The sequence below is a fragment of the Talpa occidentalis genome, unplaced genomic scaffold (assembly GCF_014898055.3).
Source record: "Talpa occidentalis isolate TD23 unplaced genomic scaffold, MPIMG_talOcc4v2.1 talOcc4.16, whole genome shotgun sequence".
NCBI lineage: Eukaryota > Metazoa > Chordata > Mammalia > Eulipotyphla > Talpidae > Talpa > Talpa occidentalis.
The window spans coordinates 5,732,261-5,866,952 of NW_023601653.1; the positions used below are offsets into that span (position 1 = coordinate 5,732,261).

Here is a 134,692-nt window from a genome sequence, read left to right on the forward strand (position 1 = left end):
TAGGGCAGAGGTCCAGCTGTCACGGCCCGAGCAGACACCATGCTGGACACCCAACCCAGCTCAGCCTTGATAACCCGGCCTGGGCACCACTGGACTCAGGAACTGCCCAGGGGAGCCCCATCAATCCACAGGTGTGTGAGTGACAATAAAAACCCACGTTCTGAGCCCTTGCCTTTGTGAGCTGGTTACACAGCAACAGAGCGTTGGGACAGTTGGTGATTTAATACCCGAGCAGCCCTCCATGGGGGACCTCACTGTGACTATTTCACCGAGATGGACTTGGTGAGGCTCATGTAGTCGGTGGCTGTCTGAGGTGAGAGACCAGACCTCACCTGTGTGCTCTGGCCAGATTCCCTGGGTGAGGTTATGGGGTTTCCCCAGATGGCTCACCTGGGCACCCGCTGGAACCCTGGTTTTTGTTTTTTTTGGATGTCATTCATACCCAGTCACATGCACAAATCCTATGTGCAAAGCGTGATGCATTTTTCCACAGGTATGCACCCACGTGACCACAACCTAGATCAAGCCATGGAAAGTCTCTGCACCTCAGAAAGTTCCCTGTGCTCACTTAGTAATAAGCCCCCCAGCCCAGAAGGGCCCACTGTCTGGATGACCATCACCCTAGTGGTGGCTCTGCCTGTTCTTGAACTTCATATAAATCACGGGCTCCTTCGTGGCTGCCTTCTTTCAGCCAACATTATGACTGAATAGCCGCGCATCTGCATGTGAAGTAATTCCTTTGTAGTGCTACACAGTATTCTAATTACGAATACACCACAACTATGCGTCCTACAGCCACGGGCATCTGTGTGTCTGTAGATCCACAAGACCATGACTAAGGCTGATGTGACTGTACTAGTCATTTTGTGGACTTGACTCTCTGGAGACTAGGATTGCCAGGGCCAGGCCTCCCATTTCTCAGGGGCTGGAGGACGCTCCTTAATTCGGGAGATAGTCTTGAAGCAGGGCGGGTGATTTGATGGCTTCACCCTGGTTCTCCCCACTTTCTGCTCTGCACAAAATTGGCGGCAACCTGGGACTTCACCCTACACTGCCCGAAGGCCAGGAGAGGCCACTCTTCCTTATGTCCCTTTTAAAGAGCAAAGACCTTCCCTGATGACCCTGCAGTCCCCCGCCAGGCTCCCCTGGCAGCTGATTGGCTGGCATGGCACCCCATGCCCATTTCGAAACCCATGGCTGGCAAGAGGATGGCACGTTCACCCCAGCACCCCACCAGGCCACTCCCCTGCAGTCCTCCCCTGAACACACCACGGATATTCATGTGGAGGAACGAGGGTCTCAACTTGCCCGCAGAAGCCCTGTGCTGCCTCCTCAGGAGGACGGTGTGTAGCCGGTGTGGGCCATGAAGCCAATATTTTCTATTTTAAGAAACCCTGATGTGGGCCTCCTCTGGTGACGCAGCGGTTGAGCGCTGGGTTGAGAAGCTGCCCGCAGCCTCTGCAGCACCGGTTCGATCCCCGGCCGCCAGCGAGGGTCCCACATGGCGCGCAGACCTCTCCTGGCTCACCCACTGCTCCCCTCAGCAGTGTGCTTCGGTCCTTCTGCCTGTTCTGTTCCCCGCTCTGGCTCTGGTGAATTCTCTCACCCTCCCGCGCTTCTGACTGTGCCCAGTGCTTGTATAAATAAATACATAAACCTTAAAAAAAAAAAAAAGAAAGAAACCCTGATGTCCACGCGGGGCCCTGCCCCTCACCCAGGACACTAGAGCTGAGGAAACACTTTATTAAGTTAAGAAGTTTCATGGAGCTGAAGAGAAACAACCTTCATGGGTAGCTCCGGGGCCCCACCCCAGCACCCTATCAGAGGAGATAGAGCAGCTGGTTCCCTCTGTCCAGTCATTCCTCCGCCCAGAGTCTCCTGGCATGGGCCCCCCCACCCCAGGCAGGAAGCAGTTAGTAGGAGGTAGGGTGGAAAGAGGGGGGCTGGGTCCCTGCCTCCCCACCAGAGCCAGCCCTGAAGGGCTGCCAGCCTGGGGCAGGCCCAGGGGCCCAAGCAGGTGGCAGGAGCTGGGGAGCCGGTGTGGGAGGCCACGGCCATGAGGAATTGCTTTCTAAAAAGCATAAAGTGTATGGAAAAAAAAAGGAAAAATTCTATATAAAAATCTCTTCACATATAAAATCCTGAAGAAGGTGCAAAGTAAGACCCAGTGCGAGGGGCGCGCTCAGATACGCAGTGTGTGTGTCTGTGTATGTGCCTGTGTGTGGTGTGTGTGTGTGCCTGTGTGTGGTGTGTGTGTGTTTGTGTGTGTGTGTGGTGGGTGTGCGTGCACATGCGGCCCACAGAGAGTGGGGAGAAAGCTTGGCTTCTGACTTCCGTCCAGCAGGGAAGGAGGCGACTGGTCCCTTGGCCCGGGGTCTGGACCTTGAAGACCTGGAAGGCAAGAGTGGGGAGCTGCGGCTGGGGACCTCGACTCTGGCGCCGGCCCCAGCCTGGTACGGGCCAGCCAAGGGCGGCCAGTGGTCCCACCACTGCTCAGACCCAGGGGCTGTGAAGACCTGGTCCTCCAGGCTTCTCCCTAAAGGGTCTGGCCACAGACGAAGGGTGTGCACAGGGACTTGTCGGAAAGGGGACGTTCCAGGTAAACATGGCGTGAAGACAGGCATGATGAAAACATCTTGAACCCACAGAATCAGGCTAAGACTAAGCGGGCAGAGTGCTGGTCTCAGCCGGTGGTGTCGATGCTGGGACTGGGTGGACGTGATGCTGGGGCTGAACACACACTGGTGCCAGCCGCCTGATCTACAGGTGGAGTGGGCACGCTGGGCTAGCTGCCGTGCCCAGGCAGACCAGCCAGAGCCACCGTCGGCACTGGGGGGCACGGAGCATCAGCTGCCGCGTGGGGCAGTGCTAGGAGATGCCTGCTGGCACGTGAGGGCACATGCACTACAGCAGCCCCCCTTCCTCACAGGGGGTGACCCCCTGGATGCCTGAGCTACAGAGAGTACCCGACCTATATCTGGTTTCCCCCACACATACATACGAGAAAGCCAAACTTTTCGATTAGGCACAGTAAGAGATTAGTAACTCGGGTAATAAAACAGGACAATCACAACGTACTGTCATACAGGTTAAGTGAAGGCAGTCTCTCAAAACGTCTTGATGTCTGTCATTCTGGGGACCCAGTTGAACCTGGCAACTGAACCCACAGAAGAGGGGGGACCGCTGTCATTAGATCCTGAACTGACTCCCCACCTCTAAAGGAGCGCTGCAAGTTTTCCAAGCCATCTACGGCCACACCTGACCCCTGGCCGCTGTGCCCTTCTTGTCACTGTCCCCACTTACAGACAGGGTGCCGGTGCCCACCGGTGCCCCCCACCCCTGTGGTGCCCACCTCTACTCGGCCAGGCTGTTGTGCAGGGCCTCCTTCTCCTGCAGCGCAGCCATGGCGAGGCGCAGGTGCTCCTTTAGCTGCTCAATCTCCCGCTCCGACCGCGTCTTGATGTGGTTCAGCTCCACGTACACGTCCTGGTACTTTCCTGAGGCGAAGCGCTGGTCCTGAGGGACAGGGCCAGCTATGAGGGTGTGCAGTCCTGCCCGCCCTGCCCAGGCCCTGTCACGTGGCAGGCGCCCACCATGCTCCCCTCGGCAGCCCCCAGCCCAGGGCCTGCCCCTCCCAGCACCACGCAGGGCCGGGTTTCAGCGCTGACGCTGGCGGGGGAGGAGCTGCTGCCCATGAACATGCAGCAGTGAGAGCCGAGTCAGCCTGGCCAGGGCTTGGGCCCTCCATGTGTCTGGCTCACTCATGCCACACAGGCACGTTAAAAGCTGGGGACACCGTGCTCGGGTGGGTAGGGCAGGCCGCACATTCACGACCCCCTCTATGGCTGGAATGTGGCTAATTCCTCACCAGGAACATGCCCAAGGAGCAGGGACTTCTGTCTGCTGTGTCCACAACATGTCCCTGGCACCCAGCACAGTGCCTGGCAGACTATCTGCTCATAAATATTTGCGGATTAGATGAGCACAAGTGTGGCCTTGGGCACGTCACTCACCCTTTCTTAGCCTCAATTTCTCTGTAAAAGGGTGTCATGACCCCCATGGGGGAGAGGCAGGAGGAAGCCCCATGAGATGAAGCGGCCAGGACACAGCGGGTGCCCGCAGGATGGGGGTCCGCTGATGCAGAGGCTCCCCCATCCCCCGACACCCACCTGGCCAGCCGGCACCCACCTTTTGCATCATCTGGAGCTCTTCCCGCAGGCACTGCACCTCCTTCTTCAGGTACTGAAGCTCCTTCTCCTTTACTCTCAGCAGCACCTGGGGTCATGGGGTCAGGCTGACCCAGGGCTACAGGCTGGGGTTACCCTGGCCCACAGGGCCCTGCAGCCTGACTCCCCTCTGCTCAGGGCTCTAAAATGCAGCTGCTGAGAACAATCATGTTCTCGGGACAGACTCCTCCATGAAGCCCCTCCGACTTCTCTGGCTCCCCACCACGTCAGGGAGCATCTCCCCATCCCTCTGCTGCGGTCCCAGCATGGCTCGGGGCCTTCGGCTTGAGGCAAAGAGGATGAAAAGAGGCCACAGTGTGACCCTCCTGTGAACCACAGCTGGGCAGGTCACCCCAGGGACTCCTTCGTTAACCCCTCTCCACTCCCTGAGACCAGATGCTGCTGTCCTGATCAGACCGAGGAGGAGACTGGCTCAGGCAGGACTTGGGGGTTTTGCCTAAAAGCCAGACTGCCTGGTTCAAATTTCAGCCCCTGCATTGAGGAGCCAGCATATGTTGGCAAGGTACTTGACTGCCCTGGGCCTCAGCGCCCTCATCTGTAAACTAGGGATAGAAACAGTATTTGTTGGGGGCCTCCCTGCTGGCACAGGGGTTGTATCTCAGCACCATGAAGCTATCCACAGCCACTGAAGCACGAGTTCGATCCCCGAACAGGGAGCTGGCCACATGGCGCAACAGACCTCTCTTGTCTCTCTGCTGCTCCCCTCAGCAGTGTATTTCAGTAGATCTGCCTGTTCTGTTCCCCACTCTGTCTCTGGTGAGTCCTCTTATCCCCTAGACCTCTGGCCTACACCCCAGTTCTTACATGCATAAATAAAATCTTAAAAAAAAAACAAAACAGCATTTGCCTGGTAGGACTGTGGGGAAGAATCAATGTCAGCAGATGCAAGGGGTCACAGAAGTTCCAGGCACAGGGCGGGGCTATATACGAATTGTTATAATGAAATAAAACAACAAATAAAAATAAAATACTGGGGTCACACTATATTTTTCACTCCAACTTCACTCAGCGAGGAGGTGTGAGCCCCATTTACAGAGGAGCTACCGGAGCTCACAGGGTCACACGGTCACGTGGCAGGCAGGAGGCAGGACCTGGCTAGGAAGACTGGGCTCTGGCTGCAGGGCACACCCAGCCTCTTGGGGCACTCTCTCCATGCTCCAGGCCCCGAAACCCTGCGGGGCCGCCTGGCGCAGGGGCAGGCACTCACCTCCAACTCACAGGAGCTCCGCTTGTTGCTGCGCCCGCAGCCTGAGCCCTGTGAGGCGATGAAGCTACGCAGCCGGTCAATCTCCTCAGACAGGCAGGCGTGCAGCTCCTGGAGGGCGGGAGGGTCAGAGCTGGGACGCCGGGCAGCCGGCGCCCCGTGCCCACAAGAGGGCCTGGCCCACCTGGTTGTGGCACAGCAGCTCCTGGCTCTCCTGCTGGCAGCGCCACAGCGTGTGCTCGCGCTCCTCCGCCTGCCGCGTCAGGGCCCCGATCTCCAGGCACTTCTGCGAGTACTGCTCCGACAGCACCTGCAGCTCCCGCTTGAGCGCCTCCACATCCGACCTGCCGGGCGAGGATGGGGGCGGGTGGGCTCACCTGGCTCCTCCAGGCCTGGAGTCACAGCAGATTCAGAGCAGGTCAGGACCCCGGGTTCCTGCTCAGTTTTGCCTTCAGCTTGCTAGGGGGCTGTGAACCAGCGATGGCCCCCGGGGCTGCTGGTACCTCCTCACTGAGGGGTTGGGAAGCCCATCCTAAGCCTCCACTGTGCCAACATTCCAGAACTGAGGGACACCTACTGGCTGAGGCTGGCACTGCAGCCCAGCTCTAAGGGATGCGAGAGCAAGGAAGAGGGTGGAGGCTGAGACCAGTTAGAGAAGAATTGGCTGAAGAACCGTCTGGACTGGACTGGTGAGGAGCTGTGGCTGTGGCCCTGCTGCTTCTGTTCACTATGCCACATGGCAGGAAGGGCCATGTCAATGAGGGGCAAATGGACTGTCTTCCGCCCAGGGGACTCTGCACATAACCACCCTGGGAGGCGGCTGGGCCTCAGACCCCACAGCCCAGCTGTTATCTTACTGGTGCTGCTTCTGGAGGCCATCCGGGCCCTGCTGGAGACTCCGTGTCTTGCTCAGCTCTCGGCTCAGCTCCTCCTCAAAGGCCTTCCTCATGGCTTCAATGGCTGGAAGCAGAGGGAAGACTGATGAGGAGTCAGCCGCACGAGGCCCTCCCTGGAGACTCAATGTGTACCCACACACACGGGAGCAGAGTGGCATGCAAAGAGCACTGGGCCAAACTGAGTGACCATGGGTAAGCTGCTTGACCTCTCTTGAGCCTGTCTAGCAAAAGTGGAAAATAGTTCCTATCTGATGGACTCTGCTGGGAAGACTCCTGAGTCTGACCACTGGTATCTCTTGCTGTTAGTGATTTCTAAGATCCACAGTCCGCCTACTCTGCAGAGTCTGGAAGAATCTTCCAGCATCTGGAAGATTCTTTAACAGGGCCCATTTGCATTGCCGAGCCTAGTGGTTAACAGCACAGACTCTGCAGTCAGGACACACCTATGTGACTGCAGGGAACATAATCTCTCAGGTCTCTTATCTGGAAAAGGGGGATGATGAGAGCACCTTCTCTCACATTAACAAATGTAGATGGAACATTTAGAACAATGCATCACACAGAACAGAAGCCCAGTCATGAATTCTTGTGGTTTATTTCCAGACTGTGAGCTCCTAAGGACTGAGTGGTTTTTCACTCACATTGGGAGGCTGTGAGGATTAAAGAAACCCTCATCCATAGGCTTATCCTTAATTCCAAAATCTGAAAGTTCTGAACACTGAAACTTTATGCAAGTTTTTGGTGGTAACCCCGATCTGAATGGACATGAGGCTATTGTGGTCATTACTGCCCCACTTAAGCAAGACTGAGAAATTTCACGGTGAAAACCTTAGTGCTAGAAGCCAGTCCCTGCTGAGGGCAGGGGCGGGAAAGGGATCCTCCACTAATGCACTGGGTTATCTTTCTAAAATGCTGAACACACTGGCCCAGGGGAGCACGGTCACAGGCCAAGTGCATGAGCACTGGCACAGCACCGGCAGGGGTCAGTTCCTGATGTGTGACCTCTCTTGTCATTTTTATTATCCTGCAAACCGCATGCAGGTGCCCAAGTTGTGTCAGGCACGCACAGCAGGTGTGCAGTGGACAGAGGGGGAGAGCTGTCCAGTGTCTCGGGCACTTGTTTCTAGCTTGGCAAGCAGCGGGTGCAGGTCAGAGCATGGCTTCACAGCAGGATGCTCTGGGCTCCAGTTTCTGTCACTTCCAAGCCGTGCCATCGAAGACAAGTCACTTACCTCTCTGAGCCCCAGTTTCCTCATCTGTGAAATGGACTCATTCCCAGTCCTAAGGGTGCACACGTGGGTAACGGGTTCCCACCCAATTCTCCCCAGAGTCTAGCCAATGCACCCCATGAGATAGCATTTCTATGAGAACAGAGTTGGGGGCTGGGCAGTCCGTCCCCCAGCACATGGCTCAGGTGTGGGCGTGGAGCTGGAGTTCAGTGTGTGTGTGGCCTCAGGTGGACCTTCCAATGGCTGCAGGCCCTTCGGGAGAGGGGTGACCAGCCAAGGGTTTCTCCTTTTTGGCTGGGGTCAGAATCCAGTTCTGGGGGCTCCCAACCCCTCCTGAACCCTTACTTTACCAAGTTTGGCACTGAGATTCTTGCCTCTTATTCAAAGGCCTTCCCAATTCGGTTGGAGGCGGGGGGCCTCACTGGAGGTTGAGGAGGCCAGCTTGCATGATGCTCCTTCCGGGAGCCTCACCTGAAGCCGTGGCTGCCGTCTCCTCAGCCAGAAGCGACTCCTTCTCCTGCTGTAGTCGCTGTAGCTCCCGCTCGTGGTGCCGCTGCAGCTCCTCCATCACCTGCTGGTGCAAGGACTCCATCTCTGCCAGGCTGCGCTCACACACCTCCTGCAAGTGGGAGCCCAGGGGGTCATGGTGCTGCCCCCATGGCCCTTTCCCAGCCTGAGATATGAAGCCTCAGGGGCAGCTTGTCCTGATCCAGCTTCACTCCTCTCCCTCGACCCTGGCACCATCAGCCTTCACCCATCCCCCATCCCCCTTTCTTCTCCCACCCACAAACTTCCCAATCACGCTCCCATTTTAAACCCTTCCAAGCTCCCCATCCCACAGGGTCAAGATCCAGCGCCCCTGTCTGATCTTGGGGCTTCTCCCTCAGCCCTTCTTCACCAAGATACCCCATAGTTATAAAAACAACTCAGCATGTTCACCTGCGCTTTAGCTCATGCTATTACCACTGCCTGGAACGTTCTTTTACAACTTTCCCTTCCTGGCTTGTAATTTAGCTTAAGTGTCCTCCTAGCTCTGTCCCGACAGACTCTTCCTGCCTCACAGGCTCTGCTCTTGCCAGATGGAGCAGTCTCTGGAGACAGGGAAAACCTGATTCAGTGCAGAGTCCCCACGGCCCTGCCTGACAGTGGCAGGTGCTGAGTAAGTGAGCGGAAGGTGATGACTTATCGCAAAACGGGGCAACGTAGACAAGACTGGCAGGTATTTAGAGACTGAGTCAGCTGTGACAGGGTGTGTGGAAGGCAGTTTGGTGGCATCAGAGCATTTTCAGTGACTCCTCCCTCCCCTGACCAAACAGGCCCACCACCCCCGGAAAGGACCCCACGGAGTCACATGTGCACAAAGACTCTGGGACCAGGGTATTCCCTATGGTGAGGCTGGTGACAGAGGAAAACTGGAAACAATCTAAATGCCTAGCAGGGGAACCCCTAAATTATGGCATCCAGACTTACGAAGGCCCCCAGACAGCTGTTAAGACAGAGCTGTCCATGTGGACCACTGTGGAAAGGTGTCCTGAGAGGAGGTAAAGAGATGGGGTCAGACCCCACCACGGTGAGGTGCCCCATGGCATGAGGGAGGATGTGGTCTCTAACCAGGCCCTTACCCCTCCCTCTGTAATACTGTTAAAAAATTTTTAAGGATATATCCTTATTTTCAAAAATAATTCAAGCAAATGGAAAGGTCGGAAATAAACATGCAGGGCTGGTTTCTGAGAGTGCGTATGCTGTGACCCCGCATGTGTAAAAAGACGTACAGATCCTGGACATCCAGGTAAATGGATGTGAAAACAAAGGTGGCAGGGGAGCGTGACCGGGAGGCAGAGTGGGCCCCACCAAAACACACCCACATCCTACATGGCAGACAGGGGCTGAGATTGCTTATCAACCGATCTGAAAACAGGGAGATTATTCCAGATCATCTACTGGGTCCCGTGTCATCACAGAGTGCTGAGCTGTGGGCCAGGTGGGAGACGAGAAGGACAAGAGGGACACACCTCCACGGGAGGAGGCAGAGCGATGTGTCATGAGAAGGACCCAGCTCTCCTTTCAGGCTTCGCAGACAGAGGAGGCCAGGCCAGGCGAGTGGGCAGCCACCAGACGCTGGAAAAGGCCAGAGCCTCCGAAGGGGAGCACAGTCCTGTGGGTGCCTGGATTTAAGCGTGGTGAACCCCCAGCTAGAGATCTCCCCCACAAAGCTGTGAGATGATAGATTAGTGATATTTAAGCCACTGTGTGGTAATTTGTTATAGCAGCAACAGGAAACTAAGCAATGTGATCAAATGGTAACCAAGGTGATGCCGGGGGAGCAGGCAGGGGCAGAGACCTCACGTTTACTTCCAGCCTTTTGATTTGCTTGAATTATTTTTTTTAATTCTCCTAACAAAATTTCTTACATAATTAAAATCATTTAATGCCACTACAGAGAGACGGGAAAGGGTCAGGCTAGAGGCGTTCTCCGCAGGCCACGGGGCAGGTCACCGCAACTGCCGTCTCTCCAAGTGGCCACATCTGTGGGCCAGTCCGGGGGAGGGCAAAGGGCCAGACCTGCCTGGTCCAGGTGTCCTGACTGGCTGCTGGGTCGCTGCATGTACCCTCTTTTTGCCCGCCAGTTAGGACAAGGGAACAAAGCTTTGGAGCCCCACAGACTGGGTCCTATGTTGGCTGCACCACGGAGTGACCTTGAACAAGTCCTTTCCCTCTCTGAGCCTTGGTCTCACTGGTGAAATAGCCCCTTAGGCCGAGCCGGTACCCACCTGTATCGCTGTTCTTTTTTTTTTTTTTTTAAAGATTTATTTATTTATTTATACAAGCACTGGGTACAGTCAGAAGCGCAGGAGGATGAGAGAATTCACCAGAGCCAGAGGGGAGAGCAGAGCAGGCAGACTGACGAAGTACACTGCTGAGGGGAGCAGCGGGCCGCAGGAGAGGTCTGCGCGCCATGTGGGACCCTCGCCCAGGGGCCGGGGATCGAACCAGCACTGCAGAGGCTGCGGGCAGCTTCGCAACCCAGCGCTCAACCGCTGCGCCGCAGGGGAGGCCCTGTGTCGCTGTTCTTAAAGGGCCAGACCCAGCAGCTGCACAGGGTTGGAGGCTGAAGTCAGGAGGTGGGAGCCAGGCCGGGATGGGCTCCTAGGTCAGGGGCTCCTCTCTCTGGCCTACCTCCCTGTGGGCCAAGGCATCCAGCTGTTCTCTAACATGGACCCAAGCAGACAAATCCTGTGGCCCTCACTGCAACGGTTGGTGGGGACTCCAGTGGCTAGAGGAGGCACTGAAGCCTCAGTGGGTGAAGCTCCAGACCCCCCACTGCTGTCCTGAAAGCCCCACAAGCTGAAAGAGGAGCTCCCACTGGGCCTGACATACCAGGCTTGGCGGCCCCTATGCCAAGCCAGGGAAGCCCTCGCAGCTGTGACTTCTCCAGATGGCCTCCTTCCTCCAGGGTTGAAAGCGACAGATGGCTCGGCTCCTCTCCTCTGGTGCCCTCCCCATCGGGGGCCCCTGTCCACCCTGTTATTCCCTTCTTTCCTCCCCTGCTGATTCCACCTGCTCCTCCTGCCCATCCCAGCCTAACACAAGAGGATGCTGCAGCCCGTGGAGAGCCCCTGTGCCCCGGCCCGCCGACCAGGAGGTCTGTTTCCCGCTCCAAGGTCACTCGCCTTTTCTGGGCCTCAGTTTCCCTGTCTGTAAGCTAGAAGTCAGAGCAGCATTCTCCTAACTCTATTTTCACAACAGAATCCTTTTTCCAAGGGAAAGCTAATGCCTGTTCCAATGGTAATGCGGCTAAACAGGTGGGTGCCCTAGGCCGGGAGACAGCCTCTGGGCACCCAAGGAGATGGTTTGAAGCCCTCTGGATTGGGCTCTCTGTGGTGCTGCCAGCTGCTCAGGCTGTGGTGCTGGGCTGCACCCCTGACAGCAAATGCCCCTCCCCACCAACCCCTTCCTCCGGCCTCCAGAGACCCTTTAATGCTGCTGATCCTTGCTGATACCCAAGTGAGCCCTCACATCAGGCCCGACTCCCCGAGGCCCTGGTCTCCCTTCAGCAGAATGTTCAACTCAGCCCAGAGGGTGCCCTGGTCTAGCATAGCGACTACCACCTCTGGGTACCTGTGGGCACCCCTCTGCCTCCCTCAGGCCCAGTCACCCATCTTTACCTCTCTCCCCTCCAAACACCCCCCCTTCCTACATCCCTCGGTCATTGTCCTGCTCCTCACACCTGGCCTTTCCCCCCGCCCAAGCCCCATCCTCTTTCCTGATGTCACTGCCAGGCCCAACCTCATCAGGTCTCTGGGATAGAACCCCAACCCCTTGGCTTGGAATCTACATGGCAGGCCACCGGTGCTCCCTCCAGCTCCTGCCACAGTCCAGGCCCCCAGCCCATGCTAGTGCCAGCTCAGCGCCCCACACAGCAGCAACCCTCCCTGGAACTTCCAGAAGTCCTCCCAGCCCAGGGCCTGGGGGCCCAGCATTCTTTTCTGTCTCGAGCCACGGTGTGCTGACTGGAGAGGGGGGACTGTCAAACTTTTAGGTGTCTTGTGACACAGCTGTTAAGCACAGTCATCATTAAAATTTAAATTATATCAACCAATAATTACATCACAAAGCTGATACTGGAAATTCACTTCCTAGTTATTTCACTACATTTTATTGTCACCCACGCCCTTGAGGTTGGCCGGCCCCTGTTGGTGTGAGGTGGGAAGGCAGCCACGTGGAGCACTTACAGCATGGAAATCGTGGGGCCCACAAGTCAGGGGTGGGCTTATCATTTTGCTGCGTGTGTAGCCGTAAGCAAGAGAGGAGAAAGGGCTCGTGACGCAGGCTGGAGTCACGTGTGGCGGGCCCAGGCCCACAACAGTGTAAACAGAACAAAATCTGTGGGAATATTCTGAGTAGGATGTTCTCAAAGTCTCCATCGAAAACTACGACCAATGCAGCCAAGAAGCTGCCCATGACAGTGACCGAGCATCGACATCTGTCTTCTCACCTTACGCATCACCAAACAAAAGCATCAACCAGCACCCACGTAAGGACGACACGGTTTGCAGTGAGCTGTGGGTACAGCATTTGGGGGGGGGGGTGCCACGGGAAGCATTCTTAGAAATGTCTGTGTGCTACACGGAATTCGCAATAAAAAGCATTACATATTTTTTATTTGCCAGTTGCATAAACACCCTTCCTGGCAGTAAAATCTGTAATAAACGCACAGCATTGCGTATGGGGATACACACGCCTGTGTGCTCTCTCTGGAGAGCCAGAAATATCCTAGTCACGAACAGTCAAAAGTGGTCAAATGTCCCTAGGAGAACAAATTCAGCCCCGCTGAGAGGTGCTGTCCTGGACCGGCCCCCAAGGGTTTCCGGAGGCATCCAGGCCCCTTGGACCTCCTTGTGCAGGGCCCAGCAGGCCCGGGCAGGAGCTCCCTGCTCAGGGAGCGACTCCAAGGGAGTGCCCTTTGGGGCTCCTGCTCTCCACTGGCTCCCACTTCCCCAGGATGTGTGGGGAAGGGGTGCAGGTGCTGTGTCACACAGGGGCTCACATACAGGCTCTGAAGTCAGCTGGACCCCAGTCACATCCCACCTCTGACATCTGCGGGTCGGCTGACCTCAGGGAAGTCCCATAACCATTCCCAGCTCAGCAGCCTTGTCTGTACAATGGGTGGGGTGATCACCCACCCGCTGGGGAGATGAAATGAGATGATGCCTGTCAAATGCCTCACACTGGAAGGACACCCGAACATTCGCTTTATTCTGAAACACGGCAGCCAGAAACCTGCCCCCATCCCTTGAGAAACTGCTCCTCAGCCTCACCTGGGAAATGTAGCCCGGCGGGGCGGGGCTGTCCTCCTGGGACTTGGGTGCCTCCTGCAGAGCCTCCCCTCGGAGACGCCAGGCCTCCAGCTGGGCACGAAGAGACTGGACCTGTGAGGGGAGGCGCGGTCAATGGGGGTCTGGAAGTGGGGGGAGGCTGTCGGGAGGCAGTGAGCTTTGGGTTTGAAAAGGAAGAGCAGGCCTGGTGTGGAGACGCGGCAAGGGGCACGTTCCAGCTGTTTCCCGGATGCTCGGTCAATGACCCCGACAGCTGTGGCCCAGGGGCTGGACAGGATAGGGAGCCCCACCTGGGCACAGGTATCTGCCACATTACCTAGGCGGTGGGGGGTAAGCTGAGCCCGTTTCCCATCAGTCCCCTCATTCCCAACTGCGCTGAGGTCGCCCCACCAGGCACAGGGCTGCGGGGAGGGTGACGCAAGCAGAACAGGGAAAGGGCCCAGGAAAGGCCTGGAAGAAGAAGCCACTCAGCCTCTCCCCCTCCTCTCCCCTCTGCCCTCCTCCGTGGTTGCTGAGGGCAGAAGCAGCGAGGAAATAATAAGCCAAAAGACCAAGGTCCAGGAAAGAAGATCCCAGTCCACCAAGTGTCTGAGGTGTTGGGCAGCGAGGGGTGAACTCGCCGTCACTGCAGGTATGCAAGGTCAATGCCATGGCGTGAGTGCGAGGATAGGCGGGGACTGGAGGGATGAAGGGGCACCCACAGGCCAGCCCTGAGGCCTACCTCCTTCTCCAGTGCCTCATGGCTATCACTCGGGGTCCCCCGGCGCTCCCCTCGGCTCTGGTTGAGCAGTGCAGAGAGGGGCACCCGCTTGTTCTCCCGCAGGGGCAGCTTCTCTAACTCCTGCCACTTCTTCTCGATCTCCTCACTGAGCCGGCTCTGCTGGTCTTCGGTCAGGGGGGCGCCCAGGCCCCGGCGGGGTGCCTCGCCAGCTGGTGTCTCTGGGACTCTACCGTCTGTGGCCTCGAACCACTTGCGACGCTCTTCAGAGCGCTGGGCCAGGTCCCGCTCCAGCTCCTCCTGCTTGGCTGGGCGGTCCAGAGTGCGGGTGGGGGCGCGAGCCCGCTGCGGGGAGCACTGCGTCATCGGAGAGAGCTCCACGTAGTCCAGGGATGGCCGCTGGCCATCAGCCTTCCGCGGGGCGCCCCGGCTGATGACCTCAGAGCCCGCCCGCTGCTCCCCCACCTTCAGGGAGCCCCTCTGGGTGCCATAGCCGTGAAGCGTGTTCTCCTTGTTGCAGTCCGAGAGCCTAGGGTGCCAGGAAAGAAGATCCCAGTCCACCAGGTGTCTGAGCATCAGGCGGGGCTGCGAACACTCAGCCCCATATAAACGCCGCTGAAGCCTTCTGTGCCAGGGGCTGGGGACACACCCCAGGAGGGAGCAGCCCAGCCTGGAGTCCAGACCCCAGATCCATCCCAGCTCCACCTCCTGTCAGCTGAGGGACGGGGCATCTGGCTCCCCTGGAGCTCTGTTACCTCAGCTGTGACACGGGCCAACAACAGCTCCCCCAGGAGGGACGTGAGGACTATGAGCCAGTGTGTGTACAGCAGCCAGGAAGCCCTTCAAAATGGCCATCAAGGCCATCACAGTGGAAGAGGGGACCTGCCCCGGTCACTGTGAGGCGCACAGTGACCTCTGGGTGCAGAGAACACAAACTGTGGTGGCTCAACCCTGGGGCCATTCTCATCTTCCACAGTGACAGCTGGGTACATGGTTCCCCCAGACCCGAAACGCCACTTCCCAGCGCCCTCTACAGCGACGTGTGGCCATGTGACTGCATTCTACCCAGTGGATGTGAGAGGTGGCACTCATTAAAGGACTAGGCATGCCCTGGCCTGGCTCCTGGCTGGCATCCGAGAGGACAGACACAGTCCTTGGCCCAAAGGCAAAGTCGTGAGTGTCCACCAGGTCTGGGTTATACACATCTGGACAGTTCTGGAGAGAAATAACTATCTCCCTTGTTTAAGCCACTGTGTTTGGGGTTTCTTTGTTAGAGCTGCTGAGATTATAAACTAAATACAGTCCAACTGCACAGTACAGGTCAACCTAAACAACTGGGGCTTGGGGCGATGATCCCTGCAAGGTGAAAATCCGTGCACAACTTTGTCAGCCCTCCCTATACACAACGCCGCCGCCAGGGATTTAGCCATCTGAAATCTGGTTAAGTGTGATGGGTTGACTCCATGAATGAGGATACCAGGAACCTCCAAAGTCCAAACTTTGGAGGTCAAGGGTCAACCCAGAGCCTCTGTGCAACTTCTCACATGAACAGACATGGGACAGGTGAGGAATCTGAAACTCATACTAGCTGCTGGCCTGAACAGGGGGCTCACACTCAGCCCCCCACACCACGCTCCGCAACATCAGAATAAGTCCCAGTCCCTATGGGCGTACAGGGAGGACACTCCGTGGGGGCTCTGCCACTAGGTAACTCGGTCATCAAGCTCCCCACCTACTTAGCCAACCCCTTCCTAACATAGGCTGAGACCATCAGGCCCCTCGCCTTTGACTCTCGGGCATCTTCTCCAAAGAGCAAGAGGGTTGCCATGCTTTCATGATGTGGAGGGGCCATGAAGGAGCAGCCGATCAAAACCAAAATCCTCAATGTATCTCTGAATGGCTGACGAGAATGTTCACTGCCTTCTCCCCATTTACTGATAGAGAAACTGAGGCCCACGAGGCACGGCCACAGGGCCCTTGGTGAGTGCCCCAGAAACCCATTCGGGGATGCAGGGCAAGTGTGTCCCCAGTGCTCTGGCCCAGCCTGGCACCTACTTGGTGACATCTGGGGCGGAGGTGGGACGCATAGTCTTCCGCAGAGCTTCGATCCAGTTGCGCCGGATTCCCGAGGTCATAGCCGATAGGGTATAGACAGCATCCTTGGTCTGCAAGTCCACCATGGGTGGGTTGCCACGTGGCCGGCCCCACTGCTCCCTGCCCATCTCAAACCCCAAGGAAGGCAGACTTTCCCTCCCACAAGAGAGTATGAGGCTTTGGGCCTGGAGGTGAGATCAGAGGCAACACCTCCCCTCCACAAGCCTTGAACGAGTCCCCGATTCCAAGGTCTCTTCAATGATTTTGGGGATCTCCCAGATATGCCAAGTGTGGCCCTAGAGATTCTGACTGGCTCTGAGGACAGGTCTCTGGGTCACAGACACCTCTGGGGAGGGTGCCAGCCCAACCACCCGCCCCAGAGGCGCCCGCCCCGGTGGTGCCCACCCCAGTGGCCCGGAGCCTCACGTGGATCTGGAAGCCATAGTTGCGCTGCACTGCGTACTCGGTGACGTCCGTGCAGGAGCGCAGGTCGATCTCACCGTCCAGCTGATCTGCCTGCAACAGGAAGAGGCCCGCGGTGAGTCCGAGTCCACTTACCCTTCCCAGGCGTCCCACCCGCTCTGGGAGTCCCCAGCACCCCGTGGTCTCACCTCCTCGGCGGTGGAGTCCCTGTAGTACTTGAGGCTGGAGTCTGTCAGCACAAACCAGTGCTTCTTCCACTGCGGGGGAAGAGCAGGGCAGTGAGCGTGAGGCCGGGCACAGGGAGGCTGTGGCCACTCCACAGGCGCCCACGCCTGGTCGACCGGGGACTGGCCACCCTTGTCTGCCCTGCTGCGGGTCTAGCAGTGCAGTCAGGAAACCCAGAGTGGAAGCCCGGCCCCTCATTTCCTCTCGGAGCCTCGGGGCAGCATCTGTGAAATGGGTGGGCTCCCCCTCAGCAAGCACACGCTCGCCTTCCTCCTGGGCACCGGGATGACCTCCACAGCCCCCCAGTCTTTTCCGACAGCCTGCAGCTCCAGCCAGCAAATCCCCCAGTGCTGACCAGGACGGTCGTGGTCGCCTAGCGGGTCGGGGGCCGGAAGTCTGCAAGTCTTTTTCACGTGCCCCTCTGGAGGGCCCCGTGTCAAGGACAGGCTCTCATGTAAGGATGGAGGGCGGCTGGGGAAGACACCTGAACGCTTCTTGGTCAGGCTGTTGCTCTCACGTGCGCTCAGCTTCCAGAATGCACAATGGGTACGTTTATAATTTGGGCCCCTCTCTGAGGTGCCCCTCTCTGCTCCAGCCTGGGTCAGGTTGGCAGGACACTCAGGAAAGGGTGGGGGCAACAGAACAGCTGGACAGCAAAGGCACCAAGCTCAGCCCACCTCTGGGCCTATGACCACTCGCCAGAATGCCGGTCAGGGGCCACCACCACCTGGGTAGCCCGTGTGATCAGCGCATGTGGACAGAGCCCCCCACGCTCACCCTAGCCGTAACCACATGCTTGTAAATTTAAGCACTTAGTTTTCTTTCTGCAAATAGACGGTAGGTTTTTCAGGCTACACTTGATGACTTTCTCTTCTTTTCCATACCACCTCCCCTGAAAATCCACCCAAGAGATGCAGATGACAAGTATGTTATCCCTTGGAACTGTGTGACTTGTGAGCGTCTCTACCTCTCTGAGCTTGTCTTCCGATGTGTGAAGTAGGACTCAGGAGCGTCCCCGCGCCGCCACACAAGGTGAGCACCAGGCCCTCCCTGATCTCTTGGGGCATCTGGCACAGGGCCGGGCCCCCATCTGCTGGGATTGCTCCAGGAGGCTGGGCCATACCCACCTTGCTCTCACTGAGTGGCCTGACTCACTGCTCAGATCTCAACTGTCCCCCTGTAGAGAGGAGCAGGGGTTCTGTGCAAATATCATCTCTGGCCCTTCCAGGCCTAGTTGACAACTGAGATGGGAGCTGATGGAGCTCTGTGGGGCCTCGGCCGCCCCGAGTTCTCAGGCTGGATCTGCCCAGGGCACTGCTAGGCCTGCAGGAGATCAAGCCCTTGTGGGCCTATCTGTGCTCCGAGGGGCTGGGCTGGCTGAACTCCCAAGGCCCTTTCAGCTCGGATGTTCCAAAAGCCTGTGCAAGAGGATGAGTAACAGCCAGTCCTGGGCGGGGCCCATAATCTCTGCCCTCTCGAGACCCTGGGTGGGGATGCCGAGAAGGGTCACTGGCAGGGTGCCAGGCCTTGTGCGCCTGCAGCACAGCCGCCAGAGGCCAGTCAGCGGGCAGCGGGTGTGCACGGCTGTGGGCTGAGGGAAACACAATGAGATTCCCTTTGGCTCCGAGCCCTCCCCAGCATGCGGACTGCACGCAGATCCGAGTCACAGGAGCATGCAGAATAGGGGCGGGGATGTCCCTCCCCGGCCAGGTGGGCAAGAAGCCAGCTCCAAGCAGGGAAAGGCCACTGTCCCCTCTGGTTCTAAGAATGGACACATGAGAGAAAGCATAGGGCCATCAGCTGAGGCCCTCCCAAGGGGCTTGGCCACACGACACCCTTTTCATGCTCTGTGACTTTGGTGTCTACCCTGGAAACAATCATTAGCATTAGGCCCATTTCAGACGTGGCTACGGAGCCCAGAGCTGCTGTAACCTGGCCAATGGAGACCAGGCTGGGAATCAGCACACAAGCCTCAGGCCACATGACCTACTGAAAGCCCTCCCACCCCAGACCCTGGGCGACCCTGCAGAGGGTCAAAGGACTCTTAGTGAGAGGAGGGGTTGGGGTGGAGGGCACATGGGGCTAGGAGGCCTCCATCCCCGATGACTTACAGGCTGCAGATGGCTAGAAGTCTCAATGTCCACCCCCCCAGCCCGCCGCCACTACCAGTATAAGGCCCGCTTTCTTATAAGAAACACGTCATTCTCAGGGCTCCCACTCTGGCCTCCTCCCTGCCAGAGCCAATGTTTCTAGAAGGCTCCACAGGCAGGGGAGCAGCTCACCCTACAGGGCTGCCCTCGGGAGCCCTACAAAGCACTATAGCTGCACAGGCCAACGCACGCCACAGCCCCTACCTCTTCAGGCTCATCCAAGATCGACATCCATCCCTTCTTGAAGTTGAGCAGATCGGGCTGTGGGGAGATGAAGGCAGATGTGTCAGGCCCAGCGGAGAACCCACTGGGTCTGGGGAGGATGGGGTGCTGCCCCCATCTTGTCCCCGAATCCTGTGAGACTGAGGACCTGGAAGCCAGGAGAGAGGGCTGTGGGCCTGGGTACCCAAATCCAGGCAGGCTCCCTAGTTGAGGTGGCCTCGCCCCTTCCCTGAGAGCCAGAGGGTGGACTGGCATTCCCACCACAGATGTCCAAGCTCCCTCGCCCCGGCCTGCTTCCTCGCCCACAGTGGGTCCTGAGGACGCTGCCTGTAGAGACCCCTGGGGAACTGAGACAAGAGGCCGCAACAGCGGGGCTGAGAAAGCCACCCAGGTCCTCTCGCTGACGGGGTCCAGGTGGCCCACCAGGAAAACGCCTTAATGCTCTCACCACCCCACCTGCTGCCCCTCCTGAGCTCCAACCAGCATCTCCTGGAGACCCTGAAAGACACAACCAGGTGCAAGCCGGGGCCCAACATTTTCTGGTCCCACTCCCAGATGTCAGGAAGGGCAGGGAAATGGCACCTCAGCCCTACCTGCCGTGTGCTGCCCAGGGGGGCACGGCCCCAGACTCTGGGGGTGCCCAGCTGCAGCATGGGCTACAGGAGCCCCTGAGCCAGGGACCCCAGCTGGGCCTAGAAGCAGCTGTTCACCCAGGCATTTTCTGTGACCGTATCTGCCTAGTGGGCGCCCGCCAGCCGCCAGAGCTCCCTGCCCGCTGGGGATGCCTCCCTCTAAATGGGTCCCTCAGCAGAGTCTCAGCTCCTGCCTCTTGGCAGGAAGCAGGGCAGGGCCGGCCAAGAGGAGGCAGCCACCTGTTGCCATGGCTCTGAGGCAACCAATCAGCGCCCACATCGCAGCCTCGCCAGGCCAAGGTGTCTGGTTGCGTGAAGGGAGCGGGTAGCAGGGCTCAGTGGGGTGGGAGGCAACGATGACAGCCGGAAAGCAGAGCCACCTGACCTGGCCACCTCCCCTGAGCCGCCTTCCTCCCCGGGAGCCCCCCTCCTCTTCCTCAGGTGGAGGGAGTGGCTGCAGAGGGGCTTGGGCCAGTGGCCTGCACAGTCGAGGCCATCCTGGACATGCGTGGTCGTGGGGCTGGGGCCTGCAGCCCCCTCTGTACCTGTCTGAGGGAGGGTCACAGGCTCTGCTTGGCTCTAGGGGACTCTGGGGCTATGCTCGCCCTGTCTGCTCTCCTTGTTTCCCACACGCATCCGTGCGCCCCCAGGCTGCTCTGAGCAGGGTGGCCCCAAGCTAAGACTGAAGACTGGCCGCTCACCCAGGGCTGCCACTTGCCTGCCGAGCCTGCTCACATGGGCCAAGTCACCTGGGTCCACCTGCATGCCGACTGGGACCTGCCCTGGCGTGCGGCCTGGCCACACAGGCCTCAGGAAAAACCTGCTGAATAAATATCCACCCTCTCCACCTCCCTGGTCTAACTGCCTGGGCTTTGGGGGTAGTGTTCACCCCTACCTCCTGGCCCTAGTGAACAGGCTTTCTAGAGTGACCGCGGAGTTGGCATGGGCTGTGGGACCCAGAGGACAGCCCCCACAAGGACAAGCAGATGTGGACTGCGTCAGGTTGGGACACGCGCCATGGCTTTCCAGACTGAGGAAGGGATCCTCAGCCAGATTGGCAGGCTGGGACCCTGAGCTGCTTGGGAAGTGGGGCCACTGTGGCTTCCCAAGTCACTCCCCTCCCATGTGGCAAACAATGGGGGAAGGAGCCCTGCCCTCCCCCCACAAGCTTTCTGAAACAACTGAATGCACCCCCCCCAGGGAGAAGCCCAGTGACCCCTGTCAGGCATGAGGCCACTGAGGTGCATTTTTAAACCTACTGGCAGGGAATGTCCTATGGCCACCTGGGGGGACCTCCCTGGGTCAAAAGGTCTGCTGGCCCAAATCGCACAATTCTCCTCGGGCCCAGCCTTCTTCCTCCACCTGCAGGTGTGGGGCAGGACAGCCTCTCGCAGCCCACCCTCCTCCCTCCGGACATAGCAACGGTCGTGGTCAGCACACCCTCTTCCACACACACCCTGCAGGGAAACCCTTGGGCCACCCAGGTCCTCTTGCTGACGAGACCCAGGTGGCCCACCAGGAAAATGCCTTAATGCTCTCAGCACCCCACCTGCTGCCCCTCCTGAGCTCCAACCAGCATCTCCTGAGGACCCTGAAAGACAAGGGTCCCTCCTTGTCACCCCATATGTGCCTCAAGCAGCCCTACCCCCCTTAAGCATGTACTTCCTCAAGAAAGGCAACTGCACACCTCTATCCACCAGGACAGACCTGGAGACAAATTCTGACTCAGCCAGGGCCCAGCTGTGTCTCCTGGCGCAGGTGGTCACCCACCTCACCTACACCTCTATCCACGTGTTAGGAGGGACTTTAGGGGTTTCCCTGGAAACCCCTGGGGTTCAAAGCAAGGCCCAACTGCTTACGAAGGACACCAAAGCTGCTGCCCACCCTCCAGCCTGGCCTCCCCCTCATTTGGGGAGCCCCACATTACACCACCACACAGCTTTCCCATTGCCAATATGTCAAGACTCCACACAGGCCCTGTCCTTTCCTGTTGACTGGGCAACCTCCTAGTCAGGCCTTCAGACCCAGTTTAATTGGCACCTCGGAGCCCGCTTTCCCGCACACAACACAGGGCGCGCCAGCTGCCCTCCCACGGCCCCTCAGAGGCCTTTGCTACATCCATGATGATGCCAAAGTCATTAACTTAGCCCCCCTGGCTAGACTACAAGAAACACAGTCAGGGACCTACATTGTTCACCCCCCAGGCCCCAGGGACTCAGGAAATGTTTGAATTTAAAAAAAAAAATTTTTTTTAAGCACCAGGCCCTGTCCTAGGCCAGGACATCAGCTGTGACTGAGATGTGGCCCCCACCCCAGTGGAACTTAGGAGAGAGACAGACAGTAGCAAGTGAACAAGTATATAATCTGATGCCAGGCAATGGCTGGGGAAAGAGGCTGGAGGCTAAGGCAAAGGGCAGAGTGGACACTGACTCCAGGTCCGGCTTCCTGAAGCCTCTCAACTGTTGCACATTCACCACACCTTTGCCATCTGCTCTGCTCCAAACCTTTTGCGGCTCCCTTGTGCTCCTGTCCCAAGCCCAAGCTGCTTTCCTGGCCTGTGACGCCTCCTTCTCAGGCCCCTTTTCTATGAAAAACATGACCACCAGCCTTTGTCCACACTGCTCCCTCCCACCAGACCTTCTGAAGCTGCAGCAGGTCTTCTGCCTCCTCTATCTTCTCAACATTGGCAGCAACAGGAAGTCCCTCCTGTCACCCCATAGTGCCTCAAGCAGCCCTACCCCTCCTTCGGCATGAGTTTCCTCAAGAAGGCAACTGCACACCTCTATCCACCAGGACAGACCTGGAGACAAATTCTGACTCAGCCGGGGCCCAGCTGTGTCCCCTGGCGCAGGTCACCCACCTCGGCTACCCCTCTGTCCACATGCGTTAGGAGGGACTTACCACCACCCTTAAAGGATCCAATCTGGTAACGTGCAAGCACCCAATCCAGAGCCTGGCAGGCACCCAGTGGGCAACCACCCTCCCTCTGGCCTAGGGAGTGGAGGGGGGCAGGGGGCCAGGACACTGACTCAGCTCCTCCCCCCACATCCCTCCCAGCTCCCTGACTGGGAAGGGGAGGCTACTGACGACAGGAAGGGCCAGCAGGGAGGTGGCAGGATGTGCGGAGGCCGAGGAAGTCCAGGCAGCAGCCAGGTCATCACACTCACAGGAGCAGGGGGCCCCAGAAGCAGCCCCGCCCGCGGGCAGCCCAGCCCCCTCCCCTCGGGGTCTCCGCGCACTTGAGCCGAGGGAACGCAGCGCGCATGCGCAGCCCGTCTCGGGTCCCGCTCTCCAGTCCCCGATCTCCAGTCCCGGCTCCCCACCCCCGGTCCCTGGCTCCCCACGCCAGACTGTCAGAGCCGCGGAAGGCACCCCCGAAGCCAGGGGCTGCCCGCTCGTTCTTCTCCAGAGCGCCGTGGCCGGGGCTAACCTGCCCTGGAGGAGCGTCTACTTCTCTGACCCTCGGCGCAACGCGGGCACCTCACCAACACCGAACCCCCAACCCCCAGCCCCGGCTTCCGAGACGACGGGGAGAGTGAGCTCCCCCGGCTCGGGCTCCCCCCGGGAGGAGGGCGCGTCCCCGCCGTCGGGTCCCCCACCCCGGCGCGGGCCGCCCCGCCCAGGCCCCCGCCCCGCGGCCGAGCGGCGAGCCCGGGGACTCGGGGCGCTGCAGCTTCGCAAGTCCCGGGACAGACGCCCCGCGAGGGCGGGCGGGGGGCCGCCCCCTTCTCGCTCCCCACCCGGCCGGGGCGCCCTCCAGCCCGGGCGGCCTCGGCCCCCCCACCCCGCGGCGCCCGCGAGGCCCGGGTCTGGCCGTCCGGGGAGTCGAGTCGGGTGTCCCCGGCCGGGAGAGGCGGGCACGGGCCCCGCGAGAACAGGCAGCGGTGCCGGGCCGGGGAGTCCCTCCTCGGGGCGGCCCGGCTTTCGGTCCCGGGAGGGAGAGGGCGTGGGGGCGGGGGGGCGGGGGGCCGGCGCCGGGGCGCCCCTCGCCTCGGGGCGCTGAGCCGGGGGCGCGGGCCGGGGCGCGGCTCCCCCTCCGCGGCGGGCGCGCGGGCGGCCCGGGGGCACTCACCGTCATGGCGGCGCCCGGGGCGGCGAGCAGGAGGCAGGAGGGTGAGAGGCGCTAGGGCCGGGCTCAGCGGCGCGGGAACCCGCCGCCGCCGCCCCTCGCCGCCGCCCGCCGCCGCTGCTCCGGCCCGTCCCCGCCCGGCGCTGCCCCGGCCCCTCGGCCGCCCGTAAAACTTTTTTTTTTCAAACTTCCTGGCGGGGGCCGCGCGCGGGCCAATGGGAGGCCGGGCCGGGCCGGGGGCGGGGCCGGGCGCGGCGGGCCGGGCCGGGCGCGAGGTGGGCGGATGGGGCGGGGCGGGGCGGGGGCGGGGCTGCGCGAGGGGCGGGGCTGCGCGAGTGGGGGCGGGGCGAGGGGCGGGGCCTCGCGAGGGGCGGGGCGGGCTCGCGTGCCCGGAGGAAGGAAGGGCCGGGCGTGCAGGTGACTCCGCCGGCCCAGGGGCTGGAGCCCGGAGCGGCCACAGCGGGGTGTGGTCCTGTCGCCGCCCGGGCTCCGGCTCCTCGCCCCAGCCCGGAACGCGGACCGAGCGAGGTGTCCACTCCTTCCGTCAGCAGGAGACGCGGGCGGAGCACCCTGGACTCGCTGTCCGCGGACTCAGCCTCCGAGTCCCGCTCTGCCTGTGTCATCGGCTTTTGTTCTCACCAGAGACCCGGCAGGGAGGGGTCCTTAGCCCAATTTAATAACGAGGACGCGGGGATTCAGAGGTGAGCCGCCCTGCCCAAGGTCACAGTAAGAGGAGGCGAGATTTCTGACACAGAATCTATGCACATCGAGAGTTCTGGAATAGTAGGGTCTCCCCCCAAAGTCCCCTCCTCACAAAGGGGTTCCCACTTAACCACCTCCTTTGGTGCTGTCTCTCATTCCCAGAACACGTGGAAGTTTGAAGGGACCTTGGCAGACTCTGGAGCTAAATGCATGCAGCATAGTGATTCTCTCCCACTGTCACCTTAAGCAAGTTACTTACCCTCTCAACTCAACCTGTAAAATGGGATACTACTCTTCCCGCGTGGGGTAGTCCTGAGGATTGAGTGGAAAGCACCCAGAACACCCTACCCCTTGCCCTAATGCATATCCTTAGGTAAGGGGCAGGTGAGTTTGGAGTAATTGCCATTTGAACTATTCTGCCCTCTTGGTTTGGGGTTCAAGAATTTTGCTATCGTAATTATAATTGTATTCCCTGCTTCCTGGGTAAAGAAATGCAGGCGCAAGAAGCTGAGGGACTTTTCCAGCACTTCCCACTGGGAAGTCTCACCTTCACCCTGAGAAATGAAGCCAAGCTGCATCCATCTTCTAGACATGGCCTTCTGGCTTCCCTCGCTGTTTTCCTGCCCTCTCCTGTACCTAACTCCGGGTTCAATCCTTGAGAGCATGAGTGAGCAAGACCTCACCCACCACCAGAGGCCTGGGCACCAGCCCCGCTGCTGGTTTCCTGGCCTCTAGGACCCCCCTTCGGGTTCCCCCAGTCCAGTAATCAGACCACTCCCCTGCTCAGACGCCTCCAGTGCTAACAGCGGTCCAGGCAGCCTGCCCCTGTCACCAGCTGGCCCCGGCCTGCTGCCCTGCATCACGATACACACGTTTTACATGCAAGGCATACACACGCTGGACAACCAGAAGCTCCCGGCATCAGCCAGGTCCTTTGTCCTCCCTGACTGCACATGCTGTTCTCTGTGCGGTGGGAACACTTCCCTTCCTGTCCTCCGTGTCCCAACCCAACTCGCTCAAGTCTCCGCTTTCCCTTTCTCTTTCTCACCCTCCCTCCCCTCCAAATGTTTGGGAACCCCCCTCCCCCTCTCAAGTCTCAGTCCAAAGGCTGCCAAAGTGCTCCCAGCACAGGGCTGGACTCTCCTTGCGTGGGGTTCCCTGCATTAGACTCCCAGCCTGGCGCTCCCTGCATCCTCAGTACGTTGCCCCACTAGAGCCGTAGCGCCGCTCTGACCAGCTGCGTGGCAGGTGCTCACCGAATTGTGAGCTTCTTGTGGGCAGGGGTGGAGTGTTCTTTGTCTCTATCTCAGAGGTCAGCACAAGGCCTTGGTGGAATAACTCCTAAGCAAATATTAGTCAATGAAGGCCTGCCCCTGGGGAGGAATGCCGCCCACCGCCCACCGCCCACCGCCCACCGCAGGCCCTGAGACTGGCAGAGCGAGCCCCGGCACCGGGAACGAGGGATTCAACTGAGCCGCCAAGCCCTGGGGTCGTCCAGCCTCAAACTATGACTCTACTGAGGATTACAAGGTGACACTCAGAGAAGGGAGACCAAGGCCCAAAGTCCCGAGAGCGAGGGGCAGAGACAGAGCTCAAGCCCAGGCTTCCTGGCTCTTGACCTTCGACTAATTTCACCATCCAACCGAGAAGTATTTGCATCTGCTCTAAGTAACTGGTAGGCTCTGCTGGTGTTTTGGCCTCTGGTTTGGCCCCTGGGCTCCCAGCTTCCTCCTTCCCAGGTGAGAGCATGGCTGCAAACTCACGGAGCCTCAGCTGCCAATCTGCCTAATGGGGGGGTCATGCAGACTCTCTGGGCTGCACGGAGGGCTCAGGGAGACCAGCATGCATGGGGATGTGGGGTTCTGAGTGCAGCCAGAGCAGGACTGGAATCTCAGCTCTGCCCCCTGCTCACCCAGTTCATTTCCTGCTGTGAGATGGGCGACTGAACTGCCCCTGGGCAGCTGGTGGCGAGGGTAAAACCAGCCAGGTGGCATGCATGGCATGGGCACGGAGCACATCTCGGCTCATAGTAATGCCAATCAGCCTCGCCCGTTCTAGAGCTCTTCCCCCATTTCCTGCCAGGACTCCTTCTCTGCCCAGGACTTACCTGCCCCCCCTCCTGCCCAGTGTGCATGTTGGTGACCTTTAGTTAGTCTGATAAGGTAATTCCCGCCCATGATTTTAAGGTAGCACCCTGCCAGATAACTGTGTTTGCCTGATCACCCTTAGCCTTAACCCCCAAAGCGAAGCGGAGGGGAAACTGAAGTGCACCGGAAGGGAAGTTCGTGTCCGGATACCCCCCTCACCACACCCCCGGCAGCCTGACTCCCTGAGCCCTCCTGCCACCCTGAGGCTTTTCCCGGTTGGAGAGATGTGGTGCTGAGACTGGGAGTGTGGCTGCAGCTGTTCTCCCATCCAGGAAGGAGGGGAATCGCAGGAGGCTGGCGCCTCTGAACCCTAGCTGCGGCCTCGGGCAAGTCCACGCACCAACCTGAGCCTCTCCCTGACCTGTCCAGCCTTGCTGGATCCAGAGAGTATGCGAGTCAGTCCCAGCAAAGAGACCTCGGCAGCCCTGTGCCCCTGGAGATAGACAGACCCCTTCCCTCTGGCTGTGAAGGGGGCAGGAGGGAACAAGTCACAGCACCTCCCCTCCCTGCCCTGGAGGAAACCCCAGAACCGGAGGCCGGAGTGTTTACAACCCTCTCTGGGCAGGGGATGGGTTACGTAATGCCAGATGTTTATGCAACTGGCTCAGGCCCAGGTCTGAGACACACTTTGCAATCCCAGAGCCCCTCCAGGCCCTCCCTTTCTGTCCCCCTCCCCCCAACCTGGCTCCCCGGCCCCCCTTGATGATGGGAGCTTTCAGCTGCGCAACTTATTCAATCGCCCCTCACTCTGAAAGCCAGAAACAGCCCTCAGCCCTGCCCTGCAGGTAGGCAATCCTGCTCACTGGCAGAAACCAAGGGTGCCTAGGACCCTTGCTGCCATCTCTCCTTTCTCGTGGGGGGGCCCTCAGCCCTCCCTCCCAACCCCACTCTCTTCTTTAACTAACACCAACTCCCCCCTCCCTCTTGCTGCCCATCCTCCCCTACCCCGTCCCCCAGCCCAGCTGGAGCCAGCCTACCCTTTGCCAAGTGAGGACCCCCAGAGACAGCAGGAACGGATTGAACAGCGTGGGACGGTCCCCGGGCATCCGCCACGAGCTCACCAGCCGGCTCTTGAGCGGGCGCCCAGCCTTGCCCTCCGCTGGCCTCTTGTCTGCCTGTCAAACAGGGTCCAGGTTGGCCCCCAGGTCCCTCTAGAGTGGGGTGGGGGAGTCCCTGACTACAGCCCCCCCACCCCCACCATCTGCCACGTCTCCCCCAAGGTCAGGGCTTCCCTCTTCCTCCTCTCCCAGGGCGGCTGCGCAAAGAGCTCGTGATGCCTGCAGGCTACGTGGGTTGGGCCGCCAGGGTCCCTGGACTCAGCACCCTTGGGGTCACCCCTTGAGTCTAGCCACAGGTGGCCAGTGGTGAGGCAGGGGGAGGGCAGACCTCAGCTGTGTGTTCACTCCATTTAGGGTTTTCAGACCATTTTGCTTTAAGTAACACCAAGAGGGTACCACCAAGAGGCTACGTGTATCTCGTGTCTCTGGAAATATCTACAGGTGTGGAATCTCTGCCTCCTCTTCCCCATGACAACAGCCTCACAGATGCTACAGCCCCCGCCCAAATGCACCCCCTTTGGAGTCAGGCTTATTGGGAAAACTGAGGCCCAGTGAGGCAGAGGCTTTGCCCCGCATCACGGAGCAGGTTAGCGGCAGAGGCAGCCCCAGCCCACGGGTCCCAGCTCCCTCAACGCAGACACTCTCCAGAGGTGGCACAGGCAGATCTCAGCAGTCCCAGAGGGCACCCCCCACCGGCTTTGACCACTGGGCCCCGGCTGGCCCATGCTGGCGCTCCAGTTCAAAGCAGCCCACAGCCAGGCGTGCGGAGGGCACCGCGCGTGTGAGTGGGAAGTGAATGAATGAAGGCGGCCATGATCAGTTCTGTCCAGGCAGCCTGGGGCGGGGCTGGGGGGAGGGCAGGATGGGGGTTTTCTGTGCTGCTGGGGTGGGCCCATTTTGTGGAGACCAGAAGGGGACCCCTGTATTGCTATTTCCTCTTTGTTCTCAAAGTCTGCCTCCAGGAAGTATGAGGAAATACCCCAGAAAGAGGAAGAGCAGTTGCCGGAGCGCCCATGAGAACTGGAAGCACCTTGGTGGCCTGTCCCCTCCCGCTCCACAGAGGGGAGGGCTGTGGCTCGAGGCCCAGCAGACCAGCCCAGAGCAGCGTGGGGGGGATCAGAGAGCACTGGGTGGGGATTCCCGAACCTGGGCTCTAGTTTGAGTCCAGCTGCCCATGAACTGTGCACCCTGGGATGGCTCCCTTACCCCCCAGGGAGGGACTGGGCGGAATCCCCCAGCTCTGACTACCCCAGCAGGGGCAGATGTCAGGGTTCCAGACCCCCAGATGCCCCCCCCCCACACACACACACCTGGCTTCTCAGAAGGCAGCACAGGGAACAGCTGGGGGAGGAAAGCACAGCCCCAACCAGCCAGTCTCCTCCCGCTGCCCCGAGGCCTCGGCTCTGACCTCACCTCTCTGGAGGCTGAGGGTGATGAGAACAGTGTGTCTGGCTGGTCTTGGGAGGGGTGGGGCAGAGTGCTATGTTCCAGCTGACGCCAGGCCTCTGGGCAGCCTCAGTGGGCCGCACACCTCTCTCCCGCCCCAGGAGGCTCTCCAGGCCCAGCTGGCTGTGCCATCTCCTCATCCCTCTTTGCTTCTTTGGCTCCAGCTCCTGGAAGCCCTACCTCTTCTCCCAGCCTAGCCGGCCCTTCAAAACCAAAGGATCTTTCCTTTTGAGACCATCGGGGCCAAATTGCCATTTGCCCAGGGAAAAGCAGAACCATTTTCAGGGCAGGCTAGCAAGTTAGAAGTAAAGGCCTGGGCTTCTGACCCCAACAGCATTCACCCACAGGCCCCCTAAGCCAGAAGGTGGCTCTTCTGCCCAGCTCCTCCAGAGACTCTCTTCTCAACCCCCTTCCCCACTGCCACCCACCCCACCCCACCCCCGCCCCTGCACACAGATGGCCCCATGGCAGAGATAACTGTGGCGTGGGTGATCCCAGAGCTTCTTTGAGGACCTCCACCCACCTCTGACCTGACTTCCCAGCCCTTCCCTTCCCCTCCCTACATGCCCACACCCATGACCCAGCTACCGAGTCTGCCAGCTTCTGATCCGTCAGTGAGTCTTGGCCTCTGCTGGGGTCTGACTCCTCAGGCGCCTCTGATTGGAACTGGAGATAAGAAAGAGCACAGCTTAGTCCAAGTTATTCCCCCGGGTCCATTCATCTATTTACCTTCTCATCCATCAATTCCGCGTCCTTTCATCCAGCCTCAATAGATTCATGTTATCCATCCTACCACCCAGCATCCGCAGGGCATTATCCACCCCCTCGTCTATCCATTAGACATCCATTTCCTATTTATTCATCATCCGTCCATCCTACATCCATGTATCCTTCCTCAATCCATCCAACACCCATCTGTCCATCCAACATTCATTCACAGTCCATCCCCCCTAGTCCACATTTGCCCATCCGTGTAACATCCACCCGTCCATATTCTACCCAACATTCATCCATGTGTTCGTCAAACCATCTAAGCAACATTCATCTATTGCACACTCATTATCTGTCGGTCATTCATCCACCCTTCTATCATTCATCCAACATCTACTTATCATTTGTCCAATATAGATGATTTATTTATAATCCATTCGCTCACACATCCGATGTCTGCCATTCAGCCATCATCTGCCCACTGACCCACCCATCCTGCATCTGTTCCCGGGGGCACTCAAGCATCCACGCATTCACTGTTCATCCATCCCCTGAACTGAGCTCCTCCTTGTCAAGTCCTGGGCCAGTGAGGGCAGGAGACGGAGATAAGTAGGCACAGCTCCTGCCCAGCGGAGCCCGCGTTTCTTATGGGGAAATGAGGACTGTGCCCACATGGAGGGGAGCAGGACCACCAAGCCCAGAAGAGGGACATCACCTGCCTGGGGAAAAGAATATTCAGGGATGATTCTCAGAACAGAGCATCTGCTTTAGGACTTGGACTTGGTGGGCAAAGAAGGAAGGGAAGAGCATCTTGGGCCATGGGAACAGCATGTGCAAAGGCAGGAAATGTGTGCGAGGGCTCTGCAGCCAGCTCAGCACAACTGGAGGGAAAATCTGGGGTGGAAGGAAAGGAGGCTTGCGAGGCAGGCCAAGGATTTTCATGCTGGGCGAGCAATTGGCACCCAGAGGTCCTGCCAATGCTATGTCTTCTGGGCATCCCTGATGGCGCAAGGGGTTAAGCACTGCACTATGAAGCAATCTGAAGCCTCTGCAGCATGAGTTCGATCCTCTGCTGGCCAGGGAGAGACCCACATGGCACAGCAGACCTCTCCTGCCTTGCCTGCTGCTCCCCTCAGCAGTGTATTTCAGTCAATCTGCCTGTTCTGCTCCCCACTCTGTCTCTGGTGGATCCTCTCACCCCCTGCATCTCTGGCCTGTACCCCAGCTCTTGTATGCATAAATAAATAAATCTTTAAGAAACCAATGCTATGTCTTTTGGGCCTCCATGGTGGTGCAGCGGGTTGAGCACATCCCGCTGTTCACAGCCTCTGCAGTGCAGGTTCAATTCCCTGCCAGCCAGGGAGAAACCCACATGGGGGAGCAGACCTCTCCTGCCTCGCCCACTGCTCCCCTCAGTAGTGTCATTGGTCCGTCTGCCTGTTCTGTTCCCTGCTCTGTCTCTGGTGAATTCTCTCACCCTCCCGCGCCTCTGACCTGTACTCCAGTTCTTGTATAAATAAATAAATCTTTAAAAAAACAAACCAAAAAAAACCAATGCTATGTCTTTTGCAGTGCCCCTGAAGCACCCAGTGCTCCCTCCCCACCCCCGTCACCCTATTTTAACTCCTCAGGGAGGAGCCTGGCCCCACTGTACTGGGCAAGACCAGGACCAAGAGAAGCTGGCGTCTCGAAGTGCGCAGGGCATCCCGGGTGCCCAGGCCCGGCAGCGGAGTCCTGGGCTCCTCTCACCCATCTGCAGATAGAGGCTCTAGGTGTGTGGCACCACAGCGCCACTGCCTCTGCGACCTGGCACCTGGGCCAAGGAGGCAGGGAAGGGGCTGGGCGAGCACCTACTAAGTGTCCAGCACCGGGCCTTTGTCCGTGAGACTCATGTGAGCAGCCGGTCTCAGCAGCCAGCTCGACCAAGTGAACAGTTATGGAGCCTCCTCCCTGTGTCTGAGGGGAGCTGGAGGGGCCCAAAAGGGGTAAGCAAGGCTGTCCTGGACCTTGAGGAACTTAGACTGCAGCAGGGGGAGGGGAGCCGGCCTATTGGCTGCAGGCCAGGCAGCGTCAGGGAGGAGCAACACGAACCAGGTGGGCGCTTCAAGGGGAAAAGGTCCAGGACCAGGGCCTTTACGTTCACCATGCCCCAGTCCTTAGGGGCTATGTGCACCCGGGCAAGTGGCTTCACCTCTCTGAGTCTCAATGTGTTTCTCATCAGATGGCTATGGACATTAAAGGGGGGAACGGAGGATAACCACAAAGTATTTCAGACCAGGACTCAGCACACAGTAAAAGCCCCAGAGAGTGCTGGCTGGTCACCTTCCTGCTGGTGGGGAAGGTTTGGGGCAAGGAGGGCGTTAGGGCCGAGTCTCAGCACACATGCAGGCGCTGAGGGGAGGCCTTTCCTAGGATGCTTATCTGCATCTGGCGGGGCTGACTTCCCCACTGCCTCTTAGAGGGAAGACTGACTTACCTTCCTCTCTGGAGAGCTGGGGCCCCCTGCAGGGCTCCTGCGTCCCAGCTGGCCGCTCTCTTCCAGACCAGGCAGAGTTGAGGTCTCAGGTCCGCTTGTCACTTTGGTCTTTGGCCACTGGGTGGAGGTGCAGGCAGATCTGGGAGGCTGGGCTGAGCTCTGAGGCCCCTGGCCCGGGCTGTGTCCATTGACTAGGGTGGCCTGGGCCCAGCCCTCAGGTTGGTGGTGTTGCTCTTGCTCCAAAGCACCACTTGGGCCCAGGGAATCCAGTTCTGGCCCTGAAACCATGGTCAGGCCACCCCAGTGTCCGGCTGGGTCCTTGCGGGGCCGTTGGGCCTGCAAGAGCTCCAGGAGGCCTTCCCAGTACTGCCTTGGGAGATGGGAGGCAAGCGTTTGCTCCCTGAGAAGGCCTGCCAGGTCCCTCCAGTCCAGCTCAGGTTGCCTCTTGGGACCCTGCAGGTGTGGGCCCTCTCCCTCGGCCCCCTGGTCCTCAGCAGTGGGTGTCTCAGGCTGCAGGGATTTTGAGAACCCCGCGAGGTGTATACTGGAGTTCTCTGTGGGGCTGTTGGGCTGGTGAGGACTAGACAGCTCCTGTAGGCTGCCCCACCCCCTCTGAGCGGGCCTGTTGGGAGACTCCCGCAGCCCGTTACTGGGGGGCTCCTCCCAGGGCTCTGACTGCCCCCCATGGCTGAGGGAGCCACACAGCTGCCCCCAGCTCTCCTCAGACTCCTTGGGAAGATCCCCCCAGGTGCCCTCCAGGGCTCTGGCAGCCCCCCGTATGGGTTTCTCCAGTCCTTGCCAGCCCCCCAGGCCGGGGCCCTCCTCCTGGCTGCTCCCACTTTTCTCCAGGTGTCTGTGAGGGCCCCGGGAGCCTGGGAGCTCCTCCTGACTCCGCCATCCTCCCAGAGACTGTCTTGGGCCTGCACGGCCTCTCTCCAGAGGTTTCTCCATCTGCTGCTCCCTCTCAGGGGTCCTGGCTGATGTCCTGGGGGGCTGAGAGGACGTTTGAAGCCGCTGGTTCCCCTCAGGCCGCCTCTCGGGGCTCCTGGAAGGAGGGGGATCTCCTTGGCTCCGTCGGGCTGGTGCTGCCTGCTTCACTGGGGTCTTGGTAACCTGAGGACAAGGCAAGGAAGTGAGTGAGTCTTCAGGTCTCCAGCAGGGTGGCCTCTGGAAGCTGGGGGCCGCGCCTAGGCCCCGGGAGGAACAATCTGTGTCCCAGAGCAGCCTGGATTAAAGCAGGTCAAAAAGCACCAGGATTGGGGGTTCCCTCCCTGTGGGCGGCAGCTCTTCCCCCTCACCCACTTTCTCAGCAAGACAAGGGCAGAGAGCTGCTAGCTTCCGGCCCAAGATGCTGATTCCAAGGTGGGCTGTCAGGTACTTCCCCCCCACACGCCATTCCACTGGGTGGGCCCAGCCTCCAAGAGGTTCTTTAAAAGAACAAATCCCCACCCCGGAAGAGAGAGCCCTTACAACGGGCCTGAGGTGTCCCAGGCTTTTCCAGGAAACTCCCTAAACGGCAGGTCCCTCCAGAAGGCGGGGGATGGCACAGAAGGGCTGTTTTCAAAAGACTAACTTGGAGTCCTTCTCAAATCTGCCAAGAGTTGCTGGTCTCTGGGAGAGGCGGATGCAGGATGCCCTCCTGTGCCTCCCACCCTTCATAAGGGCCTCCCTTTCTGGGACCCCTGCCTACCTTGGGTTGGGGAGAAGCAGTGGCTCCCCCTTAAGAGCACAGGGGCACAGGACAGGCTGGCAGTGCTCACCTCCCTGCTGAGGGCAGGGCTGGATTGTCTTCTGAGAAGTTGGCTCTGACCTTGGCTGGGCCGCTGTGACTGCCCCTCGTCCCGGGCCTGGAAGGCCCCCGGTGCCTCGGATTTCCTGTGAGCAAATGCAGTCGCCCCTCTGAGGGCCCTTGGGACTGTCCCACTCCCCAACTCCCAGCTCTCGACTCCCACCCCCGCAGGACATGTGGGAGATGCAGGGACCCGCCACAAGCTCAGTGGAGGATGCTAAGTGCATGATGATCCTCTTGGGGCCTCAGTTTCCCTTTCTGAAAAATGGAGGTTGTTGACACCATTCTAGTCTACCTGCCTCTTGGGGCTCTTGCAAAAATGAAATGAGAAAAGGGCCTCCCTGGTGGCGCAGCGGTTGAGCGCTGGGTTGCGAAGCTGCCCGCAGCCTCTGCAGCACCGGTTCGATCCCCGGCTGCTCCCCGGCCACCAGAGGAGGGTCCCACATGGCGCGCAGACCTCTCCTGCCACCCGCTGCTCCCCTCAGCAGTGTACTTCGGTCCTTCTGCCTGCTCTGCTCCCTGCTCTGGCTCTGGTGAATTCTCTCACCCTCCCGCGCTTCTGACTGTACCCAGTGCTTGTATAAATAAAAAAAGAAAAAAAAAAAAAGAAAAGAAATGAGAAAAGGGGTGACACAAGGTGGGGGGGGTGTAACCTTGCCCTGGCAGTCTCCTATTTCACCAGTATTTCCTGTTTCTGACCGCTGCCCCATCAGTCACCCACCAGTCACCCCCAGACAAAGGTTAGACTGGTCTTTGTGGGAATTGAGGTTTATTGAGCACCTACTGTGTGCTGAGCACCTAATGTGTGCCAGGCACTGCACACATTTATGGAGCGCTTTAGGTTCCTGCGGCCAGAGACTCACCCACCACATTTCACCTCATGGAACCCATGTGCAGAAGCGGCCTGTAATGTGCCCCCACTTCCTCTCCTGCCCTCTTCCTGTCCATACGGCAGGTTTGGGATTTTCTCGGCTCCCCTACTCCCCCTCAATACTCATAGGATTCCAGCCTGGAAACTCTAGCTCACCCCAGCTGTCCGTAAAAGAGCTCTGGGCAAGACCAGAAGGAAGAAAGAAACATCCTCTCTTCCTACACAACTCTAGAAAGGCCACTGTGCACTGTCCATGCAGATGATATCCCTAAGACCCCGGACTTCAGGCCTGGTGGCCACATCTGATAGACAGACCCTCTTAATTTAAAAAGTCTCTTGTTCCCATTGATTAAAAATGAGTAGTGATGGAGCCTCCCTGGTGGCTCAAGGAGTTAAGTCTTAGCACTATGAAGCTATCCACAGCTACTGCAGCATGAGTTTGATGCCCGGCCAGGGAGCTGACTCACTTGGCACAGCAGACCTCTCCTATCTCACCCACTGGTCCCTCAGCAGCGTGTTTCAGTCAATCTGCCTGTTCTGCACCCCACTCTGTCTCTGGTGAATCCTCTCACCACCCCCAGCACCTCTGGCCTGTACCCCAGCTCTTGTATGCATAAATAAATAAATCTTTTTTAAAAATCATCTTCAAAGGGGCCTCCCCTGGTGGCGCAGGCAGTTGAACGCAGCGCTGTGAAGCTGTCTGCAGCCTCTGCAGCGCCGGCGAGTGTCCCACATGGCATAGCAGACCTCTCCTGTTGTGCCTGTTGCTCCCCTCAGCAGTGTATTTCATCAGTCTGCCTGTTCTGTTCCCTGCTGTGTCTCTGGTGAATCCTCTCACCCTCCCGCACATCTGGCCTGTACCCCGGTTCTTGTGCAAATAAATAAATCTTTAAAAAAAAAATCATCTTCAAAGGATGAATTCTTAGTAGTGTTTCTACTCGGAAAAAAAGTGCCATAAAGAGGAAAAAATTCATTACTCAGTAGAATTATAAAATCTTGGTTAAAAGGAAAATAATCCACATCACCAAAATGTATACATCAAACATATACAATTTTTGGTGTATCAATTAAATGTCAGGAAAGCTTATAAAGAGGTAAATAACTTATTTTTTTAAAAAAAATTTTTGCCAATGGAGACAAAGAGTAAGACAAAATGAATAGATGTAATTGTGTAAATGCAATTAAATGCAGAAACCTGTCCCTTCTGTTATAAGCCCTTCTCAATTATCAGACAACGTCCAAGATATGCAAATCTATGCTACCAAAAATAATAATCATAATAAGGCTAAAAACAAAGGAATTTTTAGGGCAGTGAAACAATTCTCGGATACTATAATGGCGGATACATGGCATTACCCATTTATCCAAATCCACGGGGTGTACACCCCCAGGAGTCTACCCTAATGGAAACTAATGATAATCACATGGTAATGATCAACTAATGGTCAGTGTTGGTCCATGGCTTACAACACATGGACCACTGGGCAGGGGTGGGGGAAAGTTGATAGTAGGAGAAACTGTTGGAGATCAGGGGAGCAGGCAGCATATGGGAACCCTGTGTACTTCCCATTCAATATTTCTGTGAGTCACAAACTACTCTTTAAAAAATTAACTATATAGGGCCTCCCCGGTGGCGCAGCGGTTGAGCGCAGGGTTGCGAAGCTGCCCGCAGCCTCTGCAGCACCAGTTCGATCCCCGGCTGCTCCCTGGCCACCAGAGGAGGGTCCCACATGGCGCGCAGACCTCTCCTGCCGCCCGCTGCTCCCCTCAGCAGAGTACTTCGGTCCTTCTGCCTGCTCTGCTCCCCGCTCTGGCTCTGGTGAATTCTCTCACCCTCCCGCGCTTCTTACTGTACCCAGTGCTTGTATGTATAAATAAATAAATTAATTAACTATATATTTTTTTAAAAGGCTAAATAAAGAATTGAGTGAATGCTGGCGAACACAAGGTTGTCACCTGGACAGTATAGATGGATCGAATTTACTGGAAAAGGAAACTTGAAGAATAAGAGCTAAGGTTTCTCAGGCAGATTCAAATCTAAGAGAAAATGTTGCCTGAGGGGGCAACAAAGAGAGGAATTTGAGATGCAAACTATGAGGAGGCCTCTAGGGTGATGGGAATGTTCTGAAACTGGGTGGTGATGTAGCCACACCCTGCGCTCATGCAAGTCACGAAATTGTCCACTGAAAGTTTTGAGACTTTCAGACCTTTTTTAATGTTCTTTTGAACCTTGCTGGTGGAATTCCAGGCCTGATCCTTGAAAACTCTGAGGCTGGGGCTGCAGGAGAAAGAAATTCCAGGCAGATGAACAAAGTGTCCCCTTTCTGCAGCAGCTGAGAAGCAGATGTCCTGCTGGGTGGGGACACCTGCGCTGGGCCCGTGACAAGGACTGGGGATGCCCAGGGCACCTGACCTGCAGGTTGTCACCATGTCCTAGGAAAGTAACATTTAACCTCGAGAAAGTCTGAGTTTTCTTACTTAAAATACGTGCCTCTGGGCATACATTTTATTTTTTTTATTTTTTTTTTTTAATAGAGGCATGCTTATTTATTTATTTATTTGTTTGTTTGTTTTGTTTATACATGCACTGGGTACAGTCAGAAGCGCGGGAGGGTGAGAGAATTCACCAGAGCCAGAGCGGGGAGCAGAGCAGGCAGAAGGACCAAAGTACACTGCTGAGGGGAGCAGTGGGCGGCAGGAGAGGTCTGCGCGCCATGTGGGACCCTCCTCCAGTGGCCGGGGAGCAGCCGGGGATCGAACCGGCGCCACAGAGGCTGCGGGCAGCTTCGCAACCCAGCGCTCAACCGCTGCGCCACCGGGGAGGCCCTGGGCATACATTTTAAATCAACTGTTTCTGAAAGGCCTGGGACCTGTGCACTTTCTTTGTTAAGGCAGAAAAGATTCATGGGCACGTTCATCTTCCTGGTGTGAGGAGGAAAAACCAAAATAAACTGTGATTCTGGATCAAACAAAGGGTGTGAGAGTTAACCTCGCTCACGTTAATGTACTGACATGCTCCCCATTTTACAGATGAGGAAACTGAGGCTCCCGTATATTAAATCACTTTACCAGGTCACGCAGGTTGGGGATTTGAACCCCCTGCCTCTTAGTCATGAGGCAATGCACAAAATACACAGTGGTCAAAAAAATTCGTAATGTGGAAACAGAGAAGTGACTTGCCCACAGTCACACGGCCGGCAGGTGGCCGGCGAGGTCTGAACACTTTCTGTCTGACAGCCTAAGCCTGTGAACCGTGCACCTGTCCTGCTGCCCAGCCTCCTCCCCAGCCCACCTGGCTGACGGGCCCTGGGCTCACCTGCGCTCTTGCCCGAAGAGGCGCTCCACCTCTGCGCGGCCGGGGCTGCGGGTGCGGCCCCCATTGCTGCACTGGGGGCCTGGCTCCCTCTGCGCCAGCCTCCTGGGCGGGGGCAGGTCGGCCAGCATGGAGTACTCCTCCCTCTCCAAGTTGTGCCTGGTCTCCCCGGGGGGTACTGAGCCCCTGGAGCCCCCGGAGCTGCCTGGTGGTGGTGAGGATGCCAGGAATGCTAGGTCACTGGGTGGGTGGCGGGGTGGGGAGGAGGCTCGGGGGGCATCCCGGTGCCCGATGCACACTTGAGGGGGCAGCATGGTGGAGCCATGCAGAGAGTCGATGGAGGGGGCCAGGCTCTCCATGCTGGTCCCGGGATGGTCCTGGAAAAACAGGGAGGGCTCGGGGACCTGGCGTGGTGGGGACGAGAAGTAGGGTGCATCCCGGTGCCCGATGCACACAGGGGTGGGGATGTGGGGGGGCTCATGTAGAGAGTCTGTGGAGGGGGCAAGGCTCTCAGTACTAGCCCTGGGGAGATCCTGGAGTAAGAGGGAGGGCTCTGGGGTCTGGCGTGGTGGGGAGGAGGCCCGGGGTGCATCACGGTACCCAATACACACAGGTGGGGGGAACAGAGGAGGGTCATGCTGGGGGGGCTGGTCCTCAGCATCTGATGTGTCTGGGAGGAAGGGGAAGGGGTCAAACTGGGTGTGACGGGGTGGCGAGGAAGCCCGGGGGGCATCCCGGTGTCCAATGCACACAGCTGGGGGCATATAGGGAGGGTCATGGTGGGGCGATTCACTCTCTGACACGTGGGGGTCTGGGAAGAAGGGGAAGGGGTCATGTTGCAAATATCGTGGAGGCGAAGAGGCCCGGGGGGCATCCCTGTGCCCGATGCACACAGCACATGGGGCCTGAGCGGGCTCAGAAGAGGGCTGGGGAGCCCCGCGGAGGGTGGGGTATAGAGGTGAGGAAGTCCGGGAGGTGCCATGCTGGCCTGGGTTAAGGGAGGAGGAGGCGGTCCGGGATGGTGAGTTCTGCTGCGAAGGGCCGGAGGAGGGCGGGCCCACCCTAGTGGGAGATGAGGTCTGCGGTCTCTCCCCTTGGGTTGGCCGGAGGGCGATGGATGCCCAGGGGACCTCGCTTGGCTTGGAACGAGATGGGGAAGAGGATCGGGGGCCATCACTCTGGGTCGGCCGGAGGGGGAAGGAGGCCCAGGGGATGTCCTTGTTAGTGCGATGGGGAGAGGAATTCCTGGGATTGCCCCGCTGAGAACGGTGGGGAGAGGCTGTCCCAGGGTTGCTCTGTTGGGTGCAGCACTGAGGGGAGGAGGTCCCAGGCTTGTCCCGTCGAGAGGAAGCAGATCGAGGATTATCCTGTTGGGTACAGGAGGCTCTAAGTTTATCCCATTGGGTACAAGCAGCTTTAGGGTTTTCCCGTTGGGTGGATGAGCTTCTGGGGTTTTGTTGACTATAAGAAGTCCAGGGGTTATCCCGTTGGGTGGTTCTGTTGGGGGAGGAAGCTCTGGGGTTGTCCCGTGGGCCACAGGATGTTCTAGTGTTTTCCTTTTGGATGGTTCTGTTGGGAGAGGAGGCTCTGGGGTTGTCCCGTGGGCTGCAAGATGTTCTGGATTTTTCCCTTTGGGTGGTTCTGTTAGGGGAGGAAGCTCTGGAGTTGTCCCATTGGCCACAGGATGTTCTAGTGTTTTCCTTTTGGATGGTTCTGTTGGGGGAAGAGGCTCTGGGGTTGTCCCGTGGGCCACAGGATGTTCTGGAGTTTTCCCTTTGGATGGTTCTGTTGGGGGAGGAGGCTCTGGGGTTGTCCCGTGGGCCACAGGATGTTCTGGAGTTTTCCCTTTGGGTGGTTCTGTTAGGGGAGGAGGCTCTGGGGTTGTCCCGTGGGCCACAGGATGTTCTGGAGTTTTCCCTTTGGGTGGTTCTGTTAGGGGAGGAGGCTCTGGGGTTGTCCCGTGGGCCACAGGATGTTCTGGAGTTTTCCCTTTGGGTGGTTCTGTTAGGGGAGGAGGCTCTGGGGTTGTCCCGTGGGCCACAGGATGTTCTGGAGTTTTCCCTTTGGGTGGTTCTGTTAGGGGAGGAGGCTCTGGGGTTGTCCCGTGGGCCATAGGATGTTCTGGAGTTTTCCCTTTGGGTGGTTCTGTTAGGGGAGGAGGCTCTGGGGTTGTCCCATTGGCCACAAGATGTTCTAGTGTTTTCCTTTTGGATGGTTCTGTTGGGGGAGGAGGCTCTGGGGTTGTCCCATTGGCCACAAGATGTTCTAGTGTTTTCCTTTTGGATGGTTCTGTTGGGGGAGGAGGCTCTGGGACTGTCCCGTGGGCCATAGGATGTTCTAGTGTTTTCCTTTTGGATGGTTCTGTTGGGGGAGGAGGCTCTGGGGTTGTCCTGTGGGCTACAGGATGTTCTGGAGTTTTCCCTTTGGGTGGTTCTGTTGGGGGAAGAGGCTCTGGGGTTGTCCCGTGGGCCAGAGGTTCTGGGCTTGTCACACTGGTGCGCACGTGTGGGAAAAGAAGCCCGAGAGTCATCCTGTTGGGTAGACGAGGATCTGGAGCTGTCCTGTTGGATGGTTCTAGGGGGAGAAGGAAGTTGAGGATTGTTTCGTTGGGTGGACGAGGTTCTGGGGTTGTCCCTTTGGGTGATTCTTGAGGGAGAAGATGCTCTGGGGGTGTCCTGCCGTGTGGAAGAGGTCCTGGGAGTGTCCTGATGGGTGGACAAGGTCCTGGGCTTGTCCCGTTGGGCGTTTTGGGTGGGAGAGGTGACTCGGGGTGCATCAAGCTGTGTGAAAGCAGCCTGCGTGATGTCCCTCTGAGCAGCGTGGCAGAGAGAGGGAGTCTGGGGGGTGGCACTTCGAGGTCCACTTTGTGGAGTTGCTGAGGAAGCCTGGGACAGCGCTGACTGGTGCCGCTCCAAGAAGCACCCACCTTCTCCTCGGAGCTTCGCCAACTGCCGTCCGGGACTTCGGCTCCCGCAGCTGGTGTCTGGAGAGAAAAGAGGAAGTTCCCAGGGGAGGGGAGAGGCCCAAGCAGCTCTCACACCTTCCCTTTCTTTGTCCCCTGGGATAGACAATTGGGGAAAACCCCAAATCCTCTTCCTAGGGGACCCACCATCCATGCAAGTAATTGCACCCCTCTGATCAATGCAGTTTGTTGGGGCATAGCCGCCTCTCTCCAGCTGGGGTCAGGAACTTGACACTGAAACCCAGACTGCCTTGCGGACAGGGGTGGCCTCCGGAGCCAGCCGGTCATGTAGTCTGAGGTCCATGGGTAAGTCAGAGAAGAGCAAACTTGTGGGGGGCAAATTTGAAATTTGTGTGACCCCAGGGAGAAGGCGCACCATCTAGCCGACTTTCCACTTGCTACTTCCTGTCACTGACTTCGGAGAAATTCCCTGCTTAGCAAAGTGCTTCCACCCTGCACGTGCTCCCCCCCGCCCGCTTCCACTCCCACCTGCCTCAAGCACCCTTTTCAGCCTGGCCCAACCAGGGTCTAACTTCACTCCTGAGGTCCAAAAGGGAGCACAGGGCAGGTCTACAGACCCCCTCAGACTCCTCCAGGACCGTTGGGGTGCTGGCCCTCACCAGCTGGGCTCTGCAGACTGGACTTGCCAGAGGGGTGTCCAAGGGCCCTCACATCTTGGAGTTGGCTAATTCCTCCTGGGCCTTGAGCCCCTGCCTGCAATTTGGGGACCTGCCACCAGGCGGACAGTGGCAATTACGTTCGATCAAGCAGGTCACCTAGTGAAGCTCAGGCAGCCCAGGCCCCTGTGTTTATGAGCAAACGGCAGGTGTCAAGTACAAACGCGGCCGGTCCCCGCCACCAAGGCCGGAAGCCACTTGGTTCCCTGTGTTACTGCCTCTTCCCACACGGCCTCTCCCCAGGGCTGAGAGGGTAGGGCGGCCGGTGGGGGCAGTGACAAGACCTGATTCATATTTTGAAAGGAGGCTCCAGCTGCTGGGAGGAGGTAGGGAGGGGCCAGGCAGAAGCAGGACAGGGAGGCTCTGGCAGTAACCCCAGCACGGGGCAGCAGTGGCTGGGCCAGGGAGTTGGGGTGTGACAGATTTGGAGTGTGTTTTGGAGGTGTCAACCAAAACTGCTATTGGTTGGGTAAAATGGTTGAGGAAAAAGGGCTCCTGATAACTAGGATCTGAGCCACCAGCAGGACAGAGCAGACTGCAGGAGACCCAGGTTGGGGTGGGGGACTAGGGTGCTGGTGGCATCCCGCACCAGCCTCTCCTCCACTTCTATCCCACACTAGGAAGCTCCCGGCACCCCACCTTCCTTCTGCTCCTTGAAATTGCTGCCTCTGTGCATGCCTCAGGGCCTCCACACTGGCTGTTCCCTCTGCTTCGGAACTCAGATCTCAGCTGCCACGTCGCCTCGCCAACAAGCCCTGCCAGCCCACCCGGCCGCTTGCTCCACCGCCCCCACAGCACCACCTTCTGGGTGGGCACTGCCTTTGCGCTCGGGCTGCTGCTCCATGGGGGTGGGCCTGGCCCACCCTGTTCCCCTGGCTTCTCCAGCACAGAGCCCGGCTCAGAGCAGCTGCTCAGTAAATGCTAACCCAACGAGTGAGGGAGCTGTGTTGAGCGTGGGGTGCTGCCACACCCCATGGAGAGCGGTTTGTCCGGAGGGCCCGGGATGGTGCCGGGGCAGCCAGGGTATGAAGGTCAAGCAGAGGCAGAGGCATCAGCAAAGGAAGGTGAGGGTGACCAGTGAGGAGGGAGGAGGACCAGGAGAGGAGGGCCCAGGGGACCCCCGAGCTCACTATGGACTTCTGTTGGGGTGAAATCAGGGAAGCCGCACAAGGCACTACTCAGCACATGCCAGGCAGCCCCGGACAGGGCGGTGTTGCTGGTCCTTTCGCAGCCCAGCAACTTGTGGGCAACAGTAAATGTTTGCTGAGTTCTCCAGTGAACCTCACTTCTCCACGAAAGATGCCCAAATCTCTATCCTAGCCCCGACCTCTTGCTGGCACCCCCAGTCTCTAAACCTCTTCCTGGGGATGCTTCCCCAGCACAGTCAGGACTGCTTGTGTTCCCCCCACTCCCTGCCAGACACGCGGCACCTGCATCTGATCCCGATGAAGCGGACAAACTCAGATTGAGGGACTCCCCTCCCCACGGTCTCCCCCGCCATCCCAGTCCTTATTATCAGCAAAAGGACCCCAGGCACGAGAGCCCCAGGCCAGGAGCTGAGCCATGGGCCCTCCTGACCCCAGTCCCATCAAATCCACCTTCTCTTCTGGCCCCTCCTTGCCCCAGAGCCACGGTCCTAATTCAGACGGCCCCTTCTCTCACCTGGACAATCACAGGGAGCTACTGCGATTTTTCAGCAAGCTAGAAAAACAGGAATCAGTCACCCTGGCATCTATCCTTCACCCAGAGGCACCAGTTAAGTTCGTCTCATTTGCTTTGTTTACCTGACTTTATTCTTTCATCCATCGATCTTTCTATCGCTTTCTACTTCCCTCTCTCTCGTTGGGCCATATCACAGTTAGTCGACGTCAGACTCTTCACCCCAACCTTCTATGTGCTTCTCCTAAGAACAAGGCCAGTCTGCTCGCCTGCCCACGCCCAGGAGCCGCAGCCGGGCACGCAGCCCCTACTCCAAGCGCGGCTGTGCCAACCGTCGCACGCTCCAGCTTTCCCTTTGCCGGACCAGGCCAGGCTCACACAGGGCATTTCCCTTCCCGTAGCCTCTGTCATTGGAGACCAACCCCCTGCCCCAGGGTGGTTTGTCTGCGCTGTCAGGCGCTGCGTGCTCAGGTAAGTGGGGAAGCCGATGCCGCTGTGCTGGCGCTGGGACGCGGACGGCCACTTGGTCAAGGCCAGACCTCCCCTTCCTTGGGGTGCCTTCCCTCTCTGTAACTGATGTGTCATCTGAGGGGAGATCATGTTACTACCTGCTCCCCAACAACTTTCACCCAGGAATTTCACATCAGCCTGTGATCCAGGCCTGAGCCCTCAGTCCCTGCAGACCTGGCCCCACTGTGCGCCCCCATCTGTGTCAAGCTGTTCTTACCGGGATGCTCCCAGTTCTCAGCTCCAGCGCCAGGTTCGCTCCCCCCCCCCAGACCCCCCTCTTGCCTCCACCCTCACCCAGCCCTTTGCTCACAGGTGGGACATGTCCCGGCTCGTCCTCTGTCCTGTGTGCCCCCTCCTGTCCATTTGCTTTGTCGCTGATGGGCTTTCTGGGGCAAGGGTCACGTCTCACTCTTCCAGAAACCCCGGTGTTCAGGCTTTACTGTTAGCACCAGGCTTTACTGTTAGTGCTCGTGTTGGGGGACTGAACCCCGCTGCAGGAGCCAGGGCCCCACATTCCCCAATTTCAACACTGCTGAAGACACAGACAGGAGGCAGGAGTGAGGGAGGGCCCAGCAGGCTGGGCTCACACGCCAGCAAGATGCTGTCCTGGGCCGTGGGCACCTGCTGGCTCAGTCTGAACAGCAGTCTTCCTTTTCCCTGGGGACCTCATCGCCCTGGTCTCCTCTGGGCATGTTCCTCTCCCCCACTCTCAGGCCTGAGGTCTGCACAGGAGGCTGAGCCCATCCCTGATCACCCTTTGTTGGGTGCCAGGGAGAGCCCTTCCTGGCACTTCAGCAGCATCTGTTGGGAAGACTGTACGGTCCTTCTATGGGCGTTGACAAGCTGATAAGGCACAGCCTGGTACTTCTGCTGCTCGTCAGACCACTATCATGGAGGGTCTGGTTGAGACTAAAGCCAACACAGAAGGAAGCAAAGAGAGACCAGATTTCTGATGCTCTTTGAACACCTGGATCCAGCCATGCCTGAAGTTGCACCCCAGTTTACTTGTGTTCAATCATTTTCTATCACTTACAACCAAAAGATCCTAGCCCACCAGCTGTGAGAGGGTGTATGGAAAGCAGACAGCATAGCACAACATAGCCAGGGAGACAGCTCTCTGGGCCCCAGGTTGCTGGCCATCACCACGGCCAGCCCCTGGGCCAGGACTCACCCTCCTTCCTCTGACCGGTGGCGTCTCCTCCCACCGGGGGCCGGGCGAGGATAGACGGAGCCCTGCGAGCACTGTCAGCTCTCGGCCCCTCTGGGGGCAGCCACGGGATCATCACGGTGAGCAGGCTGCAGTGCGGGGCCTCCTGCTGCCTCTCGACAGTGTCCCAGCCCTGCCAGGGGAGGACAAAGCATGTGTGCAGAGCAGGAAGAGGCCCCAGGGCCACCTACGGGTGTCAGCTCAGCACCCCCAAGTGTCAACTTTGTCAACCCCAAGGCCAGGCAGGTCCGCCGGGGCCAAAGACTTGTGCTGAGCATGCGGCTGGGAAAGGTTCATAAGGAGGGGTCTGAACCTGGGCCTGCCACACTGCAGGTGGCAGGAGGGCCTTGGCATTGTAGCCCTTGTCCCAGAGACACCCCAAGGTGCAGACAGAAGTAGTTCCAAGCCCCGCCCTGCCACCAACACAATGTGGCCTTTCCGCTCTGAGTCCTAGGCGTCTTTCCCCAAAATGGGGCCATACCCGTCTCTGCCTCTGGGGGAGGTGGTGAACCTTCCAGAACCCTTGACACTGGGCTGGGTTATTTCATTCTGAGCCCCACCACTCCTCTGTCCCTGACGCGGGGGCCTCAGTGAGAGCTGGCCTCTCCTGCCCTGTGACAGCCCTTAGAGCTGCAAGTGCCCAGGAAGTTCCCAAGCCTCCTCTTCTCTTGGCTAAATGGCCCCCAGCCTTTACCAGGCCCCAAGGCCTGCTCCCCTTCCTGTCCCTCAGAGATCTGTGCCCGAGCTGGCACCTGGGCTCCGTGATGTATGATCAGACAGGCCCAGAGCCAGTCCTAGGCCTGCCCTGGACCCCACGCCCACCATCCGGGCCTCTATGCGAGAGAACTTGGGGCAGCCTGAGTACACTGGTGACACCCCCAAGCTCCCTGCCAGCTGAAATGCCCTCCTCCACCTTTTCAGCCAGCCCTCAGCACCCTGGGGCTGGCCCTGCAGAGACCCCTGCTCCTCCTAGGTGGCTGGCCTGGGAGGCCAAGGTGCTGATTCAGTCTCTGGACAACCTGGACCCAGTTCCCTGGTGTGAGATACTCAGCCCTTGTGTAGAGTCTGGGGGGGGATCCCAGAGCTGTCACAGAGGGGTGATCTGTTCTGGTGCCCCACCGGCCCCCGCTCACCACAGAGGACGAGTTGCTGGTATCATCAGGGGTGTCACAGTCAGGGATGGAGCTGGTGCCAGAGCCAGGGACCTCGTCGAGCCTGCCACCCAGGGAGGAGGCCAGGCCCTCCAGATAGGGCACTGCCTCGGGCTCCCGGCTCCTGCTCCCAGGGGCAGTTGTGGGGTGCTCCTTGAGGAGCCCTGCCGATGCTCCCCTGGAAGAGGAGACAGATCCGTGACTTTTCCCCAAAAGTAGTGAGAACTGAGGAGTAACACCCCGTCCAAGCACACACACAGCTCACGTGGGGGCCGGGAGCTGAAACTTGGAGTTGAAGGGGGCCAGCACGAAGGCTCACGTGGTTGACATGAGGCTTACATGGACCCCCTAAGCCTATTTAGAAGTGAATGTAATCATCCCCATTGTACAGATGGAGAAGCTGAGGCTCAGAGACATCAAGGGACCGGCCAGGTGGCAGAGCTAGGAAAGGCAGAGCTTCGTGTGAACCAGGGCTGTGGCCCCAGCCCCAACCCTCTGTCACTGAGGGCACTGGAGACCCCAAGTTCAGTGAGACTAAGGAGAATCTTCATGCTGGGCTGAGAAGAGGCTTCGAGAGGAAGCAGGCCTCCCAGAGCAGGGACAGGGCACCAGCCTGGATGCCACGGGAGGGAGTGGAGGAAGCCCTGCATTAGAGATGCCAGTCTGGGTAGCCACAGGCCACGGTAGCCGAGAGCTGGCAATGTTCCCAAAGAGGGGCTCACAGATTAGCCCACAAGACGGACACAGTGATGCCCCTAAAAGTGACATCCAGGACCTATTGTCCTCCTCTCTGGCCTCCCCTACCCAAAAGCCCACAGCATGGCTGCAGCGAAGGCTCCCACACGCCTGCAGTATCGTCAGCTTGTTGGCCCCCAGCTTCCTGAGCACAGCGGCCAGCTCAGCTGTTTTGTTTGCCTAAACAACACCTGTGAGACACTCACGTTCCTGAGCGATGCTGCTTTGAGTCAATCTCCCGTATCCTTCAAACAGGGAAAATAGGCATAAAAGAGGCACTAACTTGCCCATGCTCCCGCCGCCCACCAGGGATGGGAGCTGGGCCCCACGTCTCTGGCCCCTCAGCCATGTTGTCCAGCACCAGAGCCCCCAAGGGGGGCTTCTGTTCCTCTCAGGCCCAAGGGATGGGGGGATGTCCAGCGCCGGGAGCCACCCGGTTAGTGGGTGATAAGAGGTGCCGTGGTTGCTAAAACTGCTGAATCTTTTAAAGCACCGCAAGGGAAACAGGAAACGTGAGCGGGCCGTGGCCATGCCCATTTGGCGGGGTGGGTGCCTGGCTGCTCCAGACCTGAGCTCGTTACTTTTGAGGAAAAAGTCATGGATCTGCCTTCCCACCGGGGGGTATCACCAGTGCCCGAATGTGTGGACTGACCACGTGACCCACACGAGCAGCCACCACAGGACACGCGGCGTGGTGGAGGGTGGGCTGGATGCGGGCGTCCTATCCAGGAAGCCACCCCTAGGCCCCAGAGCTTACCTACCTCTCCGGCCCTGGACCAAGGCCCGAGTCCACCACGGACTGGCAGTGGGAGGCTGAGGTACCCAGCGGGTTCTCAGAGGCAGGCGGGCGACAGGGCAGGTCACAGTAGAGAACCTCAGTGCCTGGAGGGCTCCCGGGCTCCTGGGAGGGAATTGGAGAGAGGAGGTAGCGCCTGGCCCACGTGGGGGCTCCCCTCCCCCTAGGCAGCGCCTCCCCCCAAGGGGCGGTGGAGAGTCTCCAGGCATCTCCTCCTGGGATCTCACATTCTCAAGGAGAGCTGTCCATCAGGCTGGAAGCGCCCCTTGGGACCCAAGTGGGGGGCTGGCAGAGGTATGGGGTGCAGACATGTGTGCACAGGCATGCACATGCAGGCGCGCCCCGGGGGGTGCACCAAGGCCTGGGTTGGAACAAGTGCCTGTAAGTGTATGTCCGTGTGCTGGCCCATGTGCGGGGGCGGGTGCCTGAGGGTGCTGAGTAGGGGAGGGTCTGCTGCAGCAGGAAGAGGGCTGAGGCAGGGGGTGGGAAGGGAGGAATAGCTGGTCTCGAGCGGGTGGGAGAACTCAGGGAGCAGGAGGTGGAAAGTAAGAGCATGGCGGGAAGGAGAGACTGGCCCTACTCAAGGAGGGGCAGGGGATCCAGGCCTGGAGGGCCAAGGCCCTGGGGGCGGGGTGGGGGCCAGAGCTGACTTGGCTTCTCTCTCCCTCCTGCCCTCACAAGGCCACACCTGCAAAGGCTGGTGCCCAGCTCACCCAGGGGGAACGACTGCTCACCTCTGGGAAGGCCCCCCCATCCCTCCCCACACCTCCCAGGGTGACAGGGTCCTCCCCTGGAGGTGGGAGACAGTGGCCATTGCACCCTGCACCCTGCCTCCTCTCGGGTTACCTGGGCAGCTGGTTCTGGCCTCAGTGGCAGGCGGCTGTCAGCACCTTCATCCCCGGGGGGCTCAGGCCCCCACGCTGCCGCCCTCCCAGGCCCTGACTCTGGGCCGTGGTGGTGGCGCCGAAGGCAGCGGAAACCTTAGAGGGGCCGGCAGCGGGAGCAGGGGCCCCTCATTATTGTTTCATAAGCCAGGGCCCAGCCAAGAACAATGCAGGACATGAAACCACAGGAACCTGATCCCTGAGGCTCACCTGAGAGATGGCAGGGTGGGGCCGGGGTCCCAGGGGATCCTGGCGCCCAGAGCCCAGTCAGAGGCCAGTCTGGCTACAGCCCCAGGTGGGTACAAGCTCTCTGGGTTCCAAAAAGGCCACCACTAGTGGGGCCTGGGCAGGGCCAAGAAGTGGGGCCAGGAGTCTGTACACAACGCAAGCCAGAGGTGGCCCATCTGGGTTCAGTTTCACCCCTGCTCCAGAGCCAGATTCAGATCAGAGCTCGGCTGTGGGAGGTGTCAGATCCTCTGCCTGGCGCCTTGGCTGCCTTGGGGACCTCGCCAGCTGAATGAGGAGGGAGCTGCTCACCATCACAGCCAAGGAGGCCCAACCCAGACAGGCCCCGCAGCACCCCAGCCCATCATGGCACCTCCTCCCTGCTTTCACCCCCAACCCCCATCAATACCACAGCTGCAAGAGGAAGCCTGGCAGGCAGTCCCAGGCTCTGATTTGCTGTCTGGAGGTAGGCAGGGGCCTCAGACGGGCAACAGGCCCAATCCCAGCTGGGTGATCTCAGCCCAGGGGCTTCCCCACTCTGAGCCTGCTTTTCTCTACAGAACTGGGATGCGAACAGAAACTGCCTCCTAGGGTGTTATGAGAGTCAAATGAGTTAATATCTGTAAAGGGTTTAAAATGGCGTGTACATTTTAAATAATGGGAAAATATCAAATAGAATTAAGTGTTAAATCAATTGAATAGCGTTAACTATTCCCAAGAACACACATGGGAAAGGCAGTGTGGAGCCTGCCTGCAGCGGGACCTCTCGTCCCTCCTGTGCAAGCTGCCCCCGACCCAGGGAAGGCTGTGATTTCCAGACTCCGCCCTCCCCCCCACGCCAGCCCATGGGAGATTCAGCTCAGAGTAGAGCACTGAGGTACAGGCCAGAGCCTAGAGCCCAGAACCCTGGGGGTGCTCCCCAGGGTATTTTGCAAGGTGCATTGGTCAAGCTTGGGGGAGGGGGAGATTTGCCCTGGGACCGGGGCCATTTCTGTATAATTTAGGGTAGAAGACTGTCAGAACTGGTTCCAGCCCCAGGAGACACCTTTATCAAGTCTTCAGGGATATGATTATCCCCAGGACCCCGCTGGAAATGCACAGCTCCCTCAAGGCTGGGGGATGCTTTTTTAGCACGTAGATTCTGTGACTCCACTTATTTGAAACTGCTCATCTGTGAACCTGATGACTCACCAGCCTTATCTCCCACCCAGGTCTGGCTCCCGAGCCACATGGATTCAGAAACCGCCCTGCCCCCCATCTCACGTGGCAGAGGCCCTGTAGGCCCTTGGACTGGGTCCAGCGTAGGGAAAGTTTGAACCATGAAAGATAGATAGATGATCGGTGGATAGACAGACACAAATAGATGATAGATAGATAGACAGGTAGATAGATAGATGGATGACAGGTAGGTATGTAGGGAGATGGATAGATGGAGAGGGATAGGAAGGTAGTTGGGTAAATAGATTAGAGAGACGGATGGGAAGGCAGCTAGGTAAGCAAGTAAATGGGTAAAGCAAATGAGACAGATTGCTAACAATCACCTCTCACTACCCCAGACCACTCCAGGCAGGTCTTCTATCCCAAGTCCCCCACCTCCTGAAAAAACTCAGGAGTCAGCCAGGTTTCACCCCATGTCGCTCAGGGACGGTGTTCTGCAGCTTCTGCTATTCAATTAATTCTGAAATGTGTCATTTGTCCCCATCATCAAGCATGAGAAATTAGTCCTTTTCCTCACTGGTCATCCTGATTCACTCTCCCTCCTTGTTTTCCATTCTCTACCCAGTGGTCAGGATGACTGAAAAAAGCAAATCTGGTCACTTCACTCCCCTGTTTAAAATCTTCAGTGGTTCCCCCAGGCTCTCTGGAAAAAGTTCAAAATCCTAGCATGTGTACAGGACCCCAGAAAGCCTGGTGAGCTCCATCTTCCATACTTGTCCAGAGTTCCTCTCCTCTCCCTCTTACTGGCCTCTCTCCAACCTCCAAGGCACCTCCTCCTTTCTGCCTCAGGGCCTTTGCATAACCCCTCTTCCCCCAACTTCTCTGGTCAATGCCCCACAGCCTTCACCCAGTGTCATCTTGGGGAAACTGTCCCAGTCACCTTATCATTAACCCTCGGCCTCTTGCGGTTCCCCCGGACACATCCCAGCCACGAGTAAATCATCAGTGGCAGGATTCCTTTCTTAGGCCCTGTGTCCCTTGCTAGACCACAAGGCCCACGAACCAGGGACTATCTAGTCTTTTAATCACTGTTTCCCCGGCAGCTAGCAACACACCTGGCACATTCTAAGCACCTATTCAAGATGTGTGGATGCACGAGCTGGCCCAAAGTCTCAGCAGGGATGCGTAGAACCTGAGATAGACGTCAGACCCCTCGGAACCCAAGTCTCTACTGGTGCAGGCTCACTGTCTCCCCACCCATGGGGAGTAGGTCATGTGCATAAGGCGAGACTCACAGGACTTTCAGGCATCTGTCCCTGGGGTGGGCGGAGGGGAGCTGTTCAGTGAGTATAAAGACACCTAAAAGAAACTCCCACTTTTCTGGTCTTTCAGTATCAGTGAAGAATGGGTGCCAATTTTAGGAACAGTAAGGTAAGGAATAGCTTACATGAGGCCAAGATAAAAGTAGGAAGAGAAAACCAACATGCTTTGCATAGAGTGTGGCTTGGGCTAAGCAGTGTCAGAGGCCCCGAGTGGGGAGCCTGGTTGCCCCAATTTACCCATTAGCAGGGTGAAGCCAGAGGGTCAAAGACCCACGTTCACACAGCAGGCAAGTAGCACCGGGATCCTGGCTGCCTGGCCCCACGGCTGAATAGCCACTCGCTGGCAAGGCCACCTCGCAGAGTGAAGCCCTGCATGGAGCTGGCCGCCAGGTCCAGGAGGACCGTCAGGACCCCTGGGAATGACGAGCCATGGAAGGTCAAGTTCCTATTTATGGTGGTGATGGAACGTTTTGCTTTAGTATCACTGAAGAACAGGTGGCTAATTCAAGAACAGTCTAGTAAGCAGTAGATTACATGAGGCCAAGATAAAAAAAAAATCAGGAAAATGGCTGGAGTTTGGGGATGATTAACATGCTTCAGCCACCTCATGCACGGGGGGCGGGGGGGGGGGCAACGGTGTGCCCGGGAGGAGAGCGGCATCTGCGTTCAGCAGCCAGTTAGTGGCCCACAGGAGTCCCAGCCCATCACGGGCTCCCCCACCCCACACCACCCCCACCACTCAGAACAGTCGGCCTACCTGGTGCCCTGCTCTGCGGGCCTCCTCAGGGTGGGGGCAGTTTTGGCTGTGGTTCTGGGCCAGCACACTGGCCTCAATGTGTTCACGGGGGGCACTGTCAGCCACCCCCTCCATGTTGGCTGAGTCAGGCTGGGAGAGCTCCTGCAATCCGATGGGGGGGCCTGGCAAGAATGGGGGCAAGGCCAGGAGCAGGGGACTGGCTGGTGGCGCACCCAGACCCCAGCGCCAGCTTGCCCCTGGACAGGAGCAAGGAAATAAGGTCATTTATCTGTCTGTTCACTCAACAAACATTCATCAAGCACCTACCAAGCTCCAGGCACTCTGACGTGATTTCTAGTAGTTACTGCCAAGTTGGGCAATGTGAACTCTGAGGACCTGGAATTAGTCTGGGGGTGGAGGGTATTCCTGAAATGCATATAGCCAGGCCCCTCGCCAGATATTCCCAGTCGGAAGCTCTGGAGTGGAGGCTTGAGGGGTACATTTTAAACAAGTCCCCTAGGGGGTTCCAATGCACCTAGGAGATGGAGGGCTTTGTTGTCCTGCATTGTGAATAAGAGGAATGCCAAGCTCAGATGAGCCTGCTAAGGCTCACAGAAGTTCCCTGACTTGCTCGAGGTACCAGTGGCTAAACTGGATTCAAGTCCAGATAATTGTGCCTCCCATCCTCCTCTGCGTGGTGGAAATGAGGGGCGTGGGGTCACATTGCCAACTCCCACAGGTCCCATGGGAAACACTGGAGTGCCGCAAAAGGGCTGCCAGGGATTTTCAGTTGAGGACAAAGTCACGGCAAAAATGCACAGCATAAGGTCACAGCAGGGCTGAGCCAGAGAGAAACCCTGGTGAGGTGACCGAGCTGGGGCTCTCTCTGGGGGCTCCAGAACCCGGACGGGGCGTGGGGGGCGGGGGAGCGCCAACAGAAGAGTGACTTGAAGATGCCTCCTTGCCCACAAGAGCCCAGGCAGGGTGTGTGTCAGGCAGCACATCCATATCCCAAACGCACCTTCACCTTAAGTTGCCCCCAGGTCACCTGCCTATACCAGGGCTCACCTGGCGAGTTTCCTCGGGAGACTCCCAGGGGCTCTGGCCTTTGTTGGCAGCCTGGCCTTAGACCTGGGGACTCTCACACCCTCTCCTGGAGCAGCCAGGGCGCAGGTCCCGCCTTCCTTCACCATCAGACCTGCAGGAGAGGCGGGCGGGGCGGGGTGGGGCAGGGTCGGGTGGGGCACTCACTGGTCCTCGGTGGCCCCGCGGTCGCGGATCCTGGATCGCAGGGAGGGCGGGACGCCCATCCCCTGCCCAGCCTGGGCGGGTCTTTCCCGTCCACACAACGAGGACCTTGGCCCCAGGAGGAGGGCAGCGCCCCTTTCCCGGGGACCGGCGCCGAGGGCTCCACCCCACGCGCCCCCCGCCGCTCTCATCCCCTCCCCCGCCCGAGGTCAGGCGCTTGTCCAACCCCGCCGCGGCCGCGAGCGCCACCGGGACACGCACGCGCCCCCCGGAGAGGGACCCCCGGACCTCTCGCCATCAGTCAGGCGGCCCCTGCCCTCCCCTCCCCTCCCCTCCCCTCCCTCCCCTCCCCTCCCCCGCCTTCCCTCCGCCCGCCTCGCGCCGGGACGAACCTGAGCCCGCGCGTCCACGCGCGGGGGGCGCCGGGGCAGCGGGGCGGGGGGCAGCCCCTCATTTTAACAATGAATCAGACGCTGCCCGGGGGAAGACGAAGGCCACGCCCCCGCCGCGCTGCCATAGGCCCCTGTAGGTGCCTTATTTACATGAGGGCTGTGGGATTGGACAACTCAGGACAAGGGGCGGGGCGGGGCGGGGCGGGGCCCTGATGCCGGGAGCGCGGCACCATCCTCGCGGGCAGCCCCCCCTCCGCACGGCCGGGGTCCCCAGGGCGCCCCAGGGAGGGTGGACGCTGGCACTCCGGCTCCTTGCGTTATGCTTTCCGCGCGCTCACTCCCGCCACAGTCCTCCAGGCTGACGTTAACCCGGGTCCCCCGGAGTTTTCACGGAGGGCTCGGCTCCCGTCCCCCACGTGAAGAGTGGACCGCGGCTCCCCCCCGCCCCCCGCCGCCCGCCGCCCTCGCTGACGCGCCTCTCTCACGAAGCGCACAATGCCCTTTTTAAAAACTGTCCCCCCCTCTCTCTTTTAAAGATTTATCTATTTATACAAGAACCGGAGTACAGGACAGATGCGCGGGAGGGTGAGCGGATTCACCAGAGCCAGAGCGGGGAGCAGAGCAGGCAGGCGGACCCAAGACACTGCTGAGGGGAGCGGCGGGGAGACAGGAGAGGTCTGCGCGCCATGTGGGCCTCTCCCTGGCCGGCCAGGAATCGAACCTGCGCTGCAGAGGCCGCGGACAAAAGCTGTCCCCTCTCTAAAGCTAACATTTATTCTGCCTATGTGCCAGCCTCTACTCCAAAACCGTTACATTCGTGAGGACTTAGTGCGCGGGAGGATTAAGTCCCACGACGCTCATTTCACAGCAGCTGAGGATCAGGGGATGAACCTGCCATTGTCACACAGCTGGAAGTGGCAGAGCCAAGACTAAAACGCTGATGTGCTGACTGCTCCAGGCACCAGAGTGTCTTCATTTGCTAATTCACCCAGACATTCACACAGTACATGCCAGGCCTCCCTGGGCTCTGGGGTGATGGTAACGTGTGAAATGTGGTTCCTCCTCTGATGAGGAGCCCACTGGTCAGCGGGAGAGAGAGCCCAGTATGGAACAGAAGACACAGATGCGTAACAAGGAGAGTGAGCTTTGCGCTTGGCCAGTTACCATAAGTAAAACAGGAGACTCAAGCTTGACATCCAGCCGTAGCACTTCCTGATTACGAGCTTGGGGAAGCTGCTTCCCCTTTATGTGTTTGGTTTGAGGTTCAAACTTTCCATGTTTCTCCGTTCTGCTGGCCAAAAGGCAGCCATGATGGCTGAAGCTCAAGCAGCCATCTTGGACCATGAAGTGGAAGCTGTAAGAGGTTGCACAATAATAAAGCTAAAACCTGCCACCCCAGCCCCAGCCTTCCAGAAGCCAGATTAGCGCCTTCCTCTCTCATAAGCCACTTCTTTTAAAATTGTTTCTTGTTATTTGCAGCTAAACCTAATCCTTCTTAATAGAACATCAAGGATCCCAAGGCACTCCGAGGGTCCCCTAGGAGAGTGAGCAACAGGAGGAAAGAGTCCAGCATGGAACATGGAGAAGACGTCCTGGGAGAAAAAGAGCAGCTCTCCAGAAGATTCCAATTCCATCACTCTAATGACTTGACAAAATCATGGGGCTCAACCTCCTTGGCCTGCCAGAAGAATAGATGACACAAATAGGAGAGCATGCAAAGGTTTAATAAAAAGTTTAATACTTGTTTGTAAACACTACAATTCCAGATGCAAGTTGTAAATGGTCCCATGTGCCTGGGGCCGGTGGAAGAGCTGGGTCTCAGCCAACAGCAGCCGATGAAAACATACAAGGTACAATGGGGATGGCAGGTGCCACGGGAAGTGCTTAGACCCATGGTTGTTTCTGCCTCCAGGCAGCCCTCAGTCATACCATGGCCAAGCTGCAGGGCCAGGAGTCAGACCCAAGCCCTGCTGCGCGCATGTTTCCCCAGGTGCAGCTCTTCCAGCTCACAAGGGATGAGGGTGAGGCCAACACTGGCCTGGGCTGAGAACCAGAACTACCTGGAGAGCTGGCCACAGGCCCCACTCTGCCCAGGATGGAGGCAGCCAAGCAGGGCAGCCACCCCGCCCCAAGCAGAGGGGAGGACAATGGAAAGGCAGCAGGAAGAATGGGTAAAGGAGCGAGAAGCCAGGTCACGGGGCCTCCCAGCCACCAGCCCTGAGTTTCGCGTTCCTAAGCCTAGGTGTGGCCTTTAGTCACACATGGCCAATATCAGAAGTCTCCAGAAGGTGGGTTTTGATGGTGACATGGGAGATGACTATCCCAAAAGGGGCGGGACAAGACTGCTCCTGCAGGTCCTTCAGGGGTGTTTGGAGGGAAGGTGTGTCCTGCAGACCTGCTCCCTCTCCTCTAGGGCCAGGCAGGAGCTGCGGCAGGGCTGCCGTCACGCACTCTCCAAGACCCAACCCTGTCTCTAGTCTAGAAGCTTCCCCATGGCTGAGAACACATTTGACACACTACCCCCAACCTGCAGACTCCTGCAGTCCCGATGTGAGGCTCTAACACAGTGCCTGCCCCCCCAGCCTGCTCTTGGCACAGGGTTAAGGACAAACGGGTCACATTGCAGTGAGTCTCAAAAACAGATGAAGGCCGAGTGGAGGAACATGTGCAAAGATGCTCCATACCTCCCAGGGAGGCCAGCTCTTGGCTGCCTGCTCCTCCTGGGGTATGCGCCTTGGGGTACAGCCCTGGGTTGGAGAGGTGCTCAACTGCTGCAGAGCCATCACCTCGGTGCAGGCTGGGTTACCAGGGCTGCCAAGCTGAGACCGGAGGGCCTGGTAGCCTAGGCCAGCGTGGGCCCGAGGCTCAGGCTCACTCCCCACTATGGCGGGCTCTGCCTGTGAGCCGGCGGCGCTGGGTCTTGCTGGTGCGAGTGGCACTTGGGGGCTTCTTGGTGGAGTCCTGGGCCCGTTGGGGATGTTTCTTCTTGACCTTTTTACGATTGTGTGCATGCAGTGAGGCCGTGAGCGAGGAGATCCTGTGGGAGATGGAATGCTGGTGAGGCTAGGGCCTTCTTGCACCCTAGAGAGCAGGGCACAGGTGGAGGGCCGGGTAGGGGGATGACTGATGGCCCAGCTCATGAAGAGCAAGTCAGAACTGGCCCCTCATGCCAAGAGTGCCAACTCCATTCCAGAGACAGCCTGCTCTGAGTCCAGGCCTCTGGCTCCTCAGCTCATGGAGGGAGCCTGTGCCCAGCCACTGAGGGCACCAGGGTCAGACCTGGGGGAGGGGTACGACAGAGAGGAGGGGCTGAGGCCCATTCCACAGGCCAAGGAGGGGGATTCCATGGGCAGGGCCCTGATTCTAGCCATGAGGAGCAGGCTCACCGCTGGGACAGCAGGGGGTCTCGGGACTTCCTGGGTAAGGCTCTGGCCGGCTTCTCTGGGGATGATGGCTCCTCCTCATACCCGGTCCCTTGCTAGAGAAAACACAGCACAAGCACTGTCACTGAGAGTGGGGGTCAGGGCCTGGTCTGGGCACCCTGAGCAATAACAGCTCTGACCAGTGGGGCCAGAACAGGGCCCAGAGAAGACTGTGGGTGGTGAAATCACCCTGAAGCAGGGACACAGGGGACTGATGAGCTGACAGACGACACCCAAACACTTGCCAACAAAAGAACTTGGAAAACGGGAACAGGGCTTGTCTGCGTCAGGATGCACATAAGGAGCATAAAACAGAAGGTGAGCATAAGATCAGGGCCGTGTGAGGGAGCCGGGTTTCCCTGGCAACTGTGCACACACAGAATGGAAATTCTACACAGTCCACACAAACACAACTTATTTGACACAAATGTTTCATAAGAGGACATTTACTATAATGTTTTGCTATTTTGTTTTATTTTTTAATGCTGGTTGTAACCTGCTAATGACTCACAATCCATCCATTGAAACTCACAGGCCTCACGCTACTTATCATGCGATAGGGATGACAATGCACAGGCATCTCCTGGACTAGCCGCCATATCCCTGCAGCAATCCCACAACTGCTAAAGAAGTGAGCAGGCAAGGTAAAGAAACCCCCCAAGCTCCCATAGCCACTTAGTGGCAGAGTTGGTCCCTGAAGCCCCAGGGGCCTGGGGTTTTGCCTAGGCCCCAAAGGGCACTCGGAAGGAAAAAGAATCCCTTGCACGGAACCCCCATGACACGGGCCAGCACCCAGCAACCCCCTGACAAGCCAGTCTGCCCTGCTGTCCCTTCTTCCCCAGGGCTGGGAAAGACACCCACCTCAGGTGGGGGCAGCCCCAGCAGCCGGGCCCCCGAGAGGTCCAGGTCACTGATGGTGGTCACGGTGACTGTGTGGTTGGGGTGGTCATACTGCACAGACTCGGTCTTGGCTGTCACCAGCCGCTCCAGTTCGTCTGCCTCCTCTGTGCAGGGCAGGCACAGAACTGGGTCTCAGCCCGGAGCGCAGAGAGCTAGGCTCCAGCCCCCCTCCCAGCCCTGGTGTGCAGAGGCCCCTCTCTGTGGGATGGTTAGTATCCAGGAGGCAGCTGGCTCTAGAGCCTGGCCTGCACACAAATGTTGTAAATGATCAACTTCTCCTCTCACATTCCAGAGAGACCTCAGACCCCTGGTCACCACCTAGGACAACCTGCTGTGACACCAGAAGCTGCTGCCACTCCTTGCCTCCACCCCCAGTCCCTCCTAGCCTCAGAAACCAGGCTTTCTGCTCAGCAGCAGTATACCAAGAGGTTTGAGTCTCCTTCTTCTGGGCTCTGACCAACTCAGAGGGGGCCCCAGATCACAGTCAAGATCGTAGAGCGAGTCAGCTTCTGTGCTGCCTCCCCAGCCCCCTCCTCCACCCCCAAAGGGGTAAATAAACCTTGGCCCAAGGGTTGTTCCCCAGATCCAGCCAGGGTGGGACTTACCCAGCGCCTCCTCTCTCTCTGCCAGCATCTTCAAGTACTCCTGGTGGCGCTGAAACCAAAGGGACCACATGAGTATGGCGCCCTGGTCCCACCTCAGACAAGGTTCAGTGAGACCATGGTTCTGGGTGGAACCAGTAGATTCCATCCAGAACCTCTCCCAGACCTGAGCCCAACACGTTTCTACCTACATAAACCGCTTCCCAGACCTGCCCACACCTTCCCGCATCCCCTCAGATGCCCCTATTCAGGCCATCTGAGGCTGCAAGTTCCCTGGGAGTCAGAAACCTCCCTGCAGCCCATCTGCTTTCCCCCTCACACCTCCTCCCGGAGTTTTTTCTGCTCCTGCTTGAGCCGCTGCTTGATCTCCTCAATGGCTGCCTTTTTCCGCTCCACCTTGCGCTTGTGGAAGCCTGTGAGGTACTCCCTACAGGAGAAAGACAAAGAAGAGCAACCAGAAGATATGACAAGGGCTCACTCTAGGAAGAGAAAAACAGCTAACACTTCCCTGCTAGATGCCTGCCACCCCAGTTTACACGTTAACTCATGTAACTCATGTAACCCTCACAACAAGGTATCTCCCCCCTTTACAGATGGGGACACTGAGGCACAGAGAGACTAGGTTGTTTGCTGAGAATCACGGAGATTATAAGGTTCGGGCAAAGAAGAAAACGCTGCTTTCTGCTACTCACTACCCTCCAGGGTTCTTAGCTCCAGGCAACAGGGTCAGGTGGTGGACACAGGTTGTGGCCTTAGATGGGGGCCCTTCTGCACTGGCAAATTCCATCACCCAGTGAATTAAGCTACGTCTAGGAGGGGCTGCAAGCTCACCCTCACCTTCACAAACTCTCTCCTGAACCAACACCTCATTTCCCCAGGCCGCCTGCCCCCTGGACCCAACTGTAAGGCCTGCTGAAGCCACCCTGGGTTTCTTTCTTTTCTTTTTTTTTTTTAAAATAGAGGCATGTTTTACTTATTTATTTATTTGTTTGTTTGTTTTTGTTTATACATGCACTGGGTACAGTCAGAAGCGCGGGAGGGTGAGAGAATTCTCCAGAGCCAGAGCGGGGAGCAGAGCAGGCAGAAGGACCGAAGTACACTGCTGAGGGGAGCAGCGGGCGGCAGGAGAGGTCTGCAGCCATGTGGGACCCTCCTCCGGTGGCCGGGGAGCAGCCGGGGATGAAACCGGCGCTGCAAAGGCCGCGGGCAGCTTCACAACCCAGCGCTCAACCGCTGCGCCACCGGGGAGGCCCCCACCCTGGGTTTCTTGACGATGCCCCAGCACTCCCCCCGCCCTCACCCAACCTGGGCCCCTTCCCATCTCTTTAGGGCCGGCTGCTCCACTCGCATGTGCGCGGGGGCCCCGCCCCGGGCGACTCAACACCATGTACCGGACGGGCCGGTCGCTGAGGCCTCCAGCTAGGGAGCCCGAGGTCTGGCACACACGCCGAACGAGTTCAGTAAAGTCTGGCGAACGAGTAAACGGGCTTGGGCTGCTCTCACTCCACTCGCTCGTCCTTCAGCAACCGAGCGGCAGGCCGGCTGCGAGCGGCGTCGGCTGCCCGACTCTGTACCGAGTCCCCGGCAGCCCCGCCGCGCTCACAGCAGCCCGGTGCCCGCGGGGCGCAGGGGCCGGGCAGGCGCGGGCGGGGGGGGGGCGCCCCTGCCGCGCCCGGGGGGGCGCCGGCGAGCGCCGAGGGCGGGGCCGGAAGGGCCGGAAGGGCCTCCGCGTGAGCGCGCTGCCGGGGCCCGGCCTGGCCCAGCCCGGCGGCCGGAGGGGCGGCGGGCCCAGCCTCGGCACTCACCGCCGTTTCTCCTCGTCGAAGCTGAGAACGAGCCGCGGCCGCCGGTCGTTGCCATCGCGCTTCTTTTTCTTGTTGCGACCCATAGCGGACAGGCCTCCGGCAGCGCGGCCTCCCCGCCGCGGCCACTTCCGGGTGTCGCGTTTTCAGCCTCCGGCAGCGTCTCGCGGCTTTGGCGCCACAGTTCCGCTTGCCGGGCCCCGCCTTTTAAAGGAGCCGCCCAGCCAGTCTCTGCGCCGCGCGCTCCTGTGGGTGGAACGCCGGTCCCCGCGCCCTCGGCGACTCGCAGCCGCGCCCTGGCCCGGAGTCAGCCGGGAGCGCGAGGCCCCGGGTTCAGCGACTGGCACGGCGCGCAGTAGGCGCTAATAAGAAACTATTAACGAGGGGCCTCCCTGGTGGCGCGGGGGGCGGGGGGTGGGTGAAGCACCGCACTATGAAGCAAGCCGCAGCCTCTGCAGCAGGAGCGCGATCCCAGGCCCACCAGGGAGCTACCCCCATGGCGCGGCAGACATCTCCTGTCGCGCCCGCTGCTCCCCGCAGCAGTGAACTTCATTCAATCTGCCTGTTCTGTTCCCCACTCTGTCTCTGGTGAATCCTCTCAGCCCCCGCATCTCTGGCCTGTACCCCAGCTCTGTATGCATAAATAAATAAATCTTAAAAAAAAGAAAAGAAACTATGAACGAATAGCCAAAGGTTGCTGAGCCTTTGATTCGGATATCAACTCGGCTTTTCCAAGAGCGCTGTTTCTGGAGCCAGAACAGCCAGATTAGAATGTAGCCCCCGCCCCCCCATTACTGCGGTGTGGTCCTGGACCATTTGCCTCCTCTGTGCCTCAGTTAACCCATTTTACAGTGGAGATTAACTTAGAGTGACTTTGTAGCCTTATGGTGAAGCAGTGGTTTGCAAACTTTGGCATCAGAATCCCACAGACGGCTTGATGAAACCCAGATCGCTAAGTGCTCCCTCTACCCCCCAACCCCCAGTTTCTGATTCAACAAGTCCAAATGAGCCCCAGATTTTGCTTTTCCAACAAGTTCTCAGGTGATGCTGTTGTTGTTGGAGCAAACTTTGAGAGCAGAGACCGTGAAGGATGAGTTATGTAAAGTGTGCATCACCTAAGATATGCCACACCTGTCTGTGCCTCCATTCCCCCAAGCGTGGAATGGGGTCTAATACCACATCCGCATTGAGAATGAGGGCACGAACATGAAGGCATTCATCAAAACTACAATGAAGGGGATTTGGGTAACTGGCTTGTTAGCTGGAACCCCCTCCTTTTCAACGCACTGTGTGGGGTGCTGTGGACAAGCTGCTCCACTTGTCTTTAAGGATAGGCAGGTCCTTTTATCCCACTGCAACTGAGTGTGATGAACCCCAGCTCCCAAATAGGGACAGGCGGGTGCAGCAGGATCCCGCAGTCATTACAGTCCAGGGGATGACACCTCTGCAGCCAAGACATGGAGGCTGCAGGAGCTGGGGGCAGGGGGAAGGGCTTCCTGTATGAGGTGACCGCAGACCTGCCCCAGGGTGGGGATACCGGAAGAATAATAGCCTGTTACAATGCAACCCTCTCACTTGACAAGTGACTGGAACCAGAGAGTGAGGAAGCTCACATGATTGAGTGGCTGCTGTGGGCCAGGCACAGAGAAAAGGGGTGTGTTATCTTAGAGAGGACACACAATTTGTCCAGGGTTACACGGCTACTCTTTGGTCTAGCTGGACTTGAACCTTGGTCTTTGGTTTCCAAGCTAGCAGCGCCGGCTCTGGGCCCTGACCTTGTAAAGGAGGGAACACTATTCACGAAAGTTGCATTTGTACCACGAGGGTCCTCTGCGCAGGCATTCCATGTTGGTGCTAAGTGCTTCACCCTCAAACCCAGGCCACAGGCCTTTGAGGCTTCACGGTGATGAGCACTGACCCTCCGGCCCCTAGTGGCCATACATCTCACTCTCCGTCAGAGAGTCCAGCTCCTGAAGATGCCCAGCTTGCTGCCTCCTCCGTTCCCGGCCCAGTGTCTCAGTGCTGCCACCTGCTGCTGACCAGGCCCCACCCCCAACTGTTTGTAGACAAAAGTGTGGCTACCAGGCTTGCCAGATCATCAACTAGTCCCCCCTCCACCACCACCACACACCAGATTCCTAAGGCTAAAATCACCCATCCTTTTAGGGTTGATTTCTCCTTGAAATTATTATTCTTGTTGCATTTATTTCATGCTGCATTTATCCCTGAGCCACATGTTTTATTTCTATTTCTTCTGGGATGTCCTTCTCTTCTGTGTGTTCTCTTTTAGCTTAGGAACAATTTAATCTTTTTCATTTACAAGCCTCACTCTATGGCCGAGGTGCTCAGGGAGGGGTTTCTCTGGCCAGGTGCTCTGGAAATTCCTCGCATACCTTGGGGACTTGGTTCACCTAGATGTGCTCCATGACCAAAGACTGCATCTAAACCCGTGCGGCCAGCATTCCTCTCTGCATCTCGTCTGTGTGGTAAATTCAGCATTCTTTTTTGTTTCACTGGCCCTGTGTCCAGCCCCACTGTTTGGCCTGGGCACTCCCACTCACTCTGAAGATTTGAAGCTCTCAATTTGCATGATTTTGTTAGATCAAGTGAATAGAGAACTATCTTTAGAGATCACCCAAGGTCACTTATCCGAAGAACTGGAGTTATTTTTATGTTTACTGAGCACCCACTGTGTGCCATGAACAGCAAAAGATGGCATGTTCTTGGGCCTCCCTGGTGGCACAGGGAGTTAAATCTGAGTGCTATGAAGCTATTGGCAGCCACTGTAGCATGAGTTCAATCCCCGGCCAGGGAGCAACTCACATGGCATGGCAGACCTCTCCTGTATCGCCCGCTGCTCCTCTCAGCAGTGTGTTTCAGTAGGTCTGCCTGTTCTGTTCCCTGCTCTGTCTCTGGTGTGTCTTCTCACCCTCTGCACCTCTGGCCTACACCCCAGTTCTTTTTTTTTTTTTAAAGATTTATTTATTTTTATGCAAGAGCTGGGGTACAGGACAGAGGTGCAGGAGGGTGAGAGGATTCACCAGAGACAGAGCGGGGAGCAGAACAGGCAGAGCAATGAAATACACTGCTGAGGGGAGCAGCGGACGCAACAGGAGAGGTCTGCCACACCATGTGGGAATCTCCCTGGCCAGCTGGGAATCGAACCCGCGCTGCAGAGGCTGTGGACAGCTTTACAGAGCTGCGCTCAACCTTCTACACCACCAGGGAGGCCCCTACACTCCAGTTCTTGTATGCATAAATAAATAAAAAATATTTAGGAAAAAAATGAAGTCTTCATGATGATCTTGTTTGGGGTATGAACTGCATTTTACTGCAGCTCAGAGGGATACTTGTCTGATGTCAGACAGGCAAAAAGAGCAAGTGCTGGTGGTGGAGCCCTTCACAGGCTCTTGGGACACAGTGAGTCTTAAAATAGGGGAAGGAAACTGACCTACTAGGTGCTGGGCACCATAAATTTCTTTTTTCTTTTTTAAACTGAGGATTTTTTTTTTTTAGTATTTATTTATTTATGCACGCAAGAACTGGGGTGTAAGCCAGAGGTGGGGTGGTGAGAGGATTCACCAGAGACAGAGTGGGGAGCAGAACAGGCAGATATACTGAAATACACTGCTGAGGGGAGCAGTGGGTGAGACCGGAGGGGTCTGCTGCGCCATGTGGGCTGCTCCTTGGCCAGCGGGGGATCAATCGCGTGCCGCAGAGGCTGCAGATAGCTTCACAGCACTGTGCTTAACCCCTTGCGCCACCAGGGAGGCCCTGAGTCCATTTTCCTTCCTCCACATCCAGTGGTCTCTCTCCTTATCTTCCCCAGCTTTTCTCTGCTTGATTTTAATACCAGTCCCAGTTCCCTGAGGTTGTTCTGCCAGCATAGGGAGAATCTGGGGTGAACGATGAGAACAGAGAAAAGCAGTTGAGACACTTCCTCAAATGTCCAGCAGGTGGTGCCCTATCCACAGACTTACAAAAATTTTCTGGGTGCCTCAGGAGAGCCTGGAGATTGGGTGTGGCTCTTGGGACAAACTGGTCTCTGACTCCCCCTTCCCAGGCCCCCAGCAAGTGCAAAGTCATCCTCCTTGGCCCTTTTAGAGAGACATGCACCCCCCTCACCTCGGGAACCCATGAGATGGAAATCCACCCAAGGGGGCAATGAACCAAATAGTGATCCCCATTTTATAGATGAGAAAACTAAGGTGGGGGTGAAAGAGGCCTACCCAGGTGATCCAGCTAGCACCAGCTGTCCTGAAGAATGAGATGTGACGACCCCCCTACACACACACCTCAGGAAGCTGCTCTAGGGCTTGGAGGGAGCCACTGGGGTTCTCACTGGGAGCTATTTGAAACAGCTTCTGGACCAGCACCCTGGTGGCTCTTATCCTGCAGGATTGGGGTACATAACTCTGGGCTACAATGCTGGGGTACCTGAGGAGCCAGTAGAAACCAGGCACTTATGTTATCACCAAGGACCTGTTTCTTCTCCTTTAAATTGGGGTAATGACATCTCAGGAGGGGGTTTGGGAGGGACAGGAAGACACTGCCCATGAGCACTTGCCACAGGCCTGGCATTGAACTTGGCTCCTCCCCGTCTCATCCTCACAGCAGCCTGTCACAGGCTGAGCTGTTATCCATCCCCGCAGTCATAGCAAGACTAAACTGGGTTCAGAGAGGTCAGCGGATACGCTGACCACACAGCAGGTGGCCTGCCAACCCTGAACCAGATCTCCTCCTCCTGGCTCCTGAAAACAGGGCCAGGGTTATTCTTCTGCCACCTCCCTCTGTGCTCTGGCACCAGGGCGGGAACCCATCTCTTTCCCCTGGTTTCATTCCCTTAGCACCTTTTGAGCACCTGCTGTGTGCGGGGCCCGGTGGCTGGGAGCTGCTCTGAGGCAGCTTATGCAGTAGTCACTGGGCCCAGGGGAACCCGGGGGAGAAGGTGGCACTGGCCCTTAGGAGGAATGCACTGGGGAAGGGATGGAAGTGAGGGAGGGGCAGGGCCTGGGGGCCAGGGGGGATCCCTTCTCTTTCACACCCACATATCCATACACATGCGCACAGGCACACACACTTAACAGATTGAGGGGAAACAGAGGCAGCTGCCTTTATTGGGCCATGAGCCAAGTGGCTTCACTCAAAGGCCAAGCACTTGATCTTGAAGTCGCCATCGGCCGCCATGTAGCTGATGGCCTCCAGGCTGAGGCGGTTGGGGAACTTGAATGTGTGTCCATCTGGCAGCTTGATGGTCAGGTCGGCCTTGTCGAAGGAGATGAAGACCTGGGGGAGGCAGGGAAGTGCAGTGAGGGGTGTGGACCCCCGAGGGAGCCTGGGCTCTGCAGCCTCGCCATGGCCTGCGGGTCAAGGGTCCTCCGGAGCCCTCTCCACAGTCCCCTGGATAGTGAGGCTCCTGAGGTTGGGAGAGCGGAGGATGATGGGGGAAGGTGGCGGGGAGGGAAGGGAGCATAGGAAGCCTCCTGGGTCTCTAGCCACTAAGCCCACCCTGCCCCAGCCCAGGCAGGCCCCCCCGCGCCCCAGGCTCCAGCCCACCTCCACCACACTTCCCGGCTGGAAGGGGAAGGCCGGCTCGCGATGCTCCACCCCCCAGGCCCCGCCATCCTTGCTGTTGCACACGATGGTGTTGGAGTCTCCATGGGCGTCAAAGCGAGGGTTGAAGTGAAGGCACAGGTTGTCGCTGTCCTTGCCCAGGTTCAGCACAAAGCTAGGGAGTAACCAGAGGGATGGAGGTGTCCTCGGGCTGTGGGGTCCGCGCCTCAGTGCGCCAGCCACACACCAGCTGGCGAGGTGGTGTGGGGGCACCTGCATCCAGCGCCACACCCGGAGCAGGAGCAGGGGCCTGCGCCCAGCGCCACACCCCGAGCAGAGCAGGGACCTGCGTCCAGTGCCAGCCCTGCCGGCCGTGCTGTGGGGCCTTGAGCACGACACTAGACCTCTCTGGACTTCATCTCAGTTTCCTCATTTGCAGGGGAGGAAGGAGGGGTGAGGGGTGACCTTGAGGCGGTGGCCTCGGGAGGGCAGCGTTCCGCCTGTCAGTATGTTTCAGTCGCCCTGGTGCCAGCAAGACGCGTGACACGCAGCAGGTGCCCACTAACCGCGGGGCAAATGCACCAATAATACTACGTTTGCTGAGCAGGGAGCGAACCTCGCTCTGAGGGAGGAACCGAGCGGACCGAGCACGGGAGGCGCGCGGTCTGTGGGCGGATCGGGACTCCCGCTTCCCCAGCGCGGGCCCCTGCACTGATTGACACCCCGCTCCGGGCGGCGACGGCCCCACGTGACTCCAGAGGCGCTCGGGGCTGAGAAGCTGCCACAGGCTGAGAGAAGTGAGAGTTACTTTCGGGGTGAAGAAAGTGAGGCTCTCGGGAAAGAGGCCCCCCAAGCGGGCCCCGCGGGCCCCGCCCCGCCGATGGTCCCGCCCCCCGCCGATGGCCCCGCCCCGCCGATGGCCCCGCCTCCGCCGATGGCCCCGCCCCGCCGATGGCCCGCCCCCCGCCGATGGCCCCGCCCAGGGCGGCGAGTGGGCGGGGCCAGCCAGGCCGGTGACGTGTCCGCAGCTGGTTTAGTTTAAGAGGCACCAGCAGGGAGGGAAGGGGTGACTATGGTGGGGGCGTCCAGACCCCGAGGAGGAAGTGACTCATCCAGAAAACGCTGCCTCGGCCGCGGTGTTAACCCCTCCCCGCCGGGAGCCGCCGGCCCGGGCGGCCACGCCCCTGCGCACCCCGCGGGCCCCGCGCCCCCCACCCGGCCTTCTCCCCTCACCTCTTAGCGTCGGGGGCGACCTCGCCCACCACCTTGAGGGACTCCCCAGGTTTGAGGTTCAGGTTGCTGGCGACCAGACCCTGAGCAGACAAGAGCGGCCCAGCCGCGTTAGGGGAGCAGCGTCCGCGGGGTGGCATGTGGGGTCCCCAACCCCCACCCTGGATCCTCCCAGAGGCCCGGGGACCCGGTGCAGCTCTAGCCTCTCTTTCTCTGCACGGCCTGGGACGGTGCCCACTCTCAGCCGGGTCTGAGGTTCTGGAAGAAATAGCCAGGAGTTTTGGCCTTTCTGGGAACGTGGGGTGCAGAGCGGCCTGGGGGGGGGGTGCTGCCTCAGCTCCTTATTCACTGGATGAGAGCCAGGCCCGGTGCGGCTCACGCCTGCGGACAGCGGCCCGCGCGGGGCACGCCCTCTCCCCCTTTAAGCTCCTCTGCAGAGAGGCGCAGGGGCCCGAGAGGAGGCCCGCGAGGAGCCAGGCCAGGCCCCACCGCACAAGGGCGGGAGGCCGCGAGCCGCGGAGTGGGCGGCCTGGCCGGCTCGGGGTTCACAGGACGGAGCCAGCCGCGCCGGGACCGGGGGCCAGGAGTTAACGGGTGTTGAACTTGAACTGTTGCCAGAACTTGAATCCTTTCCCTCCGCAAAGGCAACGCAGACGATCCTTAGGCACCTCCCAGTGGGCAGCAGGGAATTCCCCAGGCCAGGCGCGCTCTGCCTGGACAAAACCACCTCCACCTGCTAACGCAGGCCCCTCCCGGCCACCGCTCACATCCTGGCCGCTTTTCAGAACTCTCGGGAGCAGAGGGTGACTCTGCCCTGGCCTGAAGCTGAGACAGCTGCAGGAGAGGGACAGGAGCCCTGGGGGGGGGGTAGGAAGGGAGGGAGAAAGGGTAAGGTGTTATTAAGGGGCCCCCTCGCTCCGGGGGCCACGCCCTTCCCACACCACTTATCAGAAAGTTGCAAAATGTCAGATCACAGCAGATACAGCTGTGCTGTCAGGCCCTGGAGGAATCCAGGAAAAAATTTAAGCCAAAAAATTGGGGGGGGGGCCATGGCGCCCACCCCCATTTTACAGACGCGGTCACTGAGGCCCAGGAAGAACTCAAAGGGACAACCTCGAGGGGACCTGAAGCCAGACCCTGAGCTGACTCGCTGTCCTGACTGCCCATGCCACCCCGGCTTTGGAGCGGGGTCCCCGCACTCACACAAGACATGGCTGCGGAGGAGGGTGCTCCTGGGGACCGCGGCGGCAGCTGTCAGGAGGCTCGGCGGGAGAGCCAGGCCGCTGACCGCTCCCACCTTTTAACTGGACCTGACCCGCGCGTCCCGCCCCCCTGGAAGCTCAGCCAATTGTAAATCAGGGCAGGGCTGGGGGCCAATGGGGCGGGGCCAGCGGAATTTTGAAGCCTGGTCAGGAGCAGGAGCCCAATGGGCGCGAGCCCCCCTCTCACTCCGTTAGCCCGCCCCAGGCCCAGGCTCCACCCTCCACCTTCTTCCATTCTTCTTCCCCCCTCCCCGCCCCCCGCCCCCTCCCCGCAAGAAGTTGTGCTGCGGCTGGGATTGGGGGAGGCCAATGGAAAATAGTTTCAGGATGAGCTAGGCCAGGAGTTAGCGGGAAGGGGCCTCGGGCCAGCGTTCTGCGCTCAGCGCGGGGGTGGGGGTCAGAGAAACCACTGCGAGGGTGCAAGGTCTTCAGAGAATTAGAACTGGGGTTCCAGGAGGCTGCTTCCTGGCCAGGGTCAGGGCGTGGCACGCTCTGTGGGTCTCTGCAGAGGGCCCAGTACTTCTTAACTCAAGGCCCTGCCCCCCCCTCCCCAGGCCTCCCCCACCCCAACCAAATTGTGGCTGAGTCTGGTGCTGCTCACTAGGGCTAAAGAAAGGCTGGGCGGAGTGCCAGGCTGAGGCTGCAGGCCCAGCTCCGGCGCAGGCCTCAGCCCTCAGGCTTAGGTTCTCTGGCAGGTTGCTGGTCATCCACTAAGAGTCTCTGGCCTGTCTGAGAGGGTCTGCCCTTGAAGGAGGCCCAGGACAAGCCAGGCCATGAGGGTGGGGTTCCCACTCTGTGCACCCCCATCCACTCTCCTCACATCTTTCCCTCAGAGGTACAACCTTTCCCCATCTACGCAGCAAATGCTATGCTGAGCACCTACGGCATGCCTGGCCTGCAACTGGCCTCAGAGGATTCCAAGATGAACTCCCAGTCTCTGCTCTCAGGCAGCCCACTGTGGGGTGGAATCTGGTGGAACAGGATTCAGCGTAGCAGGATGATGGCTGTGAGGGAAGTCTTGAGCAAGCAGCAGGGAGGGAGGAAGACTCCAGGAGGTGAAGAAGGTGAGCCTGGAAGGGTGGCCAGGAAGAGGACCTGGCCTTCTACTAGGGAGAGGGGCTCCAAATGGGAAGTACAATTCGGGGAAACAGCATCAGCGCATGATTGGCGCTTAGGGGAAAGGTGGGCATGAGGCTGATCCTGAAGGGCCTCTGAGTGGCCGGACATTGCTTTGAGGGCACGGGGGAGCCATGTAGGTTACAAGCGGGTTGGGTACCGAGGCCAGATGTAGCTGAAGGGATGATCACTGTAGCAACAGGTTGAGGGGAGGTTACCGGGGTGCTCACCTCCCGCACAGGGACCAGAAGGAGAGGTGGAGGGAGGGCTGTGGGGAGCACTGGGCAAGGGTGGCGGGCTCACTAGAGGAGTTTGTCAAAGGCACCTCCTTCTCCACAGCATCATCTCCTTCTGAAAGTGCCAGCACCCGAGCAGGAAAGATGTGGACCAGGAGTGACTCACATCTGGATGCCAGGCCAGCACAGCACCCGCCCCGCCCACTCCCCGCTGAACCTCCTCTGCCCAGTCTCACAGGCCGCCTTCCTCTAGACCCAGAGCCTAGGGGGGTGGGTGCAGAGAAGAGGCTGAGCTGCCCCCTGTGAGCCCCTCATCCTTCCTCCCAGACCACGCTGGCTGCCTCGGAAAGGAACCACAGCAGGCCCAGCTGCTGACTTTCCCCTGCACTTCCGCTTAGGGACTACACGCATCCTCTGCCTGCTGAGCGGGAGCGGTGGTGGGGGAGGGGGGGTCATTTCAGGGGGAGTTCCAGACCCAGGTCAGAGGTGCTCGGGGCTCGTCCTTCCCCTCCCCCATCTAGGGGGTCTGGCTGGCTGTTCCAGCCGGGTAGTTGGGCTCTACTGAGCCGCTCCTCCGTTTTTTTGTTGTTTTTTCCAATGTAAAATTTTGTTGGTTTAAATTGTATTTTTTGTACTGAAATAACATTAGTTTACACTGTACATGATTTCGGGGTACAAGTTCCCACTTCTTCAAATGTATGTTGATGTTGGGGTTTGGTGAGTGGGGTTCTTGGCTGCGTCTCCCGTTCCGGGGCACACGGTAAGTTTATCGAGGAAAAGTCGCTTGCATGGACAGACACCAGCGGTCGGTGGTAGGCCAAGGACCGCCTTTCGTCAGCGCGAGGGCGACCTCATTGGTGGGATTCATTCCTTTGTGGAATTTTATCACTTTGTGGACTTTATTTTTTTACTTTGTGGAATTTATCGCTTTGGGGTTGGATTAGGTTGGTTTTCTATAACAACTGATAATCCTTTCTGTGCCCCCTCTGCAGCCCCCTCCCCACTATATCTGGTTCAAAATTATTATTTTTAAGATTTATTTATGCAGGGCCTCCCCGGTGGCTCAGCGGGTTGAGCACAGCGCTGTGACGCTGTCCGCAGCCTCTGCAGCATGGTTTCGATTCCCTGCTGGCCAGGGAGATTCCCACATGGTGCGGTGGACCTCTCCTGTCACGCCCGCTGCTCCCCTCAGCAGTGCTTTCTGTCCTTCTGCCTGTTCTGCTCCCCGCTCTGTCTCTGGTGAATCTCTCACCCTCTCGTGCCTCTAGCCTGTACCCCATAAATCTTAAAAAAAAGATTTATTTATGCATACAAGAACTGGGGTATAGGCCAGAGGTATGGGGTGGGGGGTGAAAGGATTCACCAGAGACAGAGTGGGGAACAGAACAGGCAGACTGACTGAAATACACTGCTGAGGGGAGCAGCGGGGAGACAGGAGAGGTCTGCCGTGCCATGTGGGTAGCTCCCTGGCCAGGTATCGAACTCAAACCCAGTGGCTGGCCATAGCCTGACAGCACTGAGATTTTAACCCCTGTGCTACCAGGGAGCCGTCTTCTCGTTTCTTTGCCCAGGTTGAGCTTACCTCTCTGGGGGGCAACACCTCTGGGAGGTCTCCTTCCCACTTCCACCTCACTCCCAATAGTCCCCTCCAGGCTAGGCTTGGGGGGAGTCTCTCTAGAGTCCACTGTCCCTATAACAAGAACTATGGCTTTGCAGGGCAAAGGGGGGACAGGGACAGGGTGTGTGCTCCACGTCCTCCACTCCTCAGGACCCCCAGTGGTAGCACCACTGACCTGCCAGGCCCTGTGTCCAGCACTGGCTTTCCTGCACTGTCTCTTTTCATTCTTTCATCTCCTCGCCCCTGCTTTGTGTCTGCCAACTGGATTGAACTTCTGCACAGGGCAGCTGCTCTGGAGCCCTAAGCTGGTGTCAGAGAGGGGAGAAAAAGGGAGTCCTGATTGGGGGCTCCCTGGCTATGACTGTGCCAGGTCCTTAACGTGGGAAACGGGACAGGTGCCCATTTCAGGTGCCCATTTCAGCGGGTTGGAGATTACAGGAGCGATGTGTGAAGAGCTCAACATTACTTTCCTCTCTTCTGTGCCCCAAGGCCAAGGCCCCACCCAGGGACTGTCCCTGACCCTCCCCCCTAGTCCTGCAGTGGAAGAAGCACTGAGCTCCCTGAAATTCCTCCATCCTCAGGCCTGGAGAAGTGAGCTCAGCTCCTCTAGGTCCTGGGGGATCCAGGCCAGGTCAGCCCTTCCCTGCTTGCCAATTGCACCATCCTCGTCCCTGCCCTGCCCTTGTGTGGGAGGGCAGCCATGTCCACCCACATGCCATCTCCATCCCCCACCAACCTGGCTGGCCCAGGTTGGGGAAGGTGAGGGTCCAGAGGCCTAGAAGTCAGAGCAGGAGAGAGCCCAGACACCCTGGTCTGTGCCTGACCTGCTTCTTCATTTAATGACACAGAAGCCCCCAGAAAGGGCTGCTACTTGACCACCCTCTTGGGCCAAAGCCCTTTCAGCCGTGGCGCCAAAGACGGAGTGCTGTGCTCCTGGGATGCCAGGACTCAAAGACAATCTTTTCCTCCTACTCCAAGGAAGGCAGAAGGACTCTCTGGTGCAGAGGGGGTGGAGATGCCCCAGCTTTTGGCAGTTTGCCCAACCAGCTAGTTTTGGAACCTGTCACCACCCCTAATGCCCCAGCCCCCCACCCCCTCAGCCAGTCTCGCCTGTCCCCTCCCTGAACATAGGACAGGTCCCTTGTACCTCCCTGCCAATCTGGGCCCTACTAATTGCATGTCCCAATGCCTGGCCTTTAGGGAACACCCCATCTCCTCTTGGTGGGGTCCCCTGTCACTCAACCCCCCAGGACTAAGGGCAGGAGTCATTATTTTTAACATTTTCTTTGGTACTAATTATAGACTGATGGGAAGCTAAGAGCTTAGAAAACAGTTGAGACCTGAAGAAAAAGTGTATTGGCTGCAAAACACTAAAACTGCTGAGCTGAAGTGGGTAAATGTGGACTATGCTGAAACGGAAAGAGCATCTAAGTCTTACATGTAAAAACAAGTTGGTAAGTGACATCTTTATCCTTCACAGACCCAGGTTGAGGGGCCTCCTTGGTGGTGCTGGGGTTAAGTCTCAGCGCTGTCAAGCTATCCCCAGCCAGGGGGCTACCCACATGGTACAGCAGACCTCTCCTCTCTTGCTCACTGCTCCCCTCAGCAGTGGATTTCAGTAGAGCCGCCTGTTCTGCACCCCACTCTGTCTCTGGTGAATCCTCTCACCCCCAGCATCTCTGGCCTGCACCCCAGCTCTTGTATGCATAAATAATCTTTAAAAAAAAAGCTAAAATGAGAAAGTGCTGGGTGGGACTCTGAGGCTACATACACAGAGCTCAGATTTCAGTGAGTCTGCTCTTAGGCCACTTGCCTCAAAGTCACCCCCAAATGGGCAAAAAAATTACACAGGATGACAAAAATATCTCTGGCCATTAAGGAAACAGTCAATGTGGGGGAGCGCGCAAATCCAGGAAAAGGACACGGGGTGGAGATTGGCATGCAATTGTTTCATTTTGTGAATGGGTGTCGTCAGCTTCCTGAAATATTAACACCTGGGGGCCAAGGTGACGGGCATGTGGGTGTCCACTGTGCCATTCCTGAGCTTTTCTTGTCTGTTTGAAACTTCCCTAAATTAGGAGTCCTGGAGGAAATGCCCATCTTTCTGCTCTGCCACCTGAGGCAGTCATGAGGTAGAGAAATATGCCGTGTCTGGCCTCATGATCACAAAATGGCTGCAATAGCTCCCACACCCAAAGTCCAGAAGAACAAGCACCTCCTGTGTCCTTTAAAAAGGCAGGCACAGCCCACGATCTCCCCCAGCAATGCATCACTGAGTGGTGCTTAGACCATCACTGCAGGGGGAGCCAGATCATCATGGGGGACCCGGGCTTTGAATCAAGTCACTGGGATAGGGCTGCCTCCCTACCTGCCTACAAGCCACCTGTGCTTCCCTGAAACAATCATGATTCTGTCAGCAAGGAAGGTGGGAGTGGCAGTGAGGTCCAGAAGGCGAGGCCCGCGCCCTGCCCCTTGGCCTCCCAGGCGGGCCAACAGCGGTGTTCCAGCCCCTTGGGTGTGAGTTCCAAGACAGCATGTGGCCCGAGCCAGGCCAATAGCTCTGCCCTAGGCCCCCCATTTCTAGAGAGGGGCTGCAGCCTTCTAGAGCAAGCCAGCAAAGCTGCATCCTGCCTCAGGTGATGGTGCTTCTAGATGTCTGACCTGTGTAAGCATCACACTCTGACACTCAGAACCCAAGACTGGGACAGGAAGAGGGGTGCAAGCTTGCTGGGTTCTTGAAGAACTGACACAAACTCAAGGCTCTGGGCTTAGTGATGCCTGAAGCGCTCAGAGTGAAGGTGCTGCACATAGAATGCTCTGGAATGGGAGGGCTTGTCCCACGCAGGGGAAGGTCGAGGCTCCTCCGGCCTGCCTGGGACATACAGTGGCACCGCAGACACTCCACTCGCACTTTATTAAGTCCACGAGGACTGGTTACAACAGGGGTGGAGGTGTGGGGCAGGCCCAGTCCCACCCCCACTCTCACTGGCACACAATAAATAAATAGCTGGAGATGGGCACGGGGAGGAGGTTGCACGGCTAACACTGACAGCAGAGAGGGAGCAAGCCCCCTCCCGAGCTTGGCCACCATCAACACTGGACCAACACTGGACCATGGGGGGAGAAGGTGGGGCTCGCAGAAGCCCCCAGAGCCACAGCAGCAGCCCACTGGGTCTGGATCACAGTCTGCGGAGGAGGGGCATTTGGGGACTTGGACCCTTATTTATGGACAGAAATCTGGGTCCTTGACTGGTTCCGTCAGACCCAGATTGTCAAAAGGCCACTGTCCCTTAGAGTTCCAGATTGTTCTATTCAGGATCTAAGAGACCAGTAGGTCGTAATTACCTGTGTCCTGACAGGCCCTGGGACTGGAAAGAGTCATCATCACAGCCTTCTGATGGGTCCACTCAGGCTGCAGGAGACCACATGTGCCTTACACTGTCACCGGGCTCCAGCTGGCCCCCTCAGGACCGGCCAACAGAGGGTCACTCTCACTTAGCTTTTTGATAGTCCACTTGGGGCTCAGGACAATGATGCCTAGTTTCCTAGACCTCTGATTGGTCCACAGAAACCCCAGGCCAGGGCAGGGGCGGGCAGAGCTGTCAAGGCCCCAGGGAGGCAGGTAGGGGAATAAGTGTTCAGGGTTGGTTGGCATCTTCAGGGGGCATCAGAGCCCAGATTTTGAGGAGGGGAGGTCCCAGGGCAGGAAATACGGGCACCTGGCTGGGTCAGATCTGGGGCAGCTGATAAAGGAGGGAGGTAGCTTCTGGGACAGCAGAGTGCTCAGCCATGACTGGGGGAAGACCCTAAAATCTTCCCTGGATTCCAGCCCCACCAGGGTACAGAAAATGGGGTCATTGGAGCTCAATGTGGCTCTCAGCCCATGGCCTCCATCTCTGGGAGAGGGGTGGGGGAGGGGCGGGCTTCCATTGCAGGGCGAGCAGGCGGGCTCAGTCCTCCAACCCCTCCATCAAGTCCGCGATGCTCTCCACGTAATAATGGGGCACGAGGTCCTGCTGGTTGGTCGCCAGGTAGGCCTGGGCCTCCTCCAGGCGGGAGACGCCGGTGAGCGTGAGCACGGTGGTCATTCCGCAGCGGTGGCCAAAAAGGATGTCGGTCTCCAGGCGGTCGCCCACCATGAGTGTGCGGGCAGGGTCCACGCTGAAGTGCTCTGTGATGCACTCGAACATGTAGGGGCTGGGCTTGCCCACCACCACGGCCTGGCGTCCTGAGGCCGTCTCCACGGCAGCAGCCAGGCTCCCGGTGCCTGCGGGCAGATGGAGACCTGGTTAGCGTGCGCCCCTGCGGGGAGGCAGGGCAGGCACCCAGGCCCCGAACCTGGAATTCCAGGGAGTCAGCTGGGCCCAAGGGGGTCGGGGTGGGGGCAGGCACAGATATGAGCCAAAAGGCCTGTCTCTAAGTATCAGCGGAGTGGTTAAGACCACAGACTTTCAGCCCTCCCTGGTGGTGCAAGGGGTGAAGCACAGCACTGTGAAGCTATCCGCAGCCTCTGTAGCACAAGTTCGATCCCCTGCAAGCCAGGGAGCTACCCGCAGCAGACCTCTCCTGTTTGGCTGCGTGCCTCAGCAATGTGTTTCAATGGATCCACCTGTTCTGTTCCCCACTCTGTCTCTGGTGAATCCTCTCACCGCCCCCACCCTGTACCTCTGGCCTGCACCCCAGTTCTTCTACATAAAAATAAATAAAAATCTTACAATAAAGGAATAATTCTTAAAAATGGAAGAGCTTTCTCTAGCTCTGGGGGGAAAAAAGAGAATAATAAAAAAAAAAGAGCTACAGTCACAGGAAATATGGGTAAACAGGTCAACACTTCGAAACTTTATCATTTTTTTAAAGATTTATTTATTTATGCATACAGGAACTGGGGTACAGGCCAGAGGTGTGGGGGGGTGAGAGGATTCACCAGAGACAGAGTGGGGAGCAGGACAGGTGGATCAACCGAAATACACTGCTGCGGGGAGCAGCGGGCAAATCAGGAGAGGTCTGTGCGCCATGTGGGCAGCTCCCTGGCTGAGGATCAAATTCATGCCGCAGAGGCTGCGGTTAGCTTCATAGGTTGTGTCTTAACCCCCTGCACCACCAAGGAGGCCCCCACTTTGAAACTTTAAAGAACACCTGTCATGAGGACCAGCACTAAGGCGGCCATGATAATCAGGCAAAATTACCAGCAAGAGGGCCTCCCCTGGTGGCGCAGCGGTTGAGCACTAGGCTGCGAAGCTGCCTGCAGCCTCTGTAGCACCGGTTCGATCCCCGGCCACCGGAGAGGGTCCCACATGGTGCTCAGACCTCTCCTGCCGTGCCCGCTGCTCCCCTCAGCAGTGTATTTCGTCAGTCTGCCTGTTCTGTTTCCCACTCTGGCTCTGGTGAATTCTCTCACCCTCCCGCACTTATGACTATATATACCCAGTGCTTGTATAAATTAAAAAAAAAAAAAAATCTTAAAAAAAAAATTACCAGCAAGAAAGTTACAAAGGAAGAAGTGCAACAGGATGATATGCACGTGTAAACAAATGTTTACATACTAATCATCAAAGACATGGAACTAAATTGCCATCCAACTTTTTTGTAGCAAATAAACTGTGTGGATGTGAAAAGAAAAAAAAAAAGAGTAAACACCCTGCAGCCAGATGCCAGCACCCACACTGGTCTCCACTGTTCTCAGGCAGGTGGTTTAACCTCTGTGCCTCAGTTTCCAGCTCTGACGTGGGGGCCTCAGGGCACTTAGGGCATGTGGGTGTCTAAGGATGGAACGAGCCACTGCATCCCGCCTGTGTCTTACTCCTCTGCCCCAGCAGCTGTGTGTCTTTGGGCAAGCCACTCGACCTCTCTGAACCTCCCTGGACTCCTTGCAGAAGAGGATCCAAGTAATGCCTATTTTTAAGAAGTCACTGTGGGCATTCCTGGGCAAGTGCTTTGGAAAGGAAAAAGCACGTAAGAGTTGTGGTTATGACTACAAGAATGTGTGCTCCTGGCACTGGAAACTGGCACAGGCCCTTTGGCCCACTACAGGGCACCGAAGTTCACACCTCTGACCCAGTCAGCCTCTGCTGGGAAGCAATGGCAGGAAGAGCATTTAAACTGGAGACAAAAGGCTACAAGCTTGAAGATGTCAGATGTCTTTGGCTACAGTAACTGTAATAAGCAAAACTGTGGAATGTGCCCAAGTGTTTAACAACAGGAGGGCTGTTTGACCACACAAAGACTCCACTGTGCCCATCCCAGAGGCCTTCCTTATGCCAGAATGTTCTGTCTTCACACCAATGCCCCTGAGCAATGGTGATAATCACAATTTGCAGCCCTCCCTGGTGGCACAGAGGTTAAAGTCTCAGCGCTATCAAGCTATCCCCAGCCACTGTGGCATGAATTCCATCCCTAGCCAGCGAGCTGTCCCACATGGCGCAGCTGACCTCTCCTGTCTCACCCGCTGCTCCCCTCAGCAGCCCTACTCTGTCTTTGGTGAATCCTCTCACCCCCCACACCGCAGGCCTACACCCCAGTTCTTGAATGCATAAATAAATCTTTTAAAAAAATAATCACAATTTACTAAGCACATTTTAAAGTGCCAGGGACTGTGCAGGGTACTCACGGAAGACCCTTGAGAAAGCTGACATTCAGAGCTGTTAAGTAACTTTTCCAGGGTTGCACAGCTTACTGAGTGGCAGAGAAAGGCTATGCATTCAGGGGGGTGGCCTAGGAGTGGGTGGGGAGCACTGGGGAGCATGTCCCCTTGTCAGGAATGTAATGAGATGGCTGTCACTATGAAAGCCCACTTATTGACATAACACTGTGTAATGTTTTTATGTCAAAGAGCCCAGTTTGTACTGGCTTGGGAGTGCTGAGAGTTTCACCTGCAGGAATTTTGTGAGCTGGTTGTTAAAACAAAGTCAACTTACTGACATATAACATAGTATGTTATAGATACATACAATAGTTATTTTTTTTTTAAAAGATTTATTTATTTATTTATCTATACAAGCACTGGGTACAGTCAGAAGCGCGGGAGGGTGAGAGAATTCACCAGAGCCAGAGTGGGGAACAGAACAGGCAGACTGATGAAATACACTGCTGAGGGGAGCAGTGGGCACGGCAGGAGAGGTCTGTGCGCCATGTGGGACCCTCGCTGGTAGCCGGGGATTGAACTGGCGCTGCACAGGCTGCGGGCAGCTTTCACAGCCCAGCGCTCAACCACTGCGCCACCAGGGGAGGCCCCATACAATAGTTATATACTGATGTCAATAAATCTCCCCGGTGGCGCAGCGGTTGAGCACTGGGTTGCGAAGCTGCCCGCAGCCCCTGCAGCACCGGTTCGATCCCCGGCTGCTTCCCGGCCGCCGGGCGAGGGTCCCACATGGCGCGCAGACCTCTCCTGCCGCCCGCTGCTCCCCTCAGCAGTGTACTTCGGTCCTTCTGCCTGCTCTGCTCCCCGCTCTGGCTCTGGTGAATTCTCTCACCCTCCCGCGCTTCTAACTGTACCCAGTGCTTGTATAAATAAATGAATAAATAAATAAATAAATAAATAAATAAATAAATCTTAAAAAAAAAAAAAAAAAAAAAAAACCAAGAGGGAGACTCCAAGGCCCATGTGTCTGGTTTTAAAAAAACAAAAAAAAAAAAAAAAAAAAAAAAAAAAAAAAACAAGGGCCTCCCTGGTGGTCTAGGGTTAAGGCTCAGCGCTATCACTGCTATAGCCTAAGTTTGATCCCCAGTCAGGGACCTACCCACATGGCGAGCAGACCTCTCCTGTCTCCCTGCTGCTCCCCTCAGCAGTGTATTTCAGTAGATCCACCTGTTCTGCGCCCCCCTTCCACACACCTCTGGCCTGCTCTTATAAGACCCCATAAGACCCCAGCTCTTATATGCATAAATAAACCTTAAAAAAAGAAGTATCACTTCCTCATGATTTTACCATGATCTATGTCCTCGAGGTTATTTACATCTGTAATGATGGGCACATATTTTCCCCACTCCATGTTCAGTGGCTGCTCGTTGGCATGAAACAGGCCACCGGGGGAGCATTTATAACACAGAAATTGGCAGATGGTATGAACTAAGGCGCCCCGATGAATAAACACATATCAGCACATCACTGATCCTCCCCACAGGCTGGGGCCTCATTCTCAGAGTGGACGGCACTCAGCACAGCTCAGCCAAAGGCACGGAAGGAGAACCCGAGCACAGACAGGAGAATCCTTAGCACTGTGGTTCCCAGATAAGGAGGAGGAACCTCCCCGGGGCTGCAGATCAGGGCAGACCAGGACAGAGCAGATCACGGCTGGCCCCGTCTCACTGCACTCACACACGTATTATTTACCTAGGCCTAGCTGGATCCCATGGCGGGTGCCGGGCCAGGTGCTGAGTGCACAGCAGTGAATAACAAGAGGGGTTCCAGCCCAGGTGGGGGAGGGCAGTGAGCCTCCTGGCAGGGGGTCTGTCCTCAGACCACCGTTACTCCATCTGTCATCCAAGGCTGTCATGTTTTCCTAAGAGCAGGCATTGCAATTTGCCAGCTCAAGTGGCTGCCATGTGGGAAGAAGGCAAAGACACTATCCAAGAGGCCTGAGGGAGGGGGGGGAGGGAACTGAAGGGTAAGATCCCTGTTATCTTCAATTTTATGCCTCACAGGGGTCTTCATTTGATTTTCACACCCTGGGGCGCTGGCTTGGCAGGGCGGTAGCAGTCTCTGCCTCCCCCTGCAGGCTGGGGAGGGCACAATCAGCAGGGGCTGCGACCACAGGCAGAGTCTGGTTCTCCCCAGCTTTTCCCTCCACATCACCTTTTCTGAGCCCAGCGGGTCTCTTCACCCAGTCTTAACCCCAACTTTGTGGCCTCCAGGGAAAAACCTCACTTTTCACAGTAGGGTCCAGGGCAGGTGGGAGCTGCTCCAGCTGGGGGTTCTGAGCAGAGCCTGCACCTTAGATATATGGGGAAACTGAAACGGAGGCAGTCTGGCAGCCAGGCTCAGACAGGCCTGGGGCCACAGATTCCCAGCTTGGAACTGGTCCTGCTGTGGTCAAATCCTGTTCCCTGGTTCATCCCCTGGTGCTTTGGCCATACAGTGCCTCCTCCAGGGAGCCCTCCCAGACCTGCCCAGCTCTAGGCCCTCCCTGCTGCCATCTTAATTCCGTGTCTACTCCTCAGTCAATACCACCCTGTGTGGCCCCTCCCTCCCAGGGATTTGGTAGCACTGATGGGTCAGTGGCCAGCAGGGAGGGAGAGATAGAGCTCTGTCCCTAGAGATAGAGCTCTGTTCCCGCAGCCTAGGGGAACAGACCTGTTCTCTCTCACAGTCTCTGCTGCCATCTATCTGCTCTTGTCTAACTCCAGCTCTCCAAGCCTCCGCCTCTTCTGCAGGTCTGAATACACAAGATGCCAGCAGTGAAGAGCCCCTTGCATGGAAAGGGTGGCACAGAAACCCTTTCTTTGCTCTTGGGGAGCCCACATCCTCTCTAAGTCTCAGTTTCCTTACCTGAGAAATGGGACAACTCCCATCTCCAGAATAATTGGGGAATTAAATGACACCCAGGTGCTTCACAAATTCTGTTAACAGGCTTGCATCACCTGAACACCTACTATGTGCCAGACACGGCTCCCACTCTCCTCAGATGCCGCCGGCACGGGTAGCATTCTCATTTCACACCCGGGTCAGAGATGCTCCGGGTTACATAACCTGACCCGATCACTCAGCCGCCGGCTGGAACTTGAACTCGGGTCAAACTCCATCCACCTCCTGCTCTGCAAACTCACCTACCGACCACCTACCTCCGGGCCCGCGCCAGCCTCTCCCAGGAGGCCCATCCTCCCGGGCGCTGCCCCCAACAGGTGGGAGGGGCAGAACGAGCGCGTCCCGCGGTGGGTCCGGGAAGGCGAGGGCCGGCGCTGGACCCGGGCTCCCTGCGCCGCAGTGGCCTCCTCCGCCAAGCGGGAACCCCGCCATTGCACCTCCCGGGAGGGCAGCTGCGAGGCCTGCCAGGGGGGTCGGGGGGGCCCCTGGATTCCCACCGGGCGGGGCCGCCCTCCAGCTCCCGCCTGTCACCAGGAGAAGCCCTTCCCCGCGGCCGCCCCCGCGCCAGCCCGCGCTCACCCGGGGTGCGGCTGCCGTCGCTGAGCGGGTGCCAGGGGTCCCGGTCGGTGGCCACGAGCAGGCAGTCGGGGTCGCGCAGGTGCGCGCACGCCTCGCTCAGCTTGGCGAAGGAGAAGTGCTCGTCGTAGCCCACGAGCACGGCGCGCACCCGCGGGGCCGCGCCCGGGTCCTCGCCGGGGTCCCCGGCCAGGCGCAGCCCCGCGGCGCGCAGCTCGGCGCGCAGCCCCTCGCCGCCCAGCACGAACACGGAGCCCGGCGCGCCCGGCGCCCCGAGCAGCCGCTGGCGCAGCAGGCGCGCGGCGCACAGCGCGGAGCTGAAGAGCTGCTCGGGGCGCAGCCCCCCGAAGCCGAGGCGCGCGAAGCGCAGGGCCAGCTCGGGCCGCGCGCGCCGGCTGTTGTTGCTCACGAACAGCGCCGCCTTGCCGGCCCGCGCCAGCCGCTCCAGCAGCTCGGGGGCGCCCGGCACGGCGCGCTCGCCGTTCCACAGCACCCCGTCGCAGTCGAACAGGACCCCCTGCGCCCGGCCCAGCACGTCGCGCAGGGCCGCGCCGCGCAGCAGCTCGCAGCGCGCCATGCAGCCGGCTGGCCGCCCCGCGCCCCGCGCCCCGCGCCCCGCCGCGCCGCTCGCCCCGCCCGCCCGCGGCCGGCCTGGCCCCCGCCGCGGCCAATCGGGGCCCCGAAAGGGCCGGGGGCGGGGTCACGGCCCGGGCCCTGGCCAATGGGGGCAAGAGTCTGGGAGAGGCGTGAGGCCGCCGGCTCGCGGAGCGCGGGGAAAAGGGCGGAATCGGGGCCGCCCCCGAGGAGGGGACCAATGAAGACCGCACCTGGCGCTTCGTCCCGCTCCGCCGGGAGACTGACGGTCATCCTGACCAATAAGGAGTTAGCAGTGGAAAGCGTGGCGCGAATAGCCGTGCCGCAGTCCCCACCCAATCAGAAGCGCAGGAGAGCCGGTTGCTAGGAGGAAAACAGAAGCTAAAGGAGCTGCGGTTTAAGGGTCACGTCTCCCCGCCCTCTGAACCCGGGGCGAGCGGAGTCCTGCAGAGCGTGTGGGAGTCTGGAAAACCACTAGACCAGTGGTTTCCAGACTGGTGGTGGTGTTGAGTCTCCTGGGAAATTGTTTGTTTTTGTTAAGACATAACTTCGAGGGCTTCCCTGGTGGCGCAAGGGGTTAAGGCTCAACCTATGAAGCTGACCGCGGCCACTGCAGCACGAGCTCGATCCCCGGCCGGCCAGGGAGCTACCCACGTGGCGCAGCAGACCTCTCCTGGCTCACCCGCTGCTGCCCTCAGCAGTGGATTTCAGTCAGTTGGCCTGTTCTGCTCCCCACTTTGTCTCTGGTGAATCCTCTCACCCCCCACCGCACCTCTGGCCTGTACCCCAGTTCTTGTATGCATAAATAAATCTTTAAAAAAAAAAAAACAACAAAACTTAGAGCAAGATGTGCCATGTGAGTAGCTCCCTGGCCCGGGATTGAACTCATGCCACAGTGACTGGCAACAGCTTGATTGCACTAACATGTAACCCCTGCGCCACCAGGGAGACCCAAGATGCAAACATCTGAAGTATACAGTTCAATGACTTTTTAAAAATACCAGTGCCTTGGCAGACCCTAAAGATCCTGATTTGTTTTGGGTGGGACCTGACTTTTTTTTAAACTACCTTGGGAGTTTTCTGATAGGCCCAGGGCAGCAGGGACCAGTTGCCCAGGATGAGACAGAGTCAGCCGTTGCCTAGGTCCGGGCTTGGCAATTCTGAGGTTGACTGAAGATCCCCAGGAGCAACTGGAGCTCTGAAGTCCTGGAAAGAGTCACAGCTGTCACCCAGCCTCTGAAGCTCAGATACTTTCTCTTCCCCAAAGCCAGGAGGTCTCAGGAATGTTCTTCCTTTTCCCTGACTTTTTCACCTGGCCAGCTGAAAGACTTCCCTTGTATAATACCTCTTCCAGGAAGCCTTCCTTGACCTCCTCTACACACATATTAGTCTGGGTTGGATGACTTGCCCTAATTGGGCTGACACAGCTCTCATGAGCATGACCCTTGATTCTAAGTGTCAGTTCTCTAAGTGTCTGGTTGTTTCCTGGAGCTCTCTGGCTGTAGGGCTTCCTTGAGGACCTAGCCTGGAGCAGTCTTGGGTAAGGTTTGTGGACAGATCCATCCTTACTCCCCAGAGAGCATTCCCTGCAGCCAAGGCTTACAAGGCTTATCTGTGTGCAGGCTGGTACTTAGGCCTTCACGGGAGTGTCTCAAGCACCTCAGTGAGCCTCCAGAGTGACAGTGGAAGTCGTTACGCCATTTCCCAGATGGGAAACCAATAGCCCAGGATGTGAGGGACAGGCCCAGGTCCATAGCTCAGTGGCTGTGGGAGCTTGGCAGGTCACTTTCTGGCCTTAGTGTTTTCTTCACAGAGAGAGGATCCAATGGAAATCATGCCCAGAAAAGCATATTGTGCAGAAGAGCAAGCCCAAAAAATGTTGGCAGGTATTATTGCAGACAAAGAAGAAGAGAGGAGGAAAAGAGCAGGTAATTTTTCCTCCTTTATGGCAGTGGCGTCTTTATTTTGAGGACAGAAAATAAAACTATCACTTGGGCAGCTATTCCAGTTTTGTCCAAAATAATTTATTTACCAGCCGTACAAAAAATATGTTGGTAAGAGAAAAATAGAAGTCCTGTAGGCGAAGGCAAGCCCCCCTTCCTTCCAGCAGCTCACCTGGAACCTCGCCAGAGAGCCGGGGCGGCGGCGGCAGGGGTGGGGGTGTCTGAAGCCCAGGGTGGAAGAGAAAAAGGTTTGGAAGGGGAGGACTATCCCGAGTCCTCCTTGCCACAGGGGCTGACCCAGCAGACACCGAGGCACTTGGAGGCAAAGGCTGGAGGCCCCCACCCCTTTGTTTGGGATGCGGGTTATGTCTAGGCAGGACAAACCATGTCCTGGGGACATCGAGGGGTGTCAGAGAGGAACTGTCAGCTCAGTCAGTCTCTGAGGCAAGGTTCCTAGGCTGGGGCTAAGGGGGCACAGCTGGGGGAGTGGGGGCCCTGCCCACAGCCTCAGGCCCCCCTCCTTCCTCTGTGGCCACCCCCAGTTCCCCTTCCGCAGGTGCGTTCAGAGACACTGGGCTGGGGGAGGCTGGACCTGGGGAGGCCGGGGAACGGCGGTTCTGGCGCCGTGCAGGCTGGGGGGGCATGGGGGGTAGTGGGGGAGGCACTGTGGGGGCCCGGATGCTGCCAACCAGACGACGAGGCAAAGCCCGGGGGGTCCCGGGGCTGCCAGGGCCAGGGGACAGCAATGGGACTGGAGGGGAAGAGCGGGTCCCGGACACCTGGGGGGGCAGCACGGTGGGCCGGGCTGGCGCTGGGCGCTTGGCTGTGGAGGAAAGAGGGGGAGGTTAGGGATCCATGTTGCTGTGGTAAAGCCACCAAGTTCGCCACCACCCCAGGACCTTTCCTTTGGATCTGCTGTTCCTTCTACTGGGAACACTTTCCCTGGAGGTTCCTCCTCGTTCAGGCCTCTCTTCAAGTCCCTGCACCCTTGAGACACCCCCACACCCCCCCCCCCCGACCCCGCCAAGTGCCCTTTTCCAGTCACTGTCTGGACTCCCAGTTGTATTTTCTTCACAGGACGCGTTGCCCTAGGAACTGATCTTGACACTTTTATCTTGCTGGGTATTGTTCGTCCCTCCCACTAGACGCCAACCAGGTGAGGCCATCTTCCCTGAGGCTGGAGAGTGTAGCGCGGGACGAGTAGGGGTTCAGGACACTTTTGTTGACTAAAGACATGCTTTCTGTATCCCGTGATTCTCAGGTCACCTCCTCTGGGAAGTCCACCAGGATGACCACAGCCAGCTCTCAAATCCCACTTACAGTCCCAGTCTCATGAGGCAGCCCAAGGGTCTTCCCCCCTCCCACCTTCCTCGTTGAGAAAAGGTGGCTAAGAACCCCCTCCTCCGGGAGGAGGAGCCTGTCCTGCAGCTGCTCCATCTACTTCTGCTCTCCACTGTACACCCAGGTGGAAAACTCCAGAGCCTCCGGGACTGGGTGGGGTCTCCCTAGTATCCCACTCACCCTGGCAAACTGCCCACCTGGCCCCTTTGCCTTCTCACCTGCCTGACTTGAGAACAGGTTAGCACACCAAGGGGTTCAGAAGGGGACGCTGGGTTTCCTGCCTCCTTCCATTACCCTCTGAAGACCCTCCCCTGCCTCTTTCCTCTGTGCGCTCCTGGCTCCTGAGGGAACAGTGCATGGCTATGAGCCAGGGGGCGCCATCTCACTCTCCAGATAGCCCCACTGGGCAGGGTGCTGCTCCCTCACGCAGCAGGAAGCCGAAGCAAGGACACTCATGTCACCTGCCTAAGGTCCCAGCTGGGGTGTCAGCAGCACCTGGACACTTAGCCACCTGTTCCTGCCTCCCCCGCTCTCCGTAGACGAGGGCGGGCCTGGTTGGGCCCACTCCCTCCTGCCCACCTCTATCCCCCTTCTCCCTCCCTTGGCCAACTCACTCTTCCGAGCTGAGTCCTCTGCAGGGACAGCTGCTTCCTGGGGGCTCCTGTTGACCTTGGGGGAGGCGGGCCTGGGAGGCACCTCGAACTCTGTCCTGCTGAGGCAAGGAGAGGGTCAGGGTCAGGTTTGGCCAGTTCCCAGGAGACTCCTGGAATTCTGGGGGGCTTCCCAGCCAAGAGGCTGAGCTTGGGACCTCCCAGGACTTGTTCCCCAACTCTCTGTGGCATCTGTCCTCAGGCCAGGCCTCCCCGGGAAGAAGCTTCTGGCTGTATGTCCACTGAGCCCCTGACTGCTGTGTGATGCCCTGCCAGTGTCTGTGGTCCCAGGGCAGCAGTGTGGAGTTCCACCCGAGGGAGGCAGGGTGTCCCCTCTGCCTCAGCATTCATTCTTTGCCCTTAAGGGGCTGCTCTGGTCCCTCGAAGCCAGAGAATGGTGAGAGGCGGGGGGCAGGGGAAAGACAGGCTCATCCTGACTCCCTCTAGGTCTCTGCTCAGCTGACCTGACCCCAGGACCAAAGCAGCTCCCCACTGAGCCCCTCCTGGGCCCTGGCAACCTGAGTTAACTGGAAACACCTGTGACATGCTCCCACACAGACTTCCTGAGTTAAAGGGCCAATGGGAAGGTATTTACAGATTCCAGATTGCTCACTTTCCTAGTTCCCTAAGTCCCGGGGGCCTGGAACCATGCCCAGCACACAGTAGGTGCTTAGTAAGTAGCTGGACAACAAGGGAACACATCCACGGCTGAGAGGAGTATTGCCCCACCGCCAACCGGGAAAGCTGGTACTGGGGTGGTAACCCAGATGCTGCTGGAAGCCCCGAGAGACGGTCCCTCAGGTGGGGCATTGCAGGCAAGGCCAGAGGCCATTCATTCGGTCAGTCCTCACCTTTCCTTGGCAGTTGCTGCGGTGGGGGAAGGGGTGGGGGCCGGCAGCTCAACCTCGGGGAGCTGCTCGGAGGCCTGCCGGTTGCTGACCTCATCCCCGGGGGCAGGTGCTGAGAAGAGGCCTGACACGTTGAAGTTGATGTCTGGGGACAGAAAGGGGCAGGTCTTGAGTCTCAGAGGCCTCCGCACTCCGCCAGGAGGGCCACGTTTCGCCTTCCCTCTCCCACCAAGCCGCACCAGAACCCCACGAAGCAGGCAGGGCTGCCTCCACTTTACAGAGGAGACGCTGAGGCACGGGCGGAGAAGCAACTTCCTCCGGACCTAGGGGAGTGACCACCACAGCCGGGCTGGGTCCCCAGGGCCTCACCTCCAGGGAAGAGCGTGTTTGCGCCCTGGATCAGGGCCTCCACCACGCCCACCACCTGGATGGACGACACCGACGCCGCATTCAGCTGGGCCTGGTCCCTGGGACAAGTGAGGGCGGGTAAGAGTCACGTCTAGCAGAGCCCCGGGCCTGCTCCTGCCCGGCCTGTGCTGGCCGCAGCAACACAGGCATCAGCCACTTCGAGTCGTAGCTGTGGCCGGCCAGTGCATCACTCACACGCCAGGTCCCCCTCCCCTGCCCCTGAGGGGCGCTGCTGGTGGGTCAGGCGGCCCTCCCCTGCCAGTGTCAGACCTGGCAGCCCCCACCGAGTACACGCAGAAGTGCGTGGCATCTGAGTCAGTCCCCGCACAGGCCAGCGGCTACAGATTATAAGACATTTTTCCACCTGTTCTCTGCTTCCCAAAGCAAAACCCTCCAATTTCTCTCCAATTCACAGATGAGGAATTGGAGGTCCAGAGAGTGGCTCTGTAAAGCCCATCTCTGGAAGATGGAGGAGCTGGGCTTGAATCACCTCTGGGCTCTCCATGTCAGGCCGCCCAGTACCCCATAACCCAGGATGTCTATCTCTATAGCCCAGGGGATCGGCGACCCCTTCAGGCTTCTGCTGCTGCAGACAGCCTTGAGAACAGGGGCTGCTCCTCCCCTCCAAGGATGGGGAAACTGAGGCTCAGGGGGAAAATCAGCAGAAGGCAGATGTGGAAGGCACCTTCCTGCAACCCTAGCCCCTCACCCTTCTTTCACAGGGGGCCACAGCAGGTTGGGTCCCAGGACGATAGCGATATTGCTGGGCGTCATCTTGTTCACCTCCTGCTCCTCGGCCAGCCGTGCCAGGAACTTCAGCAGGTACCTGGGGAGGCAGGAGGTGGGCTTGGGCCAGGGGCAGGGCTTTCTGCCTCGAGATGCCCCTGAGACCTGACAGTCCCTGCTCAGGACTTCCAAGGGGCGGCACAGACACCACAAGCTAAATTAGTTGACCACTGACCCCCGCTGTGAGTCAGACGCTGAGCTGAGCTGACACTTGCCCAGCCACCCATATGACAGGGCCTGTCATGCTCCGGGTTTTCCAGCAGAGGGCGCAGGGAAACAGGCAGTGCTCTCCCCAGGCCACACGGCGGCAGAGGTGGGATTTGAAGCCGGATGGTCTGGCTTCCAAGGTTCCAAGGATGTTTAGTTTAAGATCTACTATAAAAAAATATGACCTTGGGCCTCCCTGGTGGCACAAGGGATTAAGTCTCAGCACTATGAATCTATCCCCAGCCACTGCAGCGCGAGTTCGATCCCCAGCCAGGGAGCTGACCCACTTGGCGCAGCAGACCTCTCCTGCCTTGCCTGCTGCTCCCCTCAGCAGTGGATTTCAGTAGATCCACCTGTTCTGCTCCCCACTCTGTCTCTGGTGAATCCTCTTACTCCCCATACCTCTGGCCTACACCCCAGTTCTTCTATGCAAAAATAAATAAATAAATAAATAAATAACAAAATAAAAAAATATGACCAGTACATCAGAGTTGTCTTTTTGGAAATTTTGCTTAGGGCAAAGAGAGGCTGAGCCCAGGGCGCTGAGTCTCAGCTGGGAGCCCTGGAGGCTCGGGAAGTGGGCTTGGGGCTCACCTGAGGTTGTTGAGGTTCTCGGGGGGCAGGCGGCTGCACACCTCTTGGAGGGCCTCCAGCCGGGGTTCCAGCTCCTTGAGACTGGGGAGGGGGAGAGAACTGGTGAGCATGCCCAGGGCACACCTGGTATTCTCCTGCTCCCCAGCACCCACTCTCATCCTCACCTGGCTGCCCTCATCCAATCGTCATAGAGGTCAAAGGTCATCAGAGGCTCTGGCAGCTCCCGCAGATAGGACTTGAGTGCACCTGAAGTGGTGGGGGGGGTCAACGGCAGCCCCTCAGTGGTGATCTTCACCCCGGAACCCAGCTCTGTCCTTACGGAGGGAACCTCAAGCCTTGTCCATGTGAATGTGTCTCAGTCTTTGGGCCACGGGCCATTTAATGACAAAGGCTAGTGATTTGTCCCCAGAAACATGTTCAGACATTTCAGGGGTTTCACTATGAACCCCATGTTAAGAACCCTTATGTCTCTGCAGGTCTTAAACCAAACTTTCACGGGATCACTGAAGGCAGAGAGGGTATGTTGGGGCAGGCCCCCCACCCAGGGCTCCTGGGGGCAGGCACCTGCCACGGCGTGGGGGTCGGAGCAGAACTCCTGCAGGCCGCGGGGGTCTAAGGCCATGGTCTGCTTCAGGCGCTTCAGCACGGAGGCCCCGGCGGCCAGACGGAAGAGGCCCTGTGGTGTGAGAGGAAGCACGTGGGAGGGGCGGGCTGGGCAGGACGCTGGCCCTGAATCACTTGTGGTCTGGGGTCAGTGGCTGCCCTTGCTGGGCCTCAGTGTCCCCAAGGCTGGAGGGCAGAGTGGACACCACAGAGTCGTGGATGCTCTCAATGTCCAGGTCTAGAATTCAGAGCTGGGCGGGAAGTCTGGGAGGAGGCAGGAAAGGCCGTGGGGAGACAGGTGTCTGGTCAGGAGTGGGAGAGAGGAAGGGAGGCAGGATTGGGGAGGAGCCCGTCTGTCCGAGTATGTTCCGCCTTCTAGGGGCCCACCCTCGGGAAAGGAGCTCACCTAAGGGGAACTCTCGGGCCCAAGGACGACCAGGGCAGTGCTGGCTGCACGTGCTCGTGGGGGCCCCCAGTTTCCTGTGCTGCGGGGCATGTTTCCCTCCAGGCCTCTGCCTCCCCCTTATAAAGTGCAGCCAGTGAGGGCTCCCTCCAAGGGTTATTGGGATAGTTAAGCGGAGCCCGGATGTCCAGAGGAGCATCATTAAGAGGGAGGTGGTGTCAATTCAGCACTAGGCCAGGCCTGCCCCTGGGAACGGGGCTTTAACCGGGGGTGTCAGGGCACCAGCTCTTGGGAGAGGGGGCCCATACTCCTTCCCACCTGCCCCAGGGGGTCCTACCTCTTCCTTCATGCCCTCAGAAAGCAGCATGGTGACGCAGGCCTCGATGGGCAGGGCGATGTCCCGGCCCAGCTCTTGCAGATGCGTTCCCAGCGACACCCCATACACCCTGGAGGAGGGGGTGGCCGTCATCGAGGGGCAGGGGTCTGCAGGGACGAGACAGATCAGAGGCCCAGGGTCCCCCCATCCCTGGGCAGCCAGGCCAGGGCAGACAGGGGGCAACCCCCTGGACAGAGACGTCCTCCAGGGATACTTTGGTCAACAGTGCCACCTCCCTCACCTCCTATCCTGAAATCATGCACCTACCTCTGCCCACCTCACCACCACCACCCCAGCCCAGGCCAGCCTCCCCTCGCTCCTGTCAGGCCTCTGGGCTCCAGTCCTGCCATCTGCATCCCACCCTCCACGTGGAGACCGGAGCCATCTTCCCAGCACAGGCTAACTGAGCTCGCCCTGCTCAGAACTCATCTGTAGCTCCCCAGGGTCTGTCAGGATGGAGTGTGAGCTTAGCAGGCCTTGCGGGGTGTGGGCTCGGGCCCCCCCAGTGTCCCCACCTGCTTGGCTGTGGTTGTCCCTCAGTTCAGCCAGAGCCGTGTCCAGTGAGCTCAGAGACTTGCGATGGAAATCAGCCTGAATCTCCATGAACTGTGGGGACGAGGGGGCCCCCCAGGAGGTGAGGGAAGCTCAGTCTCCCCAGGGTCCACAAGCGCAGACCCCTCCCTCCCACCATCTCCCATGGGGTCTCAGTGGCCCCTGGCTTTGGCGTCCCCCGCCCAGAGTTCTGAGTGGACTCACGTGGATGAAGTAGTTGGCATATGTGTCTTCCTTGGTGGCAAAGTGATACAGATCGGCCAGGTACTCGTCCTTGGGGACAGAGAGGGAAGCGGAGGCTTGGAGGGGCTGGTGACTTGCCCAAACTGTCTGGAAGGTTCCAGTCAGCAATTCTGCCTCTGCCAAGGCTTGCGTTTGGGCCCAGCCCACAGGAACCCCCGATCTCCTGAGGGGCTCTGACAGCTGCTAGTCCTCATTTCTGTGTCCTAAGGGGAACAGACGCAGGCCCCGCCCCGGGGTTAAGTGTGGTGAAGACAGAAAGGCTCATGGCAATGGCTCAGCACACAGACCTCGAGCCTCCCTGAACTCAAATCCCGGTTCTGTGCTTCCTTGCTATGTGGTCTCGGGCGTCACCTCCCCGCGCTTCAGTGAAATGAGGGCACCCAGCACCCCCAAATATCTGGGTGCCCCTCACCTTGCACTGCTCCACCTTTCTCTTCAGCTCCTCCTCCTCCTCCTTCAGTGTCTCCATCTTGTTGGCCATGGTGGTGTGGCTGTGACTGCCGGGGCCACCTCCCAGGCCCTGACCGCCGGCTGAGTTCTTAGCTGCCTGAGCGAGCCTGGGGACAGTTCCAAAGTGAGGAGGTCACTAGCCCGGTGGCCAAGTGTCCCCTCCCTGTGCCTGACCACACAGGATTCCAGGATTTCTAGATGCAAATTCCACAGTTCAAGCAGCCCTGGGGCCTGGGCCTGGCTCAGCCCACCTGTGCTCTGTGGTGCCCCCTGGTGGTGGGCTCGGTGCTCACAGCATGAAGGGTGGGCTCGCTCTCCTGCCACCTAGGGGTCTTGAGGGATTATTTGTGGCTCTCCCTGACTTTGGGGTTGCCTCTGCCGGGCACAAGCATGTGCACATGTGCACAGAAACACCCTTACCACGTATTTTCCTAAGGACCAGGCACGTGTACAAGTGCACACACGGCACCTGGGCGCCCTGTGGGTCCTCCTGGGGTGGGGAGGGTGTTGAAGCTCTGTGGCCATCTCTGTGGGCTGACCTAGGCACTGACCCCACCCAAAGCCTCGGGCTCCCACCTGCTCTTGAGGGTGTTCCAGTCGGACACCAGCTTCTGCAGGCTTTTCTTGCGCTTGAGGATGGCTGGCAGCTCCTCCTGGGGGCAGGCATGGGGAGGGGTTCAGCAGGCTGGGGGAGGCGGGAGCTCGAGGCTGGGGAAGCTGGGGGCTGGGGTTTGGGTTACCTCACTCAGTCTGCTGAGTGGCTGCAGGACATCCCTCTCCAGGGTCATCTCAAACTCGGCCAGGATGCGGGCCAGTTGGTTTTCGATGGCACAGCTCATCTCCAAGGCCTTCCTGTGGACACAGCTCTCGGGGTGAGCCCAGGCTCCAGAGCCCCTCACTCCCATTGGGAAACACTGGTGGGGGCTCCTCCTCCCATCACCTCCTGGCCCTTCTGTCTCTGTATCTTCACTGAGCTGAACGCCCAGGTTGGGCTGCCCTCACTGACCTGGACACTGTCCAGGGCCCAGATATTGTGCCCAGCCTGGTCATCCTTCCACTGTGGATGCCCTTCCTGCTCTGGAGCCCCTCCCAACCCAGATCCCTCCCTGGCATCTCCAGGTGAGGGGGGTCTGTTGTGCTCACCCCAGGCTGGAATCTGGGTCCAGCTCCTTGAAGCTCTCGGCCATGGTGGTGGACAGAGCCATGAGGGGAAGCTTCTTCTGCAGGGAGGGGTGGGGCAGCGGTGGGTGAAGAGCTCCCCTGGGGCCTCGCTCCACCTGGCAGTCCCTGGGGGAGAGCCTCATGGAGGCACAGGTGTGGACAGGGAAGGAGGGAACCCAGGAGGGCCAGTCGCAGGTGAGAGAGCAAGCAGGCTTAGGACAAGGTGTGGTGGGAGTAACGCGTCCCTGTGACCACGTACAGAGCCCCTGCTCATGCGGGGCTTTCCTCCTCCCAGAAGCCAAGCCCAATCAAGACCAGAAGCTGTGACGCCAGACCGCGGTCACGTGGCTGGAGGGCGAGTGGAAGCGGAGTCCTGGCAGAGGGTCTCTATCCCTGCCCCAGGGCCTCTGCCCATCTAGGCTCTGCTGAGCTCAAGCCCTTCATAGGCGCCCCCTGCCCCCATTCTCCCCAGCGCTCTGGCCACACTGAACTGTTGATCGACTGCAAAACATTCTCCCCTCCCCATTACCACCAAGAGTTATGGTGGGAGACGGAGGTTCAAATTTCAGATTTATCTCTACTGGTATGGCGCTGAGCCTCCATTTCTGTCAGCAGCAAGCCCGCCTTGCCTAGGGTTGCCAGCACTCAGCGAGGCAATGCACTGCTGTTCTTAGCCACAGACTACCATTCACCAGCCCTTAATGCTAGTTGTGGGTTAACACCACCACCGAGCAGCACTCACAATCCAGCTTAAATGCCACTTCCTTCAGGAAGCCCTCAAGGACTGACCCAGTTCAGAGTGGCAGCTCAGTGCTGGGCGCTGATTGGACAGAGCGGTCCAGATGCTGTCAGAGGTCAGGCCTTGGCTCAGGGGATTAGTGCAGAGTGGGACAGGGTCAGGAAGGGGATGGGGAAGAGAGAGGGTCTCAGGAGTGGGGTGCCTGAGGGCCTTGGAAGAGTGTTTTCCATTCCCTTGTGTCAGAGGCTCAGACTGGCAGGGAAACCCCAGCCCCGACGTCATTCTGCCACCACACACGGAGGTGTCCTGCCCGGCCCCTCCCCACTGGGGACCCTACTCACCACCCGCTTGTCCAGGTCTGCCCCACTCTGGCCCTGCAGACAGGCCTGCAGTCGTTTGTGGACATTGTGGGCAGCTCGCTTGGCGGGCTCCAGCCGCTGCTCCACCTGGGAGGGGGACACGAGGGCTCTGGATCACGGGGGGGCCTCGTCCCAACCCCCTCCCCATCCCGCTGCCCTGTTTCCTCTGGAGCAGGAACCACCTTTGTCTTCCCTCCTCTTGGGGACCCAAGGCCTGACAACTTGGGGAATGACTCAACTCTGGCCCCCAAGTAGAGTCCCCGCCCGGGCCCCAGCTGACAGCCTGCATGGGCCTGCCTCGCCACCCGCTGCTGGCCCAGGCACGTACCTGCTGCAGGTCCTCACCCAGGAACTCAGCAGTCTCGGGGGTGCTGCGGGGGAGGGGGGAGGTGGGAAGCTTCACTCTGGGTCCAGGGTAGGAAAGCCCCCGTTTCCCCCTGGTCCCCCAACAGGGTACCTGGACCCCAGCTGCTTCCAGTGCCCCTCCCTGCGGACCTGCCCTGGGTGGCCCGCCTGCCTCATCCCTGTCGGGGCACATTCCATGGGGTGGGAAGAGGATACAAGGCTTTTCCTCCTCCACCCAGGGCTGTGTCCTGAGAGAGGGCGGATGAAACCAGAGCGGGGCTGGGGGAGCCACTCCAGCGCCCACCCGCTCTTTTGCGGGCCCCAAGGAGAGGAGGCTTGGGCTGGTTCCAAGAACGGGAAGTGTGTGAGCTCAGGCTCGGGGGCTGTCAGTCACCCAGGACTGGGGACTGGAGGTGTGGGCAGGCCCTGGGGCCCTTCACGGGACACCGAGGCCCAGAGCCAGGTGGACTGCCAAGCCCAGGCTCTTGCAGGCATCGGTGCCGGTGTGAGAAGCCCAGAACCAGGTCTCGGGACAGAGTCCCCTCCCCTGGGCCCGGAGAATGGGAAGCTCCCCAGGCCGGGAAGAGGAGAGTAAACAGGCCCTCTGAGCTCCCAGGCGTCCAGCCTCCACGGCACCAGCTTAGGCGCTGGGGGTGGGACCGGGAGACCTGGGGAGGCGGCCACCTGAGTCTGGAAAAAGCAGAAGCAAGACAGAGAAGCAGGAGGCCTCTGGTGGCTGCGGGTGGGGGTGGGCAGCAGAGGCCCCTCCTCCCAGGCTCCAGAACCCTCTCCCCTCCCTCCCCTCAAAGTCTAGCGCCCTGGCCGCCCTCCCCCTCCCTGACAGGCAACTAGGGATGGTCAACCGTCTGCTGTCCGGAGGGGCAAGGGGGGCAAGAGAGGGCTGTCCACTCAGAAGCTCACAGAAGACCCACGGCGCGTTTCCTCCCAGCAGCCCCCTCCAAGCCGGGTAGGGGTGCCCCGTCCCCCAAAGCCCAGCTCTGCCCCTCCTGCGCGGGCTGGGGGCAGGGCTGGCATTCAGCCGAAGGCGAGCGAGGTCGGCAAGAGGGTCGTGTCCAGCTGCCCCCGGCCCCGCCACTCCCCCGCCTGCCCCCGGGGCCGCCGGCGCGCGGGGGCTGGAGCGGGGGACACTCACCGTCCCAAGCTGCCCGTCTGGGCCAGCTGCCGCATGCGGTGCAGCTGCCGCTTCATCATCTTGGGGGCGGGCTGGGGGCTGCAGGTCACCGTGGGGGGCGAGGGCCCGGCAGCCCCCGGCCCGGCCTGCCTGTGCCCGCGGCGCGGCTCGGCCCGGATGGGTGGGCGGCGCGCTCGGCTTCCTGGGCCCCGCGCTCGCGCCCGCCCCGCCCCGCCCCGCCCCGCCCCGCCGCCCGCGCGGCTCCGCCCCGGGCCCAGGTCGCGCCTCTCCAAGTTGGCTCGCTCGCGCCCCGCGGTCTCCCCGGCCCCCCGCGCGCCCCGGGCCGCTCCCCGCCTGTGCCGCGCCGCCGGGGCCGGGCCGTCCCCAGGTTGCGCGCGGCCCCGCCCCGGCCGCCCCGCCCCGCCCCGCCCCGCCCCGGTGGCGGGAAGCAGGTAAGCCGCTCGCGCCGCGCGGGCCCCGGGGCGCCGCCCCACCCCCCTGCCGGCCCCGGGGTATAAATAACCTTTGCGCGGCTCTGAGGGGGAGAGAGGCTCCGTGCTCAGAGGCAGAGGTCAGGGCCAGGCCTCCCCGCCCACCTGGGCCAAAGGATGTGGTCCCCGCCGCCGCCCCAAAGGGCCTCCTGAGCACCTGGAGCCGAAGGTCCCGCTGCTGCACTGCCGGACGGTGGGCCGGGGCCGGGCTTGCTGGGGCCGCCCCTGGAACCCTGGACTCACTGCCCACCGGCTGTCCTGGCCCTGCCTGCGCTTCGGGCACCCCTGCTCCCTTCACCCTTTTAAGGGGGGCGCTGCCACCTTCAGCCACAGCCTGTCCTCCCAGCGCCTCGCTTTATCCCAGCCCCCCAGCATCCCCACCGAGTGTCAGCCCTTGTCCCCGCAGACCTCCTCAGGCGCTGCCCCGCCCTCTGGTAAGGCAGTGATGTGGGTGCCGCTCTGACCCCCCAAGCTCACGGGTGGTTCTCTCCCTGTTTCCCATGCAGTAAGTGCTCCGTTACTACTGGGCTAACACAACACTAGAGCCTTTGGGAATAGTAGGGCCCCTTACTCTCACCCCTGCGCCCTTCACTATACTTTGCTCTGCTGGAGTTTCCCTGGGGCTGAGCATGACTTGAGCACGTGCTGCATGTGGGCAGCCGCAAGGGCAGTCTCAGCCTCAGACAGCTCCGTGTTGCCTGGTGCCCAGCACGGGGCCTGGTGCCCAGTGGGCCCTCCTGGACGCTGATTGCCCCTCTGTTTCCCAAAGGGACAGCCAGGCAGGTGGGTAGGGATGGGCTGAGAAGGGAACCCCCCAACTGCTGCTGCTGAGCCGGAGCCTCCCAGCTGATGCCCACGTGAGTGTGGAAGCCTGGCAGGAAGTGGAGATGGGGCTGCAGGAATAAAGGCCCAGAGCAGCAGGAGTCCATCCCGGACAAGGCTCCCTTGCCCACCTCCCTTCTCCCAGCTGGAAAGTCCTGGCAGGAAATGCTAGGAACCGTGGGCTTGAGGAACGTCTTGGTGAAGAGACAGGAGGGTCCCGCGTGGCCCTGACTTCTTAGAAGGTGGGGCTGCGGTTTGTAATGTCTGGGTTCTAGTCCTGGCCTCTCTACCTTCCTCACTGGGCACGTCCCACAGTTTCGTGGTGGTCTCATTTATTTCTCTGGGGCCAGAGCTTTGCTGGGCAGGGGAGGGTGGGGAGGGGGCTGCCCCAGACCCTCGACCCCCACCAGGACCTCAGGGCCCCCAGGATCATGAAGAGACGGCTGCATTGCATGTGCATAGGACACAGTCCACCGTGTGCCGGGTCAGCTCAGACTCCCAAGCCAGCCTCTTGACATCAGGTGCCACCCTCTGCCACCTGGGAAATTCCAGGCTATATGGTGTCCCCGCCCCATTCCAGTCCCTCCTCCACACTGGGCCTGAACACACTGGGCCCAGGCTTGTCCATTTCCTCGGCTGTTGTGAAGGTCCCTGAGGGCAAAGCCTGCCTTCTTCCTCGGTCCCTCTTAGGCTTGTCCAAGCCTGAGCTCCAGCTCTGGCCTGGGGAGGGGTCAGTCCACGTGGCTGGAGCAGCAGCTGCTGGAGAACCAGTCCGAGCCACACCATCAGGTCACCCCAGCGCTGGGCCTCCCACCCAGGCTCCAGGCTCTCCTCCAGCCAGACCCAGCGCCTCTGCAGGAAAGGCACCGGGGCTCTCTGTCCAGCCCGGCCTGGGTGGGGCTGCTGCGCCTCTTGGCCGAGAGGAGGGTCTGTTATAAGATCCATTTCAGCTCAGGCACGCTTGCACGTTAAATCATAAAAGGCTGAAAGCCTCCAAGGTTGGATCACAGGCTGTTCCTTCGAAGGATGTTGTAATCAGAGACTTCTGGACTCAGAAGTTTCTACCAGCGGATGTGGAGATGATAGTTTTAGAACTGAGGCGAAGAAGGAGGGGCTCGGAGGTCACCAGCCAACCCCTCCCCGCGCCCTTCAATTGCCAGACCCGGTCACACTGCACCTCGAGGGCCTGTGGACTCGGCTGCGTCTCCTGCAAGGGCCGGGGGTGGGTTTGGCTACTGCGGACTCCTGGGGGCCTGGGCAGCGTGTCGTCGTCACAGGAGCTGGACAAGCAAGGTGGCTTGAGTGGCAAGTGAAGACCTGCCATCAACGGGCACTCATGTCCAAGCCCAAGACGGCGAGAGAGAGCCGACGGGCGCGTGGCCTTCAGCCGCTCCCTGGCGGGTGCCCTGGGCAAGATAGGTCACCTCTCTGAGCCTCAGTATCCTTGGCAAAATGGGAAGGATAACGGTAATAAAATGGGAACAGCAGCATCTGTGTGAGCAGCTGTGGCGAGGATTCCGTGAGTTCGTGTGTGAAACACGGAGGCCGGTCCCGTGTCTTCCGATCCTCCTGGCAAGTCAGGAGTGGAAAGGCCTTCTCCCCGCATCCCTGCCTCCGCTGCCCCGGCCATGCCCTGCCTCTTCGGGACGATGGCACTCACTGTCGTTTCCTCCAGCGAGGCTGGTGTCATCCTCCCCATTTCGTGGGTGAGACCAAGGCCCCTGGCTAGGCCGCAGAGATCCAGTGAGGAGGCAGAGCTGCCAGCGGGCGCCCTGCTGGGCCAGAGGGCCCTGCCCCACCTCATGCCCTGTGGTTGCTTCGGTAGATTGTGAAAACCTGAGTCTGGGAAGTGTTTGCTGGCGAAGCCGAGCAGGATGTGGGCAGGGAGGCCAGCGGCTGGACGCCGAGGCGGTAGGAGCCAGGGTCAGCAGCGGGGCTGCAGGACTGAGCAAGAACATCCCATTTTAGACGCCTTGACCGGCTACTTGTTTGGGGCCCAAAGAGGTGCTGCCCTGAGTGCAGGCTCCCACCCGGAGCGCTGGGGGTCTGCTATGATTTCTGGGGCTCTTAAAACTCTCTTGCATCATCAAGCCAAAAGGAAGTCCCAGGAAACCCAGGGCGGGGCTGAAGCACCAGGGCTTCCCACATCTCTGATGGGCAGAGACCTTAACCCGCAGGGTTGAAGGTGGGGGAAGGGGACTAGCTTCTACCTCCCCACCCCACCCCGTCTCCTCAGGGCAGTTAAGCCTGCTGCAGGGGCCGTGCAGCTGGCCCAACACCTTGCAGGCCTCAGGCCAGCTCCCCTTTGCCCGGTCATGTGGCCAGTAGAGGCCGAGGTCTGAGGGAGGGCAGATGAGCTGTGTAGTGGTTGCTTGACCAGAAAGCATCAGCTGCTGCCTCTGGCCACATGCAGAGAAGTGTAGCTTCACGGTCTGGGAGGCCCCCTGTTGCTGAGGTGGTGTGGGGGGTCACCTTTCAAGAACCAGAACACTCCTTTCCCAAGTGCCTAGGCCCAGCCCCAGGGCTCCAGCGCAGTGTTCCCAGCCTCTGTCTGGAACAGTATCTGGGGAACACGCCCCTCGGAGTAGGGGCCCTCCTCTGGTTGGACCTGCCCACCCGCCCCCCTCCTCTGTTTCTCAGTCTGTCATGTGGAGTTCCTGGCTCATGTCAAACTGTGAGTTGAGGACAGGGCTGTGCCAGGCACAGGGACTGCTCAAGGGGCACCTGCAGGACGGACAGACAGATGGGCAGACTGGGAACAAGGGAAGATGGGCGGTACAAGAGCGAAGGACTTCTTGTCCCTGTGATGCCCTGGGTCACTCCAAGTGGCCGGCCCTGCAGCCCACGCCTGTCTGCAGCCCCCCCAGGGCCAGTCACGACCGTGCTCCAGAGCCCTCGGGGATGGGGCTGCGAGGAACAGGGTTTTAACTCAGAAGACCCTTCACTAGACCGTCCTGCCCGGCAGCAGGGAGAGGCAGGGACAAGGCGGGTGCTGGGTGTCTGGAAGCCAAGCTGCAGGATGCAGGAGGGCCTGCGGGGGTCGTGGGGACCTGATGGGAGGTCCAGTAGGGGAGGAGCTAGAAATGCTGGCGCTGGGCTCTCATCTCAGGCAGTGTGCCAAGCCCCACTCCCAGGAGTAGCTCTCAGCCCGCACTCCCAGGGTCGGCTGGCACAGAGCAATAGCCCGCGTTTGCTGACTGAAAACAGCACAGGGGCTGGGGAGCTGAGAGAGCTGGGCTCCGGGAGAGCCGGTGGGCTGGGCTATTTTCCAGCGTGTCCCAATACTATCCGTTAGAAGGGGGTTCAGCAGCCAAGCTCAGACTGGGAACCACTGGGTCAGACAAAGTGAAATCAGCTTCTCAGATGCAAGATTTGCCAGGGTCCTCCAGAAGCTTGTCTGCAGGGGGGAAACGGCACCCTGGACGAGCTCCCCACGCTCTGCTCTGCACTGGTTGGCTCTCTCCACCGTGCAGCCTCTAAGCCACCCCTCAGGCCTAGACCCCAGTCTCCCATGAGCGAAGTGTGTGGGTGCATGCACCCGCGCCGCAGCTGTGAGAGGGGGTACAGGATGCCCCGGCCTCTCCTGGAACAAGCAGAAACTGCTGCCCTGCTTCCTGGGAGCAGCTGAGGCCTGGTCGGGCGGGAGTGTTGCTGCATGGTAATTGTGCGCTGAGGGCTGAGTGCAGCAGGAGGAAGTTGTGAGTGGCCAGGGCCTCCCCCTCAGTGTCTGCAGCAGCTGGGGCTCCTGGCAGGCCCCAGTGACCGCTCACTTCCAGCTGGGACAGCTCTGGGTCCGCCAGTCCCAGGTCCTCTGGTGACTCAGCACCAGCCACAGGCCCCAGAGCAGGGCCTCTTCCGGGGCGGGGGTGGGGGGAGGAGGTGGCGAGAGGAACCACGATCCCCATGACAGGCGGCGAGGTCTCTGGGCCCTCCAATTCCTGGACCCCTCCTGTCTCCTCTATCCCAGAAGGGTCATGAGCACAGTTGGTCCAGGAAAAACATTTTATTCCATAAATACTCCTGCTCTCACTCACACTCCCACTTCTGCCCGTGGACACAGGAGGCCATGAATGAGGGACACGAGACTCCAGGGCAGGCTGCAGCCCTCCTGTGGCCAGAAGCCCTGGAGCCCCACACTGGGCCTTCCCTTGGGCCAGTGGTCACACAGCCCTACACCCCTCAGGAGGCTGGCAGCAAAGGGGTCAGGCAGGAGCAGGGAGGCCCCCAAGAGGACTGGGGGATGGGTAGGGCTCCCCCCTACAGGGCCCCCCAATACAGTGACCACAGAGCTACTCAGAAAGAAAAGCAGAATCAAACCACACACCAGAGTGCAAACAGTTGGGAGTGTAGGCATCATCCCCACAATCACCCGGTTCCTATGGAGGCGGCCTGAGCTGGTCCCCGGCTCCAGCTTGGCCCCCCGAGTTATGGCTGGGCCTTCCCATAAGGCATAGAGACAGGCGGGGATGACCCCACCCCAGGCTGGGTCCGGGGCTGAGTCTGAGGTCCTGGCTCTTGCCCAACACTCACGCTCCACCCTACGACCCCAAGTCCTTCCAGGGCCACAAAGCCCTTCAGGCTCCAGGCTTGCATCTGGGATGCAGGCCCCAGCCCCGAGTGCCATCCCAGGCCCAGCCACCTGCTGGGTTTGGTTCAGCAGGGGAGGGGACAGGGAAGAAGGGGGAAGAGTCACTGGGGGCCACCAGGGTGAGGGGAGAAGCACCAGGCCCAGGGGCATATAACCACAGGGACAAAGGGTATCCTGGGCCACCAAGCCTCCCGCCCAGGCTAGACAGTGGCCAGTCCCCTTGCCCCTTCTCTCCCCAGGCCTTCTGTTCTAGAGGCTCCCCCAGGTCTCCGGTGGGGGGAACTGGTCCACATCCCCCATCTCGTTGTAGGTCTGGTCGCCCATAGTGAAGAGGAGTTTGTAGCGCAGGCGAACCTTCTCCTGGGCAAAGATGGTGAAGGCAGAAGGGTCAGAGGAGAAGGGGCTGCCCCTACCCACACGGCACCCTGTCACAGCGGGGCCCCTCACCTTCTGGGGGTTGGCGAGGAGCAGGACCTGGGTGATGGCTGAGGGGTGGACGATGGGGTTGAATGCCGGCAGCTCCGTGCCCGAGGGTGGCTGCAGCTTTACCTTCATGACCTGCGGATGGTAGGCCGTGGCCAGCCTGGCCTCCTCATCCCTGCTGCCCCAGGAGCCAGGCAGCCCGCCCGCCAGCTTCTCCCTGGGGCTCCGTCCTTTGGTTCCCTTCTACCCCCCAACTACCAGGGAGAAACCTGTCCTGAGCGCCCGGACAGCCGGCTCCCCGCTCGGCCCCGTGTCACCCTGCCCCGGAGCGGGGAGGCACGCCCGTGTCACCTTGGGAACAGCCGACTGGAAAACGATGTTGCGGATGGGCTGGGGGGCGGTGCTCAGCATGGAGACCACCACCACCAGCACGTCGGAGCGCCCGGGCAGGGGGTCTCGGGCGAAGTGGAAGAGGACCCGGAAGCCGTGCTGGTCGTACACCGTCACCGGCAAGATGCTGCCTGGCGGGGAGAAGGGGCGCGCGCGGCGGGTGGGCTGCGGGGCCAGCACCTGGGACCGGCTCCCCCCACCAGGCTCATTTCAGGGCTCGCTGCAAGGTGGGTCCGGAAGAAACAAGCGCAAACTTAGGCCCGTGTCTTGGCCTGGAGGCGGCGCCACCCGGGGGGGCAGACTAGCCCGCAGATGGGATGCGGGAGCTTCTAGTGTGCTGGTGGGCGCAAGACACCCTGAGTCAGAGCGGGGCTCCCCCCAGGACTGGGTGGCTGCTTCCTGGTGTGGGGAGTGGAGGACTGTGGGTGAGCTGGGGCCACGTTTTCACTGTGACCCTGGTAAATCAACTGCTCTGGGTTCAGGGTCCTGCCTGCTGCTGAGAGAGGGGTGCTGTGACGCACCCCGGCCATCTCCACCTGCTGTTTAGGCCTGCTGCTACGAGGGCTCCCTGCCCCCCACTGCTCCTGGGAAGAAGCCCAGGTTTGCACCGACATCTTATTCTGGTTCAGTCTGGTGATCTTGGGGAGAGCCCACACCTCTCTTAGTCTACCCGGCTGGGGAAGGGCCCGGGACCATCCTCAGGTTCTCTGCCTGTGCAGCCCAGGAGCTTATGAGGCAGTTCTGCAATTACTCTGGGGACGGATGGAGAAACTGAGTCCTGGGAAGGGGCAGGGTCGTGCCCAGAACTCCCTGCTGGGTCAGGCAGCGCTGAGAGAAGAGTCCCATTTTTGCATGGGCTCCCCTGCACAGAGCTCTCCAGGACAAGGAGGTGGCTGTACCACCGGCCCGGCCCGCGCCCGGCCCACTCACTGGGTTTGATGGACTCCAGGGGCACAGTGATGTTGGCCAGCGAGAGCTCGGTCGTCGTGGGCTGTGGCAGAGGCCCAGGGGGCTCTGGAGACACACTGTGGAGGAGGCTGGCGGCACCGGAGCTGGGCGAGCTGCAGCTGCTTTTATTCTGCAAGTCTCGGAGAGTGAGCCGGGGTGCTGGCTGCTGCTTCTCCCTTGTTGGGCGACGGTGCATGGAGAGGTGATTTTCTGGCAGCCCAGTGACAGGGCACAGGAAAAGGTGGGGCTCCCTGCTGTTCCTGACGCTTGTCTCCCTGGTCTTGGTCTCCTCATCTGGGAATGGCAAGCCCGTGCTTTCCCTTCCCTAGCCCTGCCCACTGCCCAGTGGGGCTCTGAGCTCCCCACTGCTGCCCTCTGGACCTGGGGTCTCTCTTGAGGAGCTAGGAACCTTGGGGAGGGCATGTGAGCGGGCAAGGTCCCCTTTCTCATCAAATTCATGCTCTGGGGCGGGTCCTGTGCCTGCCTTGGTCACTGCTGTGTCCTTTGGGTCCTGTGCAACCACTGCCCACAGGAAATACCAGCACTGGGCTTGGGCAAGGGCTGGGCCAGGAAGGCCCAGGAGAAACTGCTGGTAGTGGGCAGGCAGGGCCCCATCCCACGCCAGCCAGGGTGCGTCCTCACCACCGCACTTGCTGGGACTCTGGGGGCAGCGACTGCTGCAGGAGGGTCTTCCCCAGGAGGTCCAGGTCATCTAGCCCGCTGCTCACAGGCAGGGGCGTCTGCGCTGGGGGCCGGCTGTCCGTGTTGGGGGTCGGGGGCTCAGTGCTCTCAGAAGACTGTGGGGCACACAGAGGATGCGGGTGAGGCTGTGCTGAGAGATGTCAGGGTCACCTACTGCCACCCCAGGCCTCTTCCCCTTCCTGCAAGGGACCTCTGGGGAAGCAGCAGTGGCGGGGTGGGGGGTGGGGGTCACTCTTGTCACATGTGCCCCTCTCACACAGGGCTGTCAGGGCTGGACCTGGTCTGAGCTTCTGCTCCAGAAATGATCACATTCCAGAGACTTCAAAGTCACCCACGAGAGAAGGAATAGGGAACCAGAGGGAGACCCAAGGCTGGGATGCCGGGACACACGCCTGAAGATGAGGAGGACCATCGCCCTCCTCTGCCCTGGGATGGCAGCCGCGTGCAGGGGCCTCCCCGCCCCCTCCCTCCTGTGCCCCCCAGGCCATCTGTCCCAGCTGCCCTGTCAGGAGGGGTCAGGCTAGTTCCTGGCCCTCCTACCTGGAAGCTGTTCCATCCAGCACTGTCCAAGCTTGGGCCAGATGGGGGTGTGGGGTCGCTTAGGCCTGAGGGGAAGCAAGACAGAGGTAAAGGAGTTGGGGTCCTGAGCAGCGCAAGATACCTGGGGAGGGTACTGTGTGCTGGCTTGGGGCTCCCTGATTTCCTACCCTCCCTCAAAGAGGAAAAACCCCACTTTCAGAGGGAAGCAGCAGCAGAGAAGTAGAAACTGAACATCCCGACAGCCCATTCCCGTGCCTCACGCTTCCTCTTTTTACACCCAGAAACCAGCTCAGCTATAGACGTCAGGACTTTTGTCTTCCTGCATGGCAGGCAGCTGGGAGCCAGCGTGGGGGTGGCGGGAGGCGAAGATGGCAAGGAGCCGGCAAGTGAGGTCCCTAACCTCACAGGCCCAGGTGGGCGCCGGTCACTGGCTTGAGGCCTGGGTCTGAGCAACCTGGACTGGCTGCTGGCTGGGCCACAGCGTCCCCACATGCGCGTGGTGGGATCAGACGGGCCAGCTCTGAAGGCCCAGCCGTGCCAGCAAGGCAGATGACTGCCAAGGAGCGCTGGGGCCCCGGGACCGCCCTGCTCGGGACCCGCTGATCGGATTGCTAGAAGGCGGCAGCTCACCCCCAGCCTGATTTCCACCAGCACAGCCCCTGTCAAGTTCACCCCAGGTTTTACCTGGAGAGGACAAGCTATCCTGTTTCTAGCCAGTCCTGAGTGAGCGAGCTCTGGCTTGAAGCGCACCCAGCGGGAGTGGGAGGCCGCGGGCTGAGGTCGCCTCCTCTGGACACGCCTGAGAGCAGGGGTGACGTATGGGAACAGCTACCATCTGTGACACCCACTGAGGTGTGAGGCACTTCAGACATGGGTCCCACCCAATCCTCACCAATGTCCAACGGTTGGCATGGGGCTCTCACCCTCCTTTTAGGGAGGAGAAAATGGATGCTCAGAAGACTTATCCCAGGTCACACAGCCAGAAAAGGGCAGACGCCAGACCTGGACAGAGGATGGCCTAAGTACTAAAGTCTGAACAAGTCTCTGCCACATAGCTGTGTGACCTTAGGCTGGTGACCTAACCTCCCTGTGCCTCATCAGTAAAATGGAGCCAGTGGCAGCAGCTGTAGCAGGGGATAAACTAGACAAGCAGGATGAAGTGCTGCCTTTGACAGGCAGGAAGTTCACCTCACTTACCCAGTCCCTACCCCCCAGTCTGCCTGCCATGGAGGACAGATTAGGACGAGGCCCTCTGTGGCCCCCGGGCTTCCTCCAGTGCCCCAACAGGGTGGTGCCTGGGCACTTCTAGTTCCTGTTCCCACACTTTGTTTTTGAGAAGAAACCAAAAGCTGGAGGCTCAGGGCTCCAGGCCCCGGGGACAGGAAGTACAGAGCACACCTCACTTCAGTGAGGTGGCAGCTTAATGACAGACACTGGCCGGGCTGGCCACACGCCCAACTGCCCAGTCAGGCTGCTGCCACCCAGCCCTAGCCCTGCTGAGGCGGCTGTGCTTCCTCCTCACCAGGCCACGCTTTCCCTGTGTAAATCAGGGTCAGGGTCCTCTCACCCCAGGTCATCCTGGCTCTGATACAAAAGGGGCTGGTGGGTGGGGCTCGGGTGCCCTGTGGACACCCTGTGGTCAGCTCCTCCAAGGGAGGGTATCGGCCATGGGCCCACAGGGGAGCCCAGCCAGAGGCGTTGCTGGGTTCACCCCTTCCTGGACGAGTCGGCGAGTGGGAGCGGTGGAGAGGCTCACAGCACAGGCTCAGAACCCGGTGCCTCAGCCAAACTTGCTGGCCCTCCAGGCGCAGCTAGCCTTTCTAAGCCTGGTCTCTGCTTCTGTCAAATGAGGGGGTGAAAGGGGCTGAGGTGAGACAGTGCAACCACTCCTGGTTCTTCACCGGCTCTGACTTCAGGTCGGGCTCTGGAAGCATGACAGACTCTTGGCTTCTAAGCTAGTTTCTACCCTACCCTTCGAGATGCCCTGCACAGGGCCCGGAGAGAAAGCAGAAAACCTGAAAACTGCCTGGTAGGGTAGATTCCCTCTGCTTCTTCCCCACAGGTGAGCCTGGATTCCTGTCAATTTGTGGAGCCTAGACCCTTCCCAGGAGTGACGGCAGGCCTGGTCAGGGACCTGCTGGCGTCACTGGGTGCCTTGGGCTGGGCCTGGCTTCCCTGGAGCCTTCTGGTGCTTTGGGGCCCAGAATTTTACCTGGCTTCCTTTCAGAGGGGCAACAATGGAAGTTTGGGCAGCTCCTGATTCTGGGCTCTAACCTGTAGCAGGGAAACCCCTCAGGCAGCCAGAGCCTGGCCACGGCTGGTCTATGAGAGGTGGTTTAGCGCCAGGCCAGCCTCAAGGTCTGACTATATGACCCTGCATGAGCTCCTTAGTGTCCCTGAGCCTCAGTTTTCTCAACTACGTAGCCTAGCACCCACTCCCTGGGCTCCACATGGCTCCCAGAAAGGGGACACGCTGATGGAGCTGAGAGCTTCATTGCATGTTGGGGTATCACCTCCTGCTCCTCTGGAGCTTGGCCCTTTCTCACCCAGAGACATGAGCTCATCATCAAGCAGGGAAACTGAGGTGCTGGGCTGCTCCGGGCTGGCCTGGTCACCATGGCGGGTGGGGATGGCTGGGTAGGTGGTGCCTGCAGGAGGGAGATCCAGGCCAGAGAGGTCCAGCAGGGCTGAGGAACTCCCTGGGGTTGGAAAGGAGAGTCAAGTGAGCCCTGGGGGAGGACACTCAGGCTCTCAGAGTCCTTGGGGGTACAGGGTGGCCAACGGTCCCCCCAACTCTTAACTACCCTCGCTGGCTGGCAATCTGCTCACTGGGCACTGGGCTCTTTCTTAGATGGTAGTGTCCCCGCAACTGGGAACACACTTCCTCTCTTTTTGGCCAACTGCCTCCTAGCCAGCTAGCCCTGCTTAAACTTGCTGCCCCTGTCCCCCTTCTCCCCTGCACCCCATTGTGTCCCAACACAGGAGGTGCCCCAACCTCCTCTCTGGTTCCCCAGTGCTGTCATTTTACCTTTATTAGAACTTAGCCTGTACTGTCTAAGTGACAAACCCTCTCTGCTGCCTTCTGATAAATCAACTCAGCCTGGGGGTGTCACCTCTCCTGGAACAATAGGTGCCAGGTGTCAAGTGCAAGAAAGGCCTTCCTTCTCCTGCCTGTCCCAGCCAAGTCCTGGTTCCCTCCCCTTCTCCCACATCCTAACTTCCAAGCCTCAAAGCTGTGGGCCTGGCACAAACTTCACCCCCAACTCCTGCCCTGGGGGTCTCCCTGTCTTAAGGGGCCAGAGTTACCCTGGCCATCATGGCCACCAGCTCTGCAGCTAGCACACCCCCTGACCTCGCAGGGCCCCTCCTGGCCCTCTGCCACCTCCTCACCAGGGATGGAGCTGGCGGCTGCATCTCCGTTGACCTCCTCGCCCCGCACCAGCTGCTTGTACAGGTTGATGACCTGGGTGAGGTTGTCGTTGGCCTGCAGGATCTCCGCTGGAACAGGCAGGAGGGAAGAGGCCAGGCTGAAGGAATGTGGGGGCAGTTGTGGGGGAGACGAGCACCCTACATTCATCTCAGTCCTCATGTCGGGGGCTGACTGGGATGGGGGTTGGGTGGGGGACAGTAGCCCATCTCACTACTCACTTGGGCCTCGCTCCCTCCCCTTGTCCAGGGCCGCCACATGCTGCCCCACGTGCCCCGCCTCCAGGTCTCCACACAGGCTCTGCTGTCTACAGGCCCCGGGCCTCTGCCTTCATCACTCACTGCCACAGGGCTTTACCCACGTCACCTCAGAGAGGCCTCCAGAACCTCCACTGCACTACCCAGCCCCCTGCTGTTTCTCCTCGCTGCTCACAACCACCTGACCCGCTGGCTGCTCACGTTCTGAGTTTCATTGTCTCCTCTCACAAGGCTACAAGCACCACGAAACTATGGCATTAGTTAACTTTGATCATGCCAAGTCCCCAAGGGCCTAGAACAGAGCCTGGCACAAACTGAGCTGTGATCAATATCACCTCCTGGGGTGCCAGCCACAGCTTAGAGGAATCTGAGTGGCAAGCCTTGGAGGTGAGGACCAGGCATCTGGCATGTGGAGGTGCTCAGTGAATGACTGAATGAGCAGCTGAGGGGGTGCCCAGTTTGCTGGTTGACACGGTGGCAGAGAGCCTCATGTGACAGGGGACAGTGTCCGTAGGAGTGTGTCCCCCATTCACCCTGGTCCTGCCGCGGTTTTGCTCTGTGATATGGGTAAATCACTTTCCTCCCTGAGCCCCACTTGTGAAATGGGGAGCGTTCTCTCCTGTGAAGCTTGCGAGCAGTAAATGAGGCCCACTGCCTCCTGCTGTGGGCCGTCCCTAAGCCGCCAAGGTCTTTAGAGGCTCTCCACCCCTCTGCCCTTGCTGTTTCCTGCTCCCTCTAAGTGGACAAACCAAGGTGCGTACTGGAGAAGGGGGCCCCCTGGTGGTGGCTCCTTCCAACTGCGGATACCAGGGGCAGGGGAGGGTGGGTAGGAGGGACTCCTCCCAGGCTCACCTAGGGCCTCATCATTGTCCTCCGTGTCGCTGGCCAGCCTGAAGAGCGTGGGCCGCATCCGCTCGCAGCGCTGGTACAGCTCCTGGGGGCAGTATGGTGGGTGAGTCAGGGCCTGCAGGGGCACCGGAGCGGACAGGGACAGAGACGGGTGGAGGTGGGCACACCTTCATGAGGTCCTCGCTGCTGTGGGCCGCCGCGCCGCCCTGGCTGTGGCTCATCACCATCTCCGTCAGCAGCTTCACATTGTTGTTCACCTCCTCGATGGCACTCACCCGCTTTGAGATCTTCTCCATTCTTTTCTGGTCCTGGGGGGCAACGGCAGAGGGCTGCTGAGAACCTGCAGGCACCGGCTCGCTGCCCGAGTGTCTGCAGCCAGGTGTGAGACGGGGTTCTGGGGTGAGGTCACTGCACCTTGCAAATAGCCCCTCATGCCCAGGACAGGGCAGCAGGAAGCCCCCGCCAACCCTGCACCCACTTCCTCTCTTCCCTCACCGGCCCTGGGCCCGGCTTCCACACAGGCCCATTGGAATTCCTGGACTCTCCGGCAGAATCCCCTGGGGTGGCCCTGGAATCTGGGCTGCTAGCCCACGCACAGGGTGACCCTGGTCTAGTGTCCGAGACCTTCAGCCGTGGCTCCACGGCTCTCACCTTCTTGTGTTTGTCCCTTGAAAGAGGGCCCCTGCACTGGAAAGTGGAAAGGACCCTCAGTGGTGACCCAGTACAACCTGGAAGTGGTGCAGTACCTCTCCTGGGCCATCGATGCCCGGCAAGGGGGTCACCCATGGTGTTGAGAGGCTGCTGCAGAAGTGTGCCTGTTACCCCACCCCCTCTGCTTACTGCCCCGGTCCTCCCTGTGGGATGAAGGTGGCTGTGCTGGCTGACAGACTTCCCAGGGAGGCCGCCCTGACTCCGGATTGTCAGTGCATGCAGGACGTGGCTCTCTAGGCCCCTGATGGCAAGCTTTTTTGATGATTTACTCTTATCAATAAAAAAAAGTTTCAGGGCCTCCCAGGAGTCACAGGGGTTAAAGATGCAGGACTATTAAGCTATCCCCAGCCACGCAGCACAAGTTTGATACCTTGCCAGGGAGCTACCCACACGGTGCAGTGGACCTCTCATCTCCCTGCTGCTCCCCTCAGCCGTGTATTTCAGTCAGTCTGCCTGTTCTGCTCCCCACTCTGTCTCTGGTGAATCCTCTCACCCCACACCTCTGGCCTGTACCCTAGTTCTTGTATGCATAAATGAATGAATCTTTAAAAAAAAAAATGTTTCAGTGTGCATACAAGCATTGCATATGTACAAATTAAACACATATTCTCTTTCTACAGAAATAAACACACACACCTGATTACATGTGTGTTTAAAAAACACATACATTTTAAATATAGCAAAGCCTATATTTATTTCCAATTTTCACAGGAGAGGTAGTCAATCTTCCAGAATTCTGTCCAGGGCAGGCTGACTCAGCCACTGGGAAAGTCTTCTCTCCACACTGGTCCTGGCCTTGCCCACTGAGGTGCCCCAAATTAGAAAGGCTTTCTTTGCCTTCTAGCTAGGTGACTGTAGGGCTCCTGGCACATGCACACATACATTCCTCCAATGGCCCTGTCCTGTCCCCCACAGCCCCCTCCCCTAGCCTGGGTCGTCGGTCACCTCCTGCACCATCTCCTTGATGAGCTTGTTGGCTGCCCGGAGGTCCTCAGGGTGGGAGCTCTTCAGCAGGCGGGCCAGCATCTGCGGACAGAGGGACAAGACCATGAGGGCAGTGCCTGGGCCTGGGGTCAGGAGACTGGGGTTACCTTCTGGCTCCCTACTACCTGGCTGTGGGAGCTGGGTACGTTACTTAAGTTCTCCATGGAATGGTGAGAATGCTGGCACCTGCTGGGGTGACCACAAGACAACCAAGCCGCTATGTAAGTGCCCCCCGCACCTGCAGGCGTGTTCGCAGCACGGTGCCAAGCATTACATCATGCATGTGCGTGTGGGAACCCATCTGGAAGGGTGTGCAAGGAACTTAACAATGTCCCTGCCAGGGCAGGACTTGGCAGAGCGGGTTTTGATTTTATCCGACCTCCTCTGTGCTGTTTAATTTCTGAAGCACAAGCACATGCATCTTTAATTTAAAAAAACACAATTGGGGCCTCCCCTGGTGGCTCAGCAGTTGAGCGCAGGGCTGTGAGGCTGCCCACAGCCTCTGTAGCGCTGGTTCGTTCCCCGGCTGCCAGCGAGGGTCCCACACACACAAAAAAAAACCAACAAAAAACAAAAAACACAATTATTGCCAAAAGGCAAAAAGATAGGCATGCTCCCAACCGGCCTATGAAGTGTGCTCAAGTCAACCAGGGCCAGCAGACACCCTGTGTAAGAAATGCGGGGCGCTGTGTGGGGAGCACTCAGCGTGCTGGAAGTGGGACCCAGGGTGACCCCCTGCGGGCAGCCAGGTTCGAATTCACTGGCCTCCACGTGGGTCGGAAGCCTCACCTTGGATTTTTCCTCATCTTCGAAGATCACATTCTTGGGCCGTGGCGGAGGAAGGGGAAAGGTGGCGTCCTCTGGAAGCTTGGGGTCAGCTTTCACAATCCCTGGAGAGATGGGTGGCAGGAAGACGGTCAGCAGGGCCGACTTGGGGCAGAGGGTGGGAAAGGGATGGGCAGGCCTGGGGAGGACGGAAGGAGGGGGCAGTCTTCCGCCAGCAGGCTGGCTTTGGACTAAGGCGGGCCAGAGCAGGCTCCTGAGCTATCATGTCTAATTGGTGGGTAGAGCTTAGGCACCCCTAAATTGAGGCCACTCCATGGGGGCTGCTCTTTGAGGAGAAAGGTGACCCAGACTCACCTTCTTTCCACCTAATTTAGCATCAGGCAGAATCACAGAAAGGCCCCACTGGTCATCTGTTCTTGAGAAGCTCAAGGGCATAATTGCTGCCAGAGCCTCTAAAACTGCTGGAGCCCCAGCTCCGGAAGGGGTGAGGGCACCAGTCACACCTGCCCTCTGGGGTCTCACCCTGCTTCTTGAGCATCTGGTAGGCCTCCGCAATCTTCACCTCCTCTGGCAGGCAGAGCGTCCAGCTGTATAGGAGCTCCAAGATCTTGTTCTTCACCTTCTCTGATGTCCGAGAGCCCAGGTACTTTGGGGACCAAGGGAAGGAAAGGCTTTTTTTTTTTTTTTTTATTTTATTTTATAGAGGCATGTTTTATTTATTTATTTTGTTTGTTTGTTTGTTTTGTTTATACATGCACTGGGTACAGTCAGAAGCACGGGAGGGTGAGAGAATTCACCAGAGCCAGAGCGGGGAGCAGAGCAGGCAGAAGGACCGAAGTACACTGCTGAGGGGAGCAGCGGGTGGCAGGAGAGGTCTGCGCACCATGTGGGATCCTCCGCCGGTGGCCGGGGAGCAGCCGGGGATCGAACCGGCGCCGCAGAGGCCGCGGGCAGCTTCGCAACCCAGCGCTCAACCGCTGCGCCACCGGGGAGGCCCGAAGGAAAGGCTTTTGACAATGCTGGCCCCACTCACTGCTGCCCAGCCCAGTCCCTACCTGGCTTCCTCACCAGGAACCCCGCAGGAACACAGTGGCCTACAGGGTCCCTCACATCCCCCAGCAGCCTGGAGCAGACCGAGCTCACCTCCTGGCTCTGCCACTCACTAGCTGTGCCAGCCCTGTGTGTCTCAGCTCCCCGCCTGTTAAGTGGGGGTGACAGCAGTGGCACTGTGGTGAAGAAGCAGAGCTGACACAGGTAAGATGCAGAGTCCAGCACCTGCTCACGGCCTGCTCATGCGTGGCTTAAGCCTGTGACTGTGGGAAGGGGGCCGCTAGGCTCTGGCTGACCAGGGCAGGGGCTGTGGAGGAACTCCTCAGCCTGCGCAGTCTCCCAGCAGCAGCTAGGCCGAGGAGCTGGCTCTCCCATCCTTCCCTAAGGTAGAAGGGGGCAGCTGGGCCGTTCAGCTGCACTGGTGAAGGGACAGGTCTGAGCCAGGAAAGGTGAAGGGGGTGGGCCCTCACCCAAAGGTCCCAAACAGGTTCATGCCCCAGGGGAGGACTCTTCAGGCCAACCTGGTACGGGGCTCCGACAAGCAGGTTTGGGGACTCTGCATCCAAGGCCTCAAGAAGACCGCTCATATGAGCTGGGGATGGGGGAACCTCTACTATGGCAGGGGCATAGGGTATGAGACCAGAGCGAGAAGCACTCCCTGCTGCCCTTCTCTCTAATGAGGAGTAGAACCATGGCTGCCTCCAATACCAACGCCCCCTACCCCATCTTCTAGAACCCCTGTCCCTGACTTAGCTATGGAAAGCGACTAGGAGACAGGGTCTGTTTGTGCCAGGTCAGGGTTCCGGTCAAAGGTTGAGCAGGAGGGGTGGGAAGCCCCCAGGACAGTCAGTCACCCCGCCATCCGGGATCCTGTTTCCTCAACCAGTGTCTGAGTGAGCAGGGGGGTGTCTGAGCGAGCAGGTGTGGTCGGGCTGGGGTACCTACCTTGGGGGAGACGACCTTGATGAGCTCGTTGAGGAAGCGGAACTTGCCCACCTCGTCATGAAACCTCTTGCCGCAGCTTTTCATGCATGTTTCCAGCACCTGAGGGGGGGGAGCAGCGTGAGGGGCCCCGGGGTGGAGTGGAAGAGATAGCCCCCCACACACCTTGGCAAGGCCCAGATGCCCAGGGGAGGCATTCAGAAAGTTACATGACAAGAGGTTTCTGAGGGGCATAAAGGTCCCTACGACCCACCCCCAGCCTCCGGCCCCGGGGACTTCGCGGGCCAGGGAGTCCAACCTGCAGACCACGGAGTCCTTCCCCTGCCACATCTGAGCACCAATGCAAATGACTTTCTTACTATTTTTTATTTGTTTTGAGAATTTTAACAGGTACCACCTCCTTGGCTTCTCCTCAGCTACATGACTAAAATCACAGCACCAACATGTATTTGAGGAAAAAAGAAAAACTAATGTGCTGAAAAAATAATTATGAGAAAAAAAACCATTCACGTAGCACCAGTGTGAGTCAGCTTTGCTCTGAGCTTGGCTGCCGGGTGGTCCACGCTTGGGGGTCAGGCAGTGTGCCCTCCGCTCTTCTGCTGTTGGCACAGCTTTGAGACCTCTGGCCTGAGCCCAGCATCACCCCAGGGCCCCTGGGAAGCAGAGTGCTGGCCTGTCTCTGGGCCCACTGGTGGGACGGGCTGGCACTGTATTCACGTGCAGAGTCCTGGAAGCAGAGGCTTGAGGAGCTGGGGCAAGCCCTGTTCAGTCTGTTCAACTGGACACCAGAGATCCGATGTGCTGCCAAAATGGGGAACCCCTACACCAGAGGACCTGAGGGGGTGCCTACAACTAGAGGCCTAACTGGGCAGGGTCTGGCGTGCAAGGCCATCCACTGGTTGCCGTGGGATGCTCTGGGGCTGGTCCAATCTCCCACCCTCGTCATCCTGGCACAACCAATTTAGGCTCTAAAGAGCTGATAGGACCCTCAAAACCTTCACTAGAGTTATCTGTGTGGTTGGAGGATGAAGTGCACCCTCTTTCTTCTCACCGTCAAGGCCTGAATCGCCTCCCATTCCTGTGGAGACTGGATCTTGTGGGCCAACAGCCGGGTGGCAAGTGGAGGCCTGGGTGAGAGGAAGGGCAGAGTCAGCACAGCCAGGGGGAGGGCACCGACACAGGACATAGGGACAGGCAGAGAGCAAGGCCGGGGCCTCTGGGAGATGCAAGCTGAGTCCTTGGGGGGCCTCATGAGAACTGCCGGGCCCTTGACTCACTGTGGAGACAAGTATAAGAGGGGACGGCAGCCTTCGAGGACCCTGCGTGGGCACAGAACATGACAATGTGCCCAGGGCAGTTGCATGGTGGAGCTGGTGACACAAAAGACCCGTCACTCACGACAGCGATAGTACCATGTATTAAGCACTCATAATGTGCGAAACGCCTACATACATCTACCTGTCTGACCTTCATCAGAGCCTCCCCCCAGGTAGGAGGCACCAAGGCACCCACTTTATGGCCAAAGAAGCAGAGGCACCGAGGCACGCAATGACGCCCAAGGCGACTCAGCTGCCTGAGGGGCTGGATTCACTCCTGAGCCGCAGACTCCAGAGCACACACAGCGTGTGGAGGGAGTGGAGGTGAGGCACCCTGAGCTTTGCTCCCCATGCTTCAGCACCACCCGGCCACCTGCCAGTGCAGTCTCCCCAAGACACGCTCTGGTTCTTCCTTGAGCGGAGGGCCTGCTGCCCTGAGCCCAGCTGGGGAGCATGCGGTCTCCCTGCAGGAGGCCCTCCCGGACAAAGCACTGTGGCGGCGAGGCCAAACTGGGCCTGATCGAGCTCAGGACGAGCAGTTACTCTACGAGGTCCTGGGGACACTGCTGCGTCTCCCATGCCTCAGTTTCTTCACCTGTCAGTGGGCCCAGTGATCCCACCTTGGAGATGGGCACACAGTAGCATGCTCTACAAAGTGCCCGTGACCCCTGTTGATTTGTGAGCATGTTAAGCATGAAACTGGATCTTGACCCAGCCACATCCCCGCTGGGCCAGGGTCTCGAGTGTGCTGGGCAGGTGTGCAGGGATTCTGCTGGGCACACGAGCAAAGGAGGGGGGCTACCTACCCCTCAAAGTCCTCGTTGAGCTGCTCACAGAAACCGTTGATGCTGGCCCAGTTCAGCTCCTTGTTCAGGGGGTTCGTGGCTCTGTCTGTAGGAGGAAAGAGGTCAGTGTGGCTGAAGGGACCCCTGGCCTCTCCCACCCCCACCCTACAGCAGGGCTGGGTCGGTAGGGGACAGAGTGTATGACTGAGCACATGACAAGAGACCCCACTGGCTTCCTGCTCTGACAGCCTCACGACCTGAGAGCCCACACAGGGGCAAGTCGTGGTCAGGGGAGCCCCGGTACACCGCTTCCTTTCGCAGCTCCTCCCAGAGGGCCCCACCTTTAGAATTTGTGCTCAGGGGTCATGTCTGTTCCCACCATTCCCACCCCTAACGCTGTGCCCCTTCCCCCTGTCCCACCCTCCTCCTCTGATGCTGCTCCTGAAAAACGGGTCCCCAGCAACTCTCGTGGCATTTGCATTTGGAGGGAAGCAGAGGTAAGGGGAAAAGCCACAGCTCTGCCCTCAAGGAGCTGTGGAGCTGGGAAGCCGGCCAAGGGAAGCTAGGCTCTCAGTACAGCGTGACTGAGGAGGCAAGGGAGCCCTGGGAAGCAGAGGAGGGCACTCAGTGGAGCCTGGGACCAGGGGAGGCTGCCTGGAAGAGGCAACACAGCAGGGTCTGGAGGACATTAACCAGGCTGAGGACGACCTGCTTCTGGACAGTTCAAGGGCTGTGTGCGAGGAGAGACATGCGTAACAGGGCTCAGGGCAGAGCGTGAAGACCCGGTAAGGAGCGGCTCAGGTGTCCCCTCCTCTGGGAAGTCATCACTGACTCCCACTCCTGCCCTGCTGGGTCGGCTCACTCCCGTGTCCCCCAGACACGTGTGTACACCCTCGTCTCCTCGGGGCGCACCAATGAGTGAGGGCTCAGCTGCGGGCAGGCAGGGCTTGGTTTTGGGGTGAGTCTGAATCCAGGAAAAGGCAGTGGCCAGGAAAGGCAAACAGGTCTACAGGGGTGGGTGGCAAGCAAGGCCCGATTTGCCTCCCTGATGCCCAAGGCTGCTTCAGCAATAATCAAGGAGGGAACATTACTTCCCTGAACCTCCATTTCCCCATCTGCAGAGCTGGAGTGAAATAGGGGCTGACTCTGGGGGATCAAATACTTCATGTAGGTTAAGGGAGGGGGGCGGGTGGAGCTGCATCTTCACCCCTTCCCAGAGCAAAACCCTCCTGGTCCAGTGCTGCCTAAGCTTGAGCGCTGGGCAGGGGGTGTGGAGGGAACACAGCCCAGGAGGTGGGACAGAAGGATATGCGGCCAGAGGGAGGCTGGGAAGCAGCATGTGGCATCTGTCCCTTTGGGGTCCCATGCTGGGGCAGGAAGCCTGGGGCCCTGTGATACCAGTGTCTGGCGGCCATTCATTCCATTCATGTTTATGCAAGAAATATTCTGAGTACCGGGAGGGCAGCAGTGGACAAGACGAAGCCCCTGGCCTCCTGGAGCTCCCAGCCCGGCAAGACAGGCGGCAACTACTCAGATAAGCAGGACAGACTGCCTGCTGCTGCAAGGGCCCCGAAGAAAAGCAGTGCAGGGACAAGCACAGAAAGCGTTGGGGGTGCTTTCTGGGCGGGCGCTCAGCGGCGGCACAGCCGAGCAGAGATCTCAATGAAGCATTTCTCTCTGGGCACAGACCGCTATTCAGTTCCTCAAAGCCCTCTAGTTCCTTGGAGAAAGGAAGACCCCGCTGGGGAAACCAGGAATAGGCACCCCTCCGCCCCCACCCATGGTAAGTGACTGTCTATGCTGCTTCCCAGCCCCCAACACGGCCAGAGACTGGGCAACACCAGTCTAGAGTTAGAAAGCCAGAATGCGGTTAGATACGGTCCCCTCAATGAGCCCGGGCTGGGGGACCTTGAACGGGAACTTCCTTGCAGGGTCAGGCACATGACTATGAGTGAGGAGAGAGGCTGGTTCAAGGGACCATTCCTGAGTCAGAGCCAGTGAGGAAGAGTAAGCGGCATCAAGAGACACCAGCTTTCTCGCCAGCATCAGGCTCAGGGCAAGGGCCTCGGGTCTTTGGTCTGACCAAGCTCTCTGGCCCTGGCCCCAGCCTTCTTTCCCCCACTGAAGGGAAGCACTTTCCCCGGGTGGCAGCAGGGGAGAACACCCGGGAAAGGAGGGTGGTGTTTCACAATGGGGTGACTCCACCCCGCCACCCCACAGTGGTGACAATGTCATCATTTACCCCACCGAAAGCTACTCTGCCTCCAACCTCGCCAAGGGAAGAGCTTCCAGTTCTGAATGGACACAAGGGGAAGAAAAAGAGAAAAGAACCTCAGTCCTAATCCATCAGGGTCCGGCTTGCTGCCATACGCAGGTGTCCTGCCTGCCCTCCTGGTTCTCAGATCTGACGCTGGTGCCCTCAGCAAACCCCTCTGCTGTTGAACTGGAGAGTTTTCTATGCCTGTCAGATCCTCCAGCCACAACCCTGCCCAACCTCCCAAGTTATTGCTGAGACCTGGACACGGGTCGCATTCTGGAACAGTCTTGATGGCTGCTGAATCCCTCCTTTCCATTTCCGGTCCCTCCACAAGAGCCTGACTATGAAGCCACCCTGGAGATGGTGTGGTTCTGGGGCCAGGGCCAGGGTCTAACTCTGCACAAGGCTGGCTGAAAGGGACTGGCCGTGACCCCAAACCACCCTGCAGGGTCAAGCGGCTGAACTGAAGGTACACCTGAGGCTGTGCTGAGGCCCTGGAGGAAAGACTTGGGACAGAGCTGTCAACAGCAGAGGGCCGAGAGCAGGAGTGGGAGAGCGCAGGACTGACCCAGTCGGGTAGGGAGTCTGGGAGCCTCAGGAGCAGGAAGCTGTGTCTGAGGAAGACATCCACCCACCCACCCATGGCAGGGGCCTTTGGAGGAAGCCAATCAAGGGTTAGGTTTTGGGTGGAGTTGCAAAGTCTGAGGGCTTGGGGGGGGGAGTGACAGAGAACTTTAAGTGATTTCTGGAGAGTGTGCACAGATTCTCCAAGCCCGTAGGGTTTGGGGTTTTCTCACTGTGTGGCTAAAGATTTGGGGTACGGGATGGGCCACTGGGTCCTCCCCTCCTGTGTGAGGAAGGAGCAAGTCTGACAGCGGTTGTGGGGTCCAGGAACGTGAAGCCCGACAGTGGAGGATTCGGGGTCCCAAGGGGAGTAGGGAGCTTTCCTCCCCGGGCCTCAGATGCAGCCCTCGCTCCCTCACTACCTCCCCGATGCAAGGAAATGGTTGGGGGGTCCGCTCCTCTAGCGAAGTCTGGGCTGTGTGTGTGGGGGGGCGGCTGGAGACATTCCTGGGGTTCTGGGCGCAAAGCTGGGCACCGCTCACTCCTCCCCAGGGGTCGCGGCCCAAAGAGCGGACGGGCGGGCGGCGCCCACACCCACCGCGGGTCGGGGCAGCCCGTGGGTCCCCCTTTACCCCAGGGTAGGAGAAGCCGGCTCCGGTGCCGCCCCTCCCCGGGCGGGGGCGGGGCGTGAGGAGGGGGCGCCCCGTACCCCGCCCCCGCCTAGTAGGGGCCCGCCTCGTGCCCCCCGGTTCCGGTTCCGGTCCGGCCCGCGCCCCTCCTGGACACTCACTGATTCGCGCCTCCAGAGTCTCCGGCTCCATCGCGGGCTCCATCCGCCACGGGCCCCCGGGCTCGGCACCGCCCCCCGCCCCCCGCCGCTCTCGCGGGACCTGCTCGGCACGCCCTCCGCGATTAAAGGGGCAACGTCCGCCCCGACGCACGGGAGCGGCGCCCCAGGGCGCGCGGCACCATCGAGACGCGCGCGAGCTCGCCTAGAGCGTCAGCTGCGCGCCCGGCCCTCCCCCAAGCGGCGTCGCGTCGCGGGCTGGACCCGCCGCCGGCCCTCACGTTCACGGCGCTCAGGCGGGAGAGGAGGCGGACGGGCTGAGGGCCGAGGGCGACACCATGGAAACCCCACGGGGCGCTCTAACTCGTTCTGCGTCACGGAGATGCCCTTAACCGCTTCCGGAAGCGCGCTCCGCCGCCATGTTTCTGCGGGGCCTGAAGTCACTTCCGGGGCCCGAGCGTGCACTTCCGCTTAGAGGCCCGGTGGGGGGGCCTTAAAAGGGCGATGACGCAGGGCGGCCGCGTGAGCTTGAGTCAAAGTTTGCTGTGTGCCCGCAGTTCCCGGCGATCGTTCTGGCCGGTCTTATGGGGTCACCCCCCCACTCCTCGCGCCACGTCCCGGGGGCACATAATGCTTCGCTTGAGGTCACCAGTGGGGGACCCGGCCCCGCTCTGTCTCCTGCGGGCGTCCGCAGCCCCGGGGAGGTCGGCCTCGGCCCGCGCAGGAGGCCAGGCCGCCCTTTGGGGCGCGGCGTGTGGGGAAGCCCGCGCGGGGTGGCAGCAGGGAGGGGCCCTTGACCCCGTGGGAATGATGGGGGGGTGTGGGGGGGTGTCTTCTGACAGCGGGGCCCCTCCTGGGAAACCGGGCGTGGAAAGACGTCCCAGGTGGAGGGACCCTCGCGTTTCGGGGGCCCCGGGGGAGCTCTTGGTGAGCTCGGGGAGTTGGAAACATTGACTGTGGCCCCTAAGGATGTGGACCTGGAGTCGCACAGGTCCTGTGCCGAGGCCGCCTCGAGTTCCCTGTCCGCAGCGGCGTCGGCTGCCGTGTGCTTGCGGGGCTGGGCGCTGTCTAAGTCAGGCTGTCATCACAGCGGGGGGGGGCGGCTGGGGGGCTGGGGTCGACCGCCCCAGGTCCTGGGGGAGGCCAGACGGGGAGGGCAGAAGGCACGGACTTCCGATCTCCGCCCCTTTCCGCCTGCGGGGTCGCCCTCCCTCAGAGACCCGCGTCTGCCTCTCGCACCCCGGCCTCAGGACGACCCGGGCACCCCTGCTCGTTGGGGCCGTCGCAGCTGTCGCCACTGTCGCCCCGCCGGGGAACCCGCCTAGGCGTCCTCTCCAGCTGCCCTGTACCCACGAAGGTTAAAACGACAGACACTAGGGAATCTGGCGAATCCGGTTCTGCCCCGCTTGGGCTGTCGCCTTCCGAGCGACCTCGAGTCACCTTTCAGAACCACAGTGACCTCATCGAGGACATGAGGGGTCAGTTTTCCACTTCATCTTAACCATTCAGCAGACCGAATGGTTAAAAATTTAGACATTTTTTTCTAAATTCTCCCCTGCAGGAAGAATTTAAAATTAAAATTAGCGAGGAAAAGGATATGTATGTTTATTGTATTCCCCAATAAAAATTGGAACACAGTATTTCCTTACAATCCTTTTTGTTTGTTTTGTTACCGGAAGGAATTACAGAAATAAAATACAGGCACATTTTTCCATATTGATTAAGTGTATCCCTCCTGGTAAACCTGGTGTCAGGAGTCACGTTTCAGCATAGTGTAGGTTTGGCCTGGGTTCAAATTCTGACTTCTGGCTGCTTTCTAAAGCTGTATGATCTTGGGCAAGTCACTTAGCCCGAGTGGAGAAACCCAGGCTTCTCATGTCATATATGGCTGTGCAATTTCAATGAATCCCTGACACAGGCACCCACTTCCTCTGCTGATTGCTCCTCCTTAGCATTTGTCTCTATTATATATTTCCCTTTTCATCATCTTTTTGGTTTCTCTCCTTTCCTGGAAACTCCACAAAGGCAAGGAGTTTCATGTATTTGGCTTACTGATGTAGCTGCAGGTTTAAAAGAGGTTACTTTTAAACAGGGGCTTCCCTGGTGGTGCAAGGGCTTAAGCGTCAGCACTATGAAGCTGTCTGCAGCTACTGCAGCACTAACTGCACGAGTTGGATCCCCAGCCAGGGAGCTGACCCACAAAGCGCAGCAGACCTCTCCTGCCTCGCCTGCTGCTCCCCTCAGCAGTGTATTTCAGTGGATCCGCCTGTCTCTTCCCCACTCTGTCCCTGGAGAATCCTCTCACCCCACTCCCCTGCACCTCTGGCCTGTACCCCAGTTATTGTATGCATAAATAAATAAAATTAAAAAAAGAGGTTGTGAGGAAGTAAAGATGATGAAAGGAAGGAGCACTCATATAGGAAATTCAGGAATTTGGCTTTTGGCAGGAGTTCCATCTTCACAATTTGCATATGTGGTGTTCTGAGTGACTTGAGCCCCTGGAAAGGGTCTCAGATAAAGCTGAGCAGTCCTTGAAGCAGTTATGCCCAATTAAACCATGCCGACCTCCAAGGGCTTAATGCCTCAGACCCTTCCAGAACAACCCCATCCAACACTGAAAAGGCTGGTGATTATGGATGGTGAGGAGGAGGAGAGAGGATATGGAGAAAGAACTTGGCATAGAACTCTGTGGAAGGCCATCCTATCCTTTCTTGGAGGGATTGTAGAAGGAACAGGGAATAAGCTGAGAGCCTTGGGACCCCAGCCAGATCTGGTTCACAGCTCTCTTCCAGGCAGACCTGTGGGGTTGGGGGTGCAAAGGACTCCAGTGATCAATATCTCCTTTATCCCATATCCAGTCCTCAGAGTTGGGTATGATTGGCCCTGTTTTTTTTTTTTTTTTTTTTAAAGATTTATTTATTTATTTATACAAGCACTGGGTACAGTCAGAAGCGCGGGAGGCTGAGAGAATTCACCAGAGCCAGAGCGGGGAGCAGAGCAGGCAGAAGGACCGAAGTACACTGCTGAGGGGAGCAGTGGGCGGCAGGAGAGGTCTGCGCGCCATGTGGGACCCTCGCCTGGCAGCCAGGGATCGAACCGGCGCTGCAGAGGCTGCGGGCAGCTTCGTAACCCAGCGCTCAACCACTGCGCCACCGGGGAGGCCCTGATTTGCCCTGTTTTGCAGATGAGAATTCTGTGACTCTATGTGAGCATGTGGTTGGCCAATGTGGGCACACAGCCTCCATTACAAGAGCCCACATAAGCCCAAGTCCCTGTCTTCAAGGGACAGAAAACACAAAAGCAAACAAAGCACACTAAGCTCACTTCAAAGTTACCGAGACAGGCCAGGGTGTGGAGTGGAAGCCAGTGAGGAGTGGCCCAGGCAGACTTTTTTGACGAGCTGAAATTTTAGCTCATCCCCCAAAAGTGTTCAAACAGGCTTTTCCCTCAAATGCCCAGAGCTGGCTTTTTCTGACAGGTGTCACCGTGGTATGTGGAACTAAGGTCAATGGATGCCTGTGGCTCTTGGGACAAAGGGTGACCATCACATTAAGGAATGCAGATTGCCTGGACGTAGGGTCATCTCCGGAAACAACCTCTTCATTGGAGAAACCTTTTAAGGCAGGACAAACACCCAGAGGCAAGGTTTTGTCCTGTGAAGTCATCTCCTCTTGTCATCTGAGATTGCCTCCTCTCTCCTTGACACCCCCAGTCCCTAAACCTTTCCTTAGCTCAGGATAGACCCCCTCGCAATCAGTCCTATTTACTTTAGAACTAACAACCATATAAATTCACCATATGTATGCTATTATATGTGGTCTTTTTCTCCTGCTAATCTGTTTGATGTTGGCTTGCTTGTTTGTCCTGTCCAAGAAGAATCCAGAGGGGTGGGGGTATGTTCCCATGCGTCCTGATCCTGAGAAGGAGTCCCATGCAGGAAGGGTGTGCAGGTAGAGAGAACAGCAAATACAAAGAACCTGAGGTCAGCTAAGAAGACCTTCTTCCCATGTGGGGATACACGTCACGTAGTGCCCAGACCTTGGTCCCTAACAGGACACATGGCGAATCAGCAGAGGGAGATGGTATCTGGAAGCCGGCCCCTGCCGTGGACAGCCAACCTAACTGTTCACAGAGTAGCCTTCAACTTGGTAACACTAACCACCCACCAAGGTCAAATCTACGTACAACCAACTCAACTTCTTCCTCAGCTCCTCAGCTCTCGCCTGTGCTTATATGTGGTTCCCTTCACTGGGGAGAGGTGAGGGAGAGCAACTCAGGGGAGAGAGGGCCACTCTCAGGGCACAGGCCACAGCTCTGGAGGAGGCCCCAAGGGCCTCACGTCTGGGCGGCTGGGGGTGGGGTCGGGGGGAAGCTGCCTGATCCCCTAGTGGCCCCTGGAGAGGGGCAAGTGTCTTTTCATCACGAGCCTGACTTAGTTTTTCACTGTTTTTGAGGTAGAGGCTTAGCCAGGGACAAGCTCTGTTTCTCCCTAATTTCCACTGCTCTGTCAGTGGCCAGCAGGAGGAGACAAACGCTCTGTCTCCAAACCCCCGCCCGCACCCCCCCCCCCTGCTGCGGCCTAAGAACAGGTGTCAGGAGGCTGTGCCGCTGGCTGGCCCGCCGACTCCAAGTGGAGCGTTAAAAGGAAAACATTATGATCTGCAGGGAGACGCTGGTCTTGGAGTATGGCTTCATGGAGATAGAGCTCACCTGCCGTATGTTTTCGTATGTTGCAGTGCTTAAAAAACGGCGGCAAAGCGTGCAGAGCAGAAACTTGCATTTTAAACATTTTTGAGTGCGCTGCTCAGTGGCGCTCGTGACACCCGCAGTGCGGGGGGACAGCTGCTTCCAAAATTGATCTCATTACCCCGAATGGAAGCTCCCCGGTTCTCCCCTCCTGTCCCCCCACCCCCCCAAAGCTTCCTGTCTCTACGGCTTTATCTTCTGGAGCCATTTCTTGAAGGTGAAATCCCATCATCTGACCCTTTGCTTCTTTCTTCTTCCCCCCGGGTGGCATATTTTCGAGGTTCAGCGCGTTGTAGCCTGGTCAGCACCCCCTTCCTTTGACGACCGAGTCACATTCCGTGGTGTCTGTAGACCCGGTTTCACTCACTGGATCGTCTGTTGGCAGATACGTGGGGGTTTCCATCTCCTGCCTGTGGTGAGCAACACTGTTGTGAACTTCGGGGCGCAAGTCTGTTCAACAACTTGTTTTCAGTTCTGTGGAACACCGGGAGTGGAATCGCCATTGGGTACCTCCGCCTTGAGCTGCTTGAGCTGCTTCCCACACTGTGACCCCCGTTACTTTCCACACCTTGACCTGAAAAACCAAGCAGGGGGCCTCCCCGGTGGCGCAGCGGTTGAGCGCTGGGTTGCGAAGCTGCCCGCAGACTCTGCAGCGCCGGTTTGATCCCCGGCTGCTCCCCGGCCACCGGGGGAGGGTCCCGCATGGCGTGCAGACCTCTCCTGCCGCCCGCTGCTCCCCTCAGCAGTGTACTTCGGTCCTTCTGCCTGCTCTGCTCCCTGCTCTGGCTCTGGTGAATTCTCTCACCCTCCCGCGCTTCTGACTGTACCCAGTGCTTGTATAAATAAATAAATCTTAAAAAAAAAAAAAAAAAAAAAAAAAAAAAAAGAAAAACCAAGCAGGTATCTGCTGCTTGCCAGGAAGTGGACAGACTCTGGTCAGATGGCAGTGGCAAGGTGCCTCCCTCTGGCTGGGCTGATTTGGGGTCTAGGGACCGCCAGGTCGAGGCTGGGGACTTGAGAATTCTGCCGAGGAGCAGGTGGATGGGCGGGTCATTGAAACCTGCCATTCATTGGGTGGTGATGGGGACAGGGGAGGGGGCAGAAGGAGGAACCGAGACCCAGAGACCCCAGACCTGAAGCAGGAAGGTCACTGTGCCCACCCCACCCGCGGCAGCCGGGGAGGCCAAAGGTTGTGGCAGTCACCTGTCAGGTGTCCTGAGGTGAGGGTGGTCATCTATCCTGAGGCGACCTGGGCAGCACCTCACTGTCAACCTAGCTGTGCAGGTGAGGGGCCTCACCATCACCCAATGTATGGAGAGCTGTCCCCCTGGGGGCAGGGAAGGAATGTGCCAGCCAACCACATCCAGATCTCTGGGTGCTTGTTGGTCTCTGCCCACTGAAGACCCAACCTGAGCTTCTGCTCTCATCCCTGTCCTCCTGGACACCCGGCTTCATCACCTCCAGCAAAACCTTTTCCCATTTAGGTATTCCTCCCCAAATGAAGAATGGAAGCCATTTGTCTTATTTATTTATGTCTGTTATGTGCCCCATATGCTATATAAGTTAACCTTTTACAATAAAAAATTCAAAAAAATAGAATTCTCCCATCACTCTGGGAAGAAGGTCCTAAGAGTTCCTTTTCACAGGTGGAGAAACTGAGGCTCAAAGTGATGTGTCATGGTCACTCACCTTGTAGGTGGCAGTGCTAGGATGGGATATTTGCCCATTTGATACCAAAAACTGGGTGTTTTCTGTTCCTCCCCCACCACCTCCTGGCCTCCTGGCCCACTCTGTCACCCCGCAAGGAGGCACTGGGGAGGGCTGAGCAGACAGGGAGCTCACAGGCCTCAGAACCAAAGTCCCTGACAGCAAGAGGATGGTGGGTGGCAGTTACCAGAAGCCACGGGGCTGGCTGCGCCATCAGGCCAGGACTCTGGAGAGGCCCCCAACACGCTCCCCTTCTTGTCAAATCAGAAGAAAGTGAACTTTCAGGAAAAAAATGTTTTAATATATAACATTGATGTCTTCATTCGGTGGAGTCATAAAACATAATTACACGTGTGTGTGCTTGTGTGTGTGTTGTGTATGAAGTAGATGACAGGGGACTCATAATGGGGCCCTGGGAGGCTGCTGGGAGAACACTCCCACAGGCCTGAGGGCCCAGACTCAGCTGCCAGATGAAAGTGAGCTGCCTCCCTCACCGCTGACACGGGCTCCTGATAATAAGTAATATCTATTAATTATTAACCAAGTACCTGGCTTTCTATCCCCTAATCCTCACAACGTTTATTGTTCTCATTTTACAAAGGAGGAAATGGAACTTAGAGAGGTTAAGTAAATTGACCTCAGGTCACACAGCTCAGAGCAGGAGAATCAAGATTCCAGTCCTGTCCCAAATGACATTTGAGGAACCCCTCCTGAGTCTGGAATCTTCTGAAACTCTCTATTAATTTGTTTCTAGTGTATCCTGTGCCCATGCTTGTCCCCACCCCCCACCTTGATGTGGTCTTGCTAAGGCCTGGCTGTGTCTTACACTTTTCCTCCAGGCAGATGCTCAGTCCCATGCATTTGGTAAAGTTGCATGTGCTTGTGTTACCCTTAGGGAGACCCTGTGTGGCCAGCCAGGCCACGTCCCCTTGGGGCCCCGGAGGTACACACACTAGCAGCTTTGCTGTGGCTGCTCTTCACCACTGCCTCTGTGCAGCCTGGAGGCTTCGGTGAGGGCAGATCAGAAAGGGCCCATGACCAAGTCTGCCTCTATAGCCCCTTTATTCACGTAATACTGTCCTGTGAGCCAGGAACCAGACCCATAGGATGTCTCAAAAAATGTGATTTTTGAAGGCTGCATAATAGTTCACTTATGTTTTCATAGCATCATCCACTCAGCCAATCCTGTATTATTGATGTTTCACTTTGCAATTCTTCCCCAATGATGATGATCTGCTATTCAGTGATTCAATCAATAAATATTTATTATTTACTAAGTACTGAGAAGAAATTCCTGATCATCTAACTTGATTGATTAATCTTTATAAAAATCAATGTAGTAGCATGTCTGGAGATGTGTGGATTTTTTTTTGAAGGATTTATTTATTTATGCATACAAGAGATGGAGTACAGGCCAGAGATGTGGGGGCAGGGGGTGAGAGGACTCACCAGAGACAGAGTGGGGAAGAGAACAGGCAGATCAACTGAAGTACACTGCTGAGGGGAGCAGTGGGCGAGACAGGAGAGGTCTGCTGCGCCATGTGGGTAGCTCCCTGGCCAGCCAGGGATGGAACTTGTGTTGCGGAGGCTGCGATTGCTTCATGGTGCGGTGCTTAACTCCTTGCGCCACCAGGGAGGCCCATCCATAGGACTACTCTTAACACAATTTGTTTCCTTCTCCCAGAGCTAGGGGAAAAGCAGAGATGGAGATATAGACACAGATGGGGCTAGAGATCCAGAGAGATAGAACGCAGATAGAGGTAGAGATGGAGATACTGGTAGAGATACAGAGAGAGAGAGAGAGACATGGAAAGATACAGATATCCAGATAGAGAGGGAGAGTCTTTTTGTAATCCTTTTTATGATCAGCCTTCTCATAACCTAATCTCAAAAGTGACAACCGATCACTTCCAGTATATTCTAGTATCCTGTTCGCATCAAGTCTCTGTGTCCAGTTATCCAATGGTAAGACTCCCCAGGAGGGGGGATCCTCATGGGCCACCTCAGAGGCCGCCACCACTCAAAGGGGTTGGGTCATACTCCTGGAGGGCAAATATTCTTTTTTCGAGGTGAGGGCAGCACCACACGGAGGTTGTCCAAATTAGGTGTTGGTAGACAGGGCGGGCTCTGTTACTGACTAGTCATATAAGGCCTGGGGACCTTCTGTCCCCATTTGAAAATTGGATAATAATAAAGACCATCTTGAGAGTTTGTTTAGTGTATTGCAATGAAGGCTGGAGAAAGTGTTTTATAAAGTGTAAAATACCTTTAAGAAGGTGGCATTACTGGGCCTCCCTGGTGGCGCAAGGGGTTAAGCACCACACTATGAAGCAATCTGAAGCCTCTGTAGCACGAGTTCGATCCCTGGCCTGCCAGGGAGCAACCCACATGGCGAAGCAGACCTCTCCTGTCTCGCCCGCTACTCCCCTCAGCAGTGTCTTTAGGTTAGTCTGCCTGGTCTGTTCCCCACTCTCTCTGGTGAATCCTCTCACCCCTCAGACCTCTGGCCTGTACCCCAGCTCTTATATGCATAAATAAATAAATCTTAAAAAAAAAAGGTGACATTACTAACAGAACAGGTTGGAGATACGAGGCTAGGTGATTCTGATGTGAAACATACACATGGAAATGTGTGTAATTCAGAAACGTGGTCAGCGTCCCCTGTCTTTCATCATTCTTCTAAAACAAATGAACTTTTGAGTTCTTTTTACTCTGTGCACTTTCCAGAACCTTCTGTAATGAGCTAGAATTACTATTATAATCAGAAAAATACCACTTTCATAAGGTGTCGTTTCTGTTGGTTAGGGTTTCCTGTTGAGAGCACTTTAAAATCCTTATCTTGTTTGGGTTTTTCCTGGGCCCTGAGAGAAAGGCAGAGAAGGAATTCACTTCCTTGTGGGTAAAATGAGGAAATCACTCCCCTCGGGGTGCTGGGCAGCCAGCTACCTGTCGGCTCCTGGCACCGCTGGGCCCTCGCAGGGCCAGCCTCCCAGCACCCCGCCCAGAGTGGCCACTGCCAGCTGGTGTGGAAAATGCTGGTGCTTGCCAAACCAGGGCCCTAGAAAAATTCTACTTCTGGGAATCTGCCGTCAAGAAGTTGTCCTGATGCAGCCAAACTTCATGTGCAAATAGATTTAATGCAGTGATATTTTTCACAGCAAACGTTTAGAATGAATGTAAGTATTCAGCAGGAAGAAACTGGTTGAATGAATTTAGTCATCAAGCAGCGGACAATTTGTTGCCATTAAATGTGGTTCTGAAATATAGATTCGTGGCCTTTGGTGGTTACTGAATGAAGCAGGATACGCGGACAGAGGGGTATTGATGACATAAATCGAAATGGCCTGGGAGGAAATGTGCCAGTAGCTAAGCAGGCTTCCTCCTTTCGGTGGATTATGCACGGTTGTTTCCCTCCTTATTTAATCTCCATTGGCTGCGCTGCAAGTGTCAATTATTTAAGTAGTAGAAGTAAAGAGTAAAGTGCTGACGCCCTGGGGACCCCCCTCAAGCCCCTTCTCTGTACCTCTAGATGTTTTCTTTCTTTCTTTCTTTTAAAGATTTATTTATTTATGCATACAAGAGCTGGGGTACAGGCCACAGGTGTGTGTGTGTGTGTGTGTGTGTGTGTGTGTGTGTGTGTGTGTGAGTAGATTCACCAGAAACAGAGTAGGGAGCAAAACAGGCAGATGTACTGAAATACACTGCTGAGGGGAGCAGCCCATGAGACAGGAGAGGTCTGCTGTGCCATGTGGGCAGCTCCCTGGCCAGGGATCGTGCTTGCGCTGCAGAGGCTGCGGATTGCTACATAGTGCTGTGCTTAGTCCCTTGCGCCACCAGGGAGGTCTAGATGTTTTCTTTAAATCCACCATGTATTGCTTTTAAAACTGAGATGTGCAATCAGAAAAATTCTGGGGTGGGGGAGAAAACAAAACACAAGATTCAAAATGAATCTCAACATGAGAGAAAGGAGAAGCGTGGAGATCACGGAGGTCTGTCTGAGAGGGAAGAAGCTGGTCTCAGGGCCGCTGGATGCCTGCCAGGGTCACCTGGCCTCGGCGCCCAGCTCCTGGTGCCCAGCCCTCCTGGTTCCGGAAGGGGGTGGCTGCTGGGCTGGCGGGAGGCCAGGAGGATGCTCTGGCTAGGTGGGGTGGGCCTGGTGAGGAGCTTTCAGCCTGTTTGTTCTGGGTGTAGGAAGGTATCGGTGGAGAGAAACCTGGGTAGAAGGGACCAAAGTCTCTTTATTTATGGTCCTGGGGGAGTTAATGTGTAATATCCTAGGACAGAAGCCTGCAGGGGACACCCTGACTCCGCACAGGCTCCAGGAGCCACCGAAGCTGCCGCCGGAGCTGCCCCTATGTCGGTGAGGTGCCCGCTTCCCGCCCCCACCTCCCGTTCATCCTCATCTTCGCCTGAGTGGGGGTGGGCAGACGGGTCGGGGGTCCTGGGGAACAGCATGCTGCCCCTCTCCAGCCTGGGTGACCCCTCTGAATAGTGAGCAAGCTGGACAGATGTCCCTGCAGCCCTGGGGCTTCCAGGGTCTCAGCTGCCTCTGCCGCGGAGCCCGGCGGTGAGTGAACAGCGGCAACTGCTCACATCCATCGAGCTCCGTAAGGATAGAACTGAGGCTGGGGAGTCAGTCTGTCGACTGCAGGGGGGCAGGTGGATGCTCTTGGAGTCCTGGGACTGTGCCATAGCTTGCTGTGTGGCGTTGGACAAGTCACCGTCCTTTCCTGAGCCTCAGTCTCCCCCATTTGTGGGATTGGCTCACAGACGCCATCCTCGGGGCACAGATGCTGGGTTAGTCCCCATGGCCGCCCTGACACACGTGGTCTCTTAATTTTGGAGGCAAGAGCTCTGAGATCAAGGTGCAGGTTGCTCTCTGCTCTCTCGAAGGCTCCAGGGAAGGATCCGTTCTTGTCTCTTGCAGCTTCCGGTGGCTGCTGGTCATCCGGGCATTCCTTGGCTTATGGCCACATGGCCCCAGTCTCTGCCTCTGTCTGCACAGGGTCTTCTCCTCCACGAGTCTTTGTGTCACTATTTCTGGATCCAAATTTCCCTCTTATTGTTGGGGAGTTAACGTGTAATAGTCTACGATGCAGGGTTCACCCTAAACCAGTAGGTTACACGCAGGGTTTCTGGGTGGACGTGAGTTTGGGAGACATGGTCACGTCAGCGCAGGAGGCACGTAGGATGTGGATGTGACTGGAGGTCAAGTGCAGGCAGGATGGTGCTCTTCCCACCCTCTGTCTCTTCTGAGGGCTACTGTGGCCTAGATGGGTCCCCAACTTTCTCCTCTTGGCCATCTCACCCCTTTCTCTCCCCCCTCCTGCAAGGGCCACCCAGTCTATGATAGCTGGGGAAACTGAGGACCAGAAAGGGGTGCAGCTGGCCCCAGATCACTCAGCTAGTTAGAAGCACAATCGGGTTACGATCCCTGACCCCCACCCCTCCCAGCTTTGCCTCCCTGTCTCTTTCTGGGCCTCCAGCATCCTGGAGTGTGGGCAAGGATCCCAGACCTGCTTCTCCCACATCCCAGTTTGTCCAGGTGCACCCCAGACCCAGCATTTCCACAATCCCACCTCTGTCTTTGGGGGCTTGGGTTCTTCTATTTCAGCCAGGCAGCCCCCCGACGAGGCAGGGCTTGGATGGACACGTGGCTTTGGCGCTGGGATGAATAGTTTTGGATGGGCCACAATTTCGAGAAACAGTAATTTTTTTTATTAGTAAAATGAGTCCAAATGTGACTTGAGATTGACATATTCTTGTTTGGGGGGTTCTGGAAGGTTCTACTGTGACTTTGCCACTGGAACATGTTTGAGAAGTGTGAGGTCAGCAGGGACTGCTCTGCCCATTTCATAGATGGGGAAACTGAGGCTCCCCTGGCTGGACACTTGTCTCCACATCTGGCTGCTGCAGTCAAATGGGTGGATGAGAACAAAGTAGGAGGGACCAGAGGGTGCTCTGGAAAGCTCTTCTCAGAGGGCCCTGGTGCCTTCACCTCCCAACCTGGTGCCCTCGTGTGGGCAGGGGGAGGGTGAGCCCCGAAGCTAAGTGGACATGGAAGGAGCCTCATAAGGGGCTCCTGTGACTGATTTGTCCTGGAATGTATCTGTGTCCACACAGGGGAAATTTGAGATTACGAGTATGGACATAAGGCAGGGGATGAGCCTGAAGATCAAGGGCAAGATTACGGATAATGCTGACAGGTGAGCAAGGTGGGGAAGTGGGTACCCCACAACTCAGAAGCCCTGTTGTCAGGCGCCCTGAAGGTCTAATCCAAGCTCCAGCAGTGACCCCGCCAAGAAATCACAGAAACCACCCCCCCGCCCAGGCATACCTCCAGCAACAGGGACTCTGTTTATGGCCAAACTCGACCGGTCTTCAGATAACTCAAGAGAACAGTTCTCTCCCCAATTAGAGACCAGTTCCTGAAACTCTCTCTCAGTGGCCTACCTCCTGGTCACCTCAGTCTATACTCCAAATGGAATATGATACTTCAGTGCTAAGTGGGATTAGGTTGTCAACTCCTTTGTTTTAAGGTGCAGATCTCAATTAATACAATCTTTCTTTGGGGACTCTTCCACCTTGTGGTCAACCTAGACTGAGAAATTGGCTGTTTTGCCCAGGGTTGGCCCTTAATCCTCACCTGTCACCACTTCCCTTGCAGTTTTGTGATTAACCTGGGCCAGGGACCAGAAAAGCTGAACCTGCATTTCAGCCCACGTTTTCACGAGTCCACCATCGTCTGCAACACGCTGGATGGCAACTGGGGGCAGGAGCACAGGGACGATCACATGTGCTTCAGCCCAGGCATGGATGTCAAGGTGAGGCCAAAGAACAAAGGAGAGGGCATCAAGAAGAGTCCAGATGTTAGGGCGCCCTGGCCTAGAATGTGCCACACTGTGGGACCACTAGGCACGGTGTTGGCCCATTTCCACGGTGCCCCGACACCCTGACTCCTTCCCTCCCTCCACAGATCGCTGTGACCTTTGAGGATAACGAATTCAAGGTGAAGCTGCCAGATGGGCACCAGGTGACTTTTCCTAACAGGCTGGGCCACAGTCAGCTGAGCTATCTGTGTGTGAAGGGTGGGTTCAACGTTACCTCCTTCAAGCTTGAATAAGTGGGCGGCACCTCGAGGAGCTGAACTGACCACCCTGAGTCATGGATCGCAGCTCCTGGGGGTTCTGACTTGGCTCCCTCACCCCCAGTTCCTGCCCTCAGACCCCAGTGTCCTTCCCCAAGGCTGAAAACAAAGGTGGTTTGGTGGAGTCTGTGTGCCGGGAGCCGTGGTCTGTGTATCTGTGCTTTTGGGTGCTCCAGCCTCCTCGGCGCAGAGGGGACTGAGGTCCAAGGTCATAGGACTGCCAAGCAGGGTTTGGGACATGCTCCCAAATACCCCGAAGCACTCCCTCCTGTCCCCTCCTATCACCAGGGCAAGTAGCATGCTGCCCTACGGATGATGGGGCAAACATGGGGCTCCATGCACCTGGGCCCGGGGCTGAACCCGGAACTGCAGATAAGGGCTCCCACCTGGTGTCTTATCGCAAGGACATTCCAGCCTGGTTACTCATTACCCCCTGCCCCACCCCTCCCTCACCAGGGACCCTGGGTGGGGTTGGGGGAGTCCTTGGCTTTCCAAACCCAAAGCTGAGTACTGAAGCAGGTGGGGCTGGCCCTGTTAGCCCAGGTCCCCAAGCATCTTGCCTGATACCTTTTATCCAAAAGCCTTCTTTAATCAGGACCCAAGTCAGGTCTAGGGTACACAAGAAGGTGGGGTTTCTCCCCTGGGAGGTCACACCTGACCCTTCTCTGAGGCTTCTAGGACAAGTGAGGGATCAGGTAGGAATTTAGGGGACTCCCAAATTCCCAGGGACTCCACTGGGGCAGCTCCAGGATGAGCAGGGACAGTTGGGCCCCTTGGAAGACGAGACAAAGGCCCTGTGTGGCATGCTCCCCCTGGGCCATCTTCCCCAGCACAAAGGCTGCACTGTGAGGCTAGGGCCTCCAGCTGGTGGGGGTGGCCCAAGGTGGGGGAGGAGCTAAGGAATGGCCACTGGGTCCAGAATGGCCGTGGGGGTGGGCGGGTCGGCCTGCAGAGCACTCTGGGAACACCCCGGTCCCAGAACAAGTCTGGTCCCCCCTGGCCTCCCTCCCATGTCTGTCCTGCAGGCCCAGAGGTGTCTGGAGCAACTTGGGTGGTCCTTTGGCAGGACCCAGCTGCCAGGTGAGGGGCTGGTTCTGCAGCTGGGCTATTCATGGGTGGTGCCCTGATGGGGGCAGGGTCTGAGCCCAGGCCTGGCCACTCACACCTTGACCTCATCGTCCTCCTCGGCATCGGCAAACGCAAAGGTGTTTGCTTGCACTGTGCTGGGCACAGGGGCCCTGGTGCCTGTCTGGGGTGCTCCCCACTCTTCGTCCAGGCTCTCCCAAGAGGCCCGAGTCTGGGGCAACACCCTCACCAGCTCCTGCCGGGCATCCATCTCGTTGTAGTGGTGGCTGCCCCGGCTGCCCCCCCAGCCTGCTCCCCAGTGCCTGCCAGGGCCCATGTCAGCAGGAGCACGGGGAGACTCTCCTGCTGGCCTGGCCTTCGCCTCAGCCGCGGGGCCCAACCCAGCGCTTACTCCATTGGGGAAGTGTCCACGGGCTGGGGGGTTTGAGGCAGGGGCTGGGGTGTTCGCAGCAGAGGCTGGGGGGTTCGCAGCAGGAGCTGGGGTTGGGGCCTCAGCTGTGGAGGCTTCTGAGAGGCTCATGACCCCCAGCAGCTCACTGAGGAGAGAGGGCCCAAGGTCGAGGTCCAGGCGGAAGGACAGGAGGGAGTCTGAGCGGCGAAGCTGGGGCTCAGAGGGGAAGGAACTGTCACGGTCTCGGTCACGGGGCTTCTCCTGGCGAGGCAGGCGGGAGATGGTGCAGAAGCCCGAGTCC

The 134,692-nt window shown here is 58.5% G+C and overlaps 8 protein-coding genes across 13 annotated transcripts in view; 1 reads left to right on the top strand and 7 right to left on the bottom strand.

Moving 5' to 3' along the window:
* Positions 1 to 1,419: 1,419 nt before the first annotated feature.
* On the bottom strand, positions 1,420 to 52,616 carry TRIOBP (TRIO and F-actin binding protein). Its single transcript, XM_054696838.1, has 22 exons — positions 52,503 to 52,616; positions 48,138 to 48,261; positions 46,608 to 46,885; positions 45,439 to 45,607; positions 38,463 to 41,442; positions 34,247 to 34,361; positions 32,487 to 33,599; positions 29,888 to 29,965; positions 27,773 to 27,910; positions 19,228 to 19,284; positions 16,837 to 16,905; positions 16,652 to 16,741; positions 16,187 to 16,296; positions 14,135 to 14,660; positions 13,396 to 13,506; positions 8,048 to 8,195; positions 6,309 to 6,411; positions 5,636 to 5,795; positions 5,455 to 5,562; positions 4,189 to 4,275; positions 3,353 to 3,516; positions 1,420 to 2,391 (listed from the first exon to the last, which is right to left on the bottom strand). Exons 1-21 carry the CDS (start codon positions 52,614 to 52,616, stop codon positions 3,355 to 3,357), a joined length of 6,840 nt encoding a protein of 2,279 aa, XP_054552813.1. The 3' UTR covers positions 1,420 to 2,391; positions 3,353 to 3,354.
* Positions 52,617 to 55,073: 2,457 nt separating this feature from the next.
* NOL12 (nucleolar protein 12) lies at positions 55,074 to 60,976 on the bottom strand. 2 transcript variants are annotated; one of them, XM_037513605.2, is made up of 6 exons: positions 60,346 to 60,429; positions 59,367 to 59,472; positions 59,049 to 59,097; positions 58,405 to 58,547; positions 57,508 to 57,599; positions 55,074 to 57,158 (listed from the first exon to the last, which is right to left on the bottom strand). In XM_037513605.2, the coding sequence occupies exons 1-6, from the start codon at positions 60,393 to 60,395 to the stop codon at positions 56,993 to 56,995; spliced, it is 606 nt and encodes a 201-aa protein (XP_037369502.1). In that variant the 5' UTR covers positions 60,396 to 60,429; the 3' UTR covers positions 55,074 to 56,992. The 2 variants fall into 2 exon arrangements, with proteins under 2 accessions (XP_037369502.1, XP_037369501.1); XM_037513604.2 differs by lacking the exon at positions 60,346 to 60,429 and adding an exon at positions 60,851 to 60,976 and having other exon boundaries at positions 55,075 to 57,158.
* A 4,938-nt stretch (positions 60,977 to 65,914) lies between these two features.
* LGALS1 (galectin 1) lies at positions 65,915 to 68,916 on the bottom strand. The gene is made up of 4 exons (XM_037515215.2): positions 68,834 to 68,916; positions 67,634 to 67,713; positions 66,404 to 66,575; positions 65,915 to 66,133 (listed from the first exon to the last, which is right to left on the bottom strand). Exons 1-4 carry the CDS (start codon positions 68,840 to 68,842, stop codon positions 65,987 to 65,989), a joined length of 408 nt encoding a protein of 135 aa, XP_037371112.1. The 5' UTR covers positions 68,843 to 68,916; the 3' UTR covers positions 65,915 to 65,986.
* Positions 68,917 to 73,542: 4,626 nt separating this feature from the next.
* PDXP (pyridoxal phosphatase) lies at positions 73,543 to 82,538 on the bottom strand. Its single transcript, XM_037513606.2, has 2 exons — positions 81,965 to 82,538; positions 73,543 to 76,129 (listed from the first exon to the last, which is right to left on the bottom strand). The coding sequence occupies exons 1-2, from the start codon at positions 82,536 to 82,538 to the stop codon at positions 75,813 to 75,815; spliced, it is 891 nt and encodes a 296-aa protein (XP_037369503.1). The 3' UTR covers positions 73,543 to 75,812.
* Positions 82,539 to 84,289: 1,751 nt separating this feature from the next.
* SH3BP1 (SH3 domain binding protein 1) lies at positions 84,290 to 95,793 on the bottom strand. 2 transcript variants are annotated; one of them, XM_037513608.2, is made up of 18 exons: positions 95,717 to 95,793; positions 94,547 to 94,589; positions 94,201 to 94,305; positions 93,103 to 93,179; positions 92,700 to 92,811; positions 92,536 to 92,612; positions 91,922 to 92,066; positions 91,471 to 91,539; positions 91,230 to 91,320; positions 90,676 to 90,821; positions 89,897 to 90,008; positions 89,497 to 89,578; positions 89,333 to 89,413; positions 88,455 to 88,571; positions 87,707 to 87,804; positions 87,341 to 87,482; positions 86,454 to 86,548; positions 84,290 to 85,321 (listed from the first exon to the last, which is right to left on the bottom strand). In XM_037513608.2, exons 1-18 carry the CDS (start codon positions 95,773 to 95,775, stop codon positions 84,963 to 84,965), a joined length of 2,010 nt encoding a protein of 669 aa, XP_037369505.1. In that variant the 5' UTR covers positions 95,776 to 95,793; the 3' UTR covers positions 84,290 to 84,962. The 2 variants fall into 2 exon arrangements, with proteins under 2 accessions (XP_037369505.1, XP_037369504.1); XM_037513607.2 differs by having other exon boundaries at positions 86,454 to 86,551.
* Positions 95,794 to 100,940: 5,147 nt separating this feature from the next.
* Positions 100,941 to 119,388, bottom strand: GGA1 (golgi associated, gamma adaptin ear containing, ARF binding protein 1). 3 transcript variants are annotated; one of them, XM_037513611.2, is made up of 17 exons: positions 119,318 to 119,388; positions 115,728 to 115,812; positions 114,657 to 114,732; positions 113,609 to 113,707; positions 112,136 to 112,259; positions 111,617 to 111,717; positions 110,789 to 110,869; positions 109,300 to 109,440; positions 109,136 to 109,217; positions 107,990 to 108,097; positions 107,146 to 107,298; positions 104,600 to 104,664; positions 104,000 to 104,154; positions 103,340 to 103,533; positions 102,371 to 102,540; positions 102,044 to 102,154; positions 100,941 to 101,956 (listed from the first exon to the last, which is right to left on the bottom strand). In XM_037513611.2, exons 1-17 carry the CDS (start codon positions 119,358 to 119,360, stop codon positions 101,846 to 101,848), a joined length of 1,899 nt encoding a protein of 632 aa, XP_037369508.1. In that variant the 5' UTR covers positions 119,361 to 119,388; the 3' UTR covers positions 100,941 to 101,845. The 3 variants fall into 3 exon arrangements, with proteins under 3 accessions (XP_037369508.1, XP_037369509.1, XP_037369506.1); XM_037513612.2 differs by lacking the exon at positions 119,318 to 119,388 and adding an exon at positions 119,160 to 119,209; XM_037513609.2 differs by lacking the exon at positions 119,318 to 119,388 and adding an exon at positions 118,222 to 119,087.
* A 10,545-nt stretch (positions 119,389 to 129,933) lies between these two features.
* Positions 129,934 to 133,092, top strand: LGALS2 (galectin 2). Its single transcript, XM_037513615.1, has 4 exons — positions 129,934 to 130,127; positions 131,891 to 131,973; positions 132,435 to 132,591; positions 132,744 to 133,092. Exons 1-4 carry the CDS (start codon positions 130,122 to 130,124, stop codon positions 132,888 to 132,890), a joined length of 393 nt encoding a protein of 130 aa, XP_037369512.1. The 5' UTR covers positions 129,934 to 130,121; the 3' UTR covers positions 132,891 to 133,092.
* The window catches only part of CDC42EP1 (CDC42 effector protein 1), a 9,493-nt gene continuing 6,021 nt past the window's right edge, over positions 131,221 to 134,692 (bottom strand). For both annotated transcript variants that reach the window (XM_037513614.2, XM_037513613.2), the window contains one exon: positions 131,221 to 134,692. This exon is cut by the window's right edge and continues 4 nt beyond it. In XM_037513614.2, the coding sequence (XP_037369511.1) occupies positions 134,074 to 134,692 (619 nt within the window). In that variant the 3' untranslated portion in view covers positions 131,221 to 134,073.

What these genes read in the sequence shown, in the direction of transcription:
- TRIOBP (XM_054696838.1), bottom strand. Translation starts at nt 52,616, where the DNA reads ATGGAGGGGGTGGCTGACAGTGCCCCCCGTGAACACATTGAGGCCAGT. An exon ending in GGGTCCTCACTTGGCAAAGG is followed by an intron (nt 19,285 to 27,772) that starts GTAGGCTGGCTC and finishes ATCTCCCCACAG; the next exon opens with CCCGATCTGCTCAACTTCAA. An exon ending in GGGACTCCACCGCCGAGGAG is followed by an intron (nt 16,742 to 16,836) that starts GTGAGACCACGG and finishes TTCCTGTTGCAG; the next exon opens with GCAGATCAGCTGGACGGTGA.
- NOL12 (XM_037513604.2), bottom strand. Translation starts at nt 60,933, where the DNA reads ATGGGTCGCAACAAGAAAAAGAAGCGCGATGGCAACGACCGGCGGCCG. An exon ending in TTCGACGAGGAGAAACGGCG is followed by an intron (nt 59,473 to 60,850) that starts GTGAGTGCCGAG and finishes TTTCTCCTGTAG; the next exon opens with GGAGTACCTCACAGGCTTCC. An exon ending in AGAAAAAACTCCGGGAGGAG is followed by an intron (nt 59,098 to 59,366) that starts GTGTGAGGGGGA and finishes CTTTGGTTTCAG; the next exon opens with CGCCACCAGGAGTACTTGAA.
- LGALS1 (XM_037515215.2), bottom strand. An exon ending in GTCGCCCCCGACGCTAAGAG is followed by an intron (nt 66,576 to 67,633) that starts GTGAGGGGAGAA and finishes GTTACTCCCTAG; the next exon opens with CTTTGTGCTGAACCTGGGCA. An exon ending in AGCCGGGAAGTGTGGTGGAG is followed by an intron (nt 66,134 to 66,403) that starts GTGGGCTGGAGC and finishes TGCCTCCCCCAG; the next exon opens with GTCTTCATCTCCTTCGACAA.
- PDXP (XM_037513606.2), bottom strand. Translation starts at nt 82,538, where the DNA reads ATGGCGCGCTGCGAGCTGCTGCGCGGCGCGGCCCTGCGCGACGTGCTG. An exon ending in CGACGGCAGCCGCACCCCGG is followed by an intron (nt 76,130 to 81,964) that starts GTGAGCGCGGGC and finishes ATCTGCCCGCAG; the next exon opens with GCACCGGGAGCCTGGCTGCT.
- SH3BP1 (XM_037513607.2), bottom strand. Translation starts at nt 95,775, where the DNA reads ATGATGAAGCGGCAGCTGCACCGCATGCGGCAGCTGGCCCAGACGGGC. An exon ending in TGGGTGAGGACCTGCAGCAG is followed by an intron (nt 94,306 to 94,546) that starts GTACGTGCCTGG and finishes TCCCCCTCCCAG; the next exon opens with GTGGAGCAGCGGCTGGAGCC. An exon ending in CACTCAGCAGACTGAGTGAG is followed by an intron (nt 92,613 to 92,699) that starts GTAACCCAAACC and finishes GCCTGCCCCCAG; the next exon opens with GAGGAGCTGCCAGCCATCCT.
- GGA1 (XM_037513609.2), bottom strand. Translation starts at nt 118,606, where the DNA reads ATGGGTGGGTGGGTGGATGTCTTCCTCAGACACAGCTTCCTGCTCCTG. An exon ending in TCAAGGTCGTCTCCCCCAAG is followed by an intron (nt 112,260 to 113,608) that starts GTAGGTACCCCA and finishes TGGTCCCCAAAG; the next exon opens with TACCTGGGCTCTCGGACATC. An exon ending in CCTGGAGTCCATCAAACCCA is followed by an intron (nt 102,541 to 103,339) that starts GTGAGTGGGCCG and finishes TCTCCCCGCCAG; the next exon opens with GCAGCATCTTGCCGGTGACG.
- LGALS2 (XM_037513615.1), top strand. An exon ending in ATTACGGATAATGCTGACAG is followed by an intron (nt 131,974 to 132,434) that starts GTGAGCAAGGTG and finishes CTTCCCTTGCAG; the next exon opens with TTTTGTGATTAACCTGGGCC. An exon ending in GCCCAGGCATGGATGTCAAG is followed by an intron (nt 132,592 to 132,743) that starts GTGAGGCCAAAG and finishes CTCCCTCCACAG; the next exon opens with ATCGCTGTGACCTTTGAGGA.